Here is a 144,179-nt window from a genome sequence, read left to right as displayed (position 1 = left end):
GTATGTAGTATGTCTATTATATCTAGTGTGAATAGACACAGAATTAATATGTGACTAATTTACCGTACTAAAAAAAAACGTACACCAACAAAATTACTCTTTGCCAACATAAAAAATCTATAAACGAAAAAAACTACACACCAAAAGATTAACTCCAACTTACCAAAACATACTGATACAATTTTTCTTCCTTACAATTTGCTAAATATTATGCAACACAATTTTGCCCTGAAACAAATAGCCACACAGATGCCAGGCCGCCTCCCATGGGTAAGTCTCTCCATTATCCTTCCTACAGAACCTTTAACCTATTCTGATCAAAGGGTACTCAGATCGTATTGATCACAAGAACTACCACATACCTGCCTAGAAGAACTAGAGATGAGTGGTTCAGTTTTAGCACGAATCTTCACTCCTAGTTCGGATCTCAGATGCAAAAAGAGCACACTGAGAATCACGGCAAATGAGTACACCCCCAAGGCTGGCCCAACAGCCTTTCTCCCCCACGGATGCAACTTACTGTTTCCACTAACTTCTGCTGCAGCCTAACAAATAGTGTCACATTGATGTTTCAGACAACCATGCTTAGGGTTACATACAAAAGGTCGACAATGATTTGGTTGACGTGAAAGGTCGACATGAAAAAAAGGTCGACAGTACAGAAGGTGAACAGATACAAAAGATGCTACATAGGAACAAAATACAGATTGATGTGTACTGCGCATGTGCCCCTGCGGGGTAGGGGGCTTGTTTGTCTCTAAAAGATCTTAACTGTCATTGAGTACTTGACCAGCATCCTTCAATGTTAATACTATAGTCAGGATCAGACTGGCCCACAGGAACACAGGGGAAATCCCCGGTGGGCCCCAGTCCCTTCCCCTCTCTTATGTGTCAGATTCCAGACCGTGCACTCTATAAATATATTTAGTCTATTGAGAGTCATTTACTTGGTGGAGTAGGACCATGGACTAGTGGTTGGACACACTCCTTAGGCATGTTCTCCTACTGTACTTCTGCATACCCCCGGTGGACCCTTCATGTCCCACTCCAACATTGACTATGGTCTTGGGTGATATGCTGCCTGTAATAATAAAATCAATAGACTTTCTTAAGGCATGAAAGATTACAAATCAGAAGCTTATGTGTTCCTGGGCCATGTGTGAACTGCAGTGGTAGCCCACAGGCAGTGGTTTCACTAGGGGGGTGTAGAGCACACCGGGTGTCACCCTCAGAGGGGGCAACACCTAATTGGTGGCTCCTCCTCAGTGATCGTCAACCGAGGGCTGCACTGTGATGTTCGTGTGCAGCATCCTACGAAAGAGCCAGCAGTCTTTGGGGGCAGCCCGGCAGCCCCGGAAATGCTGGGTCCGCCTCCAGAGTGATGAATTCAAAGGCATGATGAGAAGGCACGCCCCTTCCTAGCAAGGACACACCCACATTTTGGATACCTGTAGGGGATCTATTATGCACACCGGGTGACGCCAATGCCCACAGGTATATCATATCATTATGGGCCTGATTCCGACTTATACGCTGTAGCACAGCCGCTGCGTCTTTGCACGCAGAGACTGTGCTACAATATGCAAAAGCTGCAGGAGGAATCTTGTGTAAATATATGCCTCCTAGCGGCTTCTGTGATCCGCTGATGCATCCAGAGTTGCAACATCGGATCACTTGCATGCAGGTTGCGTGACCATCAGACATATCAGTGACCCTCAGGTTACGCAGGATGTCCGGTGTAATTACACTGCAGAGGCCAGGAGATCTGCATCCGAAGACACAGACCCTGGCCTGGGCATACTTTGAAAACGGGGCAGGAAAATCCCAGTGTTCTAGAACACAGCCTGTCGCTGCCAACTCCCCATCCCCAAATGGGCGCAGCATGTCAATTATGCTGAGGCTCAGGGGGGCACTGCGATACCGATCTGCACATGTGCAATACAGATCCTACACATGCACAGTACAGATCATGCACAGTACAGATCCCCCACATGCGCAGTACACATCCCGCACATGCGCAGTACACATCCCGCACATGCGCAGTACACATCCCGCACATGCAAAGTACAGATCCCGCACATGCGCAGTAGAGATCCCGCACATGCGCAGTAGAGATCCCGCACATGCCCAGAATACATCCTGCACATGCGCAGTACAAATCCCACACATGCGAATTACAGATCCTGAACATGTGCAGATCACAAACATTGGAGTTGTATGCAAACCATTGAGATTGCATACAACTCTGACTCACGCCCAATGGTGCTAGTTGCTGATTATGCTGATTACCGATAAAGTATACAGCTAGACTGATGTATTGTAACAGGGTGTTAAGATGAAAAGCTGCAGCGACACTTAGGGACAGAGTGGTCTACATACTAAAGATTGGAGAGAGATAAAGTGGACGTACATAAAGCACCAACCAATCAGCTCCTAACTGTCATTTTTTAAACACACCCTGTTAAATGACAGTTAGGAGCTGATTGGTTGGTACTTTATCCCTATCCACTTTATCTCTCTCCAAGGCTTAGTACATCTACCCCAGAGAAACATATTTCCTCTTAGTTCCCTTACCTGATGCATTAAACTTTTCGCAGGCATTGGCTGACATTCATCTTAACAAACGGCCTTGACTTTTATTAGGATGTCATTAAATCCTTCCCAAGTACAGGTAATTTTTGCAACCAAGGTTCAATTGTGTATATATATCGGTGCTGGAACGCCGCCACATACCTGCCTAAATATAATATCCCCTCAAGAGCAGCTCTGCAAAGTCAGAACAAAATGAGCGCCCCAGAGTAACATGACCTAAAAATGCTTTGAATGTTAAATCTGTGTCACCAGCTGTTAAACTGATTCACACGCGTTCATAAAAGAAGAACTTATCCTAAATTGCTACTGTAAGCGAGTTCGATTTTACACGTGTGCGAGATTTCAAGAGATGTTTGAATAAATATATGCAAATAACAAATATTTTTTTGAGTTATGATTCAGACAGACTTGCCACCCTAAATGTTATACAGTGAAGTTGTGAGGACTGGGATGTAGTTAAAATGCCGGCATATGGAATGCCGGCCGCCGGCAAAATGCAGACGCCCCTATCCCAAATGAAATCAGGATACCGGCATCGGCTTACCGAATGCCGGAATGCGAAACACGCCTACCCCGGTAAGAAACACAGTTTCCCCAGGTATGTGGGGGTTATGTTTAGGCACCCCCAGGGGGGAGATTAGGGTTAGGCACCTCTTGGGGAGGGTTAGGGTTAGGTACCCCCCCCTCTGGAGAGTTAGGTTTAGGGTGCTGGCAGGGGGGGTTAGGGTTAGGCACCACCGGGGGGAGGTTAGGGCTAGGCACCACTAAAGGAAGGTTAGGAGGGGGGAGAGGGGGATGGTTAGAGTACTTACCTCCCCTGAATCTTTACCGTTTAGGCTTCCAGCGTCGGGATTTGAACTGGCGGCTATTGAACCACCGGTATATCATACCCAACCTGTCAGGAACAAACTGGCACCAAGCCAGAGGCAAAGTTACAGCAGCCATTGTATAACTTTGCATGTAATTAAATTAATAGCTAAAATTATAGCAACAGTTAAATGAACAAGCTGCAAAGAAGAATGTAGCGCTCTGCAAAGTAATTCTATGCAGGATTTATGCTAGCATTTATATTTAATTGAAAATATAGTTGACAAACATAGTTTTGTGCTAAAATACATATTTTACTTATTGTTGTTGTAACCCTGGTTAAGGGTTAAAGAAAATACTGTATTAATAAAGATAAATTTTTGAGGTAATATGTGCACATGGGCTGACAAATGTTATATATAATCATGTATATTTGTATGTTGAGGTAACACATGCCTAATTTATTCTTTCGTTACGAAATAGGCTTTATTAAAGGATATAAATGTACAATTGATGAGGTAAAAAGTATACGCAGATCGGCCAGTATTAGGAGGTGGGTTAAAGTTGACAGCAGTGGGCTGAACTTGGTACGCTCCTGAGTGGCATGTTGGTAGCAGCAGCAGCGGCATATCTATAATGGGCGCAGGGTGTGTGGGGCGCACGGGCCCCTGAGACCCACACCGCACACCCTGTACCTGTATTTTTAATATTTTCCTTCCTGGAGTCCCACATTGGCAGTATCAGCACTATAAATATCGCCTAAATGGCGCGGCAGACATTTTTCCGGTGAGTTCCCTACAGCGGCGGTCATCTTCCAGCCAATTTTCATAACGCTGACTTGCGCAGTAGACTCTGGGCACATACTAGTGCCCAAAGTCTACTGCTGCGGCGCTGCGCTCAGTGCACTGCCAGCTTCCAGGGAGAGAGAGAGGAGGGGGCCCCCGGACGGAGACTGCACATGGGCCCCCTCCTCTCTTAATATGCCCCTGAGTAGCACCCTATCAGCAGTGAGTAAAGTAACTGCACCGCATTCACATTCACACCGCATGCAGCAATAGAGGCTGAAAGCTGGGGAGGCACATTACTTACAGTCCAGTGAGTTATAGTGCATCAGTATAGGGGAAGCAGCCAGTGAGTGTCCAGTATACTATCTAATGCACTATTACAGAACCGTACCCTAAGGAGAGAGCTGGGGGAGTAGTTACCCGAAAATGTCTAAAGTAGCTGTGCCTTCTATAAACCGGACATTAGGGCTACATATTCTCGCAAGCTCCGTCCCTGCATGTAATATTTGATATATCCTTGTGAAGTATTCATTTATTGCATTGCGAATTTGGGTGAATTTATCACATCCCACCCACAGGGCCGTAGAGAGCTTTCCTGGGCCCCATTACTATTGGAGCATGGCTTGATCGTGGAAGGTGTGGCCACGCCCCCTCAGAAAAAAAGGCAAAACTTTTTGCAGCGCCGGGGAGGGGGGTGCTATGAGCCCCTCCGCCTGACGCAAATCCTGGAGGAGCGCGATCAGTGGGCGCAGTCTTTCTGGTATCCCAATGCAGCCCAGCACACAGCAGCGTGTGCTGGGCTGCTGACAGGTAAGAAGGAGGGAGGGCGGTGTTGTATCCAGGCCCCCGCCAGGCCACTCCAACAAGCCTCGGCCTGAGTAATTAGAAGGCGCCCCTGCCCATCTGAGATGCGGATTGTGATAACTATGCCCCTTAATAACATACTGATTCCAGTCTTTAGATGCAAACAATCCCAATTTACAGAAAATAATCACTGGTTACAGTAGTGGCCTCATTTTGCAGTTAGATCCGAGGGGGAGGTGCTCATGGATGATCTCCAGGTCACCATGAACTATAAAAGTATTATTTATTATTATTATACATTATTTATATGGCGGCACAAGGGTTTCGCAGCTCCTTACACCGTACATAAACAAATGAGCAAACAAGAAACCCGCGACTTACAGTACAAAACAATGCAGGACAAGGACATCGTTTATAAACATTGCTGCAATGGCGATCATAATGCTCAAATAAGCAGCAGGGCATCAGCTACCAAATGTTAGGTACCCTTGTGGGGAGTTAAGAGTAGACGATCGTATGAGTGAGGGAAGGAGAAGCACATGAGGGAAGAGGGCCCTGCTCGTGAGATCTTATATTCTAAAGGGGAGGGGCAGACAGACAGGGGTGACACAGATGGGGTAGACAGCAAGGAAGAAGCATGGAGCAACAGGTTAGGATAAGAGTTGAAAGGCTTTGATGAAGTAGTGGGTCTATTAGACAGGTAGTCAAACACTAGTGTCCTGACTGTACCATTTGTAAAGCAGATGCTATAATAGTCTTGAATGCCTCTGAATATGCTTTGTACCATCTTGTCCATCGTCAAGTCAATAAATACATGGATGGTGAACATCGGTCATAAGGAGTAGCCAAATTTGACATATTAGCGTCCATATCCTGGTCCCGCATGTTACGAACCCTATCCAGCAATGCTGGTAAATAATCCTAACTTCTATGTCCAGTGACTAAATACTAAGACTGAGAGGGGAAAAAGCACAAAGAGGAGGAGATAGCTAGACAGAGGCTATTGCTGCATATCAGCAGGGGGAGGAGCCGAGGTGCTCACCGCCCAAGTCTACAGGAAAACAGACCAGGGGGGGCTGCAGGTGTACAGGAATAGCTGCATCCCCTATGGTAACAGAGTACAGTCAGACGTGCACAGGAGTGCGGGCGTTCCCTACAGCTCCCCCGTAATTCTTGCACTATTCCGCCAGGGTGTGGTCCTGGCAGTCCGCTTAAACATTTAGGAAAGCCGAATAAAAATCACTAATGTTCCACTAATGTTGGCATCCCCAGCTGAAGCTCCGGGCACTGATTAATGTAGATGTAATAAAATCATAATAAACTAAAAGAATAGATGAAAGATGAGATAAATGCAATTTATATATCATTTTAATATAATTTAGATTGGTATATGTACTTTTAGGTTTTTTGAGCAGCATAGCCCGATTTTCTCATTTATCTTATTTTCTAATGTATTTTTCTTAAATATCCTCATATTAATACATCAAGCCCAATGTAAAATGAGTTACGCGTCACAGTGCTATTTATAAACAAAAGATCTAAAAGGAAAAAAAAAACATTATTTTTCCCATGCTGAGAGTTCTGTATTTTTTTTTTTTCATTTGATTCTAAGAAGTCGACTTCCTTTCAGTTACAGTAAGATATCAGATTTAACTGTCAGTCATAAAATATTAAGAGGAAGCAGAACACCAAGGATAAAGGCGTAGAGGCTGGCACAGCACCAACTCACACAATACAGCGCTCACCATGAGTCTTCGGGGACCATGCTAACATTAATGGCAAAGTCTAAGATTATTTTATTCCGTTACCATAAAACATTCCAAAATGTAACTTTTATGTATATTGTACAGTTATTATTATTTTATTTTTAAATGCTGCTGATATCTGGTTAACTGCTTTTTTGTAGCGCTTTCATATATGTCAGCTGGATATAAAGAATACACAAATAGAAATATTATTGTGTCATGTTGCACGTATCTTTTGGGTTTAACTGGAAATCAATTGGCAGAGAACAAAGTTTTTCCATTCTCATAATTATACTGTACTTACGGAAATGCACTGTAGACACTTTTGCTTGCGTTTACAATAACCACATTAAATATAAATGGTTGGCTATGTCTAATTTTGTTTAATTCATCTTTTTAAAGGGTCATTGATTTATTCAGCCCTTCATGCAATATCTGTATTAAAGATATTGGTACAGTACACTCATGTATGGGGATAATAGAAGGTTTTCAAGTGGGAGGAGCAGTCAGTACTTTGAGTGTCACATGACTTAATGTAGCCATTCAGGAACAACCAGAAATATGATAATGCATAGACAAAGGTCTGGAGCACATGTAAGTTCTGAAGAAGAAAATGATCCCATCCTTTCAACGAGCTGTATTATGATGGGATGTAGTCAGCATCCTGACAGTCAGAATCCGGGCATATTGCAGAGGTAAGTATTAGGGTCAGGGGGACAGTTAGGGTTAGGGGAACGGTTAGGCACAAAGTGGAGGGTGAGGGTTAGGCTGCAGACAGGAGGGTTGGGGTTAGGCTGCGGATTAAGGTTAGATTATTTCCTAAAATCTGTCGATATTCTGACTGTCGGCATTCTGCCCCAAAGTTTGCCCGACATCAGGCATATCCAGCACGTGGGGAGAAGTAAAAAAGAAAAAAAGAAAAGGAAATAAAATTAAACATATGGGGCAGTATATAACATACCCAATTAGGATTAGGGATACTATGTCATTAAAAAAAATAAAACCATTTTTTCATCTATGATACTTACTATATGCTAATGACCATTCATTTAATCCTGTATGTCCACTAAGCCGGCAGATTGTACATTTTGTAATGCTTGCACCATCATACTGGATAAGCAGCAAATAATTTGCACATATGCAAATATTATAAACAAAAATGTTATATATATATATATATATATGCATATAATATGAACAAATATATATATTCCTATACAGTATATATACTGTGTATATATATATATATATATATATATATATATATGATAACGTCTCCCTAATCATAATGGAATATGACATAGTATTTAAGAAGGCTATGATTCACTAATAAGTGAGCCTAGAGTATAGTATGCTCCTTGGGATGGAGCAGAGAAGGCTGGTGGCCAGTGCCTTAGAATGAGTAAAAAAAAAACAGATGGCGTCCCTGGCTGGATCAGGCACTCTTCCCTCGCTACACCCATGATTGTTTGCAGCGACAAAGGATTTCATAGTGCAGTAACATATTAATAATTCAGTCTCTGGCTGGGATTTGTGTTAACTGACCTGATCTGTCCATATTGTGCAACCCTGATCTAAATTACTGTTTAGTTTTCTCTTGGAAAGAGCTTAGAGATACTCATTCCATAATATAGATCAAGTGACACCATACTGTATACATCTATACTTGCCAACCCTTTGGCCATCGTCCCCTCTGGGAGGTGGCAGTCAGGTGGACGCGGCAAAGACTGGCGTGTCTGGGGTGTGACAGTGCCATCATGTCATTGTAGCCCCATCCTTTGCTATACAGTGTCATTATTACCAGCACTGTGAAGCACCTTTCCAGATGTCTAGGAGTGCCACCCGAATTTCTGGAGTCACCCGGCCATTCTGGGATGGTAGACGAGTATGTATACATCACTCTCCTCATATGTACTATAGCAGCATGAATGATGGAACAACCCTTACGAGACATAAGGCCTGATGCAGAGGTGGATGGTAAAGCTGCAGTGACTGGGTCTTTATTTGTATAGAGACGCCTGCAGCTCAAATCCACTGCTGTGCGTAATAATTTGCACGATCGGCACCATCGGACACACATCGGTCGCACCATCGGACCTTAGATCAGCCCTATGGTTGCACGGAATGTCCATCGGAACATGGCCACAATGCCAGTGCAACTGCGAGAGAAGACGCAGTTACTGGCCCAGACACACTGTTGTCTAGCTACCCACCCACTCTGGTATCACCCGGGAATGCCCACTGAAATTGTTTCTCTCTGCATCCAAATTCTTTCTGCACCCCCTGGCTGTGACCATCGGGACACATGGATGGTCTACATGTGTAGACCAAAATTCGACACTGAGTCCCCTCTGAATCAAGAGTTGGGTACAGGATGCCAGTGCTCGGGATCCTGGTGGTCAGAATCTCGACGCCGGCATCCTGACAGGGTTAGGATACCGACACTTATTGGTCAGTATCCTAAACTTCCCCGTCTCACTACCCCTAACCTTTCCTTCCAGGTGCCTAAACCCAACCTTCCCCCTAGTGCCTAAACCTAACCTACCCCCTCCAAGCACCCTAAACCTAACTCGACTTCCTAAGTGCTTAACCCTAATCCTAACCCGAGTACTGGCGCCGGGATTCTGACTGGTGTTGAGATTCCGGCGCTGGCGTTCTAAACGTTGGCATCCCGACTGTCGAGATTGTGACCGGATCCCATCAAGCCTATACTGCCTGTATTTATAGTAATGAAGATGAATCAACATGACGAAAGACACTTTATGATGCAGAGAAACACATACAAGGAGGAAGGTTGCAGGTAGAGTTACATTGGGTAGTTTTTGGAAGTGACATCAGGACAAGCAAGCATAGGTCATATACAGTACATTAAGGAATAGCCAGAAATGTAAATGTGACTGAGGTAGACCTGGACACAGACTCATATGCTCCTGTCAGAAGCAGTGTCACTCACGGGTGCTGGAGCCATGTTGCAAAATATATACTGATGATGATGATGACAATCAGCTGCAGCTTACAAATATTTCCATCTGGAGCCCTCAAACTGATATAATATATATATATATATATATATATATATATATATATATTACAGTCAGGTGCATAAATATTGGGACATTGACAGAATTTTCATATTTTGGCCTCTATTCACCACCACAATGGCTTTGAAATGAAACAAACAAGATGTGCTTTAACTGCAAACTTTCAGATTTAATTTGAGGGTAATTACATCCAAATCAGGTGAACGGTGTAGGAATTACAACGGTTTCTATATGTGCCTCCCACTTTTTAAGGGGCCAAAAGTAATGGGACAAGCTAAACAATCCTAAATCTAACTTTCACTTTTTAATACTTTGTTGCAAATCCTTTGCAGGCAATTACAGCCTGAAGTCTGGAACGCAGAGACATCACCAGATGCTGGGTTTCATCCCTGGTGATGCTCTGCCAGGCCTCTACTGCAAATGTCTTCAGTTCCTGCTTGTTCTTGGGGCATTTTCCCTTTAGTTTTGTCTTCATCAAGTGAAATGCATGCTCAATCGGATTCAGGTCAAGGGATTCACTTGGCCATTGCATAACATTCCACTTTTTAGCCATTAAAAAAATCTTTGGTTGCTTTTGCAATATGCTTCGGGTCATTGTCCATCTGCACTGTGAAGCACCGTCCAATAGGTTCTGAAGTATTTGACTGAATATGACCATATAATATGGCCCGAAACACTTCAGAATTAATTCTGCTGCTTTTGTCAGCAGTCACATCATCAATAAATACAAGGGAACCAGTTCCATTGGCAGCCATACATGCCCACGCCATGACACTACCACCACCATGCTTCACTGATGAGGTGGTATGTTTTGGATCATGAGCAGTTCCTTTCCTTCTCCATACTCTTCTCTTCACTCTGGTACAAGTTGATCTTTGTCTCATCTGTCCATAGGATGTTGTTTCAGAACTGTAATGGCTTTTTTAGATGTTGTTTGGCAAACTCTAATCTGGTCTTCCTGTTTTTGAGGCTCACCAATGGTTTACATCTTGTGGTGAACCCTCTATATTCACTCTTGTGAAGTCTCCTCTTGATTGTTGACTTTGACACATATACACCTACCTCCTGGAGAGTGTTCTTGATTTGGCCAACTGTTGTGAAGGGGTTTTTCTTCACCAGGGAAATAATTCTTCTGTCATCCACCACAGTTGTTATCTGTGGTCTTCCGGGTCTTTTGTGGTGCTGAGCTCTCCGGTGCCTTCTTTCTTTTTAAGAATGTTCCAAACAGTTGATTTGGCCACACCTAATGTTTTTGCTATCTCTCCGATGGGTTTGTTTTGATTTTTCAGCCTAATGATGGCTTGCTTCACTGATAGTGACAGCTCTTTGGATCTCATACTGAGAGTCGACAGCAACTGATTCCAAATGCAAATGTCACACCTAGAATCAACTCCAGACCTTTTACCTGCTTAATTGATAATGAAATAACGAGGGAATAGCCCACACCTGTCCATGAAATAGCTTTTGAGTTGATAGTCCCATTACTTTTGGCACCTTAAAAAGTTGGAGGCACATATAGAAACCGTTGTAATTCCTACACCGTTCACCTGATTTGGATGTAATTACCCTCAAATTAAATCTGAAAGTCTGCAGTTATAGCACATCTTGTTTGTTTCATTTCAAAGCCATTGTGGTGGTGAATAGAGGCCAAAATATGAAAATTCTGTCAATGTCCCAATATTTATGCACCTGACTGTATATATATGTGTGTAGCTGCTACTGTACATTATATGAAATTACAGCCATCTAATAGGTGAAATTTATATTTCAACTTCGGCAGTTAAGAACAGATGCGGCTCCTACCCTTTTGGTCCAGGGGAGCTGCCCATGCTGCAGTCCACAGTAGCGGCGCCTGCACAATGGATCTGGCAGCATATGCACACAAACTCCGGCTTCTAGGAACTGCATCGGCTGCAGCCCTTAGAAGCTGGGTAGAGCTGTTGGAAAAAGGTGGGGCGCCGCGGGCCTGCAGACATCAGCGTGTGATCATCAGGGCGCCCGCATAAGGACAGGGTGCATTTTAGCATGTTGAAATCGAGCAGGGTGTGGCGCCCCGCTGAAACAACCTACCAGGAATGCCAATATTGATGCAGTAGCAACTGCAAAAAAGAAGATAGCCGCTACTGCAATAGTGTGTGTGTGTACTTCTGAATGTTGGGCAAATGCAGATGTTTGTCAGTTGTGCACTTTTTCTTTTTTTAAACGAAAAGTTTTTAGTAAGGGTGACCAATCAATAATATACATTTGTAACAATATAATAATTATAGCACATAGTAATAAAGGATTGTCATACCATACAACAAAATGATAACATGAAGACAAAATACTATGGAGAATAGAAATTTGAGAGGACAACCTTGTTTTTTGTCTAAGGGCATAGAGAGATCTAGTTACCATGCTGATTAATGGGGTTCGCTCACAGGAGGAGTAGGGGCAAACACTGAATTATAAATCATTGATGTTCCCCTTCCTTCCAATTGAATACAACTACATATGTTCAATTGAAGTAGGCAATCGCAAAGGAGAGGTTTTAAGGAGGAAACTCTTAATTTGAGTGTATTGATATTGACACGAGGAGGGAACGCCAAAGTGTTCCTGAAGTTCTCTAAATGAAAAGGGGGCAGAATTCCCTTTAATGTGAAAAAATCATTTAATGCCGCACTTGCACCATGGAGCAGCCATTGACCGAATGTAGCCTGGATGAAAGTCAGGATGATTCCAAATTGGGCATAGGGTAGATGGATAGGAAGAAAGGTTGTATGTAGTACATGTTTTGTCCCACAGATTGAGAGAAAAATTGATAGTGGGAATCGAATAGGCTGAGGCTGGCCTAATTTGTCTGGGGAGCCAAGTCAGGGAGTCAAGTGAACCGCCTTGAAACAATTAATTTTCGATGTCCACCCATTTCTTCATTCCAGGAGGTGAATGCCAGGAAACTATATGGTTAAGTTGACATGTTGAATAGTAAGATTGTAAGATGGGGAGACCCAGGCCACCTGAAGTTGCTTCTTTTCTTAGAATCGTACGTTTGACCCGTGGTCTAATACCTGCTCAAATAAATTTGTGACAGTGCTTCTGTAGAGAAGCTAGAGTGGCACGTTAGATTGTCACAGGAACACTCTCAAAGAGATATAATATATGAAGAAAATAAATTTTGAGAACATTGATCCTACCTATCTATGAAATGTACATATGACTCCATCTAAGCAAGTATTGTATGAGCGTGTTAATCATAGGGATATAGTTGGCATGATAAAGAGCAGAGTAGGATTTCCTTAAATACTTAATGGCTGGGGGTCTCCAAAGAAAAGAAAATGTAGACGTTAAAATCAAATAAGTATGGGAGGGGGATGTTTAATGCCAGGGCTACAGATTTTGAATGGTTAACCTCATACACTGATAGGGAGTCATGTAAAAGAATTTAATTTTGAAAATTGGAAAGGGATACTAAAGGATTAGAAAGCGTTAGGAGGACATTGTCTGCAAACAAAGATATTTGTTAATCTCCCACAGTGAACCCTCGAATATTCACGTTGGATCTAATACGGGCTGCCAGGAGTTCTATACATAAGGCAAAATTTTAAGGTGATAACGGACAGCCTTGACGGGTGCCATTCAAGTTAAAACGGGGGGGAGCAAAGACCATTTGTCATAACCATAGATGAGGGGTGGGAGTAGAGAGCTTTAATAGCCATTACAAAATGACCTTGAAAACCAAATGAAGACAGTTTTGAAAATAAGAAGGCCAAGATAGTCGATCAAATGCTTCCTCTGCATCTAATGCTAGAACAACTGAGGGTGTATGAGAGGTGTTAATGTGAAAAACCAAATTGATGGTGCGCCTAGTGTTATCTGAGACTTGTCAATTCGGAAAAAATCCCACTTGGTGAAGGTCCAATCAATGAAGCCAGGACTGTATTTGCCATGTGGCCAAGATTTTGGCAAAAAGCTTAAGGTCCATATTTAGCAGGGATTACCGGGTTTAGGAATAACACAATGATATGGGATGTCATTGAGTCAGGGTGAAAAGGGATGCCATGCATAATTTTGTTAAACAGATGGATCATGTGTGAAATAAGTTGTGGAGCAAAAGTTTTGTAGCATACCATTGGGTATCCATCTGGGCCCGGTGCCTTAGAGTTTCTGATATTTAAGCGCTGCTTCCAATTCCTCTGGTGAAATATCGGCATTTAAGAAAGTATGAGAGGCCTCATCAAGTCAGTGCAGTTCACAAGGGTCGAGATTACGAGCCAGAGCTGAGGGGTCACTAGGGGAATCTAACTTGTATAATGTTTTGTAGAAGTCGGAAAAGCTTTTGCTAATTATTTTAGGATCATAACTTGATTGGCCAGAACCTGGTCTGCTTAACAAAAAAGAAAAAGAAAAGAGAACCCTAAACTCTGCTGAAAAAAATTAAAAAGGAAAAAAATCAAAATAGTAGCAGTAATATGTGACGGAGAAGCAAAAAAAAAAATAAGAAAATAAAATAAAAAAGAAAAATAAGTGACCGGAAAAATATAGAAAACCAAGTAAGCGGCCACTAAATTTGAGCTCTACAACAATAAAAACTCTAGTGCAGGATTCAAATCAAATATAGATGGTTGGGTACAAACCCAGTTAACGTTTATGCAATAATCCCTAAAATTGGGAGGGGGGGTAAAGTGGCTGGTTGAGATACCAATTTCACCCAACCAAAGCTAACAAAGCTGAAGAATTTAAAACGTTTATGTAGACCTATGGTAACAATATCTAGTATGTACCTAATTAATTGACAGTAATGTCTGATCTATCAACAAAATCAGAGGAGGTTAGTATGTAACCAGAAGTGAATATTTGCACGACCAGGTATATGGTTGTAAAATAAAAACATTAAATATGCATAAATGGTGGAACACCTTAGATGGTATATAAGTAGTGTAAAATAGCAAACAAAAAACAATCGCTGCATGTGGGGTCTGATATTGCAACTTAAAATGAAGTACAGTATAATGATTTGTAAAGTCATAAATTAAAAAAACTAATAATAAAAAGAAAAAGTCAAACAATCAATAAAACAGTAAACTGTCATGAAGTCAAACCCATACTTGGAGTATAGTATATCAGGTTGGAGAGGAAGCACTAGATCTAGCAGGAACAGGACCAGAAGTGGGAGCCAGATGAAGCTTGCAAAGCAGCTGGGTCCTTTCATCCATAGAACGAATGGTGTGGAAACAGCCCTCAATGGCCCTCATTCAGAGCCGTACGCTCTGAGCAGAGCGCACGCTCTGCATGAGGGCCGGGCTCCTTTTTCATGGAGCGTCCTCCTGGACGCTCGTATAGCTGTGGGTCACCACCCACAGGCTATACGAGCGTGCATTTTGATGGCCATCGCGACCATCGAAATTGCGAGCCGGAGCCTGCGGTTGAGGTTTTCAACCGCAAGCTCCGGAGTGATTTTGGCTCTATCAGAGCCAAAATCACTCCCACTGACATCACTAGTGATGTCAGTGGGCCGGCTTCTGACGGGAGGCGTTCCCGTGGGCACGCCCCCGTCAGGGAGGCACGCCCCCGGCACGCCCACCAAAGGGGGCGTGCTGTCAATCAACATTGACAGCACGCCCCCTTTGATCGGACACAACGAGCGAAGGAAAGTCCTTCGCTCGTCGTGTCTGGCGCATGCGCACGACGGAGCTCCCTCCGTCGTGCGCATGCTCAGTGCAGACCATCGACCCACTTGCGAGCGTACAGCCGCTCGCGAGTGGGTCTGAATCAGGCCCAATGTCCACTAGAAGGCGGAATGGAAATCCCAGCAATATTTATAACCATTTTTCTGAAGCGTTGCCGTGATTGTACGGAGGTCACATCTAAGTAATAGTTGCAGAGGCCAGATCTTGAAATATTTGTATCCAGGAGCCCTCAAACAAAATTGAGTTGGTATTCATGCTAGCCATTGTGATACTGTTCTTATTCTTAAATGAGAGCAGTCTAGGAATAACATCTCAAGGGGAATCGGATTCTTTAGGTTTAGGCCTCAGGGCGCGATAGGCTCTTTCTATTTCATTTGCCATATCAGAAACCGATAGGTGTAAATAAACAAATAGTCTCGAGGTAAGGTGCCAATTCGGAGGTTGATTTTGGAATATTGCGAATATGTAGGTTGTTTCTCCTCTCATGATTTTCTAGATCCTCTGCTTAATCCCTGAGGAATTCCAGTTCATTGTGTAAATAGGCCATATCACAACCTACTTGGTTCTGAAAATTCGGGTGCTTATCTGCACGCTATTCCAGGGTGGATGTGCGTGTATCCAGGGCCGCTATGTCAGCTTTAAGTTCCCCTGTAGCTGCTTGAAGAGCAGTAGTTAGGTTTTAAGATTCAATATGATCTTTTGAAGAGATTGTATGTCCTCTTTGGTGGCGGAAGCTGCTGCAGGATTCATCTTGGTATGAGACGTAGCGGATGTTGGTGATGAATCTGAAGCTTGCTTCTCATGTCGAGAGAAATGTTGAGAAATATCCTGCGAGGCTCCTTTATGAGCTCTAGTGCCTGCTCTGCTCATAATGTCTTGCTGGGATAATGTATCGGATTAAAGAGAAGATGCAGTTAAATATCAGTAGGTCGTGATCATAGCTCGGAGTTGAGGAAATGGCAGTGTAAAATGTACATTACAATAAGGTCAGAGACGCCATCAAATCAGACTCTGGTAGTGTGTATCAGAAGGGATTATATAATCAGGTAGAAGGAGGCAAGGCACCTAAATCCAGGGAAAATAGGCAGTAGGAGGAGTGAATGAGCAGGGAACAAAACTGGAGCTTTGTGCAGGTGCTTTGTGCAAGAGCTCTGTATCAGTGCTACTGATCATCTTCTTAAATTGTATCACCTTTTTATTCTCCCTTTCTCTCCTTTTCCTCCTCTAGAAATGATGGGGCAGAGAACCAGATAGGTCACTCGACATGAGCAGATGCCAGGGGCCACAGATGATGAGTTATGGGCTCCGCAAGGGGTTATAATAGTCCCTGCTGCTGGCTGGTCTGGAGGAGGGAACGGCGTGTAACCGCAGTTGTGTGGTCTTCCAACGCCGGTGCCTCCCATCCTGAAACAGGAGAGGATCTCAATCCCTGCTGATAGAGTCTAGAGTGAAGAAGACAGCACTGGGGGAGGATTCAGGGTCCCAGTGAGTGATCGGGCACCAGCGGGTCCAGCAATAAAGCTCCATAAGCGGATGGGGAACGGTCCAATTAACAGCCAGTAATTGACGTCCTGGCTTCAGCGGGGGGAGAAGGTTGCAACCCGCAGAGACATAGTGAACGTCTCTCAGCTCTGTGGACCTAACTCCCCAGTGTAAACTTGCTACAGACCTTGGGGAGGGTCAGATGGAGGGTCCCCCAGAGATTTATGAGAGCAATAATCCCCAAAACAGCAGACGCTATGCTGGAACTGATTCGAGGCACGTCTGCGCTCTTGACATGCCAAGCCATGCCTCTCAGTTGTGCACTTTCATGTTTTGTGGAACATATGAGTTACTCAAAATGTATTACAAGTAGGGAGGCTCATTTACTATAATTATAATGTGCAAATCCCCACTAAAAAATATATTTATATAGCTTTCAAATGTGTCCAACTGGTCACTATGGCTGTACTGTAAATTACCAACTTCAGTTGATTAGTAAATAGTAAAGACTGTAGCAAATCTGATGCAATCAGAACAATAATTGCTGTGGTCAGTGCAATGCACTGAAGTCTAATATTTTATTTAAATATCTATATAATGTTTATGCATAGGAATGTGTTCCCGGTGAACGTAATACCAATGCCAGAATCCCGAAAAGTGGAGATCCTGACTGATGCTGGTAAGTACCCTAAACCTCCCCTCTCCCCCCTAACCCTTCCTTAGTGGTGCCTAACCCTAAGTCCCCACGGTGGTGCCTAAAACTAACCCCACCTTCCCACACCCTAAACCTAACCCTCCTGGAGGGGTGTCTAACCCTAAGTCCCCCTGGGGGTGCCTAAAAATAATCCTCCTCCTCTGCGGCTAACAGCTAACAGTCCCCGCTTACCTTTGTTTGAAGTGCCAGTCAATAGGATTTTGGCGTCTGGCTAAAGATAGGCATCAGGATTTAGACGCCTATCTTTAGTACCAGGTCGGACTTCCAGCATCGGGATTCCCACAGCTGGCATTCCGGGTGGCGGGAAATTAACCGCATCCCAATTTTTAGAAGTGGAGATATTGCCCATAGCTACCAATCAAATGATACTTAACACTCATTTGGCACCTTCTAGAAGATAATAGCTAGAATCTGATTGGTTGCTATGGACAACATCTCCACTTCTAAAAACCTGCACTTTAGTACATATACCCCTAAGTGTGAGATTCCACTGCTGTTAAAACTATAGTTAGATAATTTAAGCAGAGGATTACTGCACACATTATACAATAAGACCAGAATTATCTATTACACTTAGACATCACTAAATGCACTACTGTATATTTTACATGAATATATAATACATCTCCTAGTGATAGTTACAATTATGTCACGGTCTGTATTGAGACTTACTTGTCAGGCGAGGTGTTTCTCTCGGATACATTTAGGAAACCGGCAGTCGCAATACTGACCGCCGGCTTCCCGAATCCTCCATCCCGGCTAGGGTTAAATGACAGGCGTCTGAAATCTAGACGCCTGTCATTTTCCCGACGCTAGGAGACAGGTGCCCGGCATCCCGATCGAAGGGATGCCGGACGCCGCAAGCGGACAGTCGTGGGGGGGAGGGTTAGGTTTAGGGCAACCCGGGTGGACTTAGGGTTAGGCTAGGGGGAGGGAGGGTTAGGCACCTCCGGGGGGGACTTAGGGTTAGGCAGCGGGGAAGGGGAGTTAGGGTTAGGCACTTGGGGGGAGGTTAGGGTTAGGCACCCCTAAGGAGGGTTAGGGTTAGGGGGGTTGGTTAGGTTAGTAAGTACTTACCTTAGGGACGATTGGGATTTCCAGCGCTGTTGGGCTTCCGCTGCCGGGCTCTGCTCTTTTGTCGGCCTGCCGCTGCCGGGAATCGAAGTGCCCACTATGCGGCAGCCGGCATTTCATACCGAATGCGTTTCTCTCCTCCTCAAAGTCATCTACTGTTTTTTTTGGCAGACTAAAGGTTACTTACAAATACAAATGAGTAACGCCCATCAGCACTTGTGCATAGTGTTTCAACAAGGCGCAAATAACATAGCCTGGAAGACTTCGCTGAAGTTAGAAAGGTTTTTACAACAATGGAGACTGCGCCACTTATGCCAGCTATGAATGGCATAGCGGTAAGTTATGGAAGCTTAGCGCTGTGTGCTACATTTTGAATAGATGTCATAACCCCTTTTAGCGCCAGAAAGGAATGCTAAAGGGGTTCTGACTCTTTCTTTAGTGTATTCATTAGTGTGGGGAAATAAAGAGATAATAGGCAGGATTATTAAGGGACAAGATTACTTCTACATTACTGGCATCTTGACCAGTAACCTGCACATAGTGGGACAAAACATCTGCACAGAGAAACGTCCCAAGAGCAATATATTTTTGTGTACCAAAATATACACCAAATACATATACTCGCCAGACAAATAGACACATTTATACAAAATGTATAAACTGTGAGACTACACTTTTGGATTTTATTTTAAAGTTCCTAAACACTTTAAATATTGGCCACAATCCAAGAGAAGGAGGAGGCGGCAGGTAAGGAGAGTCATATTCCAATAAACACCACCCGCTCCTACCAATAAGAAGAAACAGAGGTCTTGTTGCTGGGGAAGACTGATATCCTTGAAGACATGGAGGTTCAATGCAGAACTGCAAATGTGCAAAAATATCCTAGCAACCAATCTCGCATTAGGATGCACGGTCTAAATTGCATTAGATCATTGAAATCTAATCCCCGATTGGTTGCTGGGGATTACCGTATTCCTGCACTTTGCTAGTAGCTACCATATTAATCTCCACCACTCTAGCTAGATTTAATTTATTTTCACTACACATATTGGGTGGGGTTTTGTCAGATGCAAAAGCAATAGCATACATGTTGTGTTGAGAATCTTATTATTTTTGTGGTATACAGTAGGTGCCAGCCCTGTGGGCGCTGTATGTGCTGGAGCATCCCCGATAGTTCTAACGCTGCTGCCACTAACTACACCTGTGCATGGTATTTTTCAGGCATACGGGTAGATGGGAAAAGGCAGTAACCTTTAGAATGTAAGCTCTCACGAGCAGGGACCTCTTCCCTCATGTGCTTCTCTTTACATGTTCTTCTACTCCTTGCTCCCCATAAGGGCACCTAACACGTCTCTGCCAACTCCCTGCTGCTTATTGTGAGTGCTTTAATCGCTGTTGCAGCAATGTATATAAGTCGTGTCCTTGTCCTGCACTGTAATGTACTGTAAGTTACTTGTTGCTTATTCCCTTACTAGTTTTGTGTACTATGTAAGGCACTGGGGAACACTTGTGGCGCCATATAAATAAAGGATAATAACCCAAATCATTTGAAAAAAATGGCTGCTATAGGTCTTATCGATAGCTACATGTAGGCTTCTTTACATATTGTATGTTGAGACATAAAAAAATCCTTCACATTTATTTCATTATGGGGGGGGGTGTATCAAACCTCCGAAAAAGTGGAGAAGTGGACAAGTGAAGAAGTTTACCATAGCAACCAATCAGCTTCTAGCTGGCACTAATCAGGTACATTCTATAAAATTATAGGTAGTAGCTGATTGGTTGCTATCGGCAACTTCTCCACTCTTTAAAAAGCTTGATACATCTACCCCAAAGCAACCAACAAGCTAATCGGAATAATGTTCAATTTTCCCTATAGCACCAAGTGCTTTTCAGTATCACCAGGTTTAAGAACTGCATAAGGAGATGAATAATGTTTACTTTACCTTAGTGTTTTTATTTCCTCTTTTTTAATTGCCCATAGTCATGATCACAGAGCTGTATGAGAAATCTGTGCATTTTTTTGTAACAATGATCATTGCTATATTTGCACATCCATTTTTTAGCACTTTAATATGGGATCGGTTTAGCCGCCAGTTCAAATCCCGACAGGAGGAGATCCCGATGCCGACTGGTAAGTACCCTAACCCACCCCCTCTCCCTCCTTAACCCTATCCATCCCTTAGGGGTGCCCAACCCTAAAACTCCTGGGGTGGTGCCTAACCCTAAATCCTTCCAGCGGGTGCCCAAACCTAACTCTCCATTCCTGCACCCTAAACCTAACCCTCCCGTGGGGGGGGGGGGTGCCTAACCCTTACCTAACCCCAGAGGTGCCTAACCCTATCCCTCCCCCCCAGGGGTGCCTAACCCTAATCTTCCCCCAAAAACAGCCTAAGCCTAACCCCGATACACTCCCTAAACCTAACCCTCCCCCCCTCCCACGCAGCTAACGCTAAGGCCGCCAAGGACTTACCACATTCGGGCTGGTGTCCTTCGGCGTTCCGGCATCTGGATTAAGATAGGCGTCGGTATTTTGACGCCTACCTTAAGTCCCCCGTCGGGCTTCTCCTTTTGGGATATAGACCGGCAGCATTTAGTCTGCCGGTCTATAAACTGCATCCCCATTAATACGTCAGCCTTATTCTCAAATCACCAACATGGGGGAAAAAAGTACATCTTATGAAATTCCCCTGTTTGCTTCTCTGGCTTGTATGTTATTGGCAATTGTTTAAGGAGAAATGTCTAACCGTCGAGTCTTAGTTGTATCTTACTTCGTCGTCATGAGAGTTTGGTTTTTTTTTAGATGTCTTGCCAGAGGCCAAATATCTTTTTTTGCACTTTGTCCAAGTGTTTGTGGTACACTTGTACTATTGTAATTGTACAATAGTACAATTTCCCATCCACTTGTAAAAGTATTCTAGAGCGGTCAGCTCAAATGTCGTATCACCCAACATTCCTCATCTGTCCTGCCTATACCGGGATTGGGTGATGTTTATGCAAAAGTCAATAATAATAATAAAACAAATAGATATAAAACAAAAGATTTTGTTATAGATGAACGGTTCTGTTTCAGCTCAGATCTTCCCAACGAGGCAAAACGTCAACTTTCATGGACATCTGTGCCAAGATGTCTATGAAAAATGACATTTTGCTTTGTTCTAATATCCAAGCCAAAATGGTTCGATCAGCTCAAGATTGTGTATAGATTATTGCATCTATATTTGCTAAACATTTTTCAAATATAAAATATTTCCTCAGATTTTTGCTAGATTGCACAATACACCCACATCTCATACTCCAACCGTGTAAATTTATACTAGAATATTTTTCTGTGCCCACATACCAAGTCTGCATATATTGTGCCTGACTGTTTACAACAGAACATTTGAAATATTGCACAATATATACATAATTTCCAGCGTAGGTTTCCTAAAATGTATCACAACCTACATGAAGTTTCATGACTGAATAATATGTTATTTACGCCAGGCTATAAATGCCCTCCATACATTCAATTATATTAAAATAAAGACATTGAAAATTGTTGTTTATAAGTTAAATATATATTTTTCAGTTTTAGTTTGAACATGACTCAAAACATATTTAAAAGTTTAACGCCTCAAACTGTCTAGCATTATAATAGGCTGGAAACAAAAGCATAAATATCATAGGTAAGGAAAACCTAGCAATCACCAAGTGTGCTAAATCTTCCAGCAATGCCCATATAAGTTTAGACTTTTTGATGTTACCTTACATATCATGCTGGTGAGAATTCTTTACAAGGTTACACATAAGGCATATTTGTTGCAAGGTTCAATTATATCTGCGGAATTGCCTGCCACTAGCCAGTGAATCACTGGCCGTCAGCAGATTAAGGGGTCTATTTACTAAGCAGTGTTAGGAGAAAGAGTGAAAACGCATAAGGTGCCAGCCAATCAGCTCCCAACTGTCATTTTTCAAACGCAGCCTGTGAGATGACAGTTAGGAACGGATTGGCTGGCACCTTATCACTTTTCACTCTGTCTCCTAACACTGCTTAGTAAATAGACCCCTAACAGGTCTATTTACTAAGCCTTGGATGGTGATACTGTTGACGGAGTTAAGGTGCCAGCCAATCAGCTCCTAACTGGCATTTTTCAAACACAGGGCCGTATTCAATTAGGCAGCGAAAAGCCGTTCTCGCGAAACTTTTCGCCGATTCCACTTTTCCCCGTATTCAATTTGTCCATCTTTTCGCCGGTGCGAAAAGTCAATGCATCAGACCCGGCAAAAAAGTATCACCTATGAATAGGTGGCGAGAAAAAGTGCAGACTTCCTAAAACCACCCTGCACCCCTTGGACAGTTCCCTAAAGTTATTCTGTGTCAAAAAAAAAAAAAAAGTAAAAAGTACATTAGGATACCCCACAAAAGTACTTTCGTTTTGGGGGCAAAAATAAAACAAAGTTGGGGGACAAACTTTAAAACTAGCAAAAAAGACTCAGGGGGGGTCCCCAAGCATGCCCCAGGTGTTTTTTTGATTGCAAGTAGTTGCGGCAGGTGGATATTTCACGTTTAAACTTCATATTAACAACTTTAACATATGCTAGGACCCATTTTCATGTACCCCAAATTTGATGGGACTACTTATTTTGCCAAAAAACCCTCCTAAATGCTATTCTTCACCACCTAAAATACAAAACAGCACCTATTGAGACCGTTTAAAGACCCCACATACCTTATAGCAGGGCTATTCGGGGGTACTTATAGTAAACCCCCATGTCAGAGTACCTTTTGGGGGGTGTCAGGCTGATTTCCCTAAAAATGACAGGACTTTTCGCGGATTTTGTTTTCGCCGGGTCCCGTTTTCGCCGATTTGGAATTGAATACGGGGAAAAGCGGGGATGCGCGCGATAACTTTTCGACAACAAAACTTCCGATGACGGCGAAAAGTCCAGCCTCGGACTTTTTGCTTCTGATTGAATACGGCCCACAGCCTGTGACATGGCAGTTAGGAGCTGATTGGCTAGTACCTTATCTCTGTTCACTTTATTTGGACCATCTTCATTCTTTATTAAGGTCCTCAAACAAGCATATCCAGGTATACCTGCAGACATGCACCCAGAGCCGGCCCTAGGCATAGACAAACTAAGCAGATGCCTAGGACATTTGGAATTCCTAGGGGCATCCAAGCCCCCCTAGGGCTGGTGGATGTTTGGTGCAGGCACGGCCGGGGCACCTGCTGTCGACTGGGCAGAGACTCTGGCAGCAGCTACTGCCACTGCGTAGCATCCATGATCGGAGCTCACCTGATAGCTCCGATCGTGCCTGGCAGCAGCAAACAGTAAGTGGACAGCGGCGGAAGAGCCAACGGTAGTTTTCGGGGCACCTGGACGGCAGCTAGTGGTTAGCGCCGGGCCAGCTCTGGGGCGTAACGCAATCAGAATGAGCTTCTGCGCATGGGTAGAGGCTCATTCAGGACTATAAGTAAATGGTTGCGGAGGGGCTGCTGCACCATGGGCCGTTGCGGAGTTCTAAGTAGAGAGTCATACCTCACGGCTCCAGCAACCATCAAACATAGCTGTGTACTGCCAGCCTGAGACCTGTAGGCTGCGCTCAAGTAAAGTAAGTTTGGAAGTGGGTGAGGGCCGGTGTGCTGTGGTGATCACTGCTGGGAGAGGGGTTCTCTGCTGGTTTAGGGATGGTGGGTGAGGGTGGGTGCTGACACTGTGCTGGAACAGGGGGGTGCTGTGCTGGGTGAGGCCTTTTCAGGATCCCATAGTGATCTAATTTGCCTAGGGCACTAATTTGGCTAGGGCCGGCTCTGCATACACCGCGGAGCCAGCCGTTATACTGACACCGCTACTAGGTGCAGACTGCAGACCTGCCAGACGCACCCGGCTGGTAAGAGAGCCGGGTCTCACAAACTCCAGGGACACTCAGTGGGAGATTGTTACGGAGCCTACCTGTTTTATATGATCACTACCCTGCACTGATTTGTCAAACACACACTGCATTTGGAGGAGCTGTATGTGTGACCATACACAATTACTGGAGATCACGGCTGCCTTGAAGGTGCTGCTTATACGAACAATGCTGCTTAGCTTGTGCACAGCAAGCAGCTTGGAAACTGAACAGCTGCACGGGGAGTGAGTAATAACTTTTATTGACATAGTTACTATTGTCTGCAACATTGTATACTGAATCAGCGTGACTGCTTCATGTGGCTGGTACCTAAAGACATACAGTATGCTGGAGAGACTAATATACTGTTCAAACTGGACGTTATCCATCTGATATAATCTAAATCTCTGGATATTTTATGAGCAGTGGTCCCCTCTTATTTTTATTTTTACATAGTACAGGTTGAGTCTCCCACATCCAAAATGCTTGGGACCAGGGGTATTTTGGATATTGGAATATTCCATATTTTGGAATATTTGCATATCACAATGAAATATCTTGGGAATGGGACCCAAATATAAACACAGAATGCATTTAAGTGTTATATACACCTTATACACAGAATGTAGGTCACTTTATACAATATATTCAATCATTTTGCGGTTCAAACAAAGTTTGTGTACATACATAAAATTCATTTATGTTTCATGTACACCTTATACACACAGCCTGAAGATAATTTTATACAATATTTGTAATAATTTGTGCCTTAGACACAGTTTGTGTATATTGAACCATCAGAAATCAAAGGTTTCATTATCTCAGTCATGCCAAAATAATTCCGTATTTCGGAATATTCCATATTTGGGAATATTTGGATATGGGAGACTCAACCTGTACTGATTGCTAAAGGGGTTTTACACCTTTTACCTAGTCTATTGTTTAAATGGTGTTATTGTGATCTATTGATGTTGTGATGTCATGTTTTATGTGATTTTATATTGATTATACAATTAAACATGTGTTATATGTGAGCCAGACTTCTATTAAGCAATTTATCTTAATATCCTCTATTTAGATTAGTGCAATTATTTGTTTGTTATGTCTTGTTTTTGAATCTCAGGAGTGAGAGTTACACAGATACCCCTTGTTAATTGTTGCAGTCTTAATTTGGATTTCGGATTACCATATAAATGCAGAATACTGATTAGTGCCATCAGATCCTTTCGTTATTTGGTATTTTTAAATGATATCAAAAACAAAAACTCTCAGCAAAATATCATCTCTACTGGAGGTCCAGAAAAAAATCGTTTGTTGTACCTTTCAACGCCAGGGCACTTTTTGGGGCCTATTTATCAATTAATATTATCCCACAAATATTATGTATCACCCGGACATATCTACAGGTGAGTGCAGCAGATATTGGAGATATCTGCTAGGGGTCCCCTGTTTTCGACTGCAAAAGCAGCCTCCATAGAAACCTAGTGTACGGGGGGCTGCTTTGTTGCCGAAATGACCAAGCTTGGCTCCAGAAGCTGATGCCATCTGAAAATGGAGTTAGCCATGATCACAAAAAGCACCGGGAGAGGGATCCATTAGGATCCCTCCCTGGCAGGGGCATATTGTGCATTCCCCATCCGGGGCCCCCTCCTCTCTCCCCGGCGGCCAGCAGCGGACTGACCACTGCAGTAGACTCTGGGCACTAGTCTGCGCAGCCGCCATTTTCCCGGTGATTTCCACACTGCGCATGCTCCTAACCCTGGGGAAATGGCCACGGCTGCCATTTTCCAGGCGTTTTGTGCAGGGCTGCAACACCTGACGCGGAATTTCGGAGTGGTAAGTGTTAGAAAATATGGGTGCAGGGTTTGCGGCGTGGGCCCCCCCTGGACCCAGGATCCCGTGTGCACCATACACCCTGCACCCATTATAGATATGCCCCTGCTCCCTGGTGCTCACCACTCGCACATGTGTGGTCAGCAAACTGCACATGCGCAGTAGCGTGGAAGATCCTGGATGTGATCAATAGCACATCCTGGGGGTATTTAATTTCTTATTGCCGCAATCAGCGGCAATAAGAAATTTTAATTATAGTGTCAAAATCAACTGGCCGATATATTGGCCGATCAATTGATCGGCCAATATATCTCATGCCTGTCTGCCAGTGTGTACCAGTGATGTGTCTGTGAACAACGTCATTCACAGACATATTGCATTGGCTGTGCTGCACAGCCAATGGACAGATATATCTGCAGACATATCTGTCCATTGGCAATTGTGTACGGGTGGTCTGCAGACCACCCATACAGATGCAGCAGAATATGATGGCTGTTCAGTGTATACGAACGACCATCATCTACAGATATATGTGAAGATCACTCCATCTGCAGATATATCTGTTCAGTGTGTACCCAGCATAAAACTTTCCCCAATAAGTGTCTCAATGTCACTGTAATATAATTAGTAACTTTTGCCACCACTGAGGAGTTCATTTATTACCTTGGAAGGTGAATATAATGTGTTAAACTGTGAATAAAAAAAGTCTTTTAGTACAAATAAAGGATAATGCAGCAATAAATAGAATGACAGGTAATAGTTCATACATACTGTCATCAGAACGGGCATAGACAGATCAGATGTATTGACTGATTGATTGATATACAGTATATGAAATAAATGAATAGATTGGTACAGTTTTGGACTGGGGCATGCAGGACCCAGCGGGGAAATCAGTAGTAGGGCCCCATGTTTCAGGGGTGTGTTTATCCACCGGAAGGGGGGGGGGGTGGCCAGCCACCACAGACACTTGGCTAACCATTAGGCAAATCTTGGTGTACTGTAGTTTCTACAGAAGTGAACAAAGCCCCTATGTGGATCAGTGGTCCTGGTCCACCAGGTAGATGACTGTCTAATAGAGTAACAATCTATTATTTGAGGTCTGGAAACTGACAACTAGAGGAGGGGGATGGGCCCACAGGCAGTGGGGCCTCCGGGGATTTTCCCTGTACCCCTGTCGGCCAGTCCAACCCTGGATTGGTAGATATAACAATTCAATTCAGAGTGAGTTGAATAGTGCCAGGAAGTTGGTCCCGGTGCTATTCAATTCAACTCGCAGTTTAGTCCGACTACAATCACTTAAGACAGAGAATGCCATTTCTTGCAACTTAACCTGGGTGTTTACTTGCAAGAACTGGAATTCTCCGATGAAAGTGCCAGCCACGAGGCTGTTTGCACCGCGCTACGCTGGAAAACAGCCTCGTGACCTGCACTTTAGTCGGATTTCTCCTTGCACCCTCCTGAGGAGAGCAATTCTTTATTCGCCCTAACAGCGTGCAGAATTGAATAGCTCAAGGAGCTCTCTCCCAGCGCTATCAACAGTGCACTTAATTTAATTGGCCCCATAGATAATATGAGATAGATAGATAGATAGATAGATAGATAGATAGATAGATAGATAGATACATAGATAATATGAGATAGATAAATGTATAGATAGATAGGTAGGATACATAGATAATATGAGATAGATAGATAAATGTATAGCTAGACAGACAGATACATAGATAGATCGATAGACATACTGTATATATAGATAATTTTAGAGGTCTTGCGGAGGTACCAAGATTGGATTTCATGAAACATCAAATAAGGAACATTGGATCTACAGAAAAGTGACCAAATGACTTTATATCTTTAGGAATTACATTTTTCAACGAGTGGAGACAAAAAGTTATATAAACCTATACCCAAAAAAGAGCACCTGAAACCATATGTTTAGTGTGTTTACAGATTTTTGTGAGTGGTGATTATGACACAGGTTTTTGGCTGCCTTTTGCAGTGTGGATCGCAAGCGTATATTCCTTTGTATCATTATATTATAGGTTTGTAAGGCAAATCTAAAAAACTGTCTGAAACCGTCAAGAATCTCCCAGAAATTGAACTTTGGTCTAAAGTTCTAACATTAAGGCCGAATTCAATTAGTGCTGAAATCGGATGATTTTATCGCACAAAAAAAACAGGAGAAAACGAGGAAAAAAACAGGCAAAAAGTTTTCACAATCTCAGACCAGATGGAAAAAAAAATGCAAAATCCCTATTTTTGCCTAAAAATGTGGGAACTTCTTTCAGAACACGTTGGACACCCCCCCTTAATGATAAATTACCCAAATTTTTTTTTGTAAGTTGCATACTTTGGCAAAAAATGCCCAGTCAAATTCTGGGTGAAAAAAAAATTGCTAAAAATGGGATTGGTTTTTCGGGGGGCGCTTTTTTAGTGGTTTTTAAAATTGCGCTTTTACAACATGAAAATATACTTGCACCTATTTTAACGTACCCCCCAATTTACGTGGAACAGTGATTTCCTGGGAAAAAAATGCTTTCTGTCATTGTTTAACGTTTTTCCATATACGCAAATTACCACCAACCGAAGCAATTTAAGTCCCCAAAATACTTTTATTACGCCAAATCGTACACTTCTAAAGTAATTTCCGATGTACATCAGCCATTTTTTGGGGTACAGACGCAAATTCCTAACTTTTTTGCCTATTTTCGGCCCTCCCGTTTTCGACTGGCTTTTGCAGAAAATCGCCCAATTTCACCACCAATTGAATCCGGTCCTTAGTCATCTACCTTGAGCTGAAGTCAAGAAAAATAAACAGAGGCACTAAAGTCATGTAAAAACCACCAGTTAATCTAGTATTCTCCCCAGCTCATTAAACATGGCCATTCCCCAAGTATGTTCCCAGTTCATTGCTAGTTCTGTGATCGGAGCAGAGGTACGGTGGCAGTCAGTGGAGGAGCAGTGAGGACGGGAGTGAGCGTAGACAAAATTGAGGTTAGAGATGTAGGGAAGAAAGGAGTGATTGAAAGCCATATAACTCACCGCAAGGAGTTTATTTGTATTCTGAGGTGAATTGGGCACCAGTGAAGCAATATGATCCGGGCGGCAGAGTTCATGATAGATTAAAGTGGGGAGCGATAAGTGAGTGAAAAGTCAAACTTGTGTATCAAACCTAGATATTGATACTGTAGCACAGAGCTTGTGGTTGGTACCTTCAAAGCCAGCTAAGAACCATTAGTGACTGAGTCAAAAACACTTTTACTAAGCAGTTTGATGTGAGGACCAGTTCCTTCCACTGCATTGAACCAGATAAGTTTCACATACAGTATGCCATTCTTCATAATGTGGGGATAAAGTGTTAGGAGTTCTGCTATATAATATAGGTCCAGCACGTAACATTGCATATTATTAGGACAATAAGGAGATGTAAGTGTTGTTGATCGCTTTGTCTACTTTATCATTTAACTAGCTGACAAAAAGCAATCCTACCATTGCTTATGGATAATTGAGTATTTAATAAATTAGAAATTAACGACAATTTAAATGAATTGTGTTTAACCTACAAAATAATGCACCTGCAAAAATAAGTAACATGTAACTTTTTAGGCAGAGTGAACTGATCTGTTTTGCAGCGATGCAGGGGAGAGAAAGTGAAGATGATGCAGCATGTTATGTGAGGAAGAAGACGACAATATGAAGTACCCAATATAGTTTGCAAGCTTGCCCAGATAGTTAGCATCCTGTATGATGGGGTGTGGTATGTTAGGTTTACAGGTCGACATGCATCAGGTCAACATGGGAATATTGACATAGTAAGTATTATTCCCCTATCCCTAATCCATACTCATAGTGCCTAACCCTCTCCCTCGCCCCACCGCAGCCTAAAAGGAAGATTTTTCCAAGAATTACAAGATGAATTCCTGTAGATTTGCAGCCCCGAGGTCCCAATATTCTTTCTTATGCCCATAGCCATAGAAAAAGTTATGCTAGGACAAGCCTTGGTGCTTTTTAACATGGGTCTGTTAATCTTTGAAAGAGCAGATATTATTGAATGCGCAAATATAACATCAGCGCAAGGGTCAGATTATACATTAGGCAGCCTGTCTAGTGCACAACAGGTCCTTGGGGGCCCATCCACCACCATCACCAGACACCTCAACAGTTCATGTTTTAGAGATAGTCATGGTTGAGCACAAGTGTTTAAATCAAATTGACTGAGGAACTAATTAATCTGTGCTCAATCATGGAGATCCTTAAAACCTGGATTGTTAGGGTGCCTTGAGGACTGAGTTTGGAAACCTCTGACCAAGAGAATGATCACTATCATGCGCTATTGCCCTTGAACAACTGCACATTAACTGTCCTGGGTGTCGGAGAGGGGATGTAGTTATTATACCTACAGCCGGCATCCCGGCTGATGGAATCCCGGCGTTGGGATGCCAATCGTAAGTATAGCAGGGCTGGTTAGGTCTTAGCCGTGGGAGGGGGGGGGAGGTTAGGTTTAGGCGTCATGAGGAAGGGCTAGGGTTAGGCTAGGGGAGGGGGAGGTTAGGGTAAGGTACCCCCATGGGTTGGGTTAGGGTTAGGCACTACTGGGGGGTTTAGGATTAGGCACTAAGGGGGGAGGGTTAGGTTTAGGCACCAAGGGGGGGTTAGGTTTAGGCACCAAGGGGGGAGGGTTAGGTTTAGGCACTAATGGGGAGGGTTAGGGTGGGGAGGCAGGGTTAGTGTTAGGATGCAGGAACAGAAGGTTAGAAAGAGAAGGGGGTAGGGTTATTATACTTACCAGACCCTTGTTGGGATCCTGAGCATTGGGATGCCGCTGTTGGTATATTGACAGCAGACATCCCGACTGCCGGGATTTCATACCGATTCCATCGGAGAGATGAGGTGCTATCACTCATTATTGTGACAGACAAAACTGTGTATCACACGTACTCCAAATGGGTCCTCTGTATTCTCAGGCAGAGGTGTATTTTTTATTTTTTTTGCTAAAGCACTATAATGATGGATTTAGCATATGTAGCTTATTGAAGTTGTTCTATTCTTTCCCTCTCCGAGGCTGACATTTGGTGCATAATGCTTAAGTTTCATGATATGGAATAAATAAATCCTTACATATATACATATATATATATATATATATATATATATATAATTTGATTTTTTTTGCTTGGAGGGGGAGGTGAGAGCATCTTGTCAAGGGCTCCTTTGAAGAGAAGATATGCCTGATTCTGTACAGAATTGCAGAATACATATTCAAGCTTGTTTTCATTAAATAACACATTTGCAATTAAAGCATCAATAAAACATATTGAACCTCTCTAATACAGCAGAAACAACACTCCATCTCATGCAGACAAAACTTCAGTGGTCTATACACAACCAGCCAATCACAAGCTGTTCATAAGTACCTCATCCGCAGAAATTTACACTTGCCTTGACCATAAATGAGTCTGTTTCTCTTACAAACCACTCTCTGAGTGTAAGTGCCAGAATACTGCAAATGGACGTAAATGTGTTTGATTGCTTTTCTGGGCATGCGCATAATAATTTAAGATATTTAAGATATACTGCGCATATACTGGAGTAATTCTCACTCTGCATTAGTGTGTTTGTTCTATATTAAGACTATCATTTAAAAGTAATTACCCTCTGTTTTTAATTCATATCATCCAATCCTTAGGATAATATGCAATCCCTGATTATTGTTTTTTTTTCCTTGGCCGGCAAGATTGCTAAAACTGCATGCTGTGTGTCTGACCATAAATTAACATGTGTTAAAGAGCAATTATTAATAACTAAGAGAGGAAAATAATTAATATAGATATGGAAGAATTATCGAATTAATGTATTATTGGGATCAATTTAACACAAATTTCTATTTTATCAAATGAGCAATATAATATTAAATAAATATAAAGCGTCAATATTATTAGTAAATAAATTAACAGTGTAAATAATATTTTTGTATTAATTAGGGACATATTTATTGCACAAGTACCAGAAAGCACATTATTCTATAATTAAATGGGCCTAATTAACATAAAAATATGATTGCCCCATTAATTAATGTATTAATAAATTATTAATAATATTGGCTGCTTTATATGTAACATTTTATTGAAAAAGTACAAATTGTTTTAGTATTTTTTAATTTAGTATTAAATTGTTTCCAATAATACATTTATTAAATAATTTCCACAAATATATTTATTAATATTTGTATTAATTATTTTGACCCCTTAATAAGTATTTATTATTACCACTATAATACATATGTTGATTATGTCTCCTTGCTGGGTTCTGGTCAGACAAATGGCAATGCCACTGGCCAGAGCAATATTCTGGCAGTTTGGCTGTTCAAAACCTTCACTAATGGTTGTTTATTGCCAGAGATTTGCATTTTAAGTTTCCAAACTGCTGGAGATTACATTTGTCGATTTGCAACAAGTTAGAACTAGTTGCTAAATTACACACTGTTATATTTCGCGGACCTCCATATTTTGGTTGTGATTTGAATCTGGATTCATCTTTGTGTTTTGGTTTTGGATAACCACCCTCAAGTGTTTTGGCTTTGGATTCGGATAGAAAAGTGGGACTAAGACCGGGTAGACATCAGAATGATGCCAAAATGACGCAATGAGCGTTCCAATTTCTCTTCATCCCAGAACAAACGATATTGAGCGTACACACTGTGCAATCCTTCAAGCGATGGAGCGATTTAACTTGTCGTTTGATCGTATATGGTTTATCGTTGCTCCTGTACACGCTAGAACAATCATCTTTTAAGAGGTGATGTCTTCAGAGGCTAAATCGGAACAACATGGTTGGTCGTACACTCTACATGATGTGCGCCACATCATTCACAATACCTTCTGATTGACTGTGCAGCACAGACAACCAGAAGATGTTGTATATAACGAAACTGGAGCGTGCAGTTGAGCGTACATACTTTACGATCTGCATGATATGTCATTCCAATTTGCTTCAAAACCAGGCTTCAGAATATGTTGGAGGGCTAAGTATTATGGTGTTGTTCTTAGTATATCTAGAGTTAAGTCACTGTACTCCTTTTCTTTTCTTTGCTAGAATTATTCTGACAAGATCTTTTTTTATTATATTTTTTATTCTAGGTGGTGTATCTTGTAATGTCTTGTAAGACCCACAGGGGATCTTATAGGAAATTAGGGATTTCATAATTAGAAGCAGGGTTTTCACAGAACCACAAGCTTATTCAGACACAACAGCCTATAGGCTACTTTCACGAGGATTTGCACTGGAGAGGGAAGCCAGGTTCACAAGCGATATCATTAACTGTGACTTTACAATTCTCTCTGCGACAGGACGGGGTCTTATCCAAGACAGTCCCAGCCCATGCTTCTTAATAAATATCCAGAAAAACTCGCTGCAATATATGACAATGAGGAATGTTAATTTTTCGGGGCTGTATCATTACTATATGTAAATAGGCCCCTAAAACTGGTAAATAATGTATGTTGTGCATATGTATAAAATAGATTATTTTATTATCTTGCATTATGATTATTCAATCTACCCACTCACATCAGAATAAAAATGTTTCCAACAACAAAATTGTTACTAAATGTGATAGAAGCCCCTGATCGCATTGTAATATTAATCGTGATTGGCAGTAGGACTCGGCAGTAGCAGAGCATATCTGTTAAAGTGGGCACAGCAGGTTTTGATGTAAGTGCTTAGTGGCCGACTGTTTTATGCTGTAAGTCACCTTTGAATAAATAGTACATTTTTATATATTGATTGTGTCTTCTTAAATTAGGAGTGCCACCCCTAAGAACACATTATTTTTTTCTAGGAACATCCTAGCAATCTAGATTAAGTCTTTAGAACTCTATGTAATGAGATAACAGGAATTTATTCCATTATTATTAAACCCTCGGACCTCGGGATTATAAATGAATGTCCAAGGCGAATAATACACTTATAAAGGGTGAGCATGATCTTGAGAGATTTATTTGACCTGATTCACCATATGCGACAGTAGACACTATGTTGATTTTTTCTGTAACCCTTTCTGAGTGCAATATTACTCAAAAAAAAAAAATCTAGCATAAGCATATACGTATATATAATTTATTGGTCTGCGTGTTTGTCTGTCAGATTATGCACCCCTGCACCAATTGAGATTAAAGCAATGCAAGGTAGTCCAGTTGGATCTTGGCCAAGTTTTAGGAAGGTTAGGTTCCCGGTCGGATCTCCCTTTGGTGTATGTTGGGCAAAACTTTGACCCTTGGAGCCTGTTCGGAGCCTTCCACTGGATGGATTTGGATGAAAACTTTACAGAGTGGTAACACTGGATCCCAGAAGACATATTAGGGAGTTGTGGTCCTGGTCGGACCTCCCGTTGCTGTATGCTGAGCAGAACTTAGATCCGGAGATGTTGGGCAGAAATATGACCCGGGGAGTCTGTTCTGTGCCTTCCACTGGATGGATTTGGATGGAAACTTCACAGAGGGGTGACAATTGGTCTGGGATTCCTAATATAGTGGTTGGGGTCATGGCCGGACCTCAAAGCGGAGTTCGCTGGGCAGAAATTTGACTGAAGGAGCCTGTTCTGGGCCTTCCACTGGATGGATTTGGACAACATCACATAATAAAACTTAATAATTTGAAGATTTAAACCTGGGCAATGCTGGATACTTCAGCTAGAATTGTATAACTTAATTAAACTTTCTCTTCCTATACAGATGATTTAGCAATGATATACCAAGATACAAAATCATGTAATATTAGGCGCTAAATGGGAAAGAGTAAATACAGATGAAAAAAAAATGAATGCAATCAGTATAACTGTTCAAAAGTCTATAAATCACACAAATCCCAAATGTTGGGATGGGAAATATTCCGTAAAGACGCTGAAATGAGTGGTGGATAGGCTGTGCCAGATATGAAGGCTCCAGATCCTTCTCCTACTAATATCAATTCTGTAATGAACTGGTCAGAAGGTTTACAGGACAGAGATACAGCTCTCAGCTACTGTGATTGGTTCTGTACACATTGCCAATCAGCACTCAATAGGATTTACATAACCATGTCATGTGATACATGAAGTTGCTCCCTCCTCTTTCTACAGTTGTATCACTAGTCTCAAGTGAATAGTCTGGCTTCATTCTGATGGATATTGATCTATCCTGCAGAGTGTCTGCCTCCACTGTGTATAAGTGATGTGTTCTTTACAACCCCTTTCTGTTGGCAGCTGTCACTAAAGCAACACAAATCTCTACATGTTTGTGCTTCAGGGATACGGATTACAATGAATAATGCCTAGGGCCGAAACAATTCTCTAGTCCGGTTCCACTTCTCTATCTCATCTGCACAGTTATATGTATGTCTTTGTAAGTAAGGAAGACCTGTATGGAAAGTGTATTGCCTACTGTACATAGCTGCAGAATATAGCGTTCTTGGTTATTACATAGTTCCTTGGATTTTCATCTAGTACTGCCACATATAAAGTGCCAAAAAGAGAACAGTACAGAAAACAAATATGGACAATATGTGAATGATTACATACTGTATCTGGAAAGCTTTGGGTAATATGGTTATTCTATGAAATTAGACTATAACAAATGATAATACATTTCACAAAACGTTGCACACATATAATAGAAGGCAATATTACATACATTACCTTCAGTCAACACAAACATATATACATTAACACATACATACACGTACGTACGTACGTACGTACGTACGTACGTACCTACATACATGCATTCACGCATATATGTATATACTATAATCACCTCCTAGAAGCATTTTGTTAGTATATCTGAAACATAGAAAACCTATGTTACATAACTTTAATGTATACCCACCTGGTGGTGAGTGCTCATTTAATATAACCAGTGATGCTGGTGTGGGCCTCCTCTTTCTTATCTGTTTAAAACACAGAAGCACAGAATGTAAAATAATATTATTGTCATAATTAGTGGTTTGTGGTTTTACAGAAGCCCGGTCGGTCCCTCCAACAGGCCACAGCTCAAACCAATTACCGTCACGCAATTAATCCGAAAGTAGAGTCACTCAGAAAACACCTCTTCACTCGTAGCTAATTATCTAATGATAGCTTCTATATTACCGGCTTCTAATTAATGACAGCAACATCCACCTTCTGATGGTTTGTAGCAATAGCTATTTTTGTGGGCAATGCAGATGTTGTCTTCTATTGAGATTTTTTATATTTTAGCTCTCATATGCCATAGATATTGCAAATATAGCTTTTCCCAATAATGTGGATGCAGAAAGACATGTTCTCTATGCACAATATTGGAACATACATTTTCTATAAAATTCTAATCCTTTCTAATAATAATTGCACTACAATCACAAAAAGAGTATAATATATATATATATATATATATATATATAGCATTTGCTTGTACTTTCATTTAATAGAAAAAGTGTTTCTGTTTAATGCTTTATTATTGTGATGTTATGCTTTTTATAATAATGTTTCAGACATGATCATTAAATGATATTAAACATAAAAATATTTTACTTTTAAAAAATCTGAAACATTGAGGAAACATTTCCCATATATAATTTGTATCCTTATTGATGTGGATTTCTAAAGTTTGAATAAATATATTTATAGTTGGCATTTATTAAATTTCTTGTCAGCAGAAGAATAAAATATTTATTTTTTGAATAAATTTGTTACATATAAGATAATTGCATGTGACAGTTATCTAAAGTAATCAAACCATATAAACACAAACTATTATACTTCAAAATGCATGTAAATAATACTGTATATACCATGTAATCTTTTGACAAATTAATAAATATTTATCACCAAGAATGTTTTATTGACCTGAACATATTACAAATAAGCTATTTGTTATTTATTGACATACAACAATCAGAGAGAGAAAAATAAATAAATAAAAGATGTACATTTATGATTTACTGAATAATGTATTATCATTGACTGGAGGTTCAGAACATCTAGAACAGTGAGTTTTTTTATAACATAATATTATGTATGTTTAGCTTTTAAGTGGCTGCTTTATGTAATACATTATTTATCTCACTTCTTATGTTTTTTTATATGCTGTAAACCAAATGCAAATGGTAAGGTTACAGATTTGGCACCAAAATGTATTTACATAAGAGCAACCAATACTTTTTGGTGAACTAACACATTATATGTATTTATATGATTATTAATTAATTTCTTTAGATTTTTAAGAACTATTTTTGAATACATTAATCAATTGTCAACCAAACTGAACATATTTTCTCATGCCGTATGCATAAATACACATGCGTTTTATTTATTATAACATGAATAAATGGAAATTGGAAAACATACAATATAGAAATATCATTATTAATTCAATTCTTTTTATTTCTGATGTGAACCATGACATATAAAATGTCTACTTATATACCAAGCAACATATTGATAGGACTATCAGTAAATCACTTTACAGTGAAAAGCCAGAGTCACTATTATCAAATAAGCAATTAAAATAAGCATAGTACTAATTTAAATCTCCATCCATAATTATTACAATGTAATATAATAAAAAATACTTGAAATATGTTGTATGTATCAACTGTGCTTTAATTATATGTGTTCCTATAGGGTCATAGATTACAAGAATCTATAAACCAATCTTTGTGAGAATATCTGAGACAATTTTACTAAAAATAAATCAGGTCTAAAAAAATGATTTGATTTTATTATATCAAGAATTACCTAGCACTATTAATATATGCAATAATTGTAGAGATATGGAATTATCCCACTCTAAAATACAGGTTATATTTTCTGCACATTCTACCAAGAGGAAAGGGTGTTGCCAAACAGCAAACAGTTTACATTCTAAATAGTAACTTCATCACTATGCCTGGCAGGTGAATACAGTGCATTCATTTACAGCAATCTAATGTGGTAATAAAACAGAAAAGAGAGGTGAATAATAAATTGAGATTACATTTCTCACGTCACTGTTAACACTGCTTAATAAGAGAGTTAGGTTCCATTACCTGTTCCGAAGCTTCAGGGTCCAGCTGACTCTGGAATACTGGAACTGCGAACTGTATCTTTTTGGGACTATTGGGTTCCATTTTGTACTGACGGCCGTTGGAAAAAAAAAATGACTCCCCCCTATTAAGCTGAGCAGTCCAAGTCTCTAGCCTCTGGCACACGCCTTTAAAATAACTTGCAAAGCTATTTGATGCGAGCTGTATATTCACCGTTACCAAGTGCTGCTGCATGAAAAGAGCAACTCCCTTATTCCACATCAATAACCGTTCTTGTAACTGGTTCTTTTTTTTTCCTCCAGTCCTTCAGATCCTCTCCGCACAAAGCTAAAGGAACAATAAGATAATTGTGCACCAGTTTTACTTCTGCAAATGCCAGGGACTCACTCAGAAACTAATTGAAAATGCAGTGCTAGCCTTGAATGGCCTGGTGCCCTGGGATTTGAAAAAGTGGATAGATCCACTGTACATTACCAACAGTCTACTCAAGGATGCAATATAAGCTCCCTCTGTGTATTACTGATGGGCCATTAATATTTGATCATGACAAATCAGAAAGCAAGGAGGCTTAGTAATATGTAGATGATTATATGTATATATATATATCTAGCCTACTGCTTTTAGGATGTCCTGACGTTTACAGAAAAATGTTTATCATCTTTTGTACAAGGAAAACAAATTGATATTAATTGACATTAACACGTTGGCCAATCTGATCACGGAAACATCAGTCATCCAGTTAATTAAGGCCAATTTACAATTCTCACAAAAGACCACAACAATTTACTTTTTATTTATTTTTTATTGAGTTTTTGAAAATCCTTACACTGGCGTTCAGTCATCTTCAGTACAGAATACAGGCCTGACATCTAGTATCATATATTAGGGCTTGTTTGCAAGCGCAGTGCAGGACAAGTATACAATTTTTATATCATGATATTTGTCCTGCTGGTGCAAAAATAAGTGATTGCCTAAATCTAAAAAAACAGCTCCAGCCGCACTCAAACAATTAAAGTATAATACCCACACCCCCCAAAGTAACAGAATGGTGGAAAGGTCTGATGTCCAGGGTTGCTGACCTTCATGAAATGGTCACTCCTAGCAATACAGTAGCTAGTTTCCTACTGCAGAAGATAAGAGAATTTCAAATCTCAGTGCTCTTGGCACCTTTCTGTTCTCTCTTGTCGAGTATATTGATTGGATGGTCAACGAACAAATTATAGCTCTTTACACAAGAGGAGTGGAAAGCACTGAAATGAAAAATTCTCAGTTCTGCTAGTAGGGATTAAGGGATGATTATACTGTAATTTACATATGGCTGGGCTTCTTCTTTAATTATGTCTGGTGTAAGGCTATCTTAACAGTGCTGTTATTGCGTATGTAGCTATCACACTTGGGAAAATTATCACTGAAAATAACAACACTTTATGCCTAATTCCAAGTCTTCCCAGCACACATTAAATGAACATTGTTTTTCTTTATATATTTTACTGTAGTTGTTTCAGCATCATACTTAAAGGGGACAATGGGAGTTCTTTGACTGGCAATATGCTACATGCATAGTGGGGTTGGGTTCAAATCCCGACCGCGGAAGCCCGACGAGGGAAGGTAAGTACACTATCCCTCCCCTGTCCCCCTCTAACTCTCCTTTTGTGGTGCCTAACCCTAACCTACCCGCGGGGGGCACCTAACCCTAACCCCCTGCACCCTAAGCCTAAGTATCCCAGGGGGTGCCTCACCCCCCCTTAGTGGTGCCTAACCCTATCCCACCCACCCCGCAGCCTAACCCTAATACACCCGGGGGGTGCCTAACCTTAAATTGCCCCCAGGGGTGCCTAATCCTAACCCTTCTTCCCCGGCGACAAGCACATGCTTACCCAGCCAAGTAGGTTCGGGATTCCGGCGCTGGTATTGCGATCTCATTCGGGATATCGGGTGGCGGGATTCCGGCATCGATATATCGATGGCCGGCATCCCGTCCGCCGTCAATATCACTACATCCCATACGAAAAATCCCTCACTGGAGCAATAGGGAAACAGAGATTCCCATTCACTCCAGAATCATTAATGAGATTAGAATACCATGGTCTTCTGGCTTTTACAATTGTGCATGTGACAACAAACTGAAGGCAAGACTTAGACATTGTTTCACCATTTCCAATTTTTTATGAAATACTTCTTATTGTAGACATATTTTGTTCTTCCAGTAATCAAGAGTGTTAGGGTACACCGGGACTGTCTATATTTTCTGTGCTTAAATGTTTTAATTACTGTCATTAAATGTAATTAAAAGTTTTAAGTACTGTACATAGGTTGATATATTGCCCTCAGAAGCATAGCATGAGCGGAGCAGGATAAGCTCATGCGCTGGGTGCCAGGGCCAGTACGGGGCATTGCATGGGGTGCATTTTTTGTTAAAAGACCTCAGGGAAGAAAGCGAGCCTACTTGTACTGGTCAAATTACTCCCTACTGTTTATTATTATTATTATCCTTTATTTATATGGCACCACAAGTGTTCCGCAGCGCCTTACATAGTACATAGAACTGATGGGTGAACAAGAAACAAGTAACTTACAGTACATTACAGTGCAGGACAAGGACACGATTTATATGCTTTGCTGCAATAGGGATTAAAGAACTCACAATAAGCAGCAGGGAGTTGGCAGTCAAGTGTCAGGTGCCCTTATGAGGAGAAAGGAGTAGAAGAAAATGTAAAGAGAAGCACATGAGGGAAGCGGTCCCTGCTCGCGAGAGCTTACATTCTAAGGGGGAGGGGCAGACAGACAGGCATGACACAGAAGGGGAAGATAGGGAGGAAAGAGCATGAAGTGGGTTAGGATGAGAGCTGGAAGGCCTTGATGAAGTAGTGGGTCTTGAGAGCCCGTTTGAAGATTTGTAGAGAGGTGGAGAGTCTGATAGGGAGAGGGAGAGCCTTCCAAAGGTAGGGAGCAGCACGGGCAAAATCTTGGATGTGGGAGTGGGAGGAAGTAATCAGTTGGCAAGAGAGGCGGCATGCATTTGTTGAGCAAAGTGGGCGGGTGGATGTGTGAAGGGAGAGGAGGTCAGAAATGTATGTGGGAGAGGATTTAGTGAGGGCTTTGTAGGCGAGTGTAAGAACCTTGAATTGGCATCTGAAGGGGAAGGAGAGCCAGTGAAGGGCTTGAAGGAGAGGGGAAGCAGATGTAGAACGTCTGGAGAGGAAGATGAGCCGAGCAGCAGAATTGAGAACCGATTGTAGTGGAGAGAGGTGTGAGACTGGGAGGCCAGCTAGGAGAAGGTTACAGTAGTCCAATCTGGAGCTGACCAGTGAGTGGATGAGGGTTTTAGTGGCATCCTGGATGAGGAATGGTCTAATCCCGGAGATATTTTTTAGGTAGAATTGGCAGGACTGCGAGAGGTGCTGAATGTGTGGTTTAAAGGAGAGGGAGGAGTCTAGAATAACTCCAAGACAGCGCACTTTGGGGCTAGAGGAGATAGTTGTGCCATCAATAGATAATGAAATTGTGGGAAGCGAGGTAGTGGAAGAGGGTAGGAAGATGATCAGCTCAGTCTTAGACATGTTAAGTTTAAGAAAGCACTGGGACATCCACGAAGAGACAGCAGAGAGACAGTTGGAGATATGGATAAGGAGCGAGGGGGATGGAAAGGTAAATTTGAGTAACATCAGCATAGAGATGATATTGGAAGTCAAAGGAGTTTATGAGTTAACCTAAAGAGGACGTATATAGGGAGAAAAGGAGAGGTCCAAGAACAAAACCTTAGGGAACACCTACTGTTAGTGGAAATGGGGGTGAAGAGGAGCCATGAGAGGAGACAGAGAAGGAACGATCAGAGAGGTAGGAGGACAGCCAGGAAAGGGCAGTGCCACAGACCAAGAGAGTGAAGGATTTGCAGGAGGAGAGGGTGATCTACAGTGTCAAATGCAGCAGAGAAGTCAAGGAGAATTAGCAGAGAGTAATGGCCCTTGGATTTGGCAGCATAGAGGTCATTGCTGACTTTCGTGAGGGCATTTTCAGTGGAGTGGAGAGAACGGAAGCCAGATTGAAATGAGTCAAGGAGGGAGTGGGAGGAAAGAAAGGTGGTGAGGCAGTTGTAAACAATACGGTCAAGGAGTTTGGAAGCAAAAGGGAGTAGAGAGATGGGTCGGTAGTTGGAGAGTATGTTAGGATTGAGGGTAGGTTTTTTAAGAATGGGGGAGACAAGGGCATGTTTGAATGCAGAAGGGACAGTGCCAGATGATAGGGAGAGATTAAGGATGTGAGCAAGATGGGAACAGGCAGAAAGAGACAGGTAACAGAGGAGACGGGAAGGGATAGGGTCAAGAGGGGAGGTGGAAGGAGGGGAGGACCGGATGTGGGCCATGACTTCCTCTCCAGAAACAGGGGAGAAGAATGTCAGAGTTGGTGAGGCAGAGGGGGAGGGGTGGTCAGGGAAAGGAGGGGCTGGAGTGCTGAGGGTCTGATGGGATATGATGCCCTCACATAAGGAATCAATTTTAGATGTAAAGTAGGTGGCAAAGTCAAGGGCAGAGAGAGAGTAAGGGAGGCAAGGAGGGGAAGGGCAGAGGAGGGAGTTGAAAGTGGCAATGAGATGCCGGGGGTTTGAGGACTGGGAGGAGATGAGGTTTTTGAAATATGACACTCGACAATTCTTGAACACTTTTGCAGGTATCTGGTGCATTTGGAGTGCCAGGGTTGTGGTGTGGATCTGCAAGGGTGAGCAGTTATTGCCGGGGCAACAGAGTCAAGAGCAGAAGCAAAGGAGGAATTGTACAGGGAAGTAACTTGTTCAGGACAAGAGAGAGAAATGATAGGGGAGAGAAGAGAGTCCAGCAGGGAGGAAAAAGCAACAGTGTCAATAGCCTCAATGTTACACTTAGTAATGGTAGCCTTAGGAGGTAAAGGAGGGGAAGGAGAGAGGGATAGGTTAAAGGAGAGAAGGTGATGGTCAGAGAGGGGGAATGGGGAATTTGTAGTAATCAGAAATATCACAACGGTGAGTAAAGACCAGGTCAAGTGAGTGCCCACTCACATGGGAGGGTGATGAGGTCCATTGGGCAAGACCAAATGAAGAGGTGAGGGTGAGGAGTTTAGCGGCAGAGGATTCTGTGGGAATGTCAATAGGAATATTAAAATCACCTAGGATAATGGAGGGAAGATCTAAGGAAAGAAAGTGAGGGAGCCAGGAAGCAAAGTTGTCAAGGAATTTGCTGATGTGACTAATGTCATGTGACTGCTGCAGTCACATGGTAGATATTGCACAGAGGCTGATGTTCAAGGTCCCGTGTAGCTTACATCACTGAAAGAAATCAGCGAATTAAAAAAAATAATGTTTAGTCTAATCTGGTGTGCCAGAGGAGCACGTTGGCGTGCAAAGTAGTATGCTGACATGCAGTGGGCACATGTTGGTGTGCAGGGGGGCATTTGGTGTGCAGGTGGAACATGTTGGCATGCAGTGGGTGCATGTTGGCAAGCAGTGGGAGCAAGTCGGTATGCAGTAGGGCATATTGGTGTTCAGGGGGTGCATGTTGGCATGCAGAGGGGCATGATAGTGTTTAGGGGAGAGTGATAATGAGTGAGAGATATTACAGTGGGTGACATATTGGATTAGTGAGTAATGGTGAGTGAGAGGTATTTATGGGTGAGGTATGGGGTCAGTACATGGTGGTGAGTGAGGGGAATTACAATGGGTAAAGAATGGGGTCATTTTGTAATGTATGTCAAATGTCACAAGCCACAGTGGTCAGTGTACAGTATGCTAGCAATATTTTGTCACTTCCAGTTTTTATTTCTGTGAATAAGATGCACATTTTCAGCAAAGAAGACACATGACAAGGCCAAGTTGCAAGGGACCTGGCGAGCCAAGAGGGGCTATTTGGTGCAACTTGAGCCACAGTATAAAAGGACACACCTGTACTATATATAGAACCATAGCTAAGGAGGTATGATATGTGCTACCACCAAGGGTGACTACTAAAGTGGAAGTGGAAGTGTGTGTGTGTTTGTGTGTGTGTGGTGGGGGGGCATAGCATGCACTTGCTCCATACACCAAGGCTCCATGCTACACCACTGAGTGAGTCTAAAAGGTATTAAGGGTGTCTCATTAAAAGTATAATACAGTACGACTCCCGATTACAATCACCTCCGGAGTAGCCTGTAAAATTTGAATCCTTTTAAAGGTGTACAATAATTTGCACCCCCTTCACTACAGGAAACACCTCATTGTCCACTGAGAGTGAAAAGTGATAAGAAAGTGATAAGGTGCCAGATAATCAGCTCCCAACTGTCATCTCACAGGCTGTGTTTGAAAAATGACAGTTGGGAGCCGATTGGCTGGCACCTTATCACTTTTCCCTCTGTCTCCTAACACTGCTTAGTAAATAGACCCCTAAATCTCATTTACAAAATTTTGTTCTGTAAAATGAAATAATTTCTGTGGTTTGGCAGATATTGTTGATGCTAAATGTATGTTGTATTTATTGCTGTCACATGTATTTTGTAAGCAGCTGCTATGTGCAAATATGGCAGAGCAGATGCCGAGGAATGTATTGAGACACCCACCTATGGCTTTGCAAATTCAAGCATCTGCGCAAAAAGACGCATCTGTCGCATCTATTTTTACTGCATACGGGTTTGCAGATGCAGGCGGACACAGGCCCTGAAAGCTGTTGCGAGTAAAGAGTTGCTGCGAGTGACTACGGTGATGTACCTTGACCTATGCGCAGTTTACAATAATCGCTCTGCATGAATATCGCCATTGGGTACATCCCTGAATCAGGGCCATTATTCTTAGATTTTGGTCATGTGTATTACATATAGGGAACTTTTCTGCGCTGCTGTAAAGGGCTCTGTGGCCGGAGCCCGACCACACGTGGCTAAAATTGCCACCCTGGGACTGAAGGGGTTAACCCTTATTGCACGGCACCATCTTTAAAGGGACAATGTAGGCACAGGATGCCAAGTACTGTAGATTTATGGGTGATATTGCATTTTATCATTTAAAGTGCTGTGCGCAGTTTTGAAATTGGGGAAACAAGTTTGAATGTACAGGCTATGCACTTATAGAAATGCAAAGGGTATTGAGATTTGGAGACAAACTGCTCTTTAGGCATCCTTACAGAGGGATTGATATGGTAATTGCCCTAGCCTGGCAGTGGAGGGTTGGCATTGAACAAACCTTTCCTCTGAGTACAATACCTAGCAACTTTGGGAAAGACAGTTTGTTTTTAAGAAGCCCCTTTTGGATGGAACTTCCTAAGAACTCAGAAGGTGTTAGGATTGTAAATAAGCCGAAACTGGTTTTAGTCATAGACATGTGAAAGGACAAATGCAATAGAAATTTGCATTATATTTACCTTTTCAGAGACCATATAAGCCAAATGTTTTGGGGAAATATTGTTAGTTCCTTTAAAATGTAAGATGTGTTTATTATTTATATCTTGGGAGAAAGCATGATTGGCTAAAAGGGACACAGGGCGGATTTACCCCCTGCGTTATTGTGTGTAGGAATGGGATAAGAAGGGCATGCGAGCCCAGTATAGGTGTACATCTTTGGATATCTTTTGAATATCAAGACTGCTGTAAGATCTCTGTATGCTGTGCCCCTTAACTGACAATTTTTTTTCCAAAAACCGCTCAGAAATTGTCTTTTTTTTTTTTATGATTGAATTAGGTCAAGAAGATCTATTTAGAACTTATCCAACACAATTTTACATATAAAAAAATTACATTTTATATATATATTTTTTAAAACAGTGTACCATAAAAATAGCAATTTGTATGATATACTGTAGTAATGTCCATCGATGGATGCACCATCAATGGCTGATTGGTTTAAATCATCGATGGTTGAGTTCTACATAAAATTGAACCGATGTATCGGGAGCAAATCGATAGTAACAATGATCGGGACTGGTCTGTGGGAAATAGGGACTTGAGATGACCATTAGTGTGGTGTCCATCGATGGTTACCGTCGATGGTATAAAAACACAAATCAATGGTGAACCATCGATTGTGTATGGTGGGTCATGGGCCGATAAAAGCCAGGAGGTGGAGCTTAGCGGGACGAGAGGAGTGGAAAAAAAAAGGCTCCTGCTCATCCATCGATGGCAGAGAACCATTGGTTCTCTGCCATCGATCGCAAAAGTAGTTGTAATCAGCCATTAACAATTGAGATTTCAAAACATTGATGGGTGAAAAACCCACCAACAATCGATGGTGCTAGAAACATCGAGTGTTGACAGCAACCAGCAACAATTGATGCTTGTTAGCACCCATCAACTATCGATGTTTTACAAAACATCGGTGGTTGCTGCCCATCACTTCTGCTGGATCACACACACAGGTGAGGGAGAGAGGTCAGCACTGAAGGTCCCCGGGGCTGCAGAGAGAAGAAGCAACCGCTGCCGCCACGTCATCGCAGTGGAGGAAGGCAGGTAAGCGCACTGAGGTGGGGGCGCGGCACTGACAGTCCTGGCGGCTGCGAAGAGGAGAAGCAGCTGCCGGGTGATTACAGGAGGGGGCCCAGCGCTGTCCAGCCGCTGGGTGATTACAGTGGAGGGTGGCAGGTAAGCGCACAGGGATGGGGGGTGGCGCTGTCTGTCCCGGCTGCTGCAGAGAGGAGAAACAGCCGCCAGGTGATTACAGGGGGGTGGGAGTCCCGGCGCTGATGGTCCCGGCGGCTGCAGGGAGGAGAAGCAGCCGCCGGGTGATTACACAAGCAGGAGGGGAGGTGGCGCAGACAGCCACCCGTAGGGCATTTCTTTGTGGTCGTATCAGATACGACCATGTCAGGGAAAGCCCAGTCTGGTATGGTAGTATCTGATAAAACCGTGCCAGGCAAGTGGTTAAAGCTGAGCAATAAAGACTATGGCCCTCATTCAGAGCCACTCGCTATTTGCGGTCGTTCGTTCTAAAACAAGGGGTGGATATTCAAATGAACCGTTCGCTGTTTGCGGTCTGTTCACGCCTCTAGGTCTGAACGAGCGAACAAAACTTGCGTTCGTTTTTTGGAAAAATACGCCCCCTGGCCGCTCGCATCCTACGTCATGTCCGCTATTTATTAGATTAATCGAGTACATCGACCAGCGTATGAACTGCTCGCTATTCTTGGGGTTGGTTTTTCCTACCACAATTTTGTGAGCAGTTCTGGCTATAAAATAACCCAGTGACGTGGTCAATGACGCTGCTGTTTTAAATATGCACACCCGTAAAACGCCCGTTTTGACCTTTAAGCACGCCTGCGTTCGGATCTCCACTCCCCATTTTCAAGCACCTTCCCCTGTTACCACCCACATACGCCTCATTCTGTCACTCAAAATAGCAGGCATTCGCTATATTGCGAGCACATGAATTTCGGCAACACTGACTGGTTTGCGCATGCGTATAATGATCCGTACGCATGCGCAGATGTGCGAACATCGCTCGGAACGAGCGTACTGCCGCTAGCGAGTGGCTCTGAATGAGGGCCTATGAGCAATAAAAACCTTTGCCTATATGACTGCATCTGCGACCCACAGAATTGCGCAAAATGCAATTCCGTTCTCCGGCTGTTCTGGATTGAGCCAAGCGTCTCCAAAGCTCAAGCCCTCTGCCAGCTACTGTGCAGAGCCTGGTCCATTGCGAGGTATTAGGAGGAATCTGCCGACACCAATCAGGTGTGGCCACAGCTAGTCGGCGCATACGCAGCAGGAGCGGTTCCAGGTGCTGGAGGTAGTTGCTTGATTGTATGTAAGAAGTGGTTCCAAAAGCAGATGATAGAGTTTGGTGGTGGCAGCATCGTTACCCGCACAGTGGGTGGAGACAGTGACAGGCGGTCACTGATGGTAAGCGGGAATCACTGATACCCCAAGACCCAGTGGGGATCAGAACCCAATCTGTGATTGGGAGTGAAGGCTACGGTCGTCTAGTCACAGGCTCTTTTCATTTTACATCGCTTACTATAAAGATGGCTTACAGGAGTGAAGGAAGAGAGTGGGTAGATGTCGATTCCATCAGGCCAATGCTAACTTTTCGGTAAAGGACTAATGAGCAGATTTCAGCTGCATGTTGCTGCACAAAGGGTGGGACAGCCTGGGGGAGCTCTCTTTCTGTATGTGAAAATAACAGGAATCGTACATATGAATGAGAGACTGTTGACCTGGAAATGGGAGAAACTTGACTGTTGTTATTTTTCTCTAGTGTGAAAAGGCCATCCCATAGCAGAGAGAAACTGTAGTGATCACTTAGAACGAGACAGTCATGAGACTTCATTTAAGAGTAATTTTTGATGAATTGCAACCCAAATATCCCAACACCCCTCCCCCATTCTTACCATTTTGCTAATTGCTGCTTCTTGGTTTCTGTGGAAACCGAACACACCCAAACTTAGGGGTTCCGAGTCGAACCGAGCTAGGGCTCGGGTCTTCCCGCTGGGTTCAGATCCCGAAACAAGGCAAAATGTAATCTTCACGGCGCCGGATCTCGGATTGCAAATCGATCGGGCGCCATTTCACATTGGAGACCAGAGGTATTGGGTGTGGGTATAGGGGCACTGTGTATACAAAATAAAAAAATTATTAGGATCACTTTTAAGACAGGGGCACTGTGTACTGTGTATAGAAAAGGGGGCCCTAGACTGCACACCCTGAATATATATATATATATATATATATATATATATATATATAATGGGAGGTGCTACCTGTGGAGACAATTGTTGCAAACACAAGAAGAACAAGTACAAGTGCACAACTCCAACATTACTAATTATATATAATACCTAATGCAATAGAATTTTGCAATAAATAGATAGAGGTTTTAGCATAATCATGGCCGTGGTTATGGGCCTACCCACCGCGCACAGGTAACCTCTGAGGGTAGGTCCCTAACATACTGCGGTTGAAATCCAGAGTGCATGACACCCCCAAACAGGCCCAGCTGAGCCACCCCAGGGTATCACTCTGAGTAAAGGTGAAGTGTTTAAAAGTGTAAGATAGATAAGAGCAGCTGCTGCTGCATATATAAGGTGGTGAAAAATAGAGGTGTAAAAATAATACATATACAGTATATTAAACAAACAATAGAGGTGCTAAAAGTGCAAAAAAGAAAGTGCTTATAATGCGATGATGCCCTGAAGCAGCCCAAGCAAAGCAATCCAGGGGACCCACGCCCCAAGAACAACCCATAGCTGCACTGCAGTATAAACATTCACAGGATTTACCTAGGATTGTGCCTTGTACTAAAGTGCAGTCAAAATGCCAGAATCCCTGCTTAAAAGCAATGGGGGAGGGGTGCTAATCTAGGCTGAAGATGTCTCATACCTTCAGGTGTGCATGGGAGCACACTAGATAGAGTATATAGAAAAGGGGGGCCCTAGACTGCAAACACAAGAAGAGCAAGCACTGTGTACTGTGGGCTGGCTCAGCACTCTCTGAGGCACAAAAAAAAAATCACCATAGGAGTTGACTACAGCATTGTATTGTTTGTTACAAAAAAAAGTCTACTGGGGCATTTTAAAAAAAAATAAAAATGATTAAGAGCACTGTGACTAAGGGACACTGTAGAGGCTGCAGCACTGTGAGGCACATGAATCACCATAGGAGTGGACTGCAGAACTGTGTTACTCAAAAAGCCTACTGGGGCACTTTTTATAAAACAAAAAGAACCTACTGTAACATCATTACTATTAGGGTGCCACCCTTATACTAGGAGTGCTGTGAAGCAGTTTGTTAAGTGTTTAGGGCTTTCAATCACTGGTAGAAAATGTATATAAATCTTGTGTGTTAAAAAATATATTGTCATAATTAGGGCTTATACTAGGGCCACTATGAAGCAGATTGTTGTTTGTTCAGACAATTTTTTTAATATAAAGCGTGTCTTAAAAAATATAATATTTTTAGGGTTCCACCTGACTTATACTAGAGGTGCTGTGAGGCAGTTTGTTTTGTGTTCAGGGCCTTCAGGCACTGGAAATAAATTTACAATAAAACTTCTGTGTTAAAAAATATAATGTTATTAGGGTGTTACCCTTATACTAGGATCCCTGTGAGGCAGTTTTCTTTGTGTGTTTAGGGCCTTCAAGGACTGTTAAAAATCTTTATATAAAACTTGTGTGTTAAAAAATATAACGTCATTATTAGGATGCCACCTAGGTTATACTAGGGCCGCTGTGAGGCAGTTTTTTGTGTGTTCAGGCACAGTTAAAAATGTTTAATTTACAACTTGTGTTAAAAAATATAATGTAATTAGGGTGTCACCCTTATACTAGGAGCGCTGTGAGTCAATATGTATCAGTCGATAGAAGAGAAGAAGCAGTAACCCAGTAATAGTGCTGCGGCTGCTGCCAGCAGTCATGATAGTACGTCAGCATCTACTAAAGGTGGTCCAGGGTATATAAAGTTTAAGAAAGGGCACCTGAAATCTAAATAATATTTCACAATGTTAAAGAAAACATCACCTCTAATAATAAAGGGAAAATTTACTGCCAAAAAGCGTAACATTGCCAACATTCCATACACCAAACGCAGTGGCAAGGAAAGGCTAATGTTGTGGCCTTTCATTGCAAGTGATGGTCCTGCTACTGATGTTTCATGCACTAAAATGCCTATTGCGGAAGCCAGGGCCAAACACAGCCAGGCATCTTCTGAAACCTCACATGCAACACCTTCTCACTCTAAGGGGTATATTTACTAAAGTGAGTATTTAGACATGGAGATTTTGCCCATAGCAACCAATCAGATTCTACTTATCATTTAACTAACACGTTCTAGAAGATAATAGCTAGAATCTGATTGGTTGCTGTGGGAAACATCCCGACTTCTAAAAACGCTCACTTTAGTAAATATACACCTACGTCTACATGTGTCACCTTTAAAACAGGCAAATCATTTCAACAAAGCAAAACTAAGGCTGAAGAACAAACTGTGTACTCACAAACTTCACAAATCCCCGAGGACAGTCTAAGGGGGGTTTTCAATTAAGTGAGAGAATAGTAAAAATCTCACACCTGCTGGGTTTTTCCTGCAGGTGCGGGATTTTGGCTATTCAATTAGGTGCTGGATTTTTCATTTTTTGAGCGCTGGGAGCTATTTTTTTTGCTCACCTCCAGAGCATTACCAATTTTTCCTAAATTCCATATTTTTAGGAAAAATGGTTGAGAAATGCTCTGGAACCCCGGTGGCACCCCTCCTAATGACTAGTTAAGCAATTGGAAATTTCCAGTTCGCTTAATTAACCATTTATTTCTCACCTTCCGCAAACGCTGGCCAATAATGAACAATATTGTGATTAGTGAGGTGATCAAAATGGACTGGAAATCACTGGAAATTAATGCTATTGAGGTTAATAATAATGTAGGAACTGGCCCAAATACATGATTTTAACTTTTTTTTTTTTAATCCAGAACCAAAAAACACAGTAGAGCACGCATATCTCTACTCTTAATAGTTTGAAAAGAAAGTAGCATTGTGATATTGGCAAAAGGGAAGCTCTAGAATTTAAGTTTTAGGAATTAGTCTTCTCTGCAGTCTCAACTACTAGTTCATCCATCCTATTAATGTAGATGTGTCAAACATGTAACCAGATAAATGAAGTCTCCAGTGTTACAATTAATGCACAGTTTTATGATAAACCGTTTCCTTTTAACCAAACTATATGAGTTAGATGGGATGTAGTCAGCATCCTGGCTGACGGGATGCCAACGGTCTAAATACCAGCGCCGGAATCCCGACAGCAGTCGGCATCCCGAAGGAAAGTATCGCGGATTAGGGGGAGGGTTAGGGTGCTGGGCTAGGCACTAGGGTGAGGTTTAGGCAATAAGGGGGGGAGGTAGGTTTAGGGTGCGGGGAGGGGGGGAGGTTTGGGTTAGGCACCAGGAACAGATGGTTAGAGTAGGCAGAAGGGGAGGCTTAGCATAGCGACCAACAAGTGTCGGTATGTTAACCCGACTGCCGGCAACCCATACCCAACCTGAGTTAGACACCTGATGAAAAGCACATCGTCTACAGTATCTGGGCATAACAATTCTCTTTCTCCAGCAGTTGAACTATACAGCCACAGCCCTAAGCTATTATACATCAAATAGTAAGCCGCAATTCTCATCTGCCATCAATAAGAGTTATGTTGCATTGTTAGGGAAAGCCATAATAAGTTATGCTAAGCGAACAAGAACAGAGGCATTGATAAGCTAATGTACAAACAACTGTTCAGGAGACAACCTTTATAAATCATAGAACTACAAATGACATAATTACGCCTCTACTAAATTAAGTACATAATTTATATGATTTGTGATCAATTAATATTAGCTGCGCTTACAGGTCATTCCGATGCCTCATATTTATAGAACAATTTCAGACTGAGGGATAGATTTACTAAAGCTTCTAAAACAGACAAGTGGGGATGTTGCCCATATCAACCAATTAGACTCTAGCTATAATTTCTCTATTGCATTCTAGAAAATGACAGACAGAGTCTGATTGGTTGCTATATTACCCCTGGATCTTCATGGCCAGACAGCATTCATGAACAGGGAACTGATACTGCAGGCATTAATGTACCCCGTAACATACACAAACAAATAGGACTCAACAGATCATAGTCTCATAGTATAACAGTTTAGAGGGAAGAGGTAAAGTACTTCTGCAAATTAAAATAATTAAAGCCATTTAATTGGAATACTTTTAAAATTTAACAATAGAGGAATATATTCCAAACTGTGCAGGATCTAAGGACCTTTCGTTTGACAAGAAACCTGACAAGGGGTCCTTAGAAAAAGGCCTTCAAAGTTTTTAATGATGATTTTATTTATATATTTATATAACACACCTTTCCGCAGAGCTTCACGTGAATATTTAGTCATTCACATCAGTAGAGTCGAAACTAGACATTTTGGTGCCCTGTGCCAGAAAGAGCTTGGATGCCCCCATCGTAATCAGGGACAGAGCTTGGATACCCCTCCATATTATAAATAGGGAAGGCGCACACTCAATAAAGAGGGCATGGTCTCACAGGGAAGGGGCGGGGCCACACAATAATGCACCCCTCCACACCCAGCCAATTAATCTGTGACCAGGCAGGCTTATGGTCAGTGAGTGACAACCAGAGCCGTAGCTAGACATTTTGGTGCCCTGTGCCAGAAAGAGCTTTGGTGCCTCCATCGTAAACAGGAACAGTGTGCGCCAAAAAAGGCATGGTCTCATAGGGAGAGGGGATGGCCACACTACAGTACCCCCAATTCACATCACGCCACACAGTAGTGCCCCTTCTGACAATCTGCTGTCTGTAGTGGACTCAAGCCACCTTGCCTGCATCCAATGGAACGTCTCCTCACTAGATGCTCGGCACTGTTGGAGTTTGGGGAGATGTCATGACGCAGACAGTTATACAAAGAGCAAGGGGAGATTCTGCACAGAGCTTTTTTCAAATTCAATAGTATCCACATGGACCAACCATAAACAATCATTACTCAATTGATATCATTCAGAAGTCATTGGTGGTGCTCCCATAGCCCAAAAGAACAATATATACACAAAAAAAGAAGAAAAGTAGGGCTGGTTGCTGGGGCACTCTTACATAAATACAGTTAAAATATAACTTTTATTAAATATAAATCGATAAGATATACGGTACCATATTTCCCCCCCAAAAAATCAGTCAAATACACATTGATCTGATTAAAATACAAGATCCTAAGGTAATCCTCTGGCGAAATATTTAACAGATTATTACCATTCCAATGGGTATGTAGGTATTAATTAGAACCATTTAAGTATTTTACCACAAGATGGGTAAAGCAGATAGAAATATGGTTGTGATGCTCTGCCAATCATCATTAGGGTCCCAATATTCCTCTTTAGCCTACGGCACCTGGTATTCCCTGGGGGTCTCCCCTCCAAATACTGACCAGGCCTATCACCATTTAGCTTCCAAGATCAGACGAGATTGGGCACTTTAGTGATGTATGGCTGTAGAGATAGTTCTATGTTCTAAAGAGGAATATTGGGACCCTAATGACGCCTGTCATTAGACATATGCCGGGAGCCCGACGCCCGGCATCCCAATCGAAGGGACGCCGTGCGCGGATAGCCTTGGGAGGAATTAAGGGTTAGGGTTCCTGATGGGGCAACTTAGGGTTAGGCACCCCCCCGGGAGGTTAGGATTAGGCTAGGGGAATGGGGGGTTAGGGTTAGGCAACCCCCGGGGACTTAGGTTTAGGTCGCGGGGAAGGGGGGGGTTAGGTTTATGCACTTAGAGGGGGGATTAAGGTTAGGTACTGTTGGGGGTGGGGGGAGGTCAGGGTTAGGCACCCCTAAGGGAGGGTTAGGGGGTAGAATTAGGTTAGCTAATACTTCCGAGGACGATCAGGATTTCCACTGTTGCCGGGATGCTGGTGTCGGGATTCATACCGATTCCATTTTTAAACTTACCATTAAATGTGACCCCAATGGTGCCATATATGTTTATTACTTATGTTCCCAGGTTGATTGTTCAGCTGCAGCCAACCTTGGAGTCTGTATTGAAACCATCAACCAATTGGAATCTTCTTAAGGTCAGAGGAGTTCACTGCAAGAGAAACAGCCACCACTATTACAAATAAGAGCATTAATGAGGACTCATTTACTGTGGATGTAGGACAAGCCGCTAATTAATGGTGGTGGCAGCAGCACAAACAAAGGGCCTCATTTACTGAGGAGTTTTATCACCAAAACGAGTGATAAAAGTCACTGTGTATGATAATGGTGATCCAGCCAATCACCTCCCAACTGTCAACTGTTAGAAAAATGAGAGTTGGGAGCCGATTGGCTGGAGCACCATTTATCATACACCGTGACATTTATCACTCGTTTTGGTGCTAAAACTCATTAGTAAATGGGGGCTTTAGTTTGAGCAGAAGATAAGGTGGCAAATTCAAGTAAGCATTAACTACAGAAGGCAGATTCTGCTCGCAGCCTATGGAGGTGTAAGCTATATTTGAAGGCTAACAGGGATATTCAATATGGGTGCGATAACATCGTTTTTGCGTTAATATCGGAGGTATGACATCATTATCGCAGGTTTTACTTTTACACCGTATTCAATTTCAAAGACTTATCGCAGTTTTGAAAAGTCCTTGATAAAAAACGGGGATAAGTTTTCACCATTGAATAGGTATCGTAAAAAAGTACAGAACTGGGGTGTAGGCTTAAAAAAAAAATAGCCTGCACCCCTGGGAATGACATTTAAAAAAGAACTGTGTCAAAAAAAAGTTTTAAAAAAAAATAGGGACACCCCAAAAAATGTATTTAAAAATTGGGGTGAAAAAAAAAAAAACTGGGAAAAAATTGTTTAAGAATAGGGAAATAGGTTCAGGGCTATTCTGCAAGTATGCGGCAGATGTTTTCTAGAATAGAATTATAGCGGCAGGTGCACAAATGCAGAATTTTTAAAAACTTACTTTAGGGACATAAAAATATGCTAGTACCCATTTTCATGTACCCCAAATTTGATGGGACCACTTAAAAAAACGAAAAAAATAACCTAAGTGCTCTTCTGCATCACTTCTTCAATGTCGGAAAAACACACCTGCTGCGGCTATTTAAATCCCCGACTTTCAATTAAAGGTTAAAACGGGGGTACCCATAGTGTTCCCCCATGTTTTTACTACTTTAGGGGGGTCTTACAAATTTTTTAAGGAAAAATTCGTAACTTTACGCAAATCCAACTTCGGAGTTTCCCGTTTTCGTTAATTTTATATTGAATACGGGAGCGCGCCCGATACTTTAACACAGGTAAAAACTCCGATATGAAACGTTAACTTCGACAGTGAAGTTAACGTTTCATATTGAATACCCCTTTACGAATTGGAAAAAAAAATCAAAATGCGAGCTGCTGATAGCAGCTTGAGTTGAACTGAATCTGGCCTGAGGAGCTGTTGTCATATATACGGCAGCGTAGCAGGTGGTTCAAGTGTAGAGATGGTTGAATCCCTGAAAATTCGATTTGCAAGTGATTTGCTGAATCACAATATGTAGCAAACTGTTAAACTTCCCATCACCTGAGGGGTGCCCTCCTCTTGACTGTACGGGGTAAACCACAATGTAATACCTTGAAATAACGACACTGAGATTTGCGTAAGGGGAAAGGAAGGTCAGCTTTATTTTTTATTTTAAATGTATTTAAATTTACGCTAATAAGCAACTTTAACTATAAATTGAACTGTATTTGAACTAGCTAATAAGATAAAGAAAAGAGACAGACAAAGGTCCCCATTTACTAATGAGTTTTATCACCAAAACGAGTGATAAATGTCACTGCGTATGATAAATGGTGCTCCAGCCAATCACCTCCCAACTGTCATTTTTGTAACAGTTGACAGTGGGAGCTGATTGGCTGGAGCACCATTATCATACATAGTGACATTTATCACTGTGGGGTCTATTTACCAAGTCGTGTTAGGAGACAGAGGGCCTGAATCAGAGCCGCTCGTAAGCGGTCGCTAGTTCGCTCCGAGCGATGTTCGCACATCTGCGCTTGGGTCGTAATGCGCATGCGCCAACCAGTCATTGCGGTCGGAAATTGTGCGCTCGGAAAACAGCGAGGGCCTGCTAATTTGAGTGACAGAATGAGGCGTTTGTGGGTGGTAACAGGGGAAGGTGCTTGAAAACGGGGAGTGGAGATCCGAACGCAGGCGTGCCAAATGGTCAAAACGGGTGTTTAATGGGTGTGCATAATTAACAAAGCAGCGTCATCGACCACGTCACTTTGTTGTCTTTTAGCCTGAACTCCTCGCAGTGATTGCGGGAAGCAAAACCTACCACAAGCACTGCGAGCAGTTCAGACGCCTTTCAATGTACTCGATTAATCTAATAAATAGTGGAGATGACATATGATGCGAACGGCCAGGGGGCGTCTTTACAAAATAGCGAGCGCATGTTACGCTCGCACAGACATAGAGGCGTCAACAGACCGCAAAGAGCGAGCGCTCAATTTAAATAGCCGGCCCCTTTTTCTGAACGACCGTTCGCAAATAGAGTCCGGCTCTGAATCAGGCCCAGAGTGAAAAGTGATAAGGTGCCAGCCAATCAGCTCCTAACTGCCATCTCACAGGCTGTGTTTGAAAAATGACAGTTAGGAGCTGATTGGCTGACACCTTATCACTTTTTACTCTGTCTCCTAACACTGCTTAGTAAATAGACCCCTCGTTTTGGTGATAAAACTCGTTAGTAAATGTGGCCCACAGTATGGTGGTGCAGAAAGAACGGCCCCAAAACTGCATACTACGACATTCTTCCAAATAGGGGGGCAATCCACCTCCCGTCCAATAACACAACGTGAGGCCCACCGAGAACGGTGGTGCCGCTGACCCCAATTAGGGTATAATCAGCCTAAATCATGTATTGAACGGGCGAGCACCTCAAACTGCAAAGGCAGATGGCGACTGCAACCGTTCTTTCCCACCACTATAGAGCTGACACCACAATAAAGGGGGGGGGGTTGCAACAAATACAGGAAGGCGGTCTAAAAATGTCTTCCAACAAGCAATACCAAAATGGCTCCTCAGCACCACCCCCCATATACTAAAGCTAAACCTCTCACCCCACCCACAATCTCAGCTCACTACAAGTAACCCTTTCCTAGCAGTACAAGGTCACCCCCCCCAAGTTCGGGTGTTTCATTTACCTCCGCGCATATTAAAAGCACTACGTCTGCCTACGCAGAATTGTATGGACCAGAATCAAAGCGGATTAATGCATTTATTCTCCAATGCCGCATTCCCTAAATTTCAGATGTGGTTAAATAAAAACAAAACACATTTCACTGACTTCTAGTTATGAGCTGCACCATATGAATTTGAATATGGTAGGAGCAATGAAGAGAGGTATGAATTGACAGCTTCACTGTAGCTCTACACCCAGTGCAAACTACAAGTCACTTTATACTCTATGCGCACCCTATGGATGTTAAGCTTAGCCAACGAGGGAAAACTACTTCGCTGGATCAAGAGGGGGAAGGGATCAGGAGACAACTGAAATAAGCTGCCTAGCTATTGCTAGAAGACACATTTATGCCATATTTTATTGCAAGGAATTCATCTAAAAATTGTGCAAAACTTTTGACAAATCTGTAATTAAGCCGTTTAATGATGGATTACCAAAGTGAGCCATACTGCCCCCCTGTGGTGGCATTGGATTGCTCTAGATCAGGGGTTGGGCAATAAGCGTCCCCCCAGCTGTTGTACTACACATCCCAGCATGCCTTGCAACAGTTTTAGCATGACCAAATAGCAAAACTGTGGCAGGGCATGCTGGGATGTGTAGTTCTACAACAGCTGGGGGTGCCGCTTATTGCCCACCCCTACTCTAGGTAGATGCTAAGATTAAAGAGGGTGGCTGGGGGGCACTGGAAGGATAAGCAGGAGTAGGCAAAAGCACTGGCCCTTTTTTCAAGGTATGGGCTGTGCAGCGTACAGCCTATTGCTGGAGCCCACACTACCTGTCTCCCCTTTTATAACAGCCTGGGGCAGGATCCCCTTTCACCCTGCACCAAGGGCTGCACTGAATGGCGACAACCTGGAAGAATAGAGAGAGGACCTGAAATGTTAAGTTAATGTTAAGCTAAGTGTTGGATGGAGATAAAGTCAACGGAGGTAAGGTACCAGCCAATCAGCTCCGGTCATTTTTCAAACACAGCCTGTGACATGGCAGTTAGGAGCTAATTGACTGGTAGTTTATCTCCATCCAAGGCTTAGTAAATAGACCCCTGAATACCTGTGCTTGGTGAGGACAAAAGTAAGACGGGGAAATACTACATGTAGGGAGTGTGGGTGATATCTTTGCAATTGAGCCTGGAATTGGGAAGGGTCTGAGGAAGCCAGCTGCAAAATATCAGGAAGGGGTGTAGGACGACATGAGAGAGGGTTGTATCGCATAATAGAGTGGGGTTTGTGATACACATGTAATTTTCAAATCTCACTAAGGGATAGATTTGCTATTGCAGCTTCTAACATGATAGCAGCTGCAATAGCACAAATATGGGAACACAGCAGGAGGCGTCACTGATCAGGGTTGCGTCCTAGGACGCAGCATCTGCGATCCCATCGGCCGGCTAAGTGACCATGGGGTTTGCATATCTAAGTGTTTTTCCATTACTAGGTAACGTATCATGAAGTTTCACTTACTGTCAGCTAGAAAAAGCCTACTTCTTAAGAACAAAGTTTAAAGTCCCAGGTGTGAGGTTAGGAGGCGTGGCCTAGTGCGTTGCATCATCACAGCCCCTTAAACAAAATGAACATGTTCAGAGTATAAACCCATGAGCGTTTTTACCTTTGACCTCAAACGTAAATCCCTTTCCTTTTATGCAATTATTAGCACTTGAAAAAGAATGTTAATAGCGTAGTCAATCCTGCTGCCCGGCATTGCTTGCACATTAATTAGGTGACTTAAGTGCCAAAAGACATGGCGGTCGAAAATGTTACTGACCTGTAAACACGAAAAACTGCAGGAGCACAAATACTAAAAATATTGCAAATAACCACAAAATGAGGAATTTAATTGAACAATTATGGGTAAATTTACTAACCTCGAATGAATTGAAAGCGGCAAAAAACGGCCTTAAAAATCGGACGAGAACGTGTGTTTGAACAAATAGATAATCGATCCAACTCGGCAGCCTTTTGCCATAGACATCAATAGGACCTCGAAATTTACTAAGGATTCGTATTGGTCATCACGGCTAATAAATAGTGCAAATCGGCCGCAAAAGACGCCAAACGACCCAAAATAGAAATCTCAAATAGAACACCTTTTTCAATTCCAGTTTCACATCTAAAACATACGTAACCATCACTGACAACTCAATTCTGTGGCAAATAAAAGAGGATTAAGCACATGCATACACGTCTCTCCTGTTACAACAAGAAAGAAAGCATGGCAGAGTTTTCTGTGCTGGATGGAGATGTCTCCACATAAATCTATCGTCTGCGCACTACAAGTTGCATAACAACGCAGGAGCTGTGTGTGACTCTGTAGCGCAGAGCGTCTATGTGCATCTTTTTACCTTCAAATGCAAATATGTAGCACAAGCAGCTTCTGCTGATTAAAATGATATGCAGCAGGTTTTGTTCTGTGAGAAACTGCAGGTGTATCTGCATGCACGATGCTACGTTACAGTAACAGCGGCTGTGACACTATCATAGCATTTCACATGCAGATTTTTTTTATTTCATCATAATCATATTAATATTATATCATTATTATTATATTATTTTATATTTTTTTTATCTTAATTGGGTGGGTTTTTTTCTGCTTCTATAGGCAGTCGCCTCCCTCAATACATTTGTTTGCTGGTTGAGTTTTGCACTGATAACTGCCCACTCTTTATCGCTGCCACCATACAGCAACATTCATTTGATCATAGCTGACCCTTTTCCATCAAAATTCATGCCTCCATGTTTTTATTTTAGAAAAGTTGTTATTCAGGTGACACAGACACAACACTCATCAGCTGTCAGGAGGTTCTGTTACTAAACTACGGTGGTAGCATGCGATTAACAGCAGCTGGATGAAGTTGCCTCCTCTATGGATATAAAACCAGTAGGTGGTGCACTTTTTAGTCTGTGGCTTCTTCATGCTGGACGAGGGCCGTAACTAGGGGTGTGAGTCATGTGGCTTGCAGAGTGCTTGTAACGGCACCCTACAGTGCTACTTCATAGCGGACTGGAGCATCCCTGCTTCGGGCAGGCACCCTGCAGCTTGTAGAGACGCCTGAAGCTTCCTAATGCTGGGTACGCACTGAGACTGTGTGTTCCGGAACTATTTGGCGGCAGACGGGCCGACATATCGTATCCTGGGTACACATTAGAACGATGCAATGAACAGCAGCACATCAAACCAGATATTGCTTTTGACCGTGGGAACACTCATATTGTGCATACACACTGCACGATATAGTGTTACGATTTTGGCCAAATGGTAATGAAATCCTCTCAGTGCACACCCATCTTATGGACAGTGCTCTACCAGCAGCGGTAGCACTGGAATACTACTTAGACAAGGGGACCAAACAGATGGCAGTAAGTATGTGTGAGTGTGGTTGGTGTGTGCAATAAAATTGTAGAGTCTACGGAATTTTTTTTTTTTTTTTACACTCTGGGGGTACAGGTGCCAGGCGCCTGCTGGTACTTGTAGTTCCACAAGTGTCAAAGGGCAGGCACTCTGGCACCTCTAGTTCCACTGTAAAAAAAACAGTTTACATTATTATTTCAACACTATTACCCCTGCACCCATCGCTGCAAGGGTGCAGGAAGAGCCCCAGGCTTTAGCTTAAGCCTGGGGTGCTCGGGAGAGGGGAGACCCCTTTTTTAGGGGGTCCCCAACTCCCCTGAGATCCCCAGCTTGGGCTGATAATGCTTTGGCCAGGGTGAACCGGTGAAAGGGTTCCCTGACTGTGGCATTACACCCCAGCCAGATTTGAGATGAACGCTGGTTTTAAAAATAGGGGGACCAGTAAGGAATTTTTTCCCCCTATTTTTTAAAAACCAGGACAGGTCCAGCAGCCTAGTGCTGGTTCCTAAAATACGGGCGACACCAACTGTTTCCCTCCTCCCACCCCCCCGTTTTTTTAAAAACCAGGGCTGGATGAGCAGCCCGGTGCTGGTTATGCTTTTTACAGAGGGGGGGGGGGGGGATGGACGACGACTCTACGTCAATTTTTTTTTTTTTAAATTAACACTTCAAACTATCTGTAGACGTAGAAAAATTCACAGATCACACTGATCTGTGTATTTTTCAGCAAAACACGCACCTCAGGAGGTGGTCTATTTAAAACTTCTATTTAGGTCAGAGTTTGCTACAATTACACCCGTGATTGTAAACAAGATTTTTGCTAATTTCCCGAGTTGTATACTTTTCAGAGTTTGGTCGATGGCGAGTTTAATCGTGTTTGCAATCTAGCCCGAGTTTTTCAGTGTACATAGAGAAATCTCTCCCAAACTCATCCGAGTTTGTCTTTAGGCATTTTTTTCAACTCGGAAATTTACTAAACACATTGCAATCTCGACCAAACACGTTTCTTAGTAAATTTACCCCCTACTAGTGATAATTTTGTCCCAGACAATTGGATCCTTTCATGGGATAAATATCCACCTAAATCTCCAAATAAATGCAACCACACTGCATTTGGGATGTAGTTATCTCAATCCCTACGCTGAAACTCCGACACAGGACTTAAGGTAGGCATCAAGATACTTAGCGTAAACCGAGGGGTGGGGGGGAGATAGCATAGCGGGATTGTTGCTAGCGGGGGAGGTTCGGGTTAGGTGTCACTGGAGGGGGGGGGGTTAGGGACCAAGGGGGGAGGGATAGGGTGCAGGGTGGGTTAGGCTACAAGAAAGGAGGGTTAAGGGGAGAAGGGGGAGGGTAAGATAACAGTTTTGACAGGGGGCTTCCCGATAGCTGGCATTGCATACAGATTCCTCAGCATGCCCTGACCGCAACTCAACTGTGGCAGGACAGGTAGGAATTTGGAGTACTGAATTGGCTTAGTAGTTGAACAGGCAGTCATTTTATTGAGACTTATCTAGTTACTGTAATAACACTATATGGAGCTTTATTTTAACAAAGTCAGTTAATAGGTCCATATATAGAAAATCCCCACATAAGCACAAAAAAAAATAAAAATCAAGGGTACCACATCCCTGATGAAGTTGTGGGTCAACGAAACAATATATTGCTGTCAGCTCAGCTTTGAATTTAACACAGTAGTGAATTGTGTTCCCGTTTTCCTTTTACACAATACTACATCTTGACACACCCTGGGTCATCTTTTGGTCTGTTTGATGCAATGATTTAATTTCAAGCTGAAGTAGGGAATCTAATCTAATTACATTTTCAGATAAACCATAAAGATTTTTCTCTAAGTATGCAGAACATTTTTCATATATGCCATCTTGTTGCATGCAATTACTACACTATATGTGCATTCCTGTGTTGTTTGAGTCATTTTTACATGCAGTGAAACCCCTTTCTTTTGGCCAAATGAAGTGGTTATCGCTGCTTCCAGTTCACTCATTTTCCATGCCATAGGGACTGCATTGAACAAGTGCTGAAAAGCCAATATTGACATGGAGTCACCCTATGGGGAGACTGCCAAGCTGTAGAGGCTTCACAAATCTGTACATTACTAGAACTCATTGCAGGCAGGATTAGGCTGCTATTGGGGAAGGGGGGGGGGGGGGACAAAGAAGCTGTACTAGATGCTGTAGATAAAAACATTAGACCGTAAACCACCTTCTGTATCACTGCATTATGCACCATAAATGTGAGAGAGCTACTGACCCACCAATAACACTGCGTAACAGTTAATAGGTTTCCAACGTGATAAATTGCTTCTAATTGATATCAGCATGCGAAGAAAGAATAGGACATTTGAAACTCTGCTAGCTCTCGGTTCCGACATTTAGGCCATTTATGATGATGTAGGGTTATTTTGTTAAATAGTGAATTTTGGCATCAAGAGAATATATAGGTTGGTAAATCAGACTACAGGAATGCATTGTAGGTTCATGTTAAAGTAAAGGAAGGGATCTTTGTTGTCCTGCTAATTCATCAACTTCTTAATAGGATGAAAACTTCAGAGACCTCCTAGTTAACGAGCAAAATGGCTTGGGAAGCCTTTAAAAAATAAGGTGTTGTGAATGGCTTCTCGGGTAACGGAAGAGACTGTGAAAAACCTTCTAGAAAAGTATCAATTAGGCAGCAACATGTACCTCAAAGTCCACTGTCTGGACTTCTTCCCTGATACCTGCAGTGCAGACAGTGACGAGCATGGTGAGAGATTCCACTGAGACAGGTCAGCAATGGCTGGAAGAATAGGAACGTTCCACCTACCCTGTTATCTTCCTGACTACTGTGGGACAGGGACAAGCAAAGAAAGTGCTTTCATGAATAGGCCACTATGTGAGATAGTACTTTCGGTTGCTGCACGTTGTTTTGCTTTGCGTTGTTATTTGCGATTGATTGAATTGAAACTTATTTATGTTGTATGTATCAAGAAAACATCAGATTTTAAAATTGCTTTTCACTAAGACTATGGACCATATTCATCATCTAACATTTTATTAGTGATAAATTGGTTTTGAACTCGCTGCGAGTTCATTGTTAAATTCAAACCTATTAGTCATTCCTCAACTACTAAAGTATCACTTCCGAAAAGCTGCTATTTTTGCGGAGACAGCTTTTCGAAAATGTGATACGTTTCCCAGTCTGCTGCTCTCCCTGCCAGCACTGCCTCTCCTCAGTGTCCCCGCTCTCTCTGCTTCCTTCCCCTGTGCGCCCTCTCTGTCCAGTCTGCCCTACCTGGTGCTTCAATACCCCCTGCTGCTGGCTCCGTTGGTCCGGACGGAATTGGTATGAATGACCGCCGGACCTATGGCAAATCCAGACGCCAGAAGACCGGCAGCAGTGAAGATCCCAACAGGTAAGAAAACTAACTATACATAACTGTCCCCCCTCCTCCTAACACTCCCTTTGGAGTGCCTAAACCTAACCCCTCCCAGGGGGTGCCTAACCCCCTCTTCCCCCTAGCCTAACCCTCCCAGGGAGTGCCTAACCCTAAGTCCCCCCGGGAGTCCCTAACCTAAACCCCCCCCCCCCCCCACATGGCTGTCCGCAGCCGCCGCCCCCGGCTAACCTTCGTGCTCCCGGCATAGGAATAATAATAGGCGTCAGGATTTTGATGCCTATCATTAGTCCCGTCGGGATTGCACAGTCGGGAAGCCAACGGTCGGCACTTCAACCGTCTGCTTCCTGACTGCATACCGGTCCGGACCAGTCTCTCAATCTCCACCACCCCCCCTCCCACACTCAGCAGGAGAAGTTCCCACTGCTGCTTCTCCCATGCTTCGTTCCCCCCCCGGCTGCCAGCCCCAATGACTCCTGTCCCCGCGCTGCTTGTGTCCGGCTACTCTACTGTTAATTCTGCCGCTGCCTGCTCCGGAGTCTCCTGCACTACGGTGTCCTCTCTGATCGTCCCGCTGCCAGCTCCAGAGTCCCCTTGCTGTCCCTGCGCTGCTGTGTACTCTGTCTCCCCGCTGCTGGGTCCAGAGTCACCCCTCCCCCGCTGACGTATCCTCTCTGATCTCCCCGCTGCCAGCTCCAGAGTCCCATTGCTGCCCCTGCGCTGCTGTGTCCTCTGTCTCCCCATGCCCCACTGCCGAGGAAGCTACTCTTCTCCTTTGCCATCCCCCGTGCTGCCAGCTCTGATGTCTCCCCATCCCTCACGCTCCCCGTTCCGATCTCTTCCCGTCCTGCCGGCTACTTTCCTTCGTCCAGCTGCCACATCACACTGTCTGTCATTAGAGCCACTGAGCAGTAGAAGTTCTCCATGCTGCTTTCCCCTCCAGCAGCAGAATTGCCCCCGAGCAAAGTAATTTACAGCGGGTAATTGGATACCCCCCTTATTGGAATGTTACACATAGAAATACAATTCACCAATTTATCGCCTAATAAAATGTACTCAACTACTGCTTATCTAACACTCCATTTATTTTAACCCTACCAATCATGTAATGACTAGATAGGCCAGAGGACTGCCATTTCCTCTAAACACTCTGCCTCAGAAAGAGGCGGGAAAACACCAATAGCAAATGCATAACCTGCGATAGTGAATATTTGACGGAGGTGTTCTGTACAGAGAAACAGGATGAAGATCCAGAAGCTATTTGTGAAAGTTCTGATGAAATAAAAAAAAATCTATCCATCTATAGATCTGGGAGGGGGAAGAGGGCCAGCATTTCTGTATAGTGGACACATGAAGCGCATTCAGGAAGGATCCCATTCTGAGGCACCGGTGTGCCAAGATACAGGAAACCCCAAATCCAATTTATTCTGAAGAGTAGATCCCATCCCAGTACAGTCAGTAGCTGTGAGTGTAGAGTTCAGCGCGGAATATCGATAACCACAAACCCAAACAAATGCACACATAACCCAAAAGAACAAAAAAAAAAAGATTTTTTTTTTTCTTTTCTTTGTTAATTTATACATGTTAGACACACTGTTTGGTGTACATCACCACACATTTTAGATGATGCACACCCTGCAGCAGAGGTTCCCAAACAGCATCATTACAGTTCAGGTTTTAAGAATATCCATGCTTGAGCACAAATTACTTAATTAGTACCTCAGTCAATTTGATTGAAAACCATGGGGACTCAAGCAACGGTAACGTCTGCCCTACAGCATTTTATGGATATTAGAAAGTAGCATATTAAACCCATTCAGGTCCAGAGGTCCGTCCTCACCCCCTTCACTTACCCCAGTCAGGACGTCTTTAAGCACCAACATGGCTCGCACAGTCACTCTGCCCCCACGGTGTGGGAGCCATTGGTGGGGTAGGGGGTCTTGTGCATGCCAATCTCAGGATGGGCCATAGGCATTAATTATATAGCCATCCCTGGGGTTCCTGTTTTTTTTATAGCTCCTTAGTGAATACCCATTTAGCAGTAGGCGATTCATGTTATGTATATCTCCAAACATAATGTTACAGTTCATTTTTGACTTTGAATGACCAACAAATGTATATGCAAAATAAATACTTTATTAATATATTTAGAAATCAGCCCTTGTGTACTGAGTAACACACAGTTTTAGACTTCCCACAACATTTATATTCTGAACTATTGTTCCAATTAGAGCTCAACAGAACAAACAAAATTAGATTAATTCTGTTCCAATCAATGTGCCATGACATACCTGGTGGTTTTAACATACCTGCCATAAACATTAATAGCTACAAAACGGATGGTGTTAGAGGGAATGGCGCGACCAAAAGAGAGAGACAGAACGGAAAGGATGTGTAAAATCACAATGAAAAATACACAATACAGTAAGAAATAGAAATATATATATATAGTGTTAAAATATGGCACATCAAAGAAGTTTATGAGCGAAGGGAAATGGAATAAAAGGTTTAAATAATCCTGTGTATGAGGCTATACAGCTTTTCAGTGTAAGAACTTAAAAAGTAGTTTTAGGTAAATGAAATCTACCACAAGGAACAAAAATAAGCTCCAGCAAGCCCACACACTGTGCCTCATGCCTCAGTGACATCACTAGTTCACATGAATAGTGGTACAGCCAAAAAATAAAATAAAAAAGGGCCGCTACCATCGTGTAGGCGACTGGTACGTTTTAAAGTGGCACTACACTGCAGCAGAGGGAAAAAAAAAAAAAAAAGTAAATTATAAGCTCAGAATTAAATCACTTATTGCACAGTCTATACCTCATGGAGGTCAGTGTTAAAGCTTAACAGATGCACTTTAAAACATTAGTTACTTCACCCCTGGTGACATGTTGCGGAGTAGCCAAAATTTACTTTAAAAAAAAAAATGGGCAAATTAAAATAAATATTGTTTGAAACCTCCACAGTCCTCTTCTAGCAGAAAGCTAAGCATAGTGCCCAAACTACACACGAGTACAGTCAAAAATGAAAAAAAAATAAAAAATAAAGAAAAACAGTAGATCATTTCAGCAGCAAAAGTAGTCCTCTTGGATTTTTAAACTCGACATAATAACCAGCTTCATCCAAAAATTCTTGTTACAGGTTGTCAAGATTCCAATCGATTCAAGTGGCTTCCAGTCTACATATAAGAAAAAGGGAGACTCATTACTAAATCATTAAGTGTGTAGTGTACAGTAAAGTATAGTGTATAGTACAGTTAATTTAAAAAAAATAAAATAATAATTTTCAAATTCAAATAAGTCCATCCCAGGTAGCAGTCCTCTACTGTGTGGCTCATTAATGTGGATGTAGTTGTCCTCCAATAACCTAACAGGCAAATGGTCCATACAAATACCCAAATCAGGTGGCACTCATTACAAAACAACAGAAATACAAGCCGCAAGGTAGTCTCACCAAACTTTCAATGTATTGGTAAAATTTAATGCAGCCAGTCACACCTCAGACATTACACCATAATGCTTTATCCCACAACTGAAATTCCTAAAAACAATTACAAGCATGGGTGTAAGGGAGGCCCTTAAGCACCTCCCAAGAGGACTTTCACAGCCCAGATCCACACCCCTACTGCTCTGGTTGCCACATCAAGTTGGTTACAGTTCTGTGACAACTAGTGACATGAACCTAGGGTTACAGTGAAGTGTCTGCATGGTTTAAAACAGGACATTTAACCTGAAAGTCCATGAAATGCATTAAATAGAATTTGAGGATCAATAACTTACCCTTTAAATCCTCCCATCTGTTTTTCCATCTAAGGATCTCATTGGAGAAGATACTGCTGCTAGAAGGCCACTTACAATCTCTCGTCTTATGTCTCCAACAATAGAATCTTTTATCTATGTGCAGGGAGAGAGGAAATAAAATAAAGTTTTCACTCCATAGTTTGTTTGATAGTGGCAGTGAGATGTGTACTGCTAGTCAGTTTTCATGGCACCACTTTGTTGTATTGGGAATAAGAACATTTTTCTTGTACTCCAGTTCATGTAATAAAGCCCAGCGCTGATTATTAGAGAGGTAAATCGGTGCTGGGTGATCTTTCCCACCCTAATTGCCCAATATACCATTTTGTGATTTAGTTTTACAATTATTTATGAACACATGCAGGCTATATATTCACCCATGATTAACCTTCAACTATGGCCAAGGACTGGCGAGCTACAGATGTGTCCACATACATCTTACTTCCGTGCGCGTTAAACAGCCCTTTTAGTCGTGCCATGGCATGACTCGATAGTGCTGAGGGTCTTTTCGTGCAACATTTTTTTACTTCAAATGTGTCTTATTCACAAAGCACAAGGCGCTTCTGTTGATTAAAATATGCGACATACCTATATTCTGTGTGAACTACGGGTGTATCTGCATGTGAAATGCTACGTTATTGTGTCACAGCTGCCGACTCTGTAAGGCAGCATTTCGCACACTCGGCGATACCAAGTTGCACGGTGCTGAAGCGTTCTGTTTAATGTGACTTGTAGAGCATTGAGGTAAGATGTATGTGGACACACCTGTAGAAGTATTGGAACAAGCCACTAAAGTCAGTCTAACACCTGTGATCTACAAAAGATGTGAAAAGATGTGGCTCTTGCCCATATTCAGAGTTGACCGCCACTGTGCATCAGCTTGTGAGAGCAACAGTTCTCACTATCAGCATGCATTTGTGCCAGCCCTATCCTCAGTGCACAAGATCCATCTGAAATCAGCCTGAGCTCTGCGTGCACTCACCTCTGAACAGCTCATAACGAACTAACACCACCTTCAAATGTACCATTTTTGCTTCCCAGTTATAAGGATATAGCTGCAAGTTAATATGCGGCTAAGATGCGCAACACTCTGAAAAATCGTCCGCAGACGCGCATGTCTACTTGAAAAGGGTACATGAACAGTGTGAAAATAAATGCAGATGCAGCAGCTTTGCATTGCTTCTCCCAATCATGCTCACAAAAAAAAAAAGCCGCCTGTGCCGACAGCTTCCATAGACTTTAATTACATGAATGACAGCGCATCTCTTCTGCTTCTTACTGACCTATGAAACAGTAGACGACAGCCGTATAAATCTACGAAACAGTAGCTTGCCTGAAGGCATCGTACGTATGACAAAAAGTGCTATATAAACAATATTTATGGTACGATGCGACACTGTCTCTCTAGCAGGCAGTTACCATGAAGCTATTCTCCGCTTGGCATCCTGTACAGCAATACCTGAAGTGCTTGACAAAGTAAATAAGTATAATTGTTAAGCTGCTGTCTTAGCAACCTCTATCTGTGCATAGAAGTACACACACTTCTTTGGAAAATGCTACTGAAATATTTGAAGGCAGCGTTTGTGTTTTCAGAGACCATGTACACAGTGCTGAATGATTATTATTAGCTACTTAAATGGCAGTATACAAGCCATGTGTGTTATGTCACTTATGCTATCTTAGCCTGTAACTGCAGGCTGTTGTGTATCGGGACAAGCAGCCAAGACCAGTAGCTGCTTGTCCCCACTTTATCACCGTTGCAAGTCCCCTGCTATAGTTAGAATGTAAGCGAGTGCTTGGTTGCTATAGACTATGAACTAGATGTATAATCTCACTATTTGCTATGGGTCATAGCACTTTTTAACAATCTCTCTACACCATAAGCGGTTTGCAGGGTGCGTACACATCCACAGTCATTTTTCAGGCAAACTCGACTAGATCCAGAGCACCTATAGAGACATTTATATGCATACTCCCCGGCTACTTGCAATAGGGCGCACTAATATACAGGACAGTCCATTACACAAAGCACAATCTATAGGACAGTACAGAGCAGTGGTCTCCAACCTGTAGCTCACCTAGCTGCAGTACTGCCGAGTAAACTAGGAGGAAGTGAGCTCTGGCGGGTGCTCCCCTGTGGTGTCGACGCCATGGGTGGAGCCACAGGGAAGCACGTCAGGTGAATGCCGGAGCCTCTACAGCAAATCACCTGACGTGTTTCCCTGTGGCTCCACCCACGGCGTCTATGCTATGCGAGTGACTCCCACCCAGCCCTGCCTATAGCATATATATTGCGCCTCTAATGCATGTAGCTCCTTGGATCCAATAATTTATCGTGAAATGTGCCAGTGCTTAATATTTTATTCACAAACTACAACAATATACCTTATAATTAAATGCATTGTTTTCTATAAAACATTTTTTTTTTCTTCATTAAATGACTTTCAATTGTTCGGTTATTAGCCAGATTTGTTTTCTATAATTTTAATAGCGCTTCAGAAGGTTTCATTTTACTAAAGCAGCTCACACCTCAATTAAGGTTGGCGACCACTGTTATAGCTTTCAAAACAAGGTGCACGTATGGAGTCTGGAGTGGGAAGAAAAAAAAAAAGTTACTGTAGCTAGCATTGATACCAACAGCAGCACAGACCATTTCAGCACAGCAGAAAGCCTGGTGTGAGGATACAAGCCAACATACCAATGATCCGAGCATCTAAACTTTGCAATAGTGACATGAGACTCATGTAAAATGGATATGGGAATCCTGGCATTCACCTATATTACACAAAATCTAGGCAAAGTACTGGTATAATTAATTATCCATCATTACAACCTCTCTGCACTTAACTTACTTACGAACAACCAGTTACCACTCAGTTACATCTGTTCAGACTGAAGCGGAGGTGGGACAGTTGTGTGCACACTGTATTGCGCATACCTGTACTTGCAGTGCGACAATACACAAGATCCATCTGCTAAACTGCTTGCTTATATAACGCTGCAGTGTAGACTTATGAAGTAGGCAGCCTCCAAGTCACGTTTACACAACCACACAGACACATGACTGGTGAGACAAGACTATAATCAGCGGCCAAACAAAGAAAACCATGGTGTAAAGAGTAGGACCAATAGATTCTGTCACGTACTAGTTGCAATGGGGAACAAACATCAACTGTATAGTACAATGTTACATCAGTGAGCATGCAAATCAAGCTCCTACTCAAAGTATGTACAAGAGATTAGTTTCCTGAATAGACAGAAAAATAAATCATAAAAAGGCACAAACACCATCTCAGTCACCCAGAGTACCTGGGAAACCAATGAAACTCTCTAAATGGTTTGGAAACATTTGCATACTGGGTAGCCTATACAGCCGTTCAATATTTACAAAATAAAATTAACCATTTTTAGTATAGTTTCGGCCAACGCTGCTTTGGCAGTTTTGGAAGTTATAAGCAAGATACAGTATAATCTCTATTGCCCAATTCTGTGTTTTCTGGGCACAGTGAATAGAATACTAGTACCAGTGGGTGCGTACTCTTTTTAGCTCACTGTGGATGACAGCAGTCAAACTATACAGGACCACTAAAGGAGCATTAATTGGTCAGAACAATTCACTGCAGGAGGAACAGCAGTTCACTGTCCTGCTAGAGACTTCATGTTCCCAGTATTACTAGGTTAGGTTTAGGTCCATGTTTCCTTTCCAGGAAACGTCTATGAAAAGCCGATAATTCTGACATGGGACATTAATATAACAAATCAGGAAGGGCATTTTCTGAGATGGACAAGTGCATTCTAAGCACGTGCCAGCCTCCGCCCCTGCCAATGGCCTTCACCGGCTTAACAGAGGAGACAGAACAGCAGAGAGGAAACCTGCGCCAGCCCAGTAGGCAAGTATTACAGTAGGCTCCATTTTACTATAAGCTTGTACAGCTTCATCTCTGCAACTATTTGGTGTTTAAGTTTAAATTCTATGTCCGTCTTATGGAAAATTCCATTACCTAAATAACCTGAACTGGTTTATTCATTTTCCCGATGCCTTTTGCAGTTATTGCGTTTAGCAGATTCTCTCACTGGTTTACAGCAGCAGAAATTTTTTTTTTGCAACATAATTACAGTCCTGATTGTGTAAACCAGTGGTTCTCAAACTCGGTCCTCAGGACCCCACACAGTTCACGTTTTCCAGGTCACCCAGCAGGTGCACAGGTGTTCTCATTACTCACTGACACATTTTAAAAGAGCCACAGATGCAGCTAATTATGTCACTAGTGATTCTGTGAGGAAACCTGCAAAATATGCACTGTTTGGGGTCCTGAGGACAGAGTTTGAGAACCTGTGGTGTAGACTATGGGCCAGATACTGGAGTTGCCTGGCAATATACACAACTTATGACTGATTCTCAGTTGTACGGAACGCACGTGTACTTCCACTTGTGTTCAAAAAGTGCTCTTCAGGCATGTCGGCGAAATTGTAGACCAAACAGTTGTTCGTAGGCAGAAACCCGTCTGGATTCAGACCGATCTCTAGCACCAAAGGTGAATCTGGTGCAAATGCATGTGAATTGTGATAATAGCTTCTTCCACAAGAAGATTTAAAGGGGAGGGTGGTATGCACAGATTCTGCCAACTCTGAATACATAGCATTAAGGGGGGTACATGAGATGCAAAAGTAATTAAACAAATCACATCCTTGTCTGCGCTACCAGTGCAGTATCCATGTTTTGCAATATTCCTGCTTGGATAAGCTCAGTGACGACTAATATACTACAGACACTGAATAAAAGAGGTCGTGACCCACCTCACGAATGACTTGTTGTAATTCCTTGTTTTCGTCAGCGCTCCAATGTGGACTACCATCAGTCACAGGTGAAGGCTCTCTCTTTTCTCCAGACTCCAATTTAAGACTTTCAGGTTCCTCTGGCGACTCCATTGGAACAATCTGATTGGTCCCGGCTCTGACAGGAGGGCTTGGTGTCAAAGTCACAGTAGCACAATACACCGCTTTGCTCGGAGGCGTTTGGGCTTTTGGTTTATCAGCAGAGTCAGAGATATAGGATGGGGATTTCCTATTTTTATAACGTGGGATGGAGCAGACAGAGGACGAGTCAGAAGCTACGTGAGACCAGGCGGAATCGCGACCTTCTGCTCCAGGCTCCAATCTCATATCTTCAAGACTCAGCTCTGATTTCAGGTGAGTTTGCTCTCGAATTAGCTCCGCCACCTAGGAAGAAAAGCAGGGAGGTACAATTCAATATGGACATGTGACAAAAGCAACATTTGGGGCCTCATTGACTAACGAGTTTTATCACCAAAACAAGTGATAAAAGTCACTGTGTATGATAATGGTGCTCCAGCCAATCACCTCCCAACTGTCACCTGTTAGAAAAATGACAGTTGGGAAGTGATTGGCTGGAGCACCATTTATCATACACAGTGACTTATGACTCGGTTTGGTGATAAAACTAGTTCGTAAATGGGGGCCATGGGGAGAAGTTACCATCACTACTGCTTTTAGAACATCTGGATAATGCTCCTTTTGGGAAAAAAACTAAAATTCCAGCACTGTCTCTTAGAGATGTCCTCATTCACCTAGACTCAAATCAGGGCAAAAAAACCCCAATTGGCATTCCAGGAAAAAATGTGACTAAGCCACTCCAGGTCCCCCATCACTCAGTGGGGCTAATTCAGCCGAGGACGGAATGGCCAAGCTGCACGCAAGCAGCTTTGCAATTCCGTCTGTGCAAATATGCAAATGCAGCAGGTGGTGTATGACTCCCCGCCGCCACATTAGCGATCCCAGCACTGCCCAATTAGCCCCAGTATTCTTACTGAATTTCCATCTTTTCTGCACTGCTAATGTGAAAAAAAAAGCACAAAAAGTTTGCACACCCTGTAAACGCACCAGATATGAACCCCCATAATGTTAGGGACTTACCCAATGAGGTCACCTTGACGTTGGTGGGTAACGGACAAATTTATGCTAAACACCTCGTATATGACGTATAATTATTAATGGTTGTATGGTGCATCTGCTCTCCCCCTTTTTTCTATGTTGTAGTATTAAGATTCAGCAAGGTGGCACATTCCATTAGAAAAAGCTAGGGCGTGCAGTCCAGGACGCTTATCTGAGAAACGGTCATATCAGCTCTCTGTCTCTTGCCCAAGAGGAGTCATGCACCGTGCCGTGATTAGCAAGAGTACAAACTCTATGCCCCACACTGCAGCGCTGTCTGTATGCAGCGCAAAAAACTTGCTAAAGTGAGAAATTCTAAAATTAGCTATGCATGGCTTCTAAGTCGCGTTAAGATTCTTGCTTCATATAGTGTCATCATGGTAGTAGTTAGCATTACTGCTTCCAAGCCCAGTAGTCAAAAGTTAAGGGATGTAGTCGGCATCCCGACGGTCTAAATACCGGCACCGAAATCCCAACAGGTCGGGATCCCGACACCAGCATCCTGACCGTCAGCATCCCGAAGGGAAGTATCAGGGTGTTAGGGGGAGGCTATGGTTAGGGTGCAGGTTTAGCCACTAGGGGGAGGGTTAGGCACAGGGGAGGGAGAGGTTACATTTAGGCAATAGGGGGGGGGGGGGGTAGGTTTAGGCACGAGAGTGGTTGTATTAGGTTGCGGGGAGGGGCAGGTTAGGCTTAGGCACTAGCAGGGAGGGGGGGGTTAGGCACTGTGGAGGGAGGGTTAGGAAAACACTTACCATTAGGTGTCGGGATTCTGGCTGTCGGGATGCCGCTGGTCGGTATTCTGACCAGCGGCATCCCGACAGCTGGGATTTCATACCCAACCCAGAAGTTACATGTCTGACCAAGGCACTGTGTGAAGTTTGAATGCTCTCCCAGAGGATGGTGTGGCTTTTCCTCAGGATGCTCCAGTTTCCCCCCACACTCCAAAAAACATATTGGTACAGCCGCAATTTATTTGGCTTCTGACAAAAAAAATCAACTGTAGTGTGCATGCATAAGCATGGGCTGGTGTGAGTGACTGAAACACTCTGTACAGTACTGTGGAATATGTGTGCACTATATCAATAACTAATTCAATTAATGAACCCCTTGAAAAATCAGAGTGTCCATTTAGCAATTTTCTTTGGTCACATTGTCATACCTCCCAACATGACCCTCTCCAGGAGGGACACAATGCTCTGGTCCTGGACTTCCCCCCTGGTAAGAGATGGGGCTGCAGCACAGTCCAAAATTCAAATAGGGGAGTCACACCAAATGCCAGTGAGTCCCAGCCAGTGATGTTTGGCAGGGTGTGAAATGACAGTTGGTGTGGCTCCCCTATTTGAATTTTGAACTGCGCTGCAGCCCCACCTCTTACCAGGGAAGTCCAGGACCAGAGCATTGTGTCCCTCCTGGAGAGGGTCATGTTGGGAGGTATGTTATTATTAGCAGATTGCAGTTGAAGTTGGAAGCTGATGGAAGCCATGTGCTTTTGTAAAATTACCCTCTAGTTTTTATCATTTACAGCAGGGGTGGACAATTAGTGGCCCTCCAGCAGCTGTTGAACTACATATCACAGCATGCCCTGCCACAGTTTTACCATGCCCAGATATCAAAACTGTGGAGAGCATGCTGGGATGTGTAGTCTCACAGCAGCTGGAGAGCCACTTCTGATCTAATCTACAGTGTTAAGATAATAGGGATGCTTCTTACGGCATACTAGCTGCAGAATATTTGAGGTGTATGTACAAATCAGCTTACCGGTTCTATGACATTTAAGGGAGATGAGAACATCAGGCCGTCAGTGCTTGTTCTTCCACCATACATTCCCTGCACAGAAAGGAGGGACAATAATTCTAAATTCAAAGTGCTGTAGTTCAAGCAAATAATTAGATTTAAATAGGAACAATGCTAAAAATGCCCAGTAAACTGTTGTACTGAAATCGCACCATTGCTGCCTGTCGCTGAAAGGGAGAGGAAACGTGAAAACTGCGAAGTTGCTCCTCGAGCGTCAGCAGCCGTTCGTCTAACTGGAGCTCTAACTCCTGTAGTTCCATTCGCACGGAGTTCCGCAAGCCTTGCAGCTGATCAGCTTCATACCTGAAAACAGAAAGCAGCTTCTGTAATGAAATGCGAAACATTCCTGCCGCTTTGTAGGCCGTGGTTCTACCCACCAACTAAAATCTCTGCCAAACGAGCTACAATTGTATAGGCCTTCAAAAAGCGTAAACTCTTAATAAAATCAAGGCAGGAAAGCCATTTATTCACATTTGTTGTGTATATCCTATAGTGTCTTTAATATACCAACAGAATGGCTTATAATTGTACATGACCATCACAATAACCCTTTAAAAATTATTTTTAGCTTGTACGTGGATAGGAATGCTGTGATGAAGGAACAAAACAAGACAATTAAATTGCCTAGCACTACCAGTTCTGTATATACAGTTCAGTACAAATCTGTATTCGGGTTCTAATATATATATATATATATATATATATATATATATATATATATATATATATATATAGATATAGATATAGATATAGATATAGAGAGAGAGAGAAAGAAAGAGAGAAAGAGAAAGAAAGAGAGAAAGAGAGAGAACCCGAATACAGATTTGCACTGTACTGCAACTCTGTACACATATACACACATATAATTTTTATATAGTAAAAAACGCATTCATATATTTTTTCCTACATGCTATCTCATGACCTAGTTTGTATGCAAGTTTAATGCTCACCATTATCTGTGACCCCCTTCCCTACAAATTTGAATTGTGGCAGCACGGAAATGATTTTATATAAGCATTATGGGGAGATTGGGGAAAAGTTTTGCCTTTAAGATGCTGCAGCAATAGGACAATACAAAATGCGCTTTACCCCCCGTAAACTCAGTCCCAGCACATTGGGTGGAGGACACTGGCAGAATTTTCAAGTTTTATCATTTAGCAAGAGATACTATATGGTGACCTTTTAAGTTTCCCAAAACATTTATCAGCTATCTGATCTTGCTTAAGGTATACTACGAAATTTGGGACTAAAGTGCGCCACATGTAACAAGCAGAGGTGCCGCTTTAAGACTGATACAAGTTAAACATGCAAAAATAGAGCAGGCAGAGTTACACAGCCAGGTATAAACTTCAGCTACTTTGTGTCAGTAAGGGAAACGCCCTTTTAAAAGTAATTTCACACATTACTTGTCAAGGTCTTGAATTACAGGAGAAGCATCTTACAATCTGATAGACGTGCTTACCTCTCATCTTCCGTCAGGTGCTGATAAACCATCGTCTGCTGCCGTAACAGGTTTAGTTCCAAGTCCATCATTTGTGAGCGGAATAGATTTAAGCTTTTTCTCATTATTTGTAGCTCCTGGAAAGTATTCTGAAAAAAAAAATAAAATAAATAATGATAGATACATATACACACACATATATATACACATATAATTTTTATGATGTGAAACACAGAGATGCATGGCATATGACTGGGAAACAAACCTTCAGGCTGGAACACACTGCATTGACTTGGCGCAAATAGAGTGTTATGCACATCTTAAGGTGCCCACACACTAGGCGTTCAGGTGTCTGATTTCTCCCCCTGCAGTCGTGGGCACGATTTGGTGTTAAAAGCTATCCAAATTGTCCCACGATCTATCGTGCATCCTATACTATTCCAGTGCATCGTGACTGAGATTCTCAGATCTATCTGAAGTTGCGATGTACGACCAGCGGGTACGCGCATCGTAAGTAGAGACTCACAATTAGGGCATATTTTATACAATCTGTCGTCCCGATGCGTCGGAATCGGGCTGATCGTGTAAAATATTGCCAAGCGTCTGGGCACCTTAAGTTTGCTAGTTAGGGCAACAGGATTGATTGTGGGTAGTTTGGGGGAGGGCACTGGTTGATGTGCTGGAGCTGGTGGAAGAAGGGTGTCTTAATTGCTATTACTATATGGTTTGAGTACTATGAGGACAATATGAGAACATTATAAGTACAATATCCATCTGCTTTGTTGCTGTTTTATGGCATCACCAGTTGCCAGAAGCTTAACTTGTTTCATACTGGGTGGTGATGAAGAATTTTTATGAGATTCTGTATAATCATTAAAAATCGTTTGAAATACTCTTTGAAGAGAGTGCCCCCTTGTTTGGATCCATTAAATGGCAACATTGGAATTATTCTGGCCCTTTGAGGATGTGAAAATACAGAAGGAGTGCAATATATATTATATATATAATATATATATATATATATATATATATATATATATATATATATATACACACACACACACACACACACACAACACACACACACTGCGCACTAAGCAAACTTTGTCACAGAAGAACTCACTTCATAAAGAGACAGGATGGACGATCTCTGGGTGCCATACCCACCAGCTGTCACGTCATTTCCCCGCATTACTGGATGCTAAAAAGAAAGAAAATATGTGAATTTGCCAGTTAAAAAACATTGAGGGGTCTATTTACTAAGCCTTGGATGGAAGTGATCGGAGATAATGTACCAGCCAATCAGCTCCTAACTGCCATGTCACAGGCTGTGTTTGAAAATTACAGGAGCTGGTTGGCTGGTATTTTATCTCTGTTCACTTTATCTTCATCCAAGGCTTAGTAAATAGACCCCTTAAAAAAACAAACACAATATATGCATATATACATACAGAAATCTAAAAATAAAGGTAAAGCCTGTTTAGAAGTATCTTGTTTTGGGCATATATCGTATGGGGTCTTTCATTTTGCTCCCAAGTTTATTTAATATGTGCTTTGTGAGAGTGCAGTAGGGGTTATAAACTAATGAGTACAATACACTTACATTTCCAGGTTATTTTTCTGTGAAATAACAGATGTGGATCTTTAACCTAAAAGCTCCACAACGAAGAGAAAAGTAGAGGGGGGGGGGTGGGAGAGAAGACCTGCAGCTGGGACCATGGCTGTCAGTATACAATGTAGGTAGGAGAGGAATGGTGAGGGCAATGTGGTGAAAGGTCGGTATCAAACATGTTTTAGAAGATTTTAGGTTTCTATAAAAAGGAAATCCCCTATCTGGAAAACTATATACCATATATTCTGAATAAAAAGCAGTAATCTTGGTACATTGTTACAGACTGGTCTGGTACTTTACGTTACTCATCATTCAAATATTAGACCACTACAAACAAATTATAGTTGACGTAACTGTATTCTATGGATTCTGTTTACATCACTGCATTCTATAGAGTTCAAGAACTATTCTGTGCTAAAGCGGTTTAAGCTGCCTCCCCTGACCAGCATAGACACAGGGTACCTATGTTCAGGAGCCCACTGTACTCATCCCTACGTCTGGTAACAGGACAACCTCCGGTGCTATTCAATAAACAGGCAATACTATTGCTCCTCACAATGAATTTAAAGTCGCAGAAGTCGGAGAAGCAGAGGTGAGTACAGCACAGTGTCGTATATTTTGTTGACATTCGGTATGTCAACATGTTCTGAGTGTGGACACTGACATAAAGATGGCCCCGGAATGTCGACAATGGGATTTATCCTAACAGCAGCCCAACCCTAAAATGGTGTGTCGAAATTCTGGCTGTTGACCTTGTGAACTGCATACCATACAGCGGGATATGCAGAGAACCTTCCAGCCATGCCACCGCAATTTTACACCTCCATAAATGCCACAAGACTGATCTCCCCACTCTCACTCTTGGTGCTCAACAACCAACGATACACTCTGCACGTCCTCAAAACAGGCACTCAATATACTACAGTGTCTGACTTAAAGGACTCGCGCCCATACAATCCCCACCTGTTTATATAGCTCAAACCTCACCGCTAAATCTCCCACATTGCTCCTGGATATGTACCTTCTCTTTAAAACCAATTACATGTCACTTCCCACCTATAGATCTGTGATCAGACTCTTCCTTCCCCACACCCTCTTCCCCAACTCAATTTTTAAATGCTTCTTGAAAACTAAAACTTCTATACTAGAGCCTACTCTACGCCCACCAGTACTCCCTTGCGGGTTCTGGACTGGATTCCGGCGCTCAGGTTCCCAGCAGTCAGAAACCAGACGCCGGCATTCCAACAAGGTTAGGATACAGACAACTGCCGATAAGTACCCTAACCCGACCCCCAACCCACCCTCCCCTAGTGCCTAAACCTAACCCTGCCTCCCCTAACGCCTAAACCTAACCCTGCCTCCCCTAACGCCTAAACCTAACCCCCCCCCCCAATGTCTAAACCTAACCTTCCCCCCCAATGCCTAACCCTCCCTCCATCCCGATGCTTAACCCGCCTTCCCCCTAATGCCTAACCAATGCCGACCGTTGGGATTCTGACTGGTGTGCCAGCTTCCCGATCACCTGGCTTTTAACTACTGTTACTACAGTCAAGAACTCCGCTGTACTCTGATCACTGCCCCATTTCCTCACTAGATTGTCAGCTCACAAGCCAAGTCTCCCTTCACCTTTTTTTTCAGGACTGCAATTACTGTTCCCCACTGTATGTGGCTGTATAGAAGTATGACACCTTACAAATAAGTACAACATATTTATAGCTGCCTCTTAGTTTAGCCTTGAAGATAATATACTTTCAATCACCCATTACCTGTGAAAGATTTTGCAGTGAGCTTCGGATATCGTGTAGTACTCGGCGCAGCTGCATTTCAGTAGTGGATGGAGGAGAGCTTATATGTAGAGAACAACCAGAACACGACCTGTTAAGCGATCCATAGGCAAATCGCTGATTAAGTGGACAGGAAAACGGGGAGATCATAGAACCACATGACGCGCCAGAAAAGTTAGGAACACTGTGCGTGCTCCAAGTTCTTGCATGCTCACACAGCGGTCTGTCATGCCAGTCAGACTGCAGGGAATGAAGTGAGCAGGAGGAATGTGACCTGTGCGACGGGGCATGCACATAACAGGACTGTGGTCTGTGACTATGCTCTTCGGCCATTTGTCCTAAAGCACTTTTCTGGACCTCTTTTGTGTCCGTTACAGGAGACCTGATAACTGTATATTTGCTGGTAGTGTTTACTTCATCTGTTTGCTCCATGCATTCATCCTCCTCCTCCTCCGGCGTATACTTGTAAGAAAATGAAGGAGGGCTGCACACAGTTGCTTTGCCGGAACTTAGGACAATATTTACTTTGGACACCACCCTCACTGGACTTAGTAGTGCCGAGGGCAATGACTGAGTCCTCCTGAGCGGGTAACCAGAGTTTGAAAACTTGTGCCTCCGTTTTAGAAGGTCTTTTGAGGTGATACTGCTGCGACCAGTTCTGCTTCCCGCTACGTCAGAAGAACCAAACACTTTATTTTGCGCCCTTCGTAACGCAACATTAACGCGATCCAGAGAACGGGAATCTGCACGATCCAAATCAGAATAGCGATCATAATCCGGAAAACTGTCCATTTCCGATATGTGGTGAGTAGTATAAGGAACGGCTTCATATTCACTGTTTGTCTCTAATTCACTATCAGCCGTACATTCTTGCTGTAATTCAGAATCTTCTTCGCTGATGTCCCGAGTACTGTCTAAGGCCAAGTTAAGGCTCTCGCTAGAACGCCCATCCTCATTTTGACCTTCAGCCTTTACAAGGTCTAGATTCAGCTCTTTTTCCCCAAAAAACACTCTTCTTTCTATCCCAACAGGTGTTAAGAACTCATCATCGATATCAAAGTCAATGGATTCCCTTTCGTCAAGTGCAAGTGGAGTTCGCAGGTCTTCGCCTATAGACGTTACCGTCGTTTCACTGTCGCAACTGTCCGCACTACTTCCCATTGCCTGCAAAGAGTCTTGAACCTACGAAACAAAAACGGAATGGATAAATTCCACATGATACCAAAACAATATCTACACAAGTAAATGTATGTTAACCACCTCTAAACTAATGAAAGAATGGCCTACACTCAGCTTCCAGTGTCACAATAATCCCGACCGATCTCCGCCAATGCTTTATGACACGGGTAAGTATCTGGAACATGTATGAAAGGATTCGGCTTCAACCAAGTCCATAGATACAGGTTATGAACCTATAGAGTTTGTGCACAGGGAACTGAAAACTATTGCGCTAAACCACAGGTTCTCAAACTCTGTCCTCAGGACCCCACACAGTGCATGTTCTCCAGGTCTCTTCACAGAATCAAAAGTGAAATAATTATAACCACCTGTGGAACTTTTAAAATGTGTCAGTGAGTAATGACTACCCCTGTGCACCTGCTGGGTCACTTGGAAAATGTGACCTGTGTGAGGTCTTGAGGACAGAGTTTGAGAACCACTGCGCTAAACTGTTTAGGTTCTTATACCCTGTGGACTACTCATAACAGTTTGAAAAATGGGCACAATGACATTGGTGTCTATAAATGGCACTGTCCAGTCTAATTACAATCACTTATTTCATAGTTAAATTTGTAACTGAAGTTTCAATTACAGGTAGTGAGATCGGCAACCTAGGGTATATGGCTCGGCCCTTTTCATAAAGGAAAAAATATTGAGAAAAGGAGAAACAGGACATTTGCAAATTATTCAAGAGAATTTACACGCACATATAATAGGAGATTGGTGGTATTCAGACATAGAATATATAAACTAAACAGCACTCCAGTATTGATAAGTTTGTAAAAGACAATGGACTTGGAACCTGGATGGATGGATATTTTAACAAAGAACTTCAGAGTGGACTGCAGATTCATTGTAAATAAATTAGTACTTTGGAAAATGGGATCAAATAAAAATGACAGTTCGTAGTGGGCATAGAAGGGTTATTTTAGATTTCATAGCATTTGGCATCTACAATTCCAATGTATATTGGGTTACAAGGCTATATAGTAATCTGCACAGCAGACTATAGAGAATTGAGCTGTCCAAGAATAATAAAACAGTAACGTTAGCAAATGAACATAATTATTCCTTACTGGGAGGGAATTTAGGAGGCAGTCACCAGACGTGTCTTCAGCAAATCCACTGCTATCAGAATGCTGGCTTGCGGTTCTTAGCAGATTGTCTGTAAGCACATAAAGGCATCAGTGGGTTTTTTCTTTATTCAGGGAAAGAATCTCAGTCCATAAATGACAAACAAGGAGAGCATATGGTACGTCAGCATTAGCACTGCATTCATAACAGACTTCTAGGGGGATCTTCTAAGAACAGCACGTGGTCTCGTCTGAACAGTGACAGTGCAGGACATAGAGCCAGGTAATAGTGTCCTGTGGCACCGTGTACACTGCAAACACAAATGAGAACCAAGCCTGCGATCTACCATAAATGTAGTGAAACTGATGTAAACTGAGCTAGAGCATCCATTATCCAACCTAGGCTTCAACCTAAGGCCCAGGGAACAGTGAGGAACCTGAATTAATGTATTAAGTCGGTTTTAGTTTTTCTCTAGAAAAAAAAAAAAAAAAATGGGATAGAAGGGATTAACCAGTACCTTGTCTAGGGCTCCCCTGGGGGTCTTAACCAGGCTGTGTGTAAAAAAACAGTGGATTCCTAGAAATACCTTGATTGGCAGCTAGGTAAAAACTCACTGAGCAATAAGTTACCCAAGCCACAATATGAGGTCCTTTCATACTCTTAGCCCACAGTAACAAAATTAGGGATGTGCAAATAAAAAAATAATCCCTATACCGTGCAAACAAAACAACAACACACACTTAATACTGCCACATAGGGGTCTATTTACTAAGGCAGTGTTAGGAGAAGTGAAAAGTGAAGAGTGAAAAGTGATAAGGTGCCAGCCAATCAGCTCCCAACTGTCATTTTTCAAACACAGCCTGTGACATGGCAGTTAGGAGCTGATTGGCTGGCACCTTATCACTCTTCACTTTTCCTAACACTGCTTAGTAAATAGACCCCATAGAGAGACATACAAAAGTGTGTAAGTTAATACCAGGCATGATACAATTATAACACTACTATATAAAGTAGATTTTTTTTCCCCTCTCTTTACAAAGCCACAGCAAGCATCCGTAACACCAGGCCTAACCTGGAACTCAGTTTCGGCAGTCCGGGACAAATGAGAATCAAACACATGAGATAAGCTTTGTATCACAGGCCCTGATATTTACATATCGCTCACTTCAGGCAGGGTACAGCAGTTACATTTAGATGAATAAGATTGGCAAATACCTATTCCAACACAAATCGCTCCACTCTCTGAGCTTGATACATCTCCCCTTACAGCTCCCCAAAGGCATACATGCAGCATTAATATAGCTGTATGAAAAACTGCGTTAAGAACAGAGCTCATTAGTGTAGACTGCCGTATTACTAGTGTGTGCATGAAAGTGAGGACCATCTTAATAAAACATAGCTGACAACTGCAGGTTTAGTACCACTTCTATTCCCCCACAATCTACAATGTAGCAGTCATTACAATCTGTGAATTGAAGGAAAAAGTGTTTAAAGGTCTGTTAAAGCCACTGGAGCCGGATTGTTCTCGCGGCACCACTAAGCCACGTTCCTTCACACGACAAAGATCGCACAAATTGCGACTGCGAAACGAATACGTTTCTTACCTTTGCCTATTTTTTCTGACGCCAGCTGACAAGTGGGCGGAACTTGGTGCGGTTCCTCCTCCGTGCTCTGCAACTGAAGGCAAAGAAAAAAAAAAAAAAAAGAAACACGCATGGTAAGAAGGAGCGATTGTGTACAAATAGCGGAACATTACTTCTATAGCACCAACCCCATTGCAGCTATATATAAACGGGTCCGAACGTGGCTGCCAAGATCAGAGCATCAGTGCTGTGCCGATATAATATCTCCATGGCAAAAGCTACTAGCAACAAACCTTAGGACCTCGAACAGCCCACATACATGTGACAAACACTCAGCATCACATAAAATGTAACCATAGGACAGAAAAAAATGAATAAAAAAAATAAAAAATAAAAAGTTGCACAATACTTTCCAAAATCACAAAGGAAGTGCCTCGTGACATGTATTAAACAAAGAAATCCCGTTGTAAAAAGCAGTTACTGAAAATATGAATCACTCCCCGGCTTCCTGTGCTGCACACTGAGGTAGCACAATAGTTTGGCAGCTGTAATAGACCTGAAGGTAAACATCCATCGTGGGCAGTAAAAGCTTTCAATCTGCCCCGTGTAGTGTTTAAATAATTAATTTCTAGTGGACAAAATATATATATATTTTGGAATATCGGACATAGAATATAACTTACTTGGTGCTAAGCAGGGTGTGAGGCACAGAGCTGACACTTTTGCCCACTGCAGCTGCTTTTATTAGATATCGAGAGTTTGAAATATTGTATATTAACCTGAATCAAGATCAGCTCAATTCACTGTGTGTCTGCTCCATGTGTAAAGCTGGTCATAAACCCTGCCCAGCATGCAAATGGAAAACTTGCAGCTAAAGCAGTCTTGTATAAAAAATGTAAAAATAAGCCATAAAAGCATTCAGCACAGCAAAAAGAAACGTGTCAATCTAAACATACAGACACAATTACAGTGCATGTAATTATCACACACAGGGGAGAGCTAAAGTACCAGCCAATCAGCTTCTAACTATTTTTTCAAACAGCCTGCAAAGTGACAGTTAGGAGCGGAGGGGCTGGTACTCTCTCTCATATTTGCCGACATTGAGATTTTCTTCTCTGGGAGTTGCCCGGAGGGGCAGGTGGGTGGGACCAGATGATCCGTGTCACTAAGCCCCACGCCATCGCAGTAATATACCACGAATCCAGCATATTGGACTAAGGGGGTGCAGCCAAATGACGCAATTCTAAATTTAGAATGTAAGCTCTCACGAGCAGGGACCTCTATCCTCATGTGCTTCTCTTTACATTTTCTTCTACTCCTTGCTCCCCATAAGGGCACCTAATACGGGACTGCCAACTCCCTGCTGCTTATTGTGAGTGTTTTAAATCGCTATTACAGCAATGTATATAAATCGTGTCCTTGTCCTGCACTGTAAGTTACTTGTTTCTTGTTCACTTACTAGTTTTATGTACTATGAAAATCGCTGAACACTTGTAGCGCCATATAAAGGATAATAATATTATTATTATTATTACGGCACAATTAGGCCCCGCCCCCTACTCACGGACCCACCGATCCGCAAAGAAAATTTCCCTCATTCTGGCCACTAGGCTTGGATTGTGAGTAGAGTGTGGGAGAAGTACCTACTTTCCCAGGGGCACGGGAGGTTACCCAAATTATCGTGAGCCTCACGCGACTTCCGGGAGGGTAGGCAAGTGTGCTTTATCTCTTATCCACTATCACTTTCCAATGCTTAGTACATTTACCCCCTAATTTTAAACCTATCACAAATTATGGATAATCAGTCTTATGAGGGATGCAAAAATGGGCAGTATTTGTGTAGGGAACATGCACGACACCCATCTTCCTATAAGGTATACACAGGAGAACCGTCCCTAGTCCCAGCACGTCAGCAAATGACAGGTATGCACACGTGATTTCCAGTGCTCTGCAAACAATCCTGTAGTTATTTTCTGAGGTATGCACTCTGGACGTAAAAGACTGCCAGGATACCGGACGCCCCGCAGGGTATTTATGCCACTTTCTGTGCATTGTGTGTATATTTGTTGAATATTTGGAATTTGAGACCAATCTTAACCTGAGGATAAAGACAAGGACCTAGCAAAGTAACATGCTTAATTTCTTTAGCACACTGATAAAGACAAGATAAAGCCACATTTTTTCACTGCAGAGCAGGGGTATTCACCACATGGCCATCCAACTGCTGTGGAACTACACATCCCAGCAGTTTTGCTATTCGGGCATGCTGAAACTGTGGCATGTGTCGTTCCACAGCAGCTGGAGTGTCTAATGTTGAACACGCCCGCCACACAGGTATACTTGAAACTACAGCACCCAGAGCAGCGTTTGCAATTAACCTCATCTGTTCCGTAGGGTGTAGCCCATTTGAACTTTCTACTTTATTGTCCTAAGTGTAGTAACTTCACCCTCACTGAAATTGACACCTTTTGATTTCATTAACAGTTATGAAATGTTACTTATGGATGTCACCTCCTCACCCAGCCACAGTAGTTGCTCACAAACTGGGCTGAAAACCAGGACTGAGACGGGATGAGCAGAAAGACCAGTAAAATCTGTGACAGAGGCCTGTGACTGGCCCATCTGCTCACATCATTTAAAGCTCGTTAAACCCTGGGACACTCTCTAAGGTTCACCTTAAGAAAAAGGTTTCCTTGGTGGTTGTACAGTAAGAATCTCGCCGCGGGTTTTAAGTTTAGGGCACCCGGGGGGGACGTAGGGTTAGGCACTTACAGGGGGGGGGTTAGGCTTAGGCACTTACAGGGGTGCCTAACCCTAATCCCCTCTGTAAGTGCCTAACCCTAAACTCCCCCCCAAGGAGGGTTAGGGGGGTTAGGTTAGTATATACTTACCTGAGGATAGGGATTTCCATCGCTGTCGGGCTGCCGCAAATCGAACCGCCGGCCAAAACAAAAATATAATATATATATTCTATCCACACACACAGATGTGTCCTCACACATCTAGCCTCTAAACATCACGCAGCGCGACTTGACTGGCGTGAGGGTCCTGTGCAACTCTGCTAGCGTCTGGCATCTTTTATTGCCAAAAATGTGTCTGTCACCATGCGATGCAACTAGAACACACCAGCAGACTGTGCCGAGTAATTTAATATGTGACACTTTTATAGCTGTGTGCACATGAGACTGTATATGAAGCATAATAGAACTTGGAATGAAAAAAGCTGCGTCCGCTACATTGTAGCACTTCCTATACAACGGAGATAAAGTACCAGCCAATCAGTTCCTAACTACCATGTCACAGGCTGTTTTTGAAAATGACAGTTAGGAACTGGTTGGCTGAGTATCTTTGTTCACTTTGAAAATGACAGTTCACTTTATCAGCCAACCAGTTCCTGTCATTTTCAAACACAGCCTGTGTCATGGTAGTTAGGAACTGATTGGCTGGTACTTTATCTGTTCACTTTATCTCCATCCAAAACTTAAATAGACCCCTCAGTCGGACACAGATATACAAGTGTTGCATATCACATTAAACAGTACAGTCTGCTGTCGCATCCTAGACGCATGACACTGTGGACCACCCTCTCCTGCTGCATATCCTTCACTCCCTTGGTCTACGGGACACTGCCCTCTCCTGGCTGTCATCCTACCTCTCTGACCGATCTTTCTCAGTTTCCTCTCATGACTCCTCTTCCCCTCCCACAGCCTCTTACAGTAGGTGTTCCTCAAGGTTCTGTTCTTTGACCTCTTCTATTCTCCCTCTATACTTCTTCTCTAGGTGAACTCATCAGCTCTTTTGACCTCCATTATCATCTCTATGCTGATACTCAAATCTACATTTCCTCGCCTGATCTCTCCCCCTCTCTTCTGACTCGTATCTCCAACTGTCTCTCTGCTATCTCTTCCTGGATGTCCCAGCGATTTCTTAAACTTAATATGTCTAAGACAGAGCTGATCGTCTTCCCACCCTCCCACATCACCTCACTTCCCACTATTTCTTTATCAATTGATGGTATAACTATCTCATCTAGCCCCAAAGTGCACTGTCTTTGAGTTATCCTGGACTCATCCCTCTCCTTCAAACCACATATCAAGAACCTTTCACAGTCCTGTCGTTTCCATCTCAAAAATATTTCTAAGATCAGACCCTATCTTACCCAGGATGCTACAAAAACCCTCATACACTCACTGGTCATCTCCAGATTGGACTACTGTAACCTCCTGCTATCTGGCCTCCCCAAATCCCATCTCTCTCCTCTCCAGTCTGTGCTCAATGCTGCTGCACGGCTTATATTCCTCTCCAAACGCTCTACATCTGCCTGCCCTCTCCTACAAGCCCTTCACTGGCTCCCCTTCCCTTTTAGAACCCAATTTAAGGTTCTCACGCTCACTTACAAAGCCCTCACCCAATCTTCTCCCATATACATCTCTGATCTCATCTCCCTTCACTCTCCTCTCTCTTCGTTTAACTAAAGCACGCCGCCTTTCATGCCAGCTGATTACTTCCTCCCACTCCCGCCTCCAAGATTTTGCCCGCACTGCTCCCCACCTCTGGAACTCTCTCCCTCTCCCCATCAGACTCTCCACCTCTTTGCAATCCTTCAAACGGGCTCTCAAGACCCATTATTTCATCAAAGCCTTCCAGCTGTCATTCTAACTCCCTGATACATACACCTTCCTCCCCATCTGTGTCATCCCTGTTTGTCTTCCCCTCCCCTTTTAGAATGTAAGCTCTTATGAGCAGGGCCCTCTAACCTCTTGTGCTTCTCCCTACTTTAGTTTCATCTACTTCTTACTCACCACTAGGGCACCTAACACTTGGCTGCTTATGTTCTGTTGCTTATCTGGGTGTTATGTTCACTAATGTAGCAATATATATTATCCATGTCCTGGTCCTGTATTGTATTGTTCTGTAAGTCGCTTGTCTACAACTTGTTTATGTGCTTTGTAAGGCGCTGCAGAACATTTGTGGCGCCATATAAATAAATGATAAATTGTGACTTGGACATTTTCGGCAATCAAAGACGCAAAACAGACGTGTAAGGACACATTTGTAGCTGTACTACAATAAACCAAACTACTATGGATTAAATTTACTCTGACTTTTCCCCACTATGCAATTTCCTCACCAAAATTATGCCAAGAATGGGAGAATGGAGAATTCAGACATTAAGTTCATGCAAATCAAACGAAAGGTAATTTACACAGCACAGCCACAAGATGGCAGTATTCACCAGTGTGTGTAAAGGCTTTCTGCAAATAGTTCTCTATCCAGTGAGAAACTAGCAGAAAAGGTAAAATCCCAAGTGATAAGTTTTAAATCGTATTACAGATGTGTCTACATACATCTTACGTCCTAGAGCATTTAAATCTAGTTGCGCTATGACGTGACTCTGTAGAGCCAATAGTCTTTTCGTGCGACTTTTTACTTTTGAGTGAGTCTTATTTGCACAAGCAGCTTCTGCCAATTAAAATATGCGGCACTAACGCTACGTTACAGTGTCACAGCCGCTGACACAAACTTATCATTTGCATGCAGACACACCCGTAGTCGCACACAATATATTCACGCCGCATGTGTTTTTACTCAGCAGATGCTGCTTGTGGGTCCTATTCGCATCACTGTGCGCATAAAACATGTTTGAAAGGAAAAAAGTTGCATGAAAAACGCTTGGCGCTCACCCAGTATGTTTAACGTGACTTTTAGCGCACGGCGGTAAGATGTAGGTGGACACATCACTATATCTTATTGCATTACCAGGGAGCTGTCATGCTGGGAAGAGCTCACACCACTAAACTAATTTGGTTCCCAATTGCTTTGTGTACCACAACAACCAGCCATTGTCCAACCCTATACTACGTCTGCCAGAATCAATACAGAACGGGGACATTATAAAGCTTTTTATTCGCCAACCTAGTACAGTATTTGAATATACAGATTTATTCTCATACACTGTGGCTCCAGTCGAGTCAAACTACCCCTCAGATACCAGCCGACTTAGCCGCACCAAGCGTCTTTTTTGCTCAAACTGTGCGGCTTATTTGAATACATAAAACTGGAAGAAATAAAACCACTCTGCTAGATTCCACTGATGCAAATAAGACAAATTGTAGAGAAAGACTGTACACTTCACCTCTCGGAGCGGCTCAGCTGCGCAGTTAGCCTTGCACAGTGTGATGCATAGACGCTAGATGTACGAGGACATCTGTACTGCAGAAAGCAAAACTACAACCGATCATATGCAATGAGTTCCGACTGGAATCGGTACGATCTAGGATTAAGCAGTCGGGAAGCCGACTGTCGGGATTAGGTCTGCCAGCTTCCTGACTGCATACCCTCCGACTACCGTGTTTCCCCGATAATAAGACACACTTTTTTTTTTTGTTAAAAAAAAACACCATAGGGCTTATTTTCGGGGTAGGTCTTATATTAATTAATATTGACAGCAGTGCCCCTTATGCATGCCCCCCCCTTGCAGGCCCCCTTGCAGAAGTGCCCCTTATGCATGCCCGCCCCTTGCAGGCCCCCTTGTAGAAGTGGCGCTTATGCAGGCCCCCCCTGTAGCAGTGTCCCTTATTGCAGTGTACTTACCTGACTTGCCGCCGTCCGGGATGTCGCTCTCACCTGCGCGCTGACTGGATCTAACATGATCCAGCAGGCGCGGCCGCACAGGGTCCTCAGCGCTCGGGTGACGTCATGACGTCACCCGCGCACTGCATGACTAGGAACGCTGGTCTCTACAGCGTTCCCAGCTCAAAATGAGTTCAGGTAGGTCTTATTTTCGGAGTAGGGCTTAAGTTGGACCGGGTTACAAAAGTAAGGGTAGGTCTTATTTTCGGGGAAACACGGTATGTACTCAAATGTTCGGTATGTGTCAAAAAAAAAAAAAAAAAAAAAGTATTTTAAATGGTTCAAAACTGTTAAAAGGGACAGATCTTTTCTGCGCAAAAATCTCAATTTACTATAGCAAAGTAGGAGCTGTCGCTTTTTTCTGTACCGTACAAATAGACCATACCGTTTAGCTATGGTCTATCAGGGGTCATTTGTTAGGTGCATTCTTTCAATTGGAGACTGTTTAGATACATTTTCAAAACAAGATTCAGACATGCCAACATTGGGAGGGCACGGTGGCGGGATAAGGATGTATGTGAAGCACATACAGGGATCAGCCTCCAAGTAAAAGGTGCCCATCCACTAGAAGACAGGCAAGAGACTCCATGATTACGACATTGTAATTGTGCAGTAGTTTGTCAGTCTGATGAGCCTACACTGAATGAGCAGTCGCTCAGTGTAGGCACAATTAATCATCTGCAAACATGCTCAACCTGGTTGACCAGCATGATTGCACGATGATAGATGTCTAAAAAAACAATTTTCAAACGAGTATCAATATTCAATCGCTCATTTTAATCACCTAGTGGATAGGCACCTGAAGGGGACATTTCACATTGCAGGCGATGTACAGTATAGTATATACCGTAAATCGCCAGCAGATTCCACTGCACTTTATATTTGGGACCAAAACAGTAATAAATCGTGACTGGGTAATAATAGATAGAGGTAAGAGGGTTCAGCTCAGAAGCTTACAATCTATTACGATCACACGGGTCTGTTGCATGCATTAGCAATGGAATGTTTAAGGATAAAAGACATTGTACACTAGCAGCATTTAGGGCTCCGCTGTATATCACTTCTCAGCTGTCACATTCAGGAACTTCCAGCAGAACACTCGGCCAGGCTGCACCTATCAGAGCATTATCTGCTCCACAGAAATACGGTTTATAGAACAAAACCAGCCACTTCTCAGAAATAAAGACCTGTAGTTTAAATATGCAGTTTGTATGGTATTGTCAATAAGTACATTCACAAACATAATGAAAATTACTGCAAAGTACTCTAGAGTAACAGGTACTATTTACCCAATATGTTAATGTCTCCTCATTTAAAAACTTGTCTTGGCTGTGCATTCAGATATTGAGACTGAATCCTAGGAATACTGCAGAGCTCCCTGCATCACTACGCACAGGAGGCCAAGCCAACCTTTCCATTAAACCCGCCTATTACTTTAGATTAAGGCCTTACTAGGATCTACTTGAATCCACATTTTTCTAGTCAATATTAACATTCAGGAGAGTCAGAGGGATAAGCTACATGGTCAGATGCAGTAATTTACCCAGTGATCCAGACACCTGCTCTACCCATGGAATCAGTACGATTTAGAGCCGGCCGCATGGTTCTAAACCCGGCAGCCCAACAGAGGAGGAAATCCTGATCGTCCCTAAGGTAACAACTAACCTAATTCTACCCCCTAACCCACCCTTAGGGGTGCCTAACCCTAATCTCCCCCCCAAGTGCCTAAACCTAACCCCCACCTTTCCCTAGCCTAGCCCTAACCTCCTGGGGGGGTGCCTAAACCTAAGTCCCCCCAGGCGCCCCTAACCTAAACCCTCCATATCCCCCCCCCAATCCACCCCCCTACCCACCCGGCTGTCCGCGCCCGGCTTACCTTCAATCGGTAAGGCGGGTGTTGGGCTCCCGGCACAGGTCTAATGACAGGCGTCGGGATCTCGACGCCTGTCATTTGATACTTGCCGGGATGAGACAGTCGGGAAGCCGGCGGTCAGCATTGCGTCTGCCGGCTTCCCCTACCCATAATATCTGGAAGGGGAACAGAGATCTTTTTAGAGACGTGCTGCCACGCTAGTAATCACTTTCACTTTTAAAGACTTTGGACCGTATTCAATTAGCAGCCGGAAAGCTGAGCTGCGATGTTTTTGCCGCCTTCGCGTGTTTTTAAGCGATACTTTTTCCATGCGCGCTCCCGCTTATCTCCGTATTCAATTCCAAAAGACGCAAAAAAGGCAAACGGGCGAAATTGGCAGAGCGCGAAACTGGCGAAAAGTCCCTAAGATTTTGGGGGAATCAGTCTGTACCCCAGAATAAGCTGCACTAACACTAGAAATCAATATAGAAGTGTTCTAATAACCCTAGTGAAAGTGTACCGTGTTCTTAAAGTGCCACAATTTGTTGTTATATGCGTAACTGCTGAAAAATGACAGAAAGCAATCTCTTTTTGGAAAAATCTAATTTGGGGTACATGAAAATGGGTACTAATGTCTCTAAAGTGAAGATTTAAAAAATCTTAATACACCTGCTGCAGCCTCGTGCAATCCCAAAAACACCTATCCCATCCATATAGCCCCCCAAAGTACCAGGCCCCCCACTTTTTACACTTTTTTTTTCCAACATTTCTCTTTTCGCCCCAAAAATGACATGTAATTTTTGGAGTCTTCTCAAAAACATTTTAAAGTTTTTCGAATTGATTAGTGATTAGAGGGGGGTGTCCAAAGGGTTCTGGACAAATCCCCACATTTGCACCCCAAAATAGAGAATTTGCACTTCCAAATCGCCTGCCTATACATAGAGAAACTTTGCGCCTGTTTTTTTTTTACGCTTAGGTGAAAACGCCTGCAATTGAAAACGGAGATGTTGAAAATAGGCGATAGGTCCAAATCTGCGAAAACCTCTTTAAACGGCACTTTTACGCGGCTAATTGAATACGTCCCTTTGAATGTTAGACAAATGATGGTGTCAAAACACATCCAGATTAATAACACAAATTGAAAAGTAAAATACCCTATTCAGGTAAAATACCCTATTCAGGTAAAATACCCTATTCAAATTTTTTAAATGAACCAAATAACTTTCTAGTTAACCAACTGTTAAGGTGGGAACATTTTCCATGTAAAATACTAGTTTAAATAGTTCGCTCTGCCTCCACAATGGCTGCCTCACCTCGGCTCTGCCTCCACAATGGCTGCCTCACCTCGGCTCTGCCTCCACAATGGCTGCCTCACCTCGGCTCTGCCTCCACAATGGCTGCCTCACCTCGGCTCTGCCTCCACAATGGCTGCCTCACACCGGCCCGTCCTCTTCCCCCCTAGGTTATTTTAAAATTTCACACCCTTACATACAAAAGCTCTTGCTCTCTATTCTCCCACATATCTAACCTCAAGACTTCTCATGTGCTGCCCCTAAATTATGTCCCCTAGAGTCTCCTCTCTCCATCACACCCCAAACTTCCTAATTCACTAAGGCCTTCTTGACCACTGCATGACCCCTTACCACCCAACCCACAACACTACCCACTTAGGTCTCCCCATTACCAGCACAGCTCCTCCCTCTCCCATTTAGACTGTGTGCTGTTTTTTTTACCCCCTCTGCCTTCTAGCTCACGTAATTATGCAGAGGTATGCCAGTTTCCCTATCATTTTGTAACCATCTACCCCTATTTATATACCTGTTCAGCATTACTGAACTATTGGAATAATGTATCAAACTTTCTAAATCCAAGTGGAGAAGTTGTCCATAGCAACTAATCAACTTCTAGTTAACATTTACCAAATACATTCTATAAAATGCTAGCTAAAAGTTGACTGGTTGCTATGGGCAACGCCTCCAACTGACCTCTTTAGGTGGTTTGATTTATCTTCCCAATTTGTTTCCAGGACCTTGTTGAATCCATGCATGAAAAATTCAGGCTATTGTGGGGGCAAAGGGAGAGATGGACAATGACCCGAGGCATACTGCAAAAGCAACAAAAGAGTCTTTTAAGGCTAAAAAGTGGAATGTTATGCAATGGCCAAGTCAATCCCCTGATCTGAATGAGCATGCATTTCACTTGATGAAGACAAAACTGAAGGGAAAATGCCCCAAGAACAAGCAGGAACTGAAGACATTTGCAGTAGAGGCCTGGCAGAGCTTCACCAGGGATGAAACCCAGCATCTGGTGAAGTCTATGCGTTCCAGACAGCAATTGCCTGCAAAGGATTGCAACAAAGTATTAAAAAGTGAAAGTTAGATTTAGGATTGTTTAGTTTGTCCCAATACTTTTTGGCCCCTTAAAAAGTGGGAGGCACATATAGAAGTCGTTGTAATTCCTACACCGTTCACCTGATTTGGATGTAATTACCCTCAAATTAAATCTGAAAGTCTGCAGTTAAAGCACATCTTGTTTGTTTCATTTCAAAGCTATTGTGGTGGTGAATAGAGGCCAAAATATGAAAATTCTGTCAATGTCCCAATATTTATGCACCTGAGATAGATAGATATATAGAGATTATATATATATATATATATATATATACATACATACATACATACACACACATACACGACAATATTAGGCAGCATGATAATTTGTGGGTGTGCCATTATATTCTATATTGTCCAGCTGCAGTTTTTTTTTTTTTACAAAAGAGATTACTGTGGTATATTAAAAAGGAAATGTATGCTTATCTAATGCTGCAAGTACACAACATTCTGAGTGACCAGCCCCGTATAAAAACAAGTGACAATTAGAGTTTCTGGAAAAATACAGAAATACGGGAGAAGACTTCCTTTGTTTAAAGAAAAAAGTTTCTTACCAACCTAAACGTCTGTTTCCTGTCCGTATTACCTACCCCATGCAAGCTTCAATAAAAATAAAAAATTGAATTACAAGGGAAAGAAAAAAAAAAAAAAAAAACCACACAAACTGACAGCTAAAACTACATCCATCCACATTACTCCAAGTGCAGTAATTTATATTAAGATGTAAACTTTATTCCTTAATGTGACTGGTGTTCTATGCACACTGAGCAGGTTCATGTAGTGTGAAGGCATCCAAAGGATAGGAGCAGCCAGCACGGTTTCTATAATAGAACTTCTACTCCATGTGAAACTACACATCCCAGCATTCTCTGCCGGTTTTATCATGCCCTTATAGCAAAACTGAGGCAGGGCATGCAGGAATATGTAGTTCCACAGCAGCTGGAGGGTCCATTGCTGAATACCCCTGATCTACACTTTAACCCACTCTTATTACTCCATAAAGGTATTTGCATGCATTCTAGAGAACTTCACAATTAACGTAAGCTTTCCAGATAATATTGTAATGTTCCATGGAGGACAAACTAATAATCTGTACGCAAATATCTCACTAGTCACAGCGCAACAAACGGTTGTGTTTATATATTTAAAAGTGGTGCCCCTTCAGAATCTACACTTAGCGAAGCTTTGACATTGTACAATAAAAGGGGATATTTTCACTGTACATAAAACATAAAAGTGGATAGTTTCAGCATTTAAAATTTGAAAAAAAAAATTACAATACACTGAAATAGGAGAAAGTGTGTCTATTTTGATTATCCATTGAGTCTCATAATGAAGGAGACTACGGGATCGATTACCTGCCCCTAACCAGCGGAGGGACCTGGTCTCTAATTCTGTATCAGAGAAGCCAAATTATGTTTGGCTACCGCAAAATGCCTTGCCATTGGCTGTTCACTTTCTCCTCGTGGCCTTAATGAAACATTAGGACTTCAGAGTTTCATTTGAGTGTTTAGAGTAGCGAACCCGATGTTTGTGTTTATTTGTATTAAGATGTAATTTTTTTTATCTGTTTTTGTAGGAAACTTGGATTCAGACTCTATAACATCATTATTGTACTTACGTGATATGTGGGTGTTTACCTTACTATTTCAGTGTACTGTAATTTTGTTCTGTGCAGTGTTATAGGCTTATATTTGGGCTTCTATGTACTTTAAATTCTATATGCAGCCCCTTGCTTCTACTCTTTTTTTGGTTGAGCAGTAGATTAACTGTACAATTTTTATATTGCTATTGATCTAGGACATTCCTCTGTAATTTATATGTTGCACATTTGCATTTTAACATGTCTTGTGCACGCCGTTGGTCATGGTAACGGCTAGCTTGAGGTCACTTCCCCTGCGTCTGCCTCTGGGCACAGGAAAGGGAACAGTGGCGTCCAGCGTGAATGCGAGTCTTTTGCTATATATGTGGGGTAAGTGTCATTTTATGTTGTACTTGGCTTGAAAAAAACAAAGTGTCATTAAAGGCACTGGAACATTGCGTCTACAAGCGCTGTGTTGATATTCATTTTACCCCCGTCCGGAGTGCTGCCTATTGGACTTTATAATACAGCGGACCCTTGCGTTTGGGCCATCTGTGGAGGGCACCCGGCACAAATACGTGTTGGGAGGAGCTATTGCTACAAAACGGGGATGCCCAGCCTCTTAATATTGGAACCATGAATGCACTAATTTTACTTGTATAAAATACACTTTCTTTTCACACCTTCCACTTTGCCCCATTAGAAGTCACTGAGGATATTACAACATGTTTCGGACAGTTTCCTGCTGGAATATAGTATTGTCCAAAAAGCTGTGACAGCAAATCAGAGGAGCTAGTGTGAGGTTGCTGGTCCAGCTACGGTGATCGAATCAACTCAGGCAGTGCAGACCTGCAAAGCTAATCTGCCACGTGGTCATCCTGTGTGGTACACACCTCCCTCCAACCGAGCAACAAGCATGGCGTGCCACTATACAGACACTACACTGATTTTAGGTCTCCGTCAACATTGCAAAAGACTTCCTCTGACAACGTCACAGTGGCTTCACTCGCGATTTCAGTTCCTAAATAGTTCAAAGCTGCGCCCAGATCTAACCTAACAGTTCTCTTTACAGGCAACCCTGCATTTTACATCACCCGGACCTTTCTCTCATGGAAATTTAGATACAACCACTCTAACATACGTTTATGGAGCAACACTGAAAGAGGAGTTCAATCAATCAGACTTTACAATGCATCCCGCCACCACTCGCATGCATGCCGGCAATTGTGATTTTTCTTCATGCATACCGGTGTAACTAAGGACAGCTCCTTCGGTAAGAGATGTCCTTTGCTAATGAGGGACTTCTGGGTCATGCGCAGTATGACACCACAGGGGGTGCAGAGAGGCAGGGCCGGCCCTAGCCCAAATTCTTTGGTAAGCGAGTAGGTTTTTTGGCGCCCCCCCTATGCAGTGCCCGCGGTAGTGGTCCCCCTGGGCAGTGCCCCTTGTGCCCCCATTAGTAAGCTTATATAGTGCCCCCAGTAGTAGTCCCCCCCCCCATGCAGTGCCCCAGTAGTGGTCCCCCTTGTAGTGCCCCTAGTAGTAATCCCCCTAGTAGTAATCCCCCCTTGTAGTAGTCCCCCCAGTAGTAATCCTCCTTTCAAGTACCCCCAGTAGTAATCCCCTATTCTAGTGCCCCCAGTAGTAATCCTCCCTTCAAGTGCCCCAGTAGTAATCCTCCCTTCTAGTGCCCCATTAGTATTCCTCCCTTCTAGTGCCCCATTAGTATTCCTCCCTTCTAGTGCCCCCAGTAGTAATCCTCCCTTCAAGTACCCCCAGTAGTAATCCCCCCTTTAAGTGCCCCCAGTAGTAATCCTCCCTTCAAGTACCCCCAATAGTAATCCCCCCTTCAAGTACCCCCAGTAGTAATCCCCCCTTCAAGGGCCCCCAGTAGTAATCACCCCTTGCAGCCGCCCCCCAGTAGAGACACACGTAATAAAAACAAAAAAAACCACTTACCTGAACCCCCATCGCTCCTGCTGCCGCTATCAGCTACTCCCGACCATTCTCCAGGGCCACTTTGCATTATGGGAGAGACTTCATGACGTCATGAAGTCTCCCATTACCCACTGCGGGAGCCGGAAGATGGCTCCCGCAGTGGGAGCAGCAGCAGCTGAGAGTCTGACAGACTCATCAGCTGCTGAAACAAACACACAGCTGCCAGCTCCGGCGGCTGTGTGTTTGGCACTGTGTAGCGCTGACCGAACTCCGTCCGGTCAGCGCTACACGCGTGGTGCAGCTGTGTCACAGAGACACAGTCTGCACCGCTGTAAGCCTCTGAAATCTGCATGGTCGCGGCGCCCTTCACTATGTGGCGCCTTACGCGGCCGTGTACCATGCGTGACCATAAAACCGGCCCTGCCGAGAGGGATCAGATTGGATCACGGCACTCTCCGAATAGAAGCCCATAGGCTTCTAATAGGGCAACAGAAGGGAATTGCGGCCATACCCTTTTTTGGGAGGTTTGACCGCATTTCTCCCGTTGCTGCATCCCGTCCATAGAGGGAGATTTATTACATGACAGAAGCTGACTGGTTGGTACTTTACAGGGCAGATTTATGAAACGGGGACTATGTCCTAAGCTCTGGAGAGAAATAAAGTGGGCAGAGATAAAGTACCAACCAATCAGCTTCTGACATTTTTCAAACAGCCTGTAGAGTGACAGTTAGGAGATTGGTTGGTGCTTTCTCTCCCTCTTCAAGGGGTCTATATATCAATTGCGGCACTGTCGTGATTATCGGTCAACTCGCAAGGGATTTTACATTTTAATGAAAAATATCCCCACTGTGTACAAAGGGGAACTCACAGGGACAGCGGTTGCTGTAACTGCTGTCCCCGCGAGTTACATCCCTGGCAAATTGTGGAAATCTTTCATAGAAGTGAGAGACTTCCCCGGAGGAAGCTGACACTGCACACGTGCACAGTGTCAACTTCCGGAGCCGGCCAGGGGCTGCGAGGGAGAGATCGAAAGACCTCTCTCCAGCTCCTGGAACCCCCATAGGCTCAAAGCAGTTTAGAAGATCTGAAGATGGTTTAAACTAACGGGGCTAAACTCCAAAAAGTGTCACTCTTTGGAGTTTAGTACATAGGGGTCAAATCGTGATAATAAATGGGGACTGCTATTATCTACGGCGCTAATTAGCACTTTGCCGGAGATTTCTGTGACACATCCTGCATTGTGCTATTATTACATAGGAACAATACATGAAGTTATGCAGAAACTGCAGTTTCTGCATAATTTTATGTTATCTAACAGCTTGATACATGGGCTCCCAAGTCTTAGTACATAGACCCCTTAGAGAAAGAAAGTACCAAGCAACCAGCTCCTACTTTCTCTGTCATTTTCCAAACAGCCTGTAGCGTGACAGTTAATAGCCGATTAGTTGATACTTTAGCTCTCTCCACGATTAAATAAATCTTAGACGGTTATTCTTCTTTTCACGCCACAATCTCCACAAATCTTTATTTTGTGAGCGGACGATCACACACAAAAGAATGTGAGCACATCCTAGTAGCAGTAATGACGTTCGAGCTGGGATAGGGACCAGATCAGCGAGACTTGACTTGGTCCATAAGCTTGTAACGGTCAGCTTACAGGTTGTGTTTGAAATATGACAGTTAGGAGCAGATTGGTTGATACTTTGTCTCTCCAAACCTTGATAAAATTTCCCCCATAGTCAATTACGCTCCATAAACATGAGTGATCAACTACTTGTTGAAAATAGTGTGTGCAAGGTTGGCATTGGTAAGGCAGAGTAACAGTACACAACAGATCTTCTAACCGTAAGGCAGCCCCATGCTTAGCCAGAGGGTGGCTTATTCAGCGGTAATCTGGACGGATAGCCGCACCCACAGTTTAGTATGTAACAAACTCAGCATGGCGCGGAGCTTGAGCGCAAAGTACAGGCACCAGCCGGTCTTTGAGCTTTAGCTTCGCGCATACACAGACGACTAAACAGCGCCCATCTTGGTTAGAGAATGAACGCTACCAGACGGCACCAATATGGAGACTGCACAGTAGTGCTCTCCAGTTTTCAATAGACTTAAGCCAAATCGTCCCTTGACATCACTGTAAGTAACTGGCACGTAACATTTGGAAGTTACTAGATTGGAAGTTACTAGCATCATTGGCCATCTGGCTCTTGGGACTCGGGTGGTAATATCAAGGGAAAGAAGTAATGTTCCTCTGAAACCGCCCAGACCAGGCGGGAGGGGGTTGAAATAAACAGATGAAGGCTTCATTTCCGCAAGCAGAGAGCACAGCATACACTGCCCCTATTAGCGCTGTACATTTCACATCTATAGTTGGCTTTTTATAATTAAGATCCGCTCAAAGTCAGACCAGTCAGTAAATGATTTACGTTTCAAAAATCAACAAAGGCTCTATTTGACGAGAACACGCAAGAGGTGTGTATGACAGGCAAACACTGCATTTCTTATAAATGAAGTGCCTATATTTAAACATATGTATCACCAATTCCCATCAGGATGCTGGATTATGATGGATGTGCTTCTCTATCTGAGACGACAAATCAGAGATTACAAGTGGAGGGGGTGGGTGTATCTGCCTTGGAGAGAGAAAGTGCCAATCAGCTTCTGTCAGTTTCCAAACACAGTAGGGTCTATTTATTAAGCAGTGTTAGGAGACAGAGTGAAAAGTGATAAGAAAGTGATAAGGTGCCAGCCAATCAGCTCCCAACTGTCATCTCACAGGCTGTGTTTGAAAAATGACAGTTGGGAGCTGATTGGCTGGCACCTAATCACTTTTCACTCTGTCTCCTAACACTGCTTAGTAAATAGACCCTATATCGCTTTCCACTTTCTCTCTCTCCAAGGCTTTAAGTTGGCTACACACTGGGGGGAATTCAATTGAAAGTGCTATTGAATAGCGACGGGAGGGACTCCTGAAACTATTCAATACACTGCGCTATGTGGTCAGAGAATTGCCAGTTAACTGTCAGCGCAGCGCTATGCAGAAAAACTGCTGCGCGCCCGGCACTTTGGTCGGATTTCTCTTCGCATCCCTAGGGGGGTGCACGAAGAAATCCTTAGCGCAGTGTATTGAATAGCTTCGGGAGTCCCTCCCTTCGCTATTCAATTGAATTCCCCCCACTGATAGATCTATCAGACATTCCATTGAACGGCCAATGTATCTATAGTAGATCGTTCACAGACATATCAGATCGGTCCTGCAGCATGACAGATGGCCGATATATCTGTAAGATACATCTCATCTGCGTGTGTGTGCGGGCGACCCATCGATCGCCCGCACACATGCTGCAGGGACCCGCCGATGAGTGACAGCAACTGGGCGCGCAAATTTAAATGTCCACCCAGTTGTGGCGTCAAGCCTGGCACATCGGGCGGATGATTGGCATGTGTGTATGCACTTACCGATCGTCAGTTAGGCCGCTGACCTCCCAGCTTTAGTACATAGACTCCTTTATCTCTCTCCACTTTATCGCTCGCCTGAGTGGAAATGTAGCAAGCCTTTTTGGGGGAACAGATAAATTGAGTTGTTGCCCAGAAGCAACCTATCAGCTTCTAATGGCCAATTCAAAACATGAGCTAGATATATGACAGAAGCCGATAGGTTGTTTTGTCAACCTCTTTCTCTCCCTCCCTACCATACATAAGACAAGCTTTGAATTAATGAGCGTTCTGGTCGTAACCAATGAAACAATCAAAATTTGAATTCTGCTTTAAAAGATATAAAAACGTCGATTTGTAAAAAAAATAAAAAAATGGAGCGCAGCTTACTAGAAGGTATGTATTGGGAGGAGAGGGGAGGAAATCATATACGGGACATTGTTAGAGAAAAAACAAGTTTTGGATTCAACATCACTAGTGTGACCACAAGGCACACATGTAGCAGCTTTTGGGTAAAACAGCATATCCAAGTAATTAATGCCAGAGAAATAATTCCCACGCTGGATGTAACTCTCAGCAGTAGACAGCTACAAGTTAACACTTCAGAGCCAACATCAGGGTCAAGAAAATGAGGGAGTAACAGAACGGGCAGCTTAATGCACCCGAAAGTCCAAAACAAAGAGGTAAAAAGGAGGTCTAAAATAAAAGGTACCATTGGGTGGAGGCTTTACCTTGCCCTTTAAACTTTCTTGACATAATTGTGTAGGCGATGCTCTAGATCACTTTTTTTTTATGCTTGTGTAAGAAAAGTATAAATAAGCATATAATCAGCGTGATCCCATCTAGGTGCAGTAAAGGCTGAGAGATACGTTTTCATGTCAAATTGCACCAAGCTACAAAATTTTAAATTCAGTGCGGATTATCCAAGGATCATACTGAAAGTGTATTTATTTTTTTGCAATTTGTTATCAATGGACTCCTCAAAAAGTCACTAAAAGCTAATTCTATCAGAGAAACCTCTATATATATATATATATATATATATATATATATATATATAAAAAAAAAAAAAAAGTTGCCCCAAGAAAGTTTAGCCAAAATGGCACGAACACAGTAGAGAGCACTAGGAGATGGTTGGGATAGGATTAGGTTAAGGGCTCCCTGGGGATGGGGGGTTAGGGTTAGGCACCCCTCCGGGAGGGTTAGATTTAGGCTGCAGGGAGGGGGGGGGGGGGGTTAGGTTTAAGCACTAGAGGGGGGGGGGGGGGATTAGGTGGTTAACTTACCTGTCGGGATCTTCACTGCTGCCAGTCTTCCGGCGTCGGGTTATGAACCGCCAGAACTCATACCAATCCCGTCACGAAGCACAGAAGATGCAATTGCTATGCTCATTAATGGTGGACATAATGTGGACAAAATCAGAAGTCAGAGAAGTTAAGCGGCAGTAGTATTTAGGCACCGTGGCTCCAGCCTTGGGATATTGGGCATCTCGTTGGTTACTGAAACCCCCACCCACCTCCGTCATGTCACTAACTAGAAGGTCTGCGCCACAAGCTCATAATATAACGTATGGCGCAGGCTTCATAACTTGCCTAACCACCTGAGTCAACTCACCGAAACGGAGAAAGCACAGAGCCATGCTGTGCCAAATAATGGACACAACACACAGGGGGGGGGGGGGGGGGGGGTTTGGGCCGGGGGAGAGAAGTGTTTATTGTCACATGTACTATACTAATAGCTCAGCCCTATGGCAGTATATAAAGCAACAAGAAGTTTGACCCTCACAATCTGGTACAAAGATATTTTCATTGCAAAATCAGAAGTTTAAAAAAAAAAATTATATATATATATTTTGTAAGCCTGCCGCAAAAGCATGATCCTTTGCAGTCTTACTCGCTCCTTGGCTGTCTAAACACACCGGGGGTTGGCGAGTGGGTGAGGCTTGCGCACAAACGATTTTACTGCCTTTCGTTCCAACTCACTTTTGCGACCCGCGTGACTGCATCAAACTCCTTGTTCACATGAGTAGTTTCTCGTGTCTTGTTCCATACAGAAAATACAGCAGAGACACACACACCTGCTAGTCTTGCATCTCATTTATAAAAGTCCATTTGCACTCTTCCAGGCCCTTTTAAAACTTAAAGCTCACACTTAACACAAGTTTAGCATTCGCAACAGATGTGACTGAAAACCAGCCCAACCTCAGCTAGAATTGTAAAACTGGCTCACTTGTTCTTTTTAGGAAGGGTGGAGTAAGTACAGATAAGAGGGGAAACCAAAATTAAACAATGCTCAATAAGAAGTGGGAGGGGGTGGGCAAGAGGGTGGCAGCAAGTGATAAGCAATTTATAACCACAAAGTTGTCATTTCCGCCTACACACTTTTTTTTTTGCAAACCAGTTTGAATAAAATGACTCACTCATATCTACGTGATACTGCTGCATAACTCAGCTGATGAACTCACTCAGTACTGCTGCAAGTATTGAGGTTTCAGGAAGGCTGCAGCTATTTTATATTAGATCAGACTATTAAACTGAACCCTTCCCAGTATTGGGAACTAGAGTCTTCCGGGAAGTTCGGGTGAAACTGTATAACCATCGTATATGCGAGGCGCACTAGAGTTAAACTAGCAATAGGGGTTCTAGAGACAAAAGCATACAAGGTCTATGCTGTTTGTATGACGTACATGCAAGGCCGCAGTTAAAATTAGAAGTTGCTTTTGTTTCCGAAACAAAAAGTCCAGGCACCCATTTTATTTCAACACCAATGTTAAAATCAGTCAGGATGAAGAAATTTTTAAAAATCAAAATGCTTTTCTTAGAGCATAGTGCACTCAGGTATTGAACCTCGGTCAGTTCATAGCAAAAAATAATTATTATCTTTCACATTTCATAAATGTCAACAATGCAGATTAAAAATCAGAAAGCCAATCTTCTTCCCTTTTGCCAATGAATAAAGGCCCCTATACACGGTGCGATATACAGTAGCAGCCGATCCGACGGAATGGTACGATTTCACTGCTATATCGTACCGCGTGCGCGCATGATATCGGCCAGAGCCCATTCCCGTTGGGTTGGACGCCGCACCTCCAGATCTTACTGTATGTTCACTTACTCTAGGGATGCGATGTGCAATCCCATTCATCGCTATGCGGGTGGGGGAGGGGGGTGCCGACATATTGGGCGGGCGGCCACCTGATCGCTCAGTGTGACCCGGATCGCAAGCCGCATCGCAAGGTACATATCACACAGAGTATGGGGGCCTCAAGTCCGGATGGGTTATGTGGATTATGAGTTATGAGATATCTTGGAGATGGGACCCAAATCTAAACACAGAATGCATTTAGGTTTCATATACACCTTATACACACACAAGCTATTTTATACAATATTTTTAATAATTTTTGTGGCTCAAAGTTTGTGTACATACATGAAATTCATTTAGGTTTCATATACACAGAGCCTGAGGGTAATTTTACACAATATTTTTAATAATGTTGTGCCTTAAAACAAACACATACAACATATAGGAGATATATATATGTATTTAAAAGTAAGAGTTATGGTAGACTTCCCAGTGATAACTTTTTCTCTGAGATCCATAGGATCCACAGTGATACCATGGGGGTAATGTGGTTTGAGTGATCCAGGCACCAAACAGTTAAAGCTTTCAGCTCTCAGGATGCCTCTGGTCCTCCTCCACATATACACCGCCCCTGGCCACAGGCATTCAGTTTTGAGTCAGGGTGGGAAAACTTATTCTCAGATTCAATTTCAAAGACTTTTCGTGTAATGGGCGAAAAGTGTCGCCTATGAATAGCAGGCGGCAAAAAAGTGCAGAATTGCGGTTTTGGGGCGCAAACTATGGGAAACCCCCCTGCACCCTTGGAACAGTCCCCCAAAGATAAACGGTCCAAAATTTTTTCTTTTTAAAAGACTACTGTAGAATACCCACAAAAAAGTACTTTCATTTTGGGGGTGAAAAAAGTGAAAAGTTGGGGACAAACAAACTAGCGAAATAGACTTCTGGGGGTCCCCAAGTATGGGGCAGGTGCTTGTGGCAGGTAGATTTTTTTAAGTCATTTAAAACTTCACTTTAGCAACTTAAAAATATGCTAGCACCCATTTTCATGTACCCCAAGTTTGCTGGGAGTAGTTATTTTCTCAAAAAAAAATATTGCTTTGAGCTGTTCTTCACCACTTGTGTTAATGCGCTAATTGGCACAACTTAAGTACCCTAAATACCTCCATTAGGGCTAATCGTGATCCCCAATGTTAGTGCATCTTTGGGGGGGTTCAGGCCGATTTCCCCATTTCTGACAGCACTTTCCGCCTGTTCCGACACAGGGGCTTGCAGTTTTCGTGTCCGTTGGAATTGAATAGGACGAATAGCGGGGGCACGCCCAATAAGTTTCCGTGTCCAAAACACGCGATGTAGGCGGAAACTAGATTCAGCTGTCGTCGGCGAAATTATTGCAGCTAATTGAATACGGGCCTAGGTGTTTCAGATGATCATCCACAGTAGGAGGGATTTCCCACAGAGTACATTCAGAAGCTGGGAAAGGATACACATATATGCTAATCTTTTAGTAATAAAAAAAAACGTTTATCTGGGTTACCCCATGCAACTTCCATAAGTTCAGTGTGCTGCTCGGATCTAGGAAACTCAGCTTTTACCACCTTCTGGTGTTTAAACACTGGAGCCTTCTTAGTAGGAGCTGGTTCATCACCCTGCATATCTAGGATTGATTTGAGCACCCTCACCAAAGACGGAACAGCAACTGTAAAAGGATGGTCGTCCTTTGCAGAGTTAGACCCCTGAAGAACACTGCACATTATCAGATTCCTCAAATGATGCGTCTGAATCCATATGCTGAACAGAACGATAAAAAGATAACTTCCGTTTAGGTGTCTTTTTAGTGACTAACAGGCTGCTCGAAACAGCTGACTGACTTGGGTGGGCATAAGCATCCATCCAGGAAGGATGCATAGGAGGTGCAAACATGGCATGCTGTGGATATTCCATACAAGAAGGCAGCGTGGGAGTAGCCATATGATCCACAAACTGCTTCATTACCCAAGACAAGGAGGACACCCAAGATGGCTTCTGTACAGGGACTGATATACTGGACTGGTGAGGTGGCTCTTTATAAACAGACAGCACACAAACCATTCTTTACAAAGTCCTGAGAGGACAAGCCCGCCAAACAGGATTAACATGAAACCAGCACAGGGGCCTACCCCTCCTGAATCCCTTTACCTTTTAACATATCAATTATCCCCGGCGTCAAGACGATAAGGCCCTGGTGGTCTAGTGAGGATGCGGACGCTCCGGGCTCTCATTGGAGCGGTTTCCGGTGCAGCTCCTTCATCGGTAGCAAGGACTGAAACGCTTGATTCCCCATAAGCGAGGAATCGTCTTACCTGACATCTGTGTGTCCGGTTGCAGTCCGGGCCCCAGCATCACCGCTAGCAAGCTCTGACATGAGTCGCCGAAATCACCAGAGATGTTACTGGTGTTTCGACCCAGCGGAGCTAGATGGAGTAGCAGTGCATGAGTCTTAATTCAGATGCTCAGCACTGCTAACGCAAAAACATAGAATATAAAACAACATCTTAGGACTGCGTGAGCAGTTCCCTGTTACAACAGTACGTCTGAAATTTGCCACATCAAACGAACAACTGAATGACTGTGACCAGGGTATATGTGGAGGAGGACCAGTGGCATCCTGGGAGCTGAAAGCTTTAACTGTTTGGTGCCTGGACGCCTATGAAATCTGAAGAAATAAACCATCATATCTTATCCCTGGTGGTCCATTGGGGGAGGCTGAAGCAGCAGTCCTTAAGAATAGTCCCCACTGGCAACTGCACTTGGTAAGCTGCCAAAAGAACTTAACATGGTGCCCCTTCAGTTTGAATTAACTTCGCAGGTACAGTGCAAGCTTGGAGCCCCAGCATGCTGATCACCATCCTGGAATCCTGCGGGCACCAGGAGCAGCACGCAGGGGGACTGCTATCTCAGCATCTGCCCATTCTGTCACTGGAGCCCAGCGGTGGTAGCCAGGACCAGTAGCATAACCCTGGAGGAGGTTTTCCAACTAGACTTCTAGGTGGCAGGAAGAGTAAAAGGGTTGTCCCTCTTTTCCCTGCCAGCTTGGGGACAGAGGGGAGATGCACACCCCATGTCACTGAATACACAGTGTGAAATCACTCCAGGTGGACGCAAGTGCACAATACATGCATTCACATTATGAATGGCCAGTTAACCATCAGTAGTGCCATCTGTGCTTAGCATTCATGGGATGACACCATCAGTGGGAAACCACCGATGAGCATTCCTGTTTTTCCTGGGTGGTGGATCTTAGTAGAGTGTCAGGGGGCAGGCCTAAGCTCCTGCCAGTAGACTTCCCTAATTCACATAGACTAATTGAAAAGGGGCAGGGGCTGGCTAATCCTCTGCTGTATTTTATGCTTGAACTGAATAAAATAGGAAGCTTTGAATGCCCAGTTTGGGGTATTTCAACTGAACTTCCAAAAGACATCTGTATAGTGTTATAATCCTGGTTCCCTCCACTGGGAATTGTCCTTGTCGGGAATTGTCCTTGTCAGAACATTTTATTGGAGATAAACATATATCTACTTCAAGTCTCTCTAGTTTTCATATGAATCGAGACTCCAGCGCGAAGTTGTATGGCAAATACCTGGCCTATCCGATGGTGCACAGATGTTTGGATGGAATGGTAGTAGCAGTTTTGTTCCTCACACCAAGCCACAAGCTTGAAAAAAAAGGTACACTTTTATACAACAAACTAGTTTGAACAAGTTTCCAATTTTTAATTTTATAAAGTGTAATTAGGATGCAAAATGTACCTGTGGCCCGGCCATGATAGGCTCAGTGATCACAGATACCTTACTTCCTGGTAGAGATCCCATGACACCATGTTAAGCCTGCACACAAGCCCTTACTATTGCTTTGAAAGCCCTCTAGAGGGTGCCAATAATAATTTGCTGTTGGGCAAAACATTTTGTGGGACAGAAATGAGAACAGTCCATAAAAGCAGCAGCAACAGAAAATAAAAAAAACAAAAGAACAAAAACTGTACGCAGAAGAAGTGATCACACGGGAATAATGCAGAGTGTGCCAGGCCAAACACAGGGGGACCAACAGCATAAAAGGGGGTGAAAAAGAAACACAAAATAAACAAATATTTAACCCAACTCTGTGCTGACCTGCCTTCAGCACTTAAATAAAAATGGAGGGGGTGGGGGGGGGGGGACGGGGAAGAGAGCTTTTATAGCGCTAACAATTAGCTCATTAAGCGGAATATATACTAAGTCTAGGTGAGAGATAAAGTGGATGGAGATAAAGGACCAACCAATTAGCCCCTGTAATTTTTCTAACAGCCTGTAACTTGACAGTTAGGGGGGAATGTACCAACCAATCAGCTCCCAACAGTGGAGATTAGATTAAGACAAGTCTTTTAAAAGAATCTTTGATAAAAAGGGACATTGAGTAAGAGGATGACACTGCAAGGCAGAACTTTCAGTGTCATCACTTTCTACCTTGGACTTATTGGCAATGTACTGCTCACTGCTTCTAAACAACTGATAGCGGCGTTAAACATTAGCCCATAGTGTGGTCTATAGCACTGCACTTAGCAGGCACCCTGAGTGAACAGAATACAGCAAGAGATACAGGGGGTCTATTTACTAAGAAGTGTTAGGAAAAGTGATAAGAAAGTGATAACCAGCCAATCAGCTCCCAACTGTCATCTCACAGGCTGTGTTTGAAAAATGACAGTTGGGAGCTGATTGGCTGGCACCTTATCACTTTTCACTCTGTCTCCTAACACTGCTTAGTAAATAGAACCCACAAAGTGAAACACTCCTATAATGATCTTTTGGAATTCATATTTAGGTCATACAGATGCGTCTTATTTGCCGCGATGGCGTTACACAGCCCTTCTAGTCGCGCCTAGTCCCGTGCAAGTTTACTCACGATGAGCGTCTTTTTATGCAAATGCGCCCTAATCACAGTGCGATGCGGATAAGGTGCACAGGCAGAGATTGCTGAGTAAAACGATATGAGGTGTGTGTGAGACTGTAGCTGTATCTGTATAGGAAATGCTATGTTACAGTGACAACAGCCGTCTTCCACACCGCGTTCCGTAGTGATGATTTTACAGTCTCGGCCGCACACAGAACATATACATGCCGCAAATCATTTTACTCAGCAGCAAAATCTGCTTGTGCGTCTTACTCGCATCGTTAATAAGATTACGGCGAAGAGACGCTCAGCGCCGGCCGTGTTGCACGGGAGCAGGCGGCTTTCATGTGCCCTGCGTAACGAGACTCATAGCACAGGGAGGATAGACTAGGGAGGACATATCTGTACTTCCACCCACAGAAGGCTGCCCCGCGGTCTGTGCGGTCTCAGGTGAACACAGGGCAATATACTAGCAGCTGGTATTAGAAATCCTCATTGCATTGTGACAGTTGTTGTAAATGTGCAAAGAGGGGGAGGATATAAAACCACTTTATTATAGAATTCTATTCAGCTAGGATATGCTAAGCAGTGTTTTAGTTGCTGTGTTTTGTTTTAGTGTTTACAGTGGGGAAAACATGAGGTTTCAAGTAAATATTTGAACTTCAGCTTCCTTAGATTACTTGTTCTCAAACATCACTTATCAGGGGCTAACCACTGGGCTCTCAATAGGGGGACATGCTATGCCACTAACCACTGGGCTCTCAATAGGGGGACATGCTATGCCACTAACCACTGGGCTCTCAATAGGGGGACATGCTATGCCACTAACCACTGGGCTCTCAATAGGGGGACATGCTATGCCACTAACCACTGGGCTCTCAATAGGGGACAAGCTATGCCACTAACCACTGGGCTCTCAATAGGGGGACAAGCTATGCCACTAACCACTGGGCTCTCAATAGGGGGACAAGCTATGCCACTAACCACTGGGCTCTCAATAGGGGGACAAGCTATGCCACTAACCACTGGGCTCTCAATAGGGGACAAGCTATGCCACTAACCACTGGGCTCTCAATAGGGGGACAAGCTATGCCACTAACCACTGGGCTCTCAATAGGGACACAAGCTATGCCACTAACCACTGGGCTCTCAATAGGGACAAGCTATGCCACTAACCACTGGGCTCTCAATAGGGGACAAGCTATGCCACTAACCACTGGGCTCTCAATAGGGGACAAGCTATGCCACTAACCACTGGGCTCTCAATAGGGGGACAAGCTATGCCACTAACCACTGGGCTCTCAATAGGGGGACAAGCTATGCCACTAACCACTGGGCTCTCAATAGGGGACAAGCTATGCCACTAACCACTGGGCTCTCAATAGGGGACAAGCTATGCCACTAACCACTGGGCTTTCAAATAGGGGGACATGCTATGCTACTAACCACTGGGCTCTCAATAGGGGACAAGCTATGCCACTAACCACTGGGCTCTCAATAGGGGGACAAGCTATGCCACTAACCACTGGGCTCTCAATAGGGACAAGCTATGCCACTAACCACTGGGCTCTCAATAGGGGACAAGCTATGCCACTAACCACTGGGCTCTCAATAGGGGACAAGCTATGCCACTAACCAATGGGCTTTCAATAGGGGGCGAACTATGCCACTAACCACTGGGCTCTCAATAGGGGACGAACTATGCCACTAACCACTGGGCTCTCAATAGGGGGACATGCTATGCTACCAACCACTGGGCTCTCAATAGGGACAAGCTATGCCACTAACCACTGGGCTCTCAATAGGGGACAAGCTATGCCACTAACCACTGGGCTCTCAATAGGGGACAAGCTATGCCACTAACCACTGGGCTCTCAATAGGGGACAAGCTATGCCACTAACCACTGGGCTCTCAATAGGGGACAAGCTATGCCACTAACCACTGGGCTCTCAATAGGGGGAGAACTATGCCACTAACCACTTGGGCAAATGCAGGGTGTTATTACATGTACTTGGCACAGACTCGGACTTCCCATACAAAAATCATTTGTTATACTGCCATTAGCACCACAGAAGTAGGTGTCCTCACTGCTTTCAGGCAGCTTGATTTTTAGAATTTATCCAGGAGGGAATCGGTATTGAATACCGGCGGCTGAATAGCAGTCTTATCAAATACCGACAGCGGTACCCCGACAGACCCAATTCCCGACTGGGGCTTGTTTGTAACCTAAACCTCCCCTCCTCCCCTAACCCATCTCTTAGTGGTGCCTAACTATAACCTCCCCCACTAGTGCCTAACACTAACCTACCCCCATTGGTGCCTAAACCTAACCCTCCCGGGGGGTGCCTGTACCAAACCCCCCCCCTCTTATGGTGCATAACCCTAACCCAACTTTCCCTACCCCAACTCTCCCGGGGTGGTGCGTAACCCTAAGTCCCCCTGGGAGTCCCTAAACCTAGATGCTAAGACACCCGACTTACCTTCGTTTAGAATGCCGGGTGTCGGTATTTTGTAGTGGGGTTAAATGATAGGAGTCGGGATTTCGACGCCTATCTTTAGTCCCATGTCGGGCTGTCCGTGTCGGGATATCGCCCGTCGGTATCCTGACTACATCCCATCCAGGAGACATATGTAGGATTCCTATATTAATACACAATCTATAAACACAACATGCGGAGTTTAAGTATAAAGCTGGGTACACGTTAGACAATGAGTACCCAGCACGATCTTGTGAGCAACGAGACCTTGCATCGGCAAGTGTGTATGGCGGCAGCGACGGCAGGGGGGCCATGCTGCACTTGGCATGGCTAGCTACATCCTCAGATCTCTCTGCACGTACTAAAGATGAGGACGAGATGGACAACCCACGGGAGCGTGCATCGGCATCGTGCGCACACACTGGACGATATGAATGATTTGCCGATGCATCCGAATTGGCCAAATCGCTCAAGATATCGTCTGGTGGTGTGAGGGCCTTAAGAATGGACTTTGAAGAGGAAAGCTGAAACCAGCTCTATCAGGCCAAGTGGAGAGCTTGTGGTTAAATAAGGAAATGCCTTGCTACAAGGGAATCCAAGATTACAGCCCTAGGATGCAAACTCATGTACTCAAGTTAAATGTTGTTAAGTTAGATATCCCCAAAACACAAAAATAAAATACATACATAGATACATACATCCATCAGCCAGCGCATCCATTAGTGAAAGCAGATATTTATCCAAGCAAAAGTCCGTTGCGTCCAATAGTAAAGTGCATTTTGAATTAAGTGCAGGGAGTGCATAAGGGGATACAAGGTACAGCAATATAGCCGCATAGCTCACAATATCATTGTAAACAGATACCCATCATAATAAAATGCCAAATGCTATCCCGGGTACAGCCAGCTCAGGGCTGCATTTGGGGAGATCATTTGGCACGTTATCACTATGAAGAGCCCCCCCAAGTCTGCTAAGAATCTATTTTACTGGACAGAAGCACAGAACTAATCATGCAGAAATGGAGAGATCCTTTAAATTTGACCCCCAGGCAGGTATTTCATCACATTACTAAACTGCAGAAAGGATAAGGTCAATGTACCCCATCCATTGATACTTTTATGGTCATCCCCATGTTACAGATGAACAGGCAGAGAACGTTCAATACGTCACAATGCAGGTGAATCCAAACATCTCAACAGTGGGTGCAATATTCCATATGAGGACGTTTTCCCAATGAATACAGAGACCACAGCTGAACTACTGTATAAAAGGAGTTTATACATATATCATTATTAATCATTTGTTTATTATATACATAGACACTCATTTTAGGACATGACTACACACTGGAAGATATAATAAACTACCCATCTGAATATCTTTCTGCTATCTGACCAGTGAAACACTGCGATATCTGAGCAGAAGAGACCACCAACACTGGCCGTCTCATCTACTGAGCAAGACAGATCTGTATTCGGTGAGCACCAGTCAGCTGCCTTGAGTTCAGAGAAGACCTGGACAGCATGACAATGAGCTAGTTACAAGCAAGCCATGGATCCCACACACAGCTCAAATGAGTCAAACTGGTGCTGGTGTAGACACAGGCAACTTTTAAATGAGAGCCAATGCGTCACAGCCTTTGGTTCCGACAGGAACGCAAAGTAGGGCACTTAGATGTTCGCAGTTCTGTAGGGTGTTACATAAAAAGCAAAAATGCAGTTTTAAAAATTCCACATACTGAAATTACCAAAAATATCAAACTCTGGAAGTATTTAGACAGATGAGACTTAAGGTGCATATCCACTACACGATATAAATGGACAATTGAATGGTAATGACAGTTGTGCAGTGAAAATGCCGGCAACGACCAGCGATGTTGTCAGCATCTGACGATATTGTCAGGTTGTGAACGAGGAAGGGTGCCTGCACTGAACGACATATTGTGGGCACATTATCCACTGCACTATACACTATAATTAGTGTTCATTCTAGGTCCGGCAGCAGGCAGGGCGCCGGACCAGTAGCACGGGCACATCTGCGCGTGCCCAATAAGGGGGCATGGCCAATGAAAAGGTGACATGTCTTTATGACGCATCCCCTTTTCATAACTTTTGGGGGCGTGCCCGGCACTTACTGACAGTCCCCAAGCACCGCGGTCACTGTGAATGTATGCGCCTGGCGTCCATTCACCGGCAATGACCACTACTCTGCCGGTTTCCACACCTGCGGGACACTCCAGCCCGCGGGTGGAGGACAGAACCTGCAGGTTGTTTCAGTGTGGCGCCGCGCCGAAGGGCAGGGAAACTGTAGTATAATGAACGATTGAATGATTACATTATCGTTCAAGCTTTCCTTCATCGTGTAGTGGATATGCACCTTTACAATCCATTTGGAAATTCTGCCCACTATTATTTCAACCACCACTAGTTAAAATACTTGAACATATGCCTTCCTGGTCTCCGATAACAGAAGGAGGTGCCTTTACATATGCGACCTACCAGTTCATAGTACTAATCAAACTTGAAAACAAACAATGTACATACGGGAGCTTTTACATAAGGGTCACTAGAGATACATACATACACACTGTACTACAAGGATCGCTTCGAGGACAGCATATTTGTGCCATTGCACACAGCATCCTACCTTATACTAGAGACCACAAGAAATGTGAACATTCAAAACTGGATCCAGCCAAATTGCAAGAAAAGAATATACAAAAAGAACAGTTAGGAATTTAGTTCAGTCCATCCAACATCTTCGTGCAAATTAATTCCCCCAGATTTGAAGTATGTGAAGAAGGTTCTGCATGGTGACTACTAGGAACAAGTTTATGGCTTAAAACAAAAAGTACATGTAACTTTAATTGCTTGTCATTTAATACCAAAATAAAAAAATAAAAAAATCCACACTACCTAAATAACAATGTTCATCCTACAAAAAGAAACAAAAAAACAATTCATATGGCTCCAACTTACCTCCTCCAGTTCAAATGAGTCCTTAGGTTCCATCATGAGGCTCCGAATAGAAGGGTTTGTTGCAAATAATTCCTTGTCTGGCGTGGATGTAGGTGGATTGGTGTCTGATCGGTAGTGGTCACATTCCTGATCAGTAGATACACTCACATCTCTACCAGTAGGGGACTCCGCAATAAGTGATGAACCACAGTCTAGGTTCAGTGAGGTGTCTTCCTCTTTTATGGTGCGGTGTTCAGCTAAAGTGTCATAATCCACTCCATTTTCTTTTGGAAGGGCAGAAATATCGAGGCTATTTAAGTCGGAGACCATAGAATTAGAAGCCTCCTCTTTAACTGTAGCAAGGGGTGGAGAAGTCTTTTTGAACGGTTTCTGTATTTTCTGCTCATTTTTGTTGGCTTCATCCTCCTTAGAATTGAGAGATGGTCCCTTGTCATTAGGAGACTGGGCAGCGGGATTGGTTTCCCCAGATGTCCGCGGCCCACACAAATTGAGCTTGGATAAGGTCTCCATCAGACGGGCTGCAGTCTGGCTAGAGGATCTGGTAAGAGGTGCTGGTTTGGTGGGCTCAACAGTAGCAGAAGTGGTGAGAGATTTAGAGCTGCCTATTCGTTGGAGTGGAGTTCCAGAAACTTGAGAGTACAGTGAAGAAAATGCATTTGCCACATCAGTGAGAACTTTGATCTGACGGAAACGACCTATTGAAAAAAAAGGGATAACGCAAATATTAGTAGAAACTAAAAAATCAATTCAGAGTATCCAGGAAAAAAAAAAACAAAAAAAAAAAAACAAAACAGCCCACCCCAAAAACTAAAAGAAAATCTCATGTTGAAAAAGGTCTTAATTTGTAGACTCTTAACTGCCTTTGTTATAATTATGATCACATAACTAACTGAAAACATAACTAACAAGGGCTTCTTCCAACAATTTGCAACCTAGTCATTTGAAAAAGCTGCTAAGTTATAAATATTAACAAAAACAGAGAATACAAAATTTTAAAACTACTACTGTGTGACGGTCGAACACATTATAATGGTCCGCTAATTCCACAAATTGGGAGGTTTTCACTATTGAACGTAAAAATGCACGTTTGAGTTTTGCGGACATTACACTGCCGTTTTCTGAAGTGTAATGGTGTATTTCCTTCTTCTTAACAGCTAAGGCCACAACAATAAAAAGTATGCCATGACGGCCAGACTAAAGACCCCCCACCCCAAACACGGTACGATATGCACCTAGCGATGCGACGGCCGATATATCAGTCTTCACACGGAGCGATCTGGTGCCAGACTGCCCAATAGGTCGCCAACCCCCTCCCCCCCCATAGCGCTGCATGGGACCGTTCGTTGATCATCCAGATCAATTGAACAAGCAAAGATCTGGAGGAGCGACGGACCACCCCACGGGGGCTCGCACTGGCCGATATACCCACACACTGAATGACATATCGGTGATATCGTTCTGATCCGTCGGATCGGCTGCTATATCGCTCCATGTGTGGGGTCCTTAACTCATTTATAGGTTAGATTTGATATATGTACTTGTGTATAGTGGTGCATTTATACACTAAGAATTAAAGCATATATTTAATCATTAAGTGTTTGATCCACTTTTAGTCCAACCCCACAGAGTTATGGGTGATTATATTAGTAATGGGATGACAGTACCCAGCTTCAAATTACAAAAGTAGCAATTTGCTCTGTTTGCCCAATTGGAATTGACAAATTGGACAATTAAATATGCAAAACCATTTTAAATTACTAGAACTTAAGAATTTTTTTTTTTTTAATTTGAAAACGTATAATACAGTATTTATGAATAGATGGCAGCACAGATAGGCAAAGGCAACATGTGGACATTCCAGACAATGCATTAGAAATGTCTTCTAAACACTCAGTTGCTAGAATAATGTTCAGAAACCATGGTAGAGTGAATGGCTTCGCGTAAACAAGGAAAGAGCATTTAATTCAGTTAAAAAGGACTGAATTTTGGCAGAGTGGCCTCCGAAGAATTTAACTATACCCAACCAAAATGCCATCAATGCCAAGAGGGAATTTTAAACTACAAAGCTCTATTCAGTAAGCTGACACAATTGTGCACGCATAAAGCACTTGTAGGCTTATTTGGCATTTATATGGAGTTGTAGCTATACAACCCAAGACTTTTAAAGCAACAATACTGAAAGATATAAAACATGAAACACAGCCAAAAAGCCTAAAACAGAAGCCACTTTAAAAACCCTTTATAAATAGTTGTCTCGGGACACTTACTTGTTAAGGCATAGTTTGGATTCTCCACTTCCAAACGCTGCATTTGTGCATTTAAAAATACTTTGATATCAATCCCATTAGCGAATGAAGAACCGTTGAAAAACCTTGATGGTATTTTGGAAGCAATGTCTGGCTCATCTCTGCCAAATCCGAGATTGTAAAGGATTTCCTCGGGATCTTCTTCATAAAGATCTAGCAATTCTGAAACACTAAAAGGGAAAAAAATAAACAAAATATCAAAACACATACAGTGTGTGGTATTGTAATAAATGTTCAACAGTTTGTAATCTTATAATTTCAGTACATAACCTAGATAAGTATTTGGCTTTAATGGATCTTAGGTGGAAACCGAACCATGACAGGAGACCAGCTGATACATTTCACCTAATCCAGAGGCTCCCAAACCCAGCCATTACAGTCCAGGTTTTAAGAATATCCAAGCTTGAATCCAGACTATTATATCAAATTGTCAGAGGTACTATCTCAACTGTGCTCAAACATGGCTTTCCTTAAATGGTGGACTGTAATGTTGGAGTTTGGGAGCCTCTGACCTAACCAATATATATTGGGCAAGACCACCACACTAGCATTGTAATTTATTTATATAGTACCACCACTTATACAAGGCTGTATAGAGAACATTTACCCCAATGGAGCTTACAGTCTAAATTCTTTAACATGCAAGCAGAGAGTACGGTATGTTTTAGTCAGCAGCAAAATAAACATACAATTATGTTTTTGGAGGGTGAGGTATAGCTCACTGTGGGGAATATGTACCAAGCCTTGGAGGGACTTCCAACCACCAATCAGCTGCTGTAACTCTACAGGCTATGTTTGAAAAATGACATTTAGGAGCAGATTGGTTGGTACTCTCTCTCTCCAGGGCTAAGCTTCAACCAATGTATTGACCAACATTTTACTTTCACTGGGGTAGATGTACTAAGACAATTATCAGGACAGCCCCAGAACACTATACAGCTCTCCTTTTAGGGGAGTAAGGGACAGTCTAGTCACAGCACTGTGTCACAGATGTATTTTATCTGGTTATAACCAAGATTGTTTCTATACCGTCCACTAGTGCCAGAGATATTCCTCTTTTTCTCTTGTGTAGTTGTTAGCATTACTGCCGCACAGCACTGAGGTCCTGGGTTCGATTCCCACCAAGTCCCAATCTTGGTGGGAGTTTATATAGTCACCCCATTTTTGGGTGGGTTTCCTTCCATAATCCAAAAACATACTGGGAGGTTAAGTGGATTCTGACAAACACTAACTGTGTGTGCGCACATGTTGTAGGGAATATAGCGTGTAAGCTCCAAGGAGGCAGGGATGGATGTTCCTGGCCAAATATTCTCTGTAAATCGCTGCGGAAAGTGTGCGCACTATATACGTAACTGTAAATAATGAAGGTCACTAAGATACACGAGGAATGAATGGCATCATCGCAAGAGAGGAAGACAGCCCATTCAGGGGAAAAAAAAAAAAAAAAGTTTACATAACATCACAATCAAAACAGCCATTGTGTGGGAGAGGTTATTTTTAACTACCAACATTTTTTTTTTATGGGAGAAACTTTCCAGAACAGAAGACTCCACTGCTACAAATTAAGCATCAGAATAAAAATGTACAATTGTCAACACCGGAAATGCTTTTACTAGCTCTGAACAAAAAAAATTAAGCAGCTGCATTTTTAGACACAAGATAGAAAATCAAACCTAAATATGGTTTCCTTACTGCGTTTCATAGAAAAAAAAAATTAATCCATATGACAATGGAGGGAATATTTCTTCGCCTTTTACAATAAATCAAGGGCTTAAAAGCAGAAAGCAGCAGCCTTACCTGGACACCGTTGTGCTGCTTTTCCCAGATCCGGTAGAGTTCATACTTCTCCCTTTCTGGTGAAACTGGAGTCTTCGGTCTTTTGCCAACATGACATTGCTTTAAAGCAGAAATATGCAAGTGTGAAGGAAAAAAAACAATTATATCATTTTGCAGAGCGAGGAGGATAAAAGCGTTACTTACAAAGGGGGCTCCAACGGCAAGTTCCTTTGATGGAGATGATTCGCTAGAGACAATGAGAGAAGAGAAAAGAAATTAGTCACACTCCACCGTTTCTATAGATACATGCAATTTACATTATTCGCTGGCAAGGGCTCGGTTCACAATACTTTCTAAATGCCCAACCTGTCAGATTTGTAGATACATGCCACTTATAAAATTCTTTTACAGATCTGTAACAATTAGCAGCAGCTGTCGCATCATTCACGGGACAGGTCTTAAATCCCTAATCGTCTGCTTTTGTTTCAGAAATAAATCCGGTTATTGATTTAACAAACATTAAATTCCTTCTTACAGGATAATGCATAGCATGCACACATTAATCTACTTTAACACTGTTAATAACTTACATGTCAATACACGCGTGCTTTTCACTGGCCCTGCATATGTAAACCGCGTTCATTTAAAAAAAAAAAACTATATATGGAAGTATTTAAAGAGTATAGTAACCATGTCGCAAAGCTCGGGTCCAAACACAATGCAGAGAAAGAACTACCAAATTGGTGACGCAAAGATCAAATTCTAAGAAATTCTAAACAGCTTGGAAGAATACAAATGGTAAACTGGGAGCCACAGAACAGAATATAAACTCCAGTACAAACAGAATTTAAACAAAATATTTGATTCTCCCCCCAGGAATAGATATAAAATATTTCATCTACAACACAATTTCCATACGCCCGACACCGTGGTCCCTGGCCTATGGTTTCCAGCAAAATAGGCTAGCACAGGGGTAGCCAACCTCGGTCCTCGAGAGCTACAGTTCACGTTTTCCAGATCACCTAGCTGGTGCACAGATGTATTCATTACTCACTTTTGAAAAGATCCACAGGTGGAGCTAATTATTTCACTTGTGATTCTGTGAGGAGACCTGGAAAACATGCACTGTTGGTAGCTCTCGAGGGCCAGGGTTGGCTACCCCTGGGCTAGCATCACCGTACTACTAAAACATTAAATAGCATCTTGTAGGCAAAAAAAAGTGTCCACTCTGAAATTAGTATCAAACCCACATTTTGTTAATTCTGTTTTGTTGAGTACAGACAGTTATGCGCATTTTGTTTTTCCAGGGTAAAGTCCATAACCTTAGAAGTGCTGCACAAGTGGTTTAGTAGATCCGTATCTCATCACTGCCATACATACGCTTCCATTCCCACAATGCAGTTAGTAAGGGTAACGCTGGCACTTCAGGTCACCTTTAGCTGCCTGACCGACTACAAGCACTTGCAGAGTAAGGAAAAAGAAATGGGTACCAGTGTCCAAGGGGATTAGTCACAAAAGCAATCTCCCTGAAGAAGGCAAAGTGTCTATTCGCTTCAAAGTTCCAGTTTACGCTCATACAGCGCGGTGTGGTCTAAAAAAAAGCAACTGAAAACTGGCATTTAAAATGAGGATAGAAGAATTATTAAGATCAGTCACATACACCTGTATAACTTAAACGGTGTGGCACCCATGAGGTTGCTAGGACGTTAAGTCCGCACACAAAAGGAACAAAAATTGACAGATCTGGTTCTTGTGCTAATATACACAAACCAAACAGCCTCGAAGATGAATCGTCCATTACAACACAGCAAATCTGCAAAGGCTTTCCTAGCTCCTTACAGCTCTATGCTACGTCCAAGCTTGCAGCAACTTGCAGTATTTAGGCAGTCTGTAGTATCTCAGGCACGCTAGGAGTACACTTGCTGTCTATTAGGGTTGTAGCACGTCTAAACCAGTGGTTCTCAAACTTGGTCCTCAGGACCCCACACAGGTCACATTTTCCAGGTCACCCAGCAGGTGCACAGGTGTATTCATTACTCGCTGACACATTTTACAAGCCACAGGTGGAGCTAATTATTTCACCTGTGATTCTGTGAGGAGACCTGGAAAACATGCACTGTTTGGGGTCCTGAGCACAGAGTTTGAGAACCTGTGGTCTAAACCAACCCGACGCACTAAAAACATACGTATTCAGTCTAGAAATACAAAGCAGACAAGTGATTCATTAGGGCAGGCGAGTAGAGTGACAGTCAATAAAAGTATAAATAAATGCATTAAATTCAGATGTAGTTACTGATGAGCAACACTTATTTGCTTCACATAAAACGCTTCCTGCGACACATATTTTTCACAATTTATTCGAAGTTAAAAAACAAATCTAGGTCAACCATAGGACAGTTGTGTGCAAGTTATAGATCAGTCTTAAAAATATCCAATCAGACACTAGCAGTGAAGAACCGCAGACTTTCAAAAGAAAGTTCCAATAAATACATTTAGCTGAAGCAGAGCCTAGAGTCACTAACACATGACATTGATAGCTACAGTAGTTTAGGTCCCCTAATAATCCCACCACTCCATGTATCTCCTCACAAACTATACAGCAGTTTCGCATAGGCTGCAAGTGTGTTCTGGGCACATATCACAAAAGGGTAAATTACATTAACCGTGAGCACAACATGCAAGTCTGTACAGGAGGGAGGATTTCATACTATAAAAGGTTAAAGCTATTAACAAGTCCAGCGTGTTGTGTATGACTATGTCATGTAGTGCAATTTACGCCCTTACAGGTTACACAAAACAAGGAATATTCCACGGTAAATTATAGCTACCTCATACAAATGTAATATGATGAACTTTAATGCAATCTGCAAGTCATGTACAAAAATATATATTTTTATTATTATTTAAAGCGCAACTGCAAAGACCTGTTCTGTGTCTCGTTCCAGAAAACGAGACACCACTCTCACGGTGACAGTTCTGAGGACTACACTGCTCCAGTCAATAGAAGTCCTGATAAACATTCCTTTGAAGCTTACAATGGTGGCATCAACATTCTGAAAGCCTACCTAGTAGTATGTACAGTCAGTACCCCATTTCAGTAACTACTGGGTAAGTAGGCATCATACTGACCTTCTGCTCCGAGGGACAAGTCATCTTCAAAGCTGCAGCCATTTTTTAAAACCATTCCTAGGAGTGAAAAAAAGCCCAAAGTGATCACCCGGTCAGAAGTGCCACATGTTTTTCTTGTTACTGTATCAGATGCCTGCAGCGTACTGAAGGTCAGTGTTCAGCTAAACTAAGCATAGTTCAAACAAGACCAGGAAAAAAAAAAAAACCTGACTGTTCATGCAACATCTTTCACTTCCGTATTGCAAAGCTCAAGTGTAAAGAGAAAAAAAAAAAAAAAACTTTCAAATGTATAATCCTGTCTTACTTTTAGTGTACTTCTATGTGAAAATGGCTAGGAAAATTAAACAGGTGTGGCAATTTTCAAATCATATGAAGTGTGCTCAGCTATCAGCATTCAGCTATGGAAAAAAAAGGGAATTTCCCCTATAATATGTGTTCTCGCACCTAGATTTAAACGCTTTAAGGTTTTCTCAGAGACTTAATTTCTGCCAGGTGAATAATATCTGGCAGAATAAATGTAACTATGTACACAGTTTGTTTATACCGCCTGATTAAGACAAGCAAAACACACATACATAATAGCAAGGAGGGTTATATAAAGACGCTAACAGTATTTAAATGAAGGTGAATACATTTTGGGGTAAGCACAGAGAATGTAGAGGGAGAATTATAGTAAACTATTATAGTGAATACGATCAGTCGCAGGGGTGTCTAATACCCCTTTTACAGCAGAGCAAAAACCTGGGTTTTTGCTGGGTCTACCCGGGTCGGAGCTCAGTGTAAAAGGGTCCCTGAAAAATAACCCAGGTCTAGTGACCCTAAAATCCAACCCAGGTACTGTAGCTACCAGGGTCGGACCCAGAATGGACCTGGGTAACGGTGCAGTGTAAACAGCGCAACCCGGGTTATCCGACCTGGGTCATGCCTAAAATTAGCTCATTGGTGGCTGTGGAGCAGTCACCTCCCCCTTTTTATGACCTCACAAGTTTAGTAGGGCCGACACAGGTTCAATGTGAATGGGGCTGACCAGAGAATAATCCAGATCGGTGGTGCAGTATAAACGGTATCTGACCTGGGTTGGAACCATGTCTGAAAACCCAGGTCGGACCCAGGTTTTTGGTGGAAGAGAGGTATTAGAGTTCTCTTTTAGGATTCAAGTAATTGGGGCAATCACTAGCGGAGTACAGCGTTCATAAGAGATGAACCATTCCAATAGTGACAGATGCGACAATAAGAGGTGTACTTCATGAAATGCTACTATTATTTGGTGGCACATAACAGGTATACACGTCACTATAGGCATGTGCACCAACAGTCTGCCTTATGCAATCCTACTTTGGTTCTTTTACATCTGCCTTGGCAACCCCACCTATCATCAATTGCCACCTCTGTTCACCCATGCCATCCTCAATAATTTCTGTATAGCATGACTACCACATTCTTTAGCGATAACACCCTTCAACATATTTCTTCTCATCACATCCCCTTTCCACACCACCCCCCTCATTTACCGATCACCCCACCCTCCGTTCCATCTCTCCGGTCACTGGAGATGAAGCCATCACACACCTCCTCATCCACCTCTCCCAGTCTCCTCGATCTGGTCACCTTTAAACTCCTCCCATCACTTTCCCCCTCTAGTGGCAGTTTGTCGGATGCGTTTTGCCATACAGGATCGGCAAGCCACGTCCACCTACACACCTCATACCCCATAGAGGTGTTCAGGAAAACCTGCGATGCCGAGGTACCCTTAATTGGCCTATATGGGCGCAGCAGGTCTTCAAGGCGACATCCCCAGCAATTGAACTCCCTCCTGGAAGATGCAATTCCTTTCACTGGGAATAGCAAATGGGGATTTATTCCAACGTAGCTTACCACAGAGCATCAGTTTAGTATTTGGCATCTCTGTAATACTTTTAGCAAGAGGTCACCAATGTCTTGTTCATTAGTAAAAGAAAAAGAAAACTACAGCAGAATTGTCCTGGGACGGGGAAAGTCGTCCAGAGAAACAGTTTATCGTAACTTATGAATAAGCTGCTTATTATAAATTTCTTTTGCAAAGTGAGCTTGGGTAGAAAGCGGGGACTTTTTATATTCTTTGCACAAGATACAATAATCTAGACTGCAGTATTGATCAGGATGTGGGATACTCTACACCTGTTCTAGAGTTTTAAAACTAGTTCAAATATACCAAATCGCTTTGTACAAGACACTGTACAAACAGTTTCCTCTAAGTGCCTTGTCATTAGACTTATCTAGCAGCAAGCAGATCTCTTACCCTTCGGAAAGCCGAGTAGGTTGTTCTGATCATCCAGGGAAGCTCCCAGTGGTGTCCTGAAATCCACAAGATTAACCAAGTTTAGTTTGTCTCATACTCCAGAAAATGCTTTCAGATCCTTCATTTGTCACACATACTAAACGTGTGATAAAAGGGGGTGGAGGACCCATCGTTCTCTTAAAACAATCCACGTTGTTAAAGGCAAGAAAAAAAAAAAAAAAAACTTAAAATGTTTGAGCACCGTGTGGGAAGCAACACACAAAACATACATCCGTGTAAATGAGAATCTGCGCAAACTCTGAAGTTACGGAACGATTTTCAATCCCATTGGTAGGTTTACTTCGTTCTGTAATGGGTTAAGTCAACCAGCTTATCCTGTAGCAATATTTACATTGTTTTATACTACTGGCCCTTAATTGAAACATAACCAACATTACTTTCCAGATGATTGAATGTCCTGGAATTTGACCATTGAAAAATTCCTCCTGCTTAAGAAATAGAAGTGCAAACGGCAATGGTCTGAGACATCAGACAACCCACAATGTGCCTAACAAGGAGAGATCAGATCTGCTTAGCGAGGAGCAGAGGATCTCCTGCCAAGTCCGAGCTTTATCTGACTGACATTTTGTGACATTCGTCATCAGGCCTTAAACCCACTGGTTTTTCTTTTCTTGCATTTACCAGCGTTTTTATGGCCAAATTTTAGAAATGACTATTCCCAAACAGTGTTCCATTAACATGCATTGACCTCCCAAAAAAGCATTGCGGGCACAACAGACAACCTACAAAGACTTAAAGAGAAAAAAAAAAAACTGCAAAACAAAAAGCATGCCAGTGGTACAAGGTGTTCTCATGACATTGCCCTAACATTCTGAGAAACTAAGAAACCAGCTATTACTACCTATAAGGACAACGTAAGGAAGCTCACTACACTGAAATTCTGCAGCACAACTGCAAAATAAATATATATATATATATATATATATATATATATATACACACACACACACACATATACACTCAAATGTTTGTTTACTGTCCGTGTATATAATACACACAGTTATATCTAATAGATATATCTATCTATATACATACACACATTTATTATCTCTGCATCAGTCAATGTTTCTTCTGAACAGATGTACAGTGCAAAAAATTGAATACATTACAATTTACAGAAGGTATCCTGAGGAAGAGTGTGTGTGTGTGTGTGTGTGTGTGTGTGTGAATTCTGAAGCACCTAGGTTTAATAATTAGTTGTTTTATTAGAGGGGGAGGGTAATAAAAAGCTTGTAAAACATAGAAATAAATTTATACATATTTTAGTGCTCCTTGCATTCCTCCAACAGCTGAGAAACCAGACCTGATTTTCATTTATTACAGTACCTTATATGCTATGGTTATAGAAAGTTATAACTGTACAGGTAGATCAGCTGCAAATGAAAAGCCACAGGGAAGTGCAAGCTGCAGCAAGTTTGCAGACAACAGAACAACTGGTCAAGTTATGGTGTGTTGACATACTGTTCTAGAGAAGTTTCCATAGAAATTTCTTAGAACTAGCCATAGATAGACCACTCCCTTTTTGTTTTATGTAACACGTATGTGGTATGAAAACTATGGGGTCTATTTACTAAGCTGTGTTAGGAGATAAAGTGAAAAGTGATAAGGTGCCAGCCAATCAACTACCATTTTTCAAACACAGCCTGTGAAATGGCAGTTAGGAGCTGATTGGCTGGTAGCTTATCAGCATTCACTTTATCTCCTAACGCAGCTTAACAGTAATCCCAGTTCACTGAAAAGAGCAAAGTAAAGACTACTAACTTTTTCAAAACAATACACAAGAACAGCTGTGCGGCAACTATAGCAGAAGGGGTTGGGATGAAGTTAAAAAAAAAACACAAAAACACAAGAATAATTATGATCCTAGTAATACGGGCAGGGAAACTTGAAATTGGCAATCTAGTGGACCAACAGACCTGAAATTCAATTCATGTGGTCCAAAACGGAGAAAAGATAGACCTAAGCCTTAAACTCTTTAATGCAGTGTATATCACTACGATTAAGCATAACAGAAGAAAAAATAAAAAATTACATCATAGATTGTTGACGGATGCTTACAACGGACACATGCCAATCATATATTCGGACTAGTCACTAGAATTTCACGGTGGAACTAGCCGCTTAAAGCAGCAAAGTGCTGGCAAAACAATCTTCAACTTTCACTTTTGCTTTACCGGTTCGTGGTTTTGGCCATGGTAAGATTAGGGATAGTACCATCACCAAAAAAGCATTACAAGAGTAATAAACACAGCTGCAATTCATACAACTGATCTTCATTTAACGAACAGGTTAAGTCTACTGGTTATACACTGAATATTGATCTACCTTTTACGGCTATCTAATGGGTGTCTGGCCAGTCGCACTCAGTCAGTGCCCAGTCTGCTATAATGTTCTACTGGCCCCTCAGAACAGACGCTGCACAACAGCTGGAATTCATACAATGGAGCTTAACTTGGTACACCTAAATTAAGAAAGGTAATTAATGTTTTGAACTTTAGTTAATGGCTAACAGACCTATGCCTCACTGAGGACTGCTCTCTCCTTGTTCTGCAATATTTCATAATCATGGTTTGGTAATCTTCAGTTGTGCAATACTGGACAGCTATTGCTCATTGTTTCAGCAGAATCTCTATTATAAAGTGTGCTAAATAAAAAATAAATTAAAAAAAGGGACCTAAAACATAGCTGTTCGGAAGTCTTACTAAAATATGATCGAGAAATAGTGATGCAAACTAAGCCACACAAGTAACATGGGGTTGGGTATGGGATCCGGCGGTTGGGATGCCGCTGGTCAGAATCCAGACACCCTTTGGTAAGTAAGGCAAGACTAACCCTAACCCTTACCCTTCCCCGATGCCCAACCCCAACCTCCCCCTTGCCAGTTCCTAACCGCCCGCCTTCGTGCCTAACCCTAACCTCCCCCTGCCCGGTGCCTAAGCCTAACCCTCCCCATAACCCCCGATACTTACCTTCGGTATGCCAGCGGTCGGGATTCTGGTGCTGGTGCTGGGATGCGGACTACATCCCATTATATGAACAAGTAGATTTATCAATGGAATTAAAACATTGTAGGGGCAACATCTAAACATCTTCCCCACCAATAACACAGCATGTGATAATCAGAAGGCCGTAGTGCCTTAGTGTAATAGCCCTCTTGACAAGCTCTGCAGCATTAACATTCGATAATGAAGAAGATAGTATGGTACTAGTGTAAACAAACTGTTAATGACTACGAAAAATATACAAATAAACAGCATCGGCGGCATGTGCAAGTACACAGTTCTGAAGATTTAACATCTTCAATTCAGTCTGGATGGGATGTGGTTAGATTTTTTTTTCTCTCCGTTAGGGAGGGGAGGGGGGGGGGGGTGGAGCTAGGAGATATCAAGCCTTCACCGTGAGATTGCATAAAATTTTATCTATTTCTTTTTTTAAAAAAATCAAAAACAGATTTGTCTGATTTAAATCAGATTTATTTGGATTTAAAAAAGGATTTTTTATTAAAACTTTTTTGTAAGTAAACAGTTTAAATCAAATAAATTTGTTATTTATTTATTTTTTTTAAATCCAATTTCATGCAACCCTGCCTTCAAGAGACACAACCTGTAGAAGTTGCCCATACCGGCCAATCGGCTTCTAACTGTCATTTTATAAGCAATGCTAAAAAAAAAAAAAAAAATTCAGTTATAAGCTGATTAGTTGCAATAGGCAAATTCTTAACTTTATCGCTCTCGAATGTTTGATTCATCTCCCACCTAAAGGGCTTATGCAGGGCTGTACACGAGTTCACTTTATGGACTGATCTTGCAATTTTGTGCAATGCGCATTCTCCATAGTAAAGTTTACGCATCTTCGGACAATTCAGAGCTTGGACGCATTTCCATTTGCTTGCCAATTATAGGGCCGGTTCAAGCGCGCACTTATAAAGGAAGACCACTATGAAACCAAGCCTATGAATGTGCAGTCACATCGATCGATGCGTGCAACTAAGCACATGGATGTGTTTCCATCAAAGTGTGGGGAGAAACAGAAAAGTCAATTTACAACAGCTGTAGAACACAGAACTTCAAATGTTACACCCTAAGTGCACTTGTTATCTCGCTACCCTGGACAAAGTGACGTGGAAACAAAGAGAGTTAAGAGAAAATGCACATAAAATGGACATGAACAGTGGCGGCTCCAGAGCAGTCCAAAATTCAAATAGGGGAGCCACACCAACTTCCAGTGAGTCCCAGCCAACTATGTTTGGCAGCGTTTGAAATGGCAGTTGGTGTGGCTCCCCCATTTGATTGTTGGACTGCACTGCAGCCCCACCACTGGACATGAACTTTTCCCAGCTCACTCGGCCTGTTTCCCATCACTTAAACATGGCTCCCTCGCTCTGACAATGCCTACACTGAGCCCTCTCCTACAGGGGTTATTTCCTTAAAGATTTAGAGTCTGCTACCTCCTACTGTCCCCTAATAGCACCTTCCATGCTATAACCCGCCCCACTGGAGCCCTCGTCATTATAATTTACTCTTCTATATATTGCTGCCATAGATCTGCACAGTGGGTCCACTTCATAATTCCTTCGCCTCTCACACTTTACTAGTCTTTTCCCACTCGCGGGACACTCCGGCACGTGTGTGGGGAAGGCACATTGCAGGCTGTTTTAGCGCTGCTAAAAGGGCAGGGCGCATTTTCCCCCTTTAAAATTGGCCAGGGCACGTCGCCCAGCTAAAAACAGTCTAGTGGAAACACTACTTTCCTCCAACCCAGTGATTCTAAACTGCAACCATCAAGTAACCCCAACACATTTTCAGGATTTCTATCTGTGGAAGCAGGTGGGACAATTATTGATCCAGAAAAATGGATTAACTCACCTGTGCATAATTAAAGAAATCCACAAAACACCATCTATTGGGTGTACTTAAGGACTGGAGTTGAGAACTCCTGCTCTAACCTATACACTCAGTCAGCGACTTCAACATCCCAAATGACATCGCAATTAGCACTCATGTCACTAAACTGCTGTCCCTCACTTCCTCCTATGGTCTATCACAATAGAGCGCTTCTCTCACCAAACATGACACACACTATCAAACTGGTTTTCTCCCACCTATGTGACATCTCAATTTCTAATTCTGCTTTCTCACTCTCTGGTCACAGCCTTCTATCCCCCTCTCCAACACTGCCTTCTACAACCTCCTAACCCAATCACATGGTACTGCAGCTCCTAAATGCATTGACCTTAGACTAGAGGTTCCCAAACGTGGTCCTCAATGCTCCCCCAACAGTTCAGGTTTTATAGATATCCATGGTTGAGCACAGATGGTCAAATCAAATTGACGAGGTACTAATTAAGTCACATGTGCTCAACTATGGATCTCTCCAAATTCTGAATTGTTGGGGAGCCTTGAGGACCGCGTTTTGGAACCTCTGCCTTAAGGACTATTCTCTGTAGGACGTGAACCTCACATCTACCCCACTTCTTCCCTTTCATGCCCCGAGGACATAGTCTTGTTCCACAATTCCACTCCCACTGCAGCACTAAACGAGGCAGCTCCCATCACCACACACCACCTACGACCACCAATCCCCAACCATGGCATCTCCTACAGTCATACCATTTGTTGCCAAAAAAAAAAAAGCTTCCATACAGGTAAACGCCATTGGCAGAAATCATGCTCCAACACGGACTTCCTGCGCTACTACTTTGCCACACACTCTTGGCAAGCAATCCTACATAAGATCATTCAGACTGCACTGTCAGAACCAACCCATCATCAGCTATTCCTCTGTCTAGCCATGCCATCCTCCCCCTCTTCTTATTGCCTAGGACTGCCACTTTCTTTTAATAAACCGACATCATTCACCAAGATGATATCTCCTCATTGCATAACTCTTCTCACCCTCCAAACATCTGACGTCCTCTGTTCCCCCTTGTAACTGTAGACAAGGTACTCACATTCCTCTCCTCCCTCTCTACCTGTCTCAATTCAGTTCCCTCTCAACCCCTCTTTCACCTTCCCTACAACTTCAAACATGCAAACAATTTAGTGTTAATTCTAGCACCCTGCACCTGTCGCAACCTGTGCAGTCCTTCCTTCCTGCCTGGGGTGTCACTATCTGCTCTGGTGCTTCTAGCACACTCAGCTGATGCAACAAACTGCTAAGATACAGACCAGAGTGTGCTAGAAGCACCAGAGGGCCACTCTTGGCAGGAAAGAGGAACTGCATGTTTTCTGACAGGTGAAGGGTGCTAGGATGAACACTACCCATCATCCCAATCCTTAAGAAACCCTCTCAACATTAACTTTCTCCAGTTACCACCACATCCCTATCTTCACCTTTACCTCTAAAACTACTTGACTTATTAGTGTTGGATCATCTAACCCACTTTCTCTCTGTTCACTCTACAAACAGGCTTCTGCCTTCTCCACGTTATGGAATAACGTGATCAACAACCTGCACATGGATAAGACTAAGGGCCTTTTCTCTATTCGCATGCTCCTCAACCTCTCCGCTGCTTTTGACCGTCAACAAGCATCTTCTCCTCTAATCCTTTCCCACCTTAGGCCTTTTCCACAATGTCCTCTCAGTTTTATTCCTACCTTTCTCAAAACTCCTTCAGGGTCTGACATTTTTCAAAATCCCCCAATCTTATCTGTTGGGGTTCAAAAAGGCTCAGTTTATGGCCCCTGCTCTTATTACTAAACTCCTTCTCTTTGAGAACCCATATGCTCATTTGGCCTCCAATACCAATTCTCCTGCCTTAAATGCCTCTCAGCCATCTCCACCTGATGCAAAGTTAAAGGAAGAATGGGGAATAGAATCTGGCACAGTGATAAAACGGTGATCTAGAATATGAAATCAATGGAAAGTCCAACACAACAGTCATGCACAGTGACATCACACCATAATTGAAATATCAACACCAAAACAATATTAGTAGCAGCATAACTATAGTGAACTTAACAGATATGAATAAGGACCAGGAGCAAAATGATTGAAAGCAGCACAACAAGGGGGGGGGGAAGCCATAATGGAGGCAAAGTTTATAGTCATGCAAGGTCAATCTAAACCTGAAAAAGAATCTGACGATTTAGGAATAGTACGAGCAGACAAAAACTACTCAGGTGCTTATAGAGACCATTGAGTGCCCCACCCAGGACTCCACCAATAAAAAGGTAATAACACAAGCAATAATCTGAGACTTCCACTCATCTACACCAAATCCATGCTGGACCTACTAGAAAAAGCTCCAGTCGTGTAGGGAAAATGGCAGGAGTGTGCGAAAAAGCACGAACTAGGTATCGTTAAGAGATTTTAGAAAAAATAAAAAAATAAAAATATACATAATATTATATAATATATATATATCTCTATATATATATATATTATATCTATCACACATACTTTTTTTTTTTTTAAGGCAATTGTAAAAATACATTGCATAAAAACACTCCCTAAGAGATAAATAAGCGGTTTGATTTACACTTTGTACTACTAGCGGTTTATGCCAATTAATGGGTTTATGACATTATTGTCAATTTTTTGAAAAGAACCACCCTAAATATTATTCCTTATGTGGTCAAAAAAACTAGAGGATATTCCATTATGCTATGAGATAGCTCAGAGTCTTTGAATGGCAATAAATAAAACTATCCACCACCACACACATACTCCACTGTATAGTTTACATCGGTAAATAAAAGGAAGTTATTCCTCTGGGAAAGCACCCAAAATCTATAAACTGGTGAAGAGGAAGAACTATGTGGTCATGAAGTGTTTAGTGTCTGTCCTTGACATGAGAGAGACAGTACAATAGTTTTTGGTTTTGTTTTTTTTAGTACTCACACAAGTTTTACAGACCAGTCATTTGCTGGGTCACTAACCATCTTGTCTGGGTTCTCTTTCCCTCTCCCTCTCTATCAGTCTTATCCTAATCTCTGGCTCTGCAGTGGATGGGCAAAAGGTGGATAGTACCTGGGGATGGAACTGCCCGACGATGATCACACACGTCAGAACAGACGTTCATGACATTATATAATAGAGAATGTCTAATTTATAAACACACCAATTCACAGGTTTGATGACTTAATTTACACAAATTTAGTGGATTTAACCTTCTACCCTCATTCTACTTTACTCTGGTCTCACCTTCCAACCCAACATCTGGAGACTCTTCAGGGTATCATTGCTGCAACGAAGTTTTAGAGTAAAAACAAATTCCTGACATGCGGTAGAGTAAAGTCTTTAGCCACTAAGGCCCCCATTTACTAACGAGTTTTATCACCAAAACGAGTGATACATTTCACAGTGTATGATAAAGGGTGCTCCAGCCAATCAGCTCCCAACTATCATTTTTCTTACAGTTGACAGTTGGGAGGTGATTGGCTGGAGCACCATTTATCATACACAGTGAAATGTATCACTCGTTCTGGTGATAAAACTAGTGAGTAAATGAGGCCCTAGGTTTGAAGCCTCTGTAATGTGTAACCCCAGGACTACTGCAGTCTCGTAAATAGAACATTTAATACTTCGATGCGACACATTGCTCTTATTTGTGTACTTGTATTTTTTATTTCTTGTAAAGAAAAACTCAATAAAAACACTTGATCAAAACATATATATTTTGAGGTGTGTGGGGGGCGGGGGCAACTTGAACGCACACCAATCACCCCTTGCATCAAAGTTCAACAACCCAGATTTTCTAGGCACCATGGCCTCTTACCCCTTTACAATATAGCGGGTGGGATACGTGCATTCTGTTTCCCATCTGGTCAATGCCACAAGTAAACGCTCACACATTTGTGAAAGCCTCGGACAAATTTGAGGTCTTAAGATCTTATCCTATGGCAGGTCCAATATTAGTTATTTACCGCAGCTAAAAATGCCATTTAATTATAAAGCCCGTGATAAGTAAACAGGGGTCTCATGGGAATTTATGCAGATGTCAGTTTGCAGTCCCTGAGCAGGTGAAAAGTAGGGAAAAATCTTCACTTTTAGGTATAAAATGTCGGGACTCATGGCCTGAAGTGGGTGGCGTTACACTAGCGACAGTTAGTGCCTCAGCAGATGGGCTTAATACTGGGACATCAGTTCTACATCAGGGTTTCCTCGGAATTGGATTGGGACAACACGCTTGACAATTCCCCCTCCCAAACTCATTTCTTCCTTCCATTCTTCCATAGACTTTTACCATCTAGCATGTTAACTGAACTATTCTTGAATATTGTCCAATACCCCACTATTTGATGGGGCTTTCAAAATTCCATCTTTGTCAAAAATGTTCTTCTAGTGAGAATTCTTAGTCTATGGGACTGTCCCATAGTTAGGTGCTGCTGGTTACAGGTACCCAACTATGCTACTACTCAACTAGTGAATGATGTCCCATTTGGCCCTGAGCGGGCAGTGTTGGGGCCTTCTCTGAAAGCCAAAGATAAACTAGGGGCAGTAAGATATTACTTTCAGCAATCAGTGCAGCTGGTAAAGAAAAATAAAAAATTCTTAATTGGATTAAAAAAGGAGTCTCCCTCTTTGTCTCATTTCATATATTTAGATTGGACTGAATCAAGATGTTATGGGAAATACGCACAGGCTTCGAAGTCGGGAAGTTACACTTCTGCGGCCAACAGGTATCAAAATCATAAGAGTTTACAACCTACCTCTTGGTATGAGCTCAGAGTGCCCGTGACCCTCAAATTTCTCTAGGTAACTTTGAATGGAGTCTAGGTTGTCCCCCCCCCCCCCAACCACACTTACTGCACCTCCCCCTGGGCAAACTTGACTTTTTGTTAATGTTCTTGTTATGTACATGTTAGTGGTGAGTTTTCCGCTTATTGCACGTCTTATATTTTCCTCTGTTAACCGGACATGTCTGCACATGCTATTATTCATCGAAACATTTTTTTTTATATATCTTTACACTAATGTAATTCTGTATTGTTGCAACACAAAGCATTTAAAAAAATAAAATAAAAAATATTAATTAAAAATTAATATTTCAGTAAGGAAGCAGTTGTGGTCTTTACTGATCACCACCAAAATATCTTACTTCAAAATTTGAAAATGCGGTAACAACCCTAAGGGCCTTACACTGCTACAGTATGCAAACAGGCTACATTTAAAAGTGCAAAAACATTTTTGGATTTTCTGTTGCTCATCAAGATAGAGGGCCAATAATTTCAGATTTATTTTTTTTTACCTGATTGCCAGTCTACCACTAATAAAACTATATACACATATCTTCCAAATATTGCTAAACCAAAATACACAACATTTTCACAGAACTACCACCTACTACATGAATAAAATCACTCACATATCATTGTTAAGTGAGGAAAGAATCGGTATGAAATACTGCTGGCCCCCTGGCCGGCAGTTCGATTCCCGGTAGCGCCTGGCCGACAAAAGCAGAGTTCCCGGAAGTAGAGGCCCGACAGCGCTGGAAGTCCCGATCGTCGTTAAGGTAAGTATAAACTAACCTAACCCCCTAACCCTCTTTAGGGCTGCCTAACCCCCCTCTTCCCTGCCGCCTAAACCTAAGTCCCCCGGGGGGGTGCCTACCCCCAAGTCCCCCCCGGGGGTGCGTAACCTTAACCCTCCCTCCGCCTAGCCCTAACCCTCCCGGGGGGGGGTGCCTAACCCTAAGTCCCCCCCCGGGTGCCCTAAACCTAACCCTCCCCCCCACGCGGCTGTCCGCTCGCGGCGCATGGCATCCCTTCGATCAGGATGACGGGCACCGGTGTCGGGAAAATGACAGTCATCTACAAATAGACGCCTGTCATTTAACCCCCGCCGGGATAAGGCAGTCGGTAAGTCGGCTGTCGGGATTAAGACAGCCGGTTTCCCAATTGCATCCCGTGAGGGGAGAGAGAATAACATTTTCAATGTCCCTTGAACAATGTGCATGATAAATAAATAAATGCAATATTCTGATGTCATAATCCACCTCTCTGGAGTGACACCTTCCACCAGCCTTAAACTCTAATGTATACCATGCATAAACACAGAGGGCGGGAGGCAAAGATAATACAATCATTTTGCAGATTTTAACACCCTCAAAACTTTTGGAAAAAATAGGGATTCCTGACAGGCACACTGATTATGTGAAGTTTCTGTGTGTTCCAATAAACTTCCTTTGTTGGTTGCAGCTTAAGAATAGTGAGTCATGCAATATCCAAAGACTTATTTTCCTAGGAAATGGGAAGTCAAAACAATCTGGACCGTGTGAAAAAAATAATCCAGATTTTTTATTTTATTTTTTTTTTTATTTAAGAGAAAAACAGCCTTACCTACAGTCATTCAGCCATATCGCAATCTTTTCATTGGGTATATTTCCTGTAAGAAGATAATATTTAAATTAGCATGTTGCACATGGTAAGAGATCAGTAAAGCATGGCTCTACAGCCTATAAAATACTGGCAATTATTGAATCTACATTTCCAAGAACCTGGTATAAAGTCTGTCCTTACTGACTAGCCTAATGGCCTGTACACACTAGACGATACGTAGTCAGATCCGGCCGGATCGAAGGACAAATAGGGCACATTGTCTAGTGTATACCCTCAATGTCACTGTCGATGCTCGCGCATTGCCAGTGACATCGTCCATCGGACCCGCATGCTGGTCCGACGGGCAACATAGTCAGCGAGGGCCATGCTGCCAAATGCAGGATGGCCCCCGCTGCCACGCCGTCGCTTCCAACATCGGCAAGCGTGTATGCACTTGCCGATGCCGCGACCCCCGCCAAACGATATGACGGCTGGGTACACATCGTTGAATGTGTACCCGGCATAAGCATCATCTTAGAAAATAACTTCTATTTTAACAATAAGATAAGCAGGTCCTTGGATCAGTGACAGATTTAAATTTACAGTCAAGTTCAGAGAGCTCCTTAGGGTCTTTGCCAACTGGCATCAAAAAAATATATAGGAATTAAACAAAAAAACATATGTGCTCAAATGAGAGTCCCGCACCAGCACCCTTCAACCCCAACTGACATGGTGTCTCAGGTACTTAATCCAATGGTCCCCAATGCTTGCAGAGACATTGCTCATTAGTTCCCGGATTTATCAAGGTCCATGTCACACTGGAAAGCTTGTAATCGATAAGCACCAATTGTTCACAAATGTAACTTTCTACAGAGCATGCTGGTGTTATACAAGTGTTAGTAAATACACATGTGCACTGTGGTTTTAAATGAGTCCATCTTCAATATAAACCAGGGGTTCCCAAATTCTGCCATTACAGTCCACGGTTTAAGGATATCCATGCTTGGTGACTTAATTAGTACCTCAGTCATTTGGATTTAACCATCTGGACTCAAGCAAGGATATCCTTAAAACGTGGACTGTAATGGCAGAGTTTGGGAACCTCTGAAATAAACAGTCAGATCTATGCGGTAAGAAGGGTTTCCACATTTTGAAACATCGTCTGTAGTTTTTCCCACAAGTAGGGAGATCACCAACATTACCTACACAGTGATTGGGAGATATAAAAGGGCCAGACTGGAGACCTGAAGTCACAGTGTGCAGGTAGGCACTATCTGTGTGCAGTTTGTATGTTCTCCTTGTGTATGTTTTGCTTTTCCACAACAGTCAGAAACATGGCGTTCGGGCACCTCAGTCCAGGAGGAAAAAATAAAAAATAAGTCACTGCTGAAGGTGTTCTATGGGTGGTGAAACAGATGTGGGGCTCCCTAAAGTCAGTAACCCCTATAAAATTTAGTGTGTCAATGCCAGTTAGCGTGAGTGACTTGACACCCTGCTTCTGTTGCGCTCCCCAGCATTCCCCAACTTACGTGCTTCTAGAAGCACTTAAGTTGGTGAATTGCATGACTCCAGGACCTCCTTCCAGTGATTGAACGAAAACGTGTCAAACACACACACACACATTATATATATATATATATAATTTATTTTTATTTTATTTTTTTAATTAGCAGAAGACACCCAAACTGACCCAGGACCTTGCTTCATTACACATGAGCTCAGGGATATGCCTCCGTAAGGGGGATTCAATTGTATTCTCATGCAGGATTCCTGTCTAAAGTAATGGGGCAATGTTCAATTGTTTGTGCTGATGGGCCTGAGTTAATGGGCGCCCATTCCTTATCAGGCAAGTCGTGCCCAAATACACCAAGTTTAGACGAGTAAAGTGGTAAATTCCGTGTAAAGTACTGGGTACGCTGCGTCTGGGCAGCCAAAAGCCAGACTTTTCGCAGATTTCGGCTTTCCACCTCAGGAGGGTGCGAGCAAAAATAATGAGCACCAGCGCCACTCGAGACCATTGGCACAAACAATTAAATTGGTCCCGTCACTTTAGATGGGAGCTGTGGGCAGAGCAAAACAGTTGAATCCGCCCAAGTGCGTTTATTTTTTTTAGCCACTTAAACACAACACTGTGCCCCATTCTAAAGCCTAAGAGACATTTTTTCACATTCTTCAGTGGTTAACACCAATTTTTTTTCACGTCACGGATATGAAAGACTCTAGGTACAGTTTAAACAAGTGCCACCCAGATATATCCTGAGCCACATACATCGGTCACATACTTACTGCTGCTGCCCTTCTCGGCTATTTGCAAATATAAATTTCTAGCAGGTTTTTTTTTTGGCGGAACATTCATAATCGTACTGAAATTCACCATTGCTCTTGGCTACACTACGCATGATGCAAGTCTACATACACACTTCTCAAAACTTCGCCATTAGAGTAACATAATTTAGGCTATACGTCACAGGAGAGAAGTTTAAAAAGACCTTAAAAGCCACCAGGACAAGTATTGGACGGCTAACCTGATAAACCAGTACAGCTAGAATTTGTTCTATTGGTCTAAAGAATTTGACCTAATGGTCAAAGGGCAAGACATGTAGTAAAATACTATAATTTGGTCCTACTTTGCCTGTATCGAGGAGATCTAGTTTATTTAAAACACGTTATTAAAGTCACAATATAGATAAAGACAAAATACCTCCCACACAACAACACAACAGTGACCAACGATCAGATATTAATAGACCATGAAAAAAGGATTTTTAAACTACAAAAAATGTCCTAGCAACTTTTAAAAGATTCCCTATGTGCACGCCGTGTGCCAAGTCTGACGCTGCACATGACAAGAAACCATTTGTCACTATTGAATATCACACGTCATGTCGGCGAGAGCCATTCCTTTTACTGTGAATCCCTTTTCTTGAAAGAACAGTGCAGGGAAGATGGAAATCACTGGTTCACCCTACACAGTTTTAGCACTTTACTGAAAGCACCTATAAGAGGAATGTTCTACTCCAATAATTCATCTGACCTTCAAGAACAGTTAATCTAAAGATTTTCAGATAATCTGCATATATAGTTAAAATTAAGCTACTTACGCAAGACTTAATTGCTATTTCACACAAGACATGACTTCGGGTGCAACAATAAACAAGCATGTCACTTCAGCGTCATCGGGAGCTGAAGAGGAGGGGGAACCCGGTAAAGTCACCGTTAGCAACACTATAATTATTGGAAAAAGGGTACACACAAAAATAAATTGTAAATACTAAAAGCCTCAAGTCCCTCACAAGTGGATCGTAAATAAGCAGTCGCCAATCAATCACATATCCAGCACTGACCTGCTCTGTCCTACGTTTCTGAAGTAAATAAGATAAAACAAATTAAAACAGGGCATTATTAAAAGGTCCTTCGGGAGTGTTTAAAGCAGATGTTCAGTCCTCAAGGCACCCTAATGGTCCTGGTGTTAATGATAGCCATGGTTTAGCACAGATGGGGAAATCAAAAGACTGAAGCACTAATTAAGTAATCTGGGCCAAAGCATGGTTATCCTTAAAACCTGGAGCGTTAGGGTGCCTTGAGGAAAGATTGGGAACCTCTGGTTTAAAGACTAAATAGCCATAGAGGGGAAAAAAAAAAGTTGAGATTTTGTTTTGCCATTGAGAAATATAACTCCAGGTGAAGGCTACAGATTACTGTTACATAACTGCCCAGAAGGATTATCATTGTAACCGTACATTTCTGTCCCTACTGGAAGTCACTAAGCCTTTTCATGGTCAAACTATTAGCTGATGACACAAAACCCAGACATACCATGTGATTAGATACTATGCCACATTTAACGGATAAGTCACACTAATCACAAAGCTAGCATTTCTGTCCCATGTACAGTGGATGTACGTAAATGGATTACAGGTTCACGAGTAAAAAAAGGTACACAACATACTCACTTGGAGGAGGAGATTTGGGGTTAAAATTTCACAGGTCAGAAAGCAGGAACACCAGTGAGTATACAGCTAGCCACGTAAAGTTAGTTATGCACATACCAAAACTTAGCATTCATTACATTTCAAGTTATTCACAATTTGCACTGACTCACATTCTAGTCTGAACATGCTGCAATCTACTTCCGTACACTTTGCCTCACTGACCTTATTACACCGATGTCTGGCAGACGGATATACAGTACTGCTGTATTACACTAGCGTTGTGCAAGCTTCCAGGTAAGCACATGCTACTGCACAGTTCTACAAAGTACAACCCTCTACAAAAACTGCAACACCAGTGTAAGCACCAGTGGTTCAATTATTAAGGGCCAAACATGGGACAGATTCTGAGCTTGACTGGTCTGTATGTGACAAACCTGTACAGTCAGCTGGGCTGTATGAAGGTTCTCTGCACAGCGGGTAGCTGTCATTTCAATGACAGGCAAATGGCACAACCATACACTGTATTGATTGGGGTAAACTTGTACGAGATCTCGTACAAAAATAGAGTGAAAAAATGGAGGAAAATGATCTTTATGAAACTTTGGATTCTATTTATCAAACCAATTCTGTCCTTAAAACACCCTGAAACAAAGTTTTAAGCCGCGTATCCACTAGCAGATACCAGCACGACAGTACGATTACGACATCATAATCGTACCATCGTTCCCCTTCCCCCTGCAGTGTAGGCACATCAATCATCTCTGAACATGGGCAATCGGTCGTTATCGGCAGATTGACCAGCATGTTCAGTAGATGACTGATGTCGGAAACTACCAGCGGGAGCATGCATCGCTGCTCGTCTGACATAATAGGGCCCGATTACACGAGTACAATGTCGTAATCGTGCAATCGCTCAGTAGCATCGCGTACTGGATACGCGGCTTAACACAGATTTAGCAAGGATACTAGAGATCACTCCTGCATTGAAAGCAACAGCATACACCGTAGCCATCCGTATAATGTTCTATGGGCACAGCTATTTAACAAGCTCCCAAAATCTTAGCTTTTCAGAGCACGACTGTGGAAACCGACACCCTCTTTGGATAAGAGCCCCGAAATACCCCTGAAAATAATTGTCACGATATACGACGATAAGGAATGTTAGTTGTGGGGGGGGGGAGGCGTATCACAGTGACCACTATCTGTATCTTTTTAGGGATATGTCTTCTGACTACAAAAAATAAAATAAAATAAGCTAAGTAAAAAGTTTTTAAAAGTACTGTAATTAAAAAAGAAGTTTTGCTTTTTCAGAACTAGAAGTTCTTCACCTGATCAGTCTCTTATAGGACGCTAAGGACAGAGCCATGAGCAGAAAGAGGAAGTATTGGGGGCTACTGGTTTCCTGATCGTCGCTCCAACCCTGTCTGTGCTGACAACACATAATAATGAATCTATAACTGTAGGAGAGCTTGTTACATTGCTTAGTGACTTAGGACTGACCTGAGCCCTCTCCCAGCTGCACAGCCGCAGAAATCTGGGTCGCTTCCGCTGAAACATCCTCTGCAGCCTCCGATGCTTGCCAGGAATCCCTACTCTTCGCCCAGGCCTTCCTCCTCTTGGTCACTATTGCCCTGGTCTGAGCCTCCTCCAGGGCAGTGTCATCCATGTTCTCTCTCGCCTTCTAGCACTGAAGCAACCTGCAGAGATTACCAGAAGAGACCCATCAGAGCGTCTACCCTCCCTCCTCCTCGTCCTGATCGGCGGAAGTAAGAGCCAACAAAGTTATCAGATGGTGCACAGGGCTCCTCCGCATACTCACATGCCAGTTACTCCATTAAACGTCAGTTGGGGAATGAGTGGTCTCCCAGATGATACTCATTCAGTGCCCGACCGAGCGCGTTTCTGCTGCTCCTGCTGCTGCTTCTTCCCTCTGCTCGTCGCCGCCCCCTCTTTTATTTTACCACCGCGTCCTAGGACTTGTTACACTGTAGCAACTTTTTTTTTTGTACGTAGCGATCACGGACAGAAAGGAAACTCCCGCGCAGGCGCTTATTGTCAGGCTTATGTTAAAGCAACACCTGAAAGAGGAGGAGATAGATATTTAGGGACCATCCCCCCTTCACCGAATGTTAAAACAGGGGTCACTCACTCACACCAGGAATGTACATCCACAGGCAGCGTTCTGAATCTGATCTTATAACTTTCTAAAGAGCTAGGGATAGGAATGGCCATCTACCATCGATTATTAATAATCATCGATGGTTTATGGACGATGTCGAATGCTTTTGCCATCGATGGGGGAGAACCAAATGGTTTCCGTCCATCGATGTCTAAGCATAGCCGAATGTTTTTTTTTTCTTTTTACAAGGTGCCGGGATTCGGAGCATAGCTCCGCTCCCCGGCACCCGTGAAGCCCCGCCCTCAGGTTCTGATTGGCTCACGGGCCAGTCAGTCACAAATCAGGGATGACCATCGTTTGGTGAAACCATCGATGGTCATCCATTGAACAGTTTGTTGCCATCGATGGCCATCCCTAGCTAGGGATTTTTACCTCAGCAAACTCCAGCAAATGTGAAAGCCCCAGTGTCAGGGTGTATTTAATTAGGGCGTTTGAAGGAAAGAAAAAACATCTGGGTATTAATTGAAACCAGGTTGTGTTCGTTATCTGCATCGCACACACCTAATGACCATCAGTTTTAGCAAATAATAAGTTAATGAATAGTTGGGTTTTTATTGTGTACACTGTGAGTCATTTTTTGCTTTACTTGGGAATTCCATGTAGTTTCTTTTCTTTTAAATCAAGGGACCCAACCACCTACAATGAAGCCTTTGTTTTTATTAAACCATTAGGTCATCCGCAAGAAAATCTGATAGGACTCCTTTATTTGCAAAAAAACAAATATATTGGTCATGACTGTATCAGTGTTTGATGCAATATAGGGCCGTATTCAATCAGCTTCGCGTCGGTAAAAAAGTTCCTCCTACCCGATACCTACATAGCGTGTTTTGGACGCGAAGACTTATCGTGCG

General features: G+C 42.8%; 2 protein-coding genes across 3 annotated transcripts in view; both read right to left on the bottom strand.

Annotated features, from left to right (window-relative positions):
- PPP1R1C (protein phosphatase 1 regulatory inhibitor subunit 1C) overlaps positions 1 to 48,935 on the bottom strand; it is a 76,359-nt gene extending 27,424 nt beyond the window's left edge. Inside the window, exons 1-3 of one of the 2 annotated variants that reach the window (XM_088476361.1) lie at positions 48,778 to 48,935; positions 38,468 to 38,791; positions 36,289 to 36,349 (exon numbers count right to left, since the gene is read on the bottom strand). In XM_088476361.1, the coding sequence (XP_088332487.1) occupies positions 36,289 to 36,349; positions 38,468 to 38,725 (319 nt within the window). In that variant the 5' untranslated portion in view covers positions 38,726 to 38,791; positions 48,778 to 48,935. The remainder of the gene's footprint in view (positions 1 to 36,288; positions 36,350 to 38,467; positions 38,792 to 48,777) is intronic. The other variant, XM_088476360.1, reaches the window with a different exon arrangement.
- Positions 48,936 to 66,998: 18,063 nt separating this feature from the next.
- Positions 66,999 to 143,268, bottom strand: ITPRID2 (ITPR interacting domain containing 2). The gene is made up of 19 exons (XM_088476359.1): positions 142,969 to 143,268; positions 142,650 to 142,846; positions 137,239 to 137,284; positions 125,897 to 125,952; positions 123,619 to 123,675; positions 120,694 to 120,736; positions 120,511 to 120,609; positions 118,675 to 118,883; positions 116,408 to 117,102; positions 85,160 to 85,232; positions 83,558 to 83,646; positions 81,246 to 82,445; positions 78,991 to 79,068; positions 77,889 to 78,016; positions 76,579 to 76,729; positions 76,391 to 76,459; positions 73,475 to 73,897; positions 68,660 to 68,773; positions 66,999 to 68,058 (listed from the first exon to the last, which is right to left on the bottom strand). The coding sequence occupies exons 2-18, from the start codon at positions 142,813 to 142,815 to the stop codon at positions 68,663 to 68,665; spliced, it is 3,693 nt and encodes a 1,230-aa protein (XP_088332485.1). The 5' UTR covers positions 142,816 to 142,846; positions 142,969 to 143,268; the 3' UTR covers positions 66,999 to 68,058; positions 68,660 to 68,662.
- Positions 143,269 to 144,179: the final 911 nt, after the last annotated feature.

The sequence above is a fragment of the Taudactylus pleione genome, unplaced genomic scaffold, assembly GCF_031769625.1.
Source record: "Taudactylus pleione unplaced genomic scaffold, aTauple2 ptg000188l, whole genome shotgun sequence".
In the NCBI taxonomy this organism is placed as follows: domain Eukaryota; kingdom Metazoa; phylum Chordata; class Amphibia; order Anura; family Myobatrachidae; genus Taudactylus; species Taudactylus pleione.
The sequence above is the reverse complement of the archived record's forward strand: the minus strand, read 5'-3'. Positions and strand labels throughout refer to the sequence as shown.

Bases quoted from the DNA above. Each gene is read 5' to 3' on its own strand.
- ITPRID2 (XM_088476359.1), bottom strand. From the start codon at position 142,815: ATGGATGACACTGCCCTGGAGGAGGCTCAGACCAGGGCAATAGTGACC. The intron at 85,233-116,407 runs GTAAGTTGGAGC...CTTTGCCTTCAG, and splicing joins ACTCATTTGAACTGGAGGAG to TTGCAGAGCACGGAGGAGGA. The intron at 78,017-78,990 runs GTGAGTTCTTCT...TTTTTTTTTCAG, and splicing joins CCATCCTGTCTCTTTATGAA to AATACTTTCCAGGAGCTACA.